Source organism: Myotis nattereri (genome assembly GCF_964212035.1).
Source record: "Myotis nattereri genome assembly, chromosome: 2".
Taxonomy (NCBI): Eukaryota; Metazoa; Chordata; class Mammalia; order Chiroptera; family Vespertilionidae; genus Myotis; species Myotis nattereri.
Window position 1 is genome coordinate 121,419,670 of NC_138076.1, and position 119,243 is coordinate 121,538,912.

Below are 119,243 nucleotides of genomic sequence, written 5' to 3' on the forward strand. Positions count from 1 at the left end.
AATGCTTTCCCCCCACCATCCCAGTCCCTCCCCCACCCTAGACATTTCCCTACAGAGTAGGAGCCCTTGCCAGGTCCTCCCCCTTAAGGCAGATGGTGTGGAGGTAACAAACACAAGGCACTGGCCAGGAGCACAGGGGGTGGTGGGCAGGGCAGGGGAGGCTGGGCTGGCCCTGTTGCCAGGAGGAGAGAAGCAGGAGGGCTGTTTGGACTGGCTCAGGCCTCCCAGTGAATGCCCAACGATGAGAGTGGCCCCAGAAAGAAACCTAGCACCACAGCTGGCCATCAGTAGCTCTGCCTACTCCCTACAGACCTTGCCCAAGGGCAGTGAGCGGGAGCAGGGACCCTAAAGAGCCATAGCCCAAGGGCAGGTATGGGCATCCAAAAGCCACCGAGTCACTGAAAAGCCCTGTGCTTCCTGATTTCTTAAGATGGAGGCAAGGATTCAAGCCTGAGGGTTCTCAACAGGCTCCAATCTCCCCTATGCAAAGTTTATGCTCTTGGTGAATACAGGGCCCACTAAGTAGACCCTCCAAATGCTGTGCCTGGGACTGACTGTCCCAGCAGGGGGCTTGGGCCTGCTGCCTGGACCTGCCACACTGTCATCAGCCCTTGCTCACAGCAGGGAGCCCTGTGCTGGCCTCCCAGACAGCCGCAGAGCTCAGGGTCCAGTGTCCACTGCACTAGCGGTGAATTCAGCAGCAGTGGCAGCAGCAGCAGCAGAGAAATCCCCACCACAAAGGCACCTGGGGATCATTAGTGCAAGATAAGTGTGTGATCGATCATCAGGTGACAGAAAGGGTGGCCTCAACTATAAAGGCCGAGGGCTGTTTTCCCTGAACTTGCTCCACTTTTCAGTTCCTCCTAGTCCTACTCCCTTCCACTCGGGGAAGAGAACTCAGAACCACGTCCTCACCTCCCCAAACCTGCCACCCTGCTGCCTCCTACCCTGGTCCATTATATGGTTCCCTTCCACCCACACCCCTTCCTCTTCTTCCACTCAAGGCCACGGCTGGGGCTCTCCCTGCAGGACAGCAAGTCCGGGGAGCTGGGCTGCAAGGACTCAAAGCTTCCCACTTCCCTTTTCATCTCTTCCTGCTGACTCGGGCCCCTCCTCTCATCTACGTCATGGTTTACTTAGTACACCCACATCCTCTTTCCCCTCTGCCTCCTCCATCTTGCCTGTCCTGCTTGGCCTACATGCCCAACACCAGGGTGAGCCCACTGCCCACCACTTCCTCGTCTCCCAACCCCTGTGGCACCAGGAAGAGGATGTCAGTTCTGTGCTTCTGATGGGCCTGAAGTGAGCGCTGCCTGGAGGGTAAGGCTAATGCCCTAATTGGTGGCCAGCAGTTCGGTGACCACCTGGGAGAGATGTGTGTGTCTCTGCAAGGCACGGCCGGGGGTAGAGCAGAGGAAGTGCTCCTCGTGGGGCAGCTCCTCTGGTTATAAATCAGCTGCCGATCACAGACCGAGGGACACAGCTCTACACGGGAGTGGGTCTGAGGTATGCAAGTGGGGACACTCTCTAAAGGCACGACTCCATCCCCCTCTTGTAGTCAATGCTGGGTCTTGGACAGTTAAGGTTTGCTTTTCTGATAAAAAAAAAAAAAATGAAACCCCAATAAAATATGTCCAATAGAAGAGCTTCCAGTTCCTGGTCGCTGTTCCTGTGAGGAGCGCAGGGTGGGTGCTGGCACGCACCTCAAAGATGTAGGATGGTGTCACTCAAGCAGGTCTTCCCCTCCCTGACCTAACTGCACAGCCTCTGTGACTGTGAGCGAGCAGCCCCTCAAGCTGCCCTTCACAAAGTCTTCTGTCTTCCGTCTGCAGGCCCAGAGGATGGAGAGAGGGGCCTCGATAGCTGTCTGCAAGGGGACAGCTCCCAGTGGAGTGGGGGTGTTATGCTGAGGCCTTGGGGGCCCAGCCATGGCTTCTGCTCCCCACCTCACTTCCCCCAGCAGTCCACAGGGTGCTGGGGAGCAGCTGCGAGTCAAGGGGCAGGAAGTGGTCGGTCCAGTGGGCCACCCCTTGGGATTACGGCATCTTCATCTGGCGGCGGTTCCACATGCCTCGCTTGGAATGGAAGTGATGGAAGAAGTTCCTGAGGGAGAGACGGTCCACTTCCAGGCCTGCTTGGAGGATCCTGAGTGAGAGAGGGGCAGGATGAGCCACAGAGCACAGGAGGCAACCAGGCGCCACATCTACAACAGCCCCGTCCCTGTCTTCCTGTTTGTTCCCCGCAGGCAGGAGCGGGGTGTGGTGCAGAGTGTGGGCTTTGGAGCCCGACAGCCTGAGTTTGAATCCCAGCTCCACACCATATAAGTCACATCATCTCTCAGAGCCTCAGTTCACTAATCTAGAAGGAGGATAGTGACATACAGGCACTCGAGGGTGGTGGCAGAGGAGAGATGGCAGACAGAGGTGCTCAGCACAGTGCCTGGCACTCAGCCAGCAGGGGACACATCATTGTGTCTGACGGAGACAGAGGCGGGAGACCTCATCCTAGCCCTCCCCTGTCCTTCTACATGCACAGCCCACGGGGACTCCCTCTCCCAGAGAGACCTGTACGTTGGGCATGGGCACAAGTTACTGGAATCTGAAGCAGTTTCTTTCTCCTTGGGCTTCAGTAGAGGAAGGAGGGTTGAGAACTGAACCGGGGTCTGCATCTTCCCGGCCGCGCAGGAAGACCACAGGTGGAGGTGGCCACTAGTCCAGGCTTCTGTCCACTTTGGGATCTACTTGGATCTGGCTTTATGAGGCCGGGGCTATCTCACAGAAGCTCCCTCAACCTTCCTCCTTTGCACTTTAAACTCTCCTGGTATTATTATCGTCCTTTCCTTTCTTCCCTCTAGGGAAAAGGCATAAACACATGCAGCATTTATGCCTCTGACACTTACTAGTTGCAAGATTTGGGGCAAGTTAATAAGACTCAGTTTTCTCATCTGGAAAAATGGAGATAATTACACCTACCTCACGGAGGTTTGGGGGGACTGAATGAAGAAATGGATGTGAATCACCTACCAGTATAGGCAGACACCCACTGACTGGTGGCTGTGTTTTGCCCTCAGGAAGCAACACATCTCTTCCTTGTCAAGTCCCACTGCCCAGTGCTCCTGACCTTGCCCTGTCCCCCTCCCCTGGACACTGTTCCTACAATGACACCCTTTCTTACTTGGATTTTTACCCCCTCTCTCCTGTCCCCCCTCCCCTTAAGCTCAACTCTCCAAGTATCATCCTCTTTCCCACCCCTTCTGTTGGCAGCAAATTTCCTGAAAGAGGAATCTCATCCTAATGCAGCCTCCACTTCCTCACACCCACAAGTTCTGTAACCCCTGTGACCTGGGGTCCCGGCCCAGCCAGCTCCCGGCCGTGTCCTTCTCTGAGGTTTTCCATACCCACGACTGTTTCCTCCTCCCTGAAACTCCCTTCGCCCCAGGCTTCCAGGGACACAGACCTCATGGATGGCTTGTTGACCTTTAATGGTCCACACGACCTCTTTTGCTGGCTCAGAAGTCTTTCCTGACCCTTTGGCCTGTCTCTCTTATCCATCCAACAACTTCATCCTCCTCCCCAGGCAGCTGCGGGGGTGGGGGGGGGGGGGGGGAAGCGCTGACCTGGAGATGCAGCATGTGCTCCCACTGTGATTTGCTTGCTGCTCAGATCATTATCGTTTACATTTGTACCGGTCAGTTTTTGCTAACCTCATGACCGTTCATCAAGCACTTTCCATGCCAGCCCTGTGACAGAGACAAAGGCAGTATCCTCCCCTTTACAGACCGAGAAACTGAGTCTCCGCAAGAGAAGTAACTGGAGCCCAGTAAGTGGTAGAACTTCCTCCAAGTCCGATGCCTTCGCCTGCTTGTGGGGAACCTGCAGCCTAGGTGGCTGGGTCTAGGATGGTCTTGCCCCACTCCCTCCCCAGAGCAGAGCCCTCAGATGCCCCTCTCCCAGTCACCTGTCAAGCAGCTCCCAGTCTTCCCCACCCCAGCGGTCTCGGAACTCCTTGGTGTTCATGCCTCCGATCCTGTCTAGGTCTGACTTGTAGATGCCAAGCAGTCCAAATCCATTCACTTCCCAGTAGCCTGCGGACAGACAGGAAGAGATGAAAAGGGAAGTGGGAAGCTTTGAGTCCTCGAGGCCACCCTTTCTGTCACACTTCCAGGTGAGGTGAGCCAGGGGCCAGGAGGAAGGAGTAAAGAAGGCCTCCAGGTGGCATCCCTAGAGCCTCCTCTGCAAGATGGACAATGGCGTGCCTGCGGCTGAAAACTGTCTGATCTGGGCAAGTCCCTTGACTGTTTTTTGGGGGAAGCCCCCTGAGCTAAGGTGCAGAGTCCAGTGAAAGCAGCAGTCCTACCAGGGAGTGACCGAGGTCTGGTGACAGTCCTACATTAGGGTCTCACAATGGTAGCTACTAACAGTAGCGCGCGTCGGTTTCCTTGGCCATTTCCCTCTCCAGAGGAGGGGCCTGTCTTTCCATCTTTGCATCCTCACACGGCCAAGTCCGGCACGTAGTAAATGCTTAATAAACATGTGATGAATGAGTAAAGGGGAAGAGGGGAGGGCCATGTTCATCATTGCTGCTGCTGCTGCTGCTGTGGCTGGCAGCACAGCCCTTGGGGCACATCTCTGGACTGTCCAGGTGAGCAGAGCAGCAGGAGGGCAGGATGGGAGGGTGCTGCTGCTGTGTTAGACAGGACTGTTTCCAGCTCTGGGGTTAAAAACCAAGGCCAGGAGGTCTTTCCTACCCTCCCTAGACGAGAGCAGGGCTCACCCTCAGGCCACTGGGGAGTGGCCCCGCAATGAAGTCTCATCACCATGGGGGCGAAGGCCATCTTGCCCTCCACACAGTGCTTCCGGATGGTATCAATGATGCCAGCTGGGAAGTGGATGTGGAGATCACAGAGGAAGATGATGCTGTGCGGGTCCTGGGGACAGATGTGGGAGGATCAGCAGACCCTCCAACCAGGGCTACAAGGCCAAGCCACTCTCTAGGGCAATCCTCTGGCTCTTCCCATTTGCATGATTGACAAACCTCCACTAAACAAACGATTGGGCAGATTTCCACGGTACTGGGCATCAGAGCACAGTTCTTACAATCAGAGAGTAAATCCTGACTCCTCCCCCACTCTTCATGGACTCAAGGACTCTGGAAAAATGCTCCACCCTGGCAGCACAACAGAGAGGACCCCGTGTCCTCATTCCTTCCTCCCAGAGGAACTGACCTCCTTACACATCCCAAATGTCTCTACCTCTTAACCAACCTTTAATCTCATCTCCCAAGCCCCTCCCAGTCCATTTACCTTCACCAGGTCTATGCCAGCCTGAAGTCCAGCTGAGCGCTCGAAGTTTCCACCTAGTTTCATGTACTGGTAGCTGCAGGGGAAGAGAGAAGAGAGGGGCTGAGCATTAGGACTAGGCAGTCCCTGAAGGAAGTCTGCAGGCATAGAGGAGAGACGATGTGCTCCTGGAATGGGATTATGGCAGAGACTGGGGTCAGCAAAGCTGGATGAGACCTGTGGCTCTGCCCCGGACCCAGCAGTGCTGATTTGGGGAAGAGGGTTCAGGCTGCACGCCAGCCAGGAAACCTCCTCACCTCTGCAGCTTGGACCTTTTCAGGGCCATCTCGACATCCATGTCCTCACTGCTATAGTCAGTGATGATGATGTTGAAGTGTGAGTCGCTGGTGGCCTGGAACAGCTTTTCCATGTCTCTGATGAACTGCTGCACCCAGCGCGCCTGGTTCTTCACTACCCAAGTGGGGCAGGCAGAGAGAAAGAAGCAGAGGTGACACAAAGAAGGCATGCCCACGCCTGGGCCCTGCAGGACAGTCCCATCAGACCTCCGCTCAGGGGCGATGCAGCTGTGGGCAACCAGGAGCAATGCCGTACAGACACAGGCGAGCTCACTATGGAGGGGCCTCTCCACCCTGCACAGCCCCCCTGGCAGGGCCTCTGAGAAGGCCTTCGGCCAGGACTTGCCATCAGACTCTCATATTTACCCCTCATGCTCTGACACTTAAAACCTGTCATCTGTCTGCCTTATTCATCATCCTTATTTCCTGCCCCACCCCACTGTTACACTCCTATCTGTCACACAGTCCCCATTCTATTAGGTTCCCTCTCTGTCCTATCTCTCCAGGTCAGCTGTAAACCCCAGTACAACCCCAGTGGATTATCACACCCAACCTTGAAACTGGTACCATAGAAAGCGTGATGGCCTCGAGTCAGTATGTACTCTCAGCTCGAGCTTTCTAAACATGTACACTTAGACTAGTGACTTTTCTCTTGTGAGCCTCAGTTCCGCGACTGTAAAGTGGCCATTTTCACAAGCTCCCGGAAGATGGTCAGTGAGCAGAGACCTGGTGCTCAAGATTACTATTAGCGTCCCTGCTCCGCTGACAGTGCCCAGGCTCGGCTGGAGGCTCACCAGGCACGATGAAGTGGACCACTGCTCGGTGATTCCAGGAGAAGCCCTGGGGCCAGCACAGCTTGGGCTCTGGGGCCCGGACATTCAAGACACGTCTCTGGCGGTTGTGTGGGCCCCACACCAGGCCCTGCAGGTTCCGGGCCTCGGCCTCTTCCCCACCAGCTGGATCGATGCCCTGCCAGCCTCGCGCAGACACATACTCAGAGAGCCGCACCAGGCGCTGGCCTTGCTCCAGCAGCTCAAGCTCCAGGAGGTAGCGACCCCCACGTAGCTGGTCTTGCCGCTTCTCCACATTCACAATGCGCCGCAGCTGGTATCTCCTATGGCAAAAAGGGTGGGGGGCTTGAGTAATTCTTTCCCCCACTGTGGGGCAGCGTGGTGTGGTAGAAGCCTACAAGGCCAATTGTCAAGAAACTCTGGTATTTGTCCTCGCTTTGCCATTGGCTAAGTTGCTTATGCAAGATGCTTTTAACCTCTCTAGTGTTCCCTGCCTCCGCCTTTATCTTTTATTTGTTTTTGGTTGTTTTGTGTGTGTTTTGTGCCTCCATCTTTAAAAATGCACCTATTGAGTTGTGATGATCTCTAAACTCTTTCATAGCTCTGAGATTGTATATAAGGTGAATGAGTTTCCTTCAGAAGTTGACTCTAATTAATAAAATACTCTGTTCAAACAACAGCACATAATACATAATTAGGTAAATGTTCATTGGTTGGCTCAACATCATTAGTCACTAGGGAAATGTAAATCAAAAAGACAATGTGAGATACCATTTCACACCCATTAGAGTGGTTATTTAAAAAAGGAAAATGACATGTGCTGGCAAAGGATGTAGAGAAATTGGAACCTTCATACACTGCTGAGGGGAATGTAAAATGGTGTAGCTGATTTGGAAGAGACTGGCAGGTCCCCAAAATATTAAACACAGAGTTACCATATGACCCAGCAATTCTACTCCTAGGTGTATACCCAAGAGAAATGAAAACATGATCACACAAAAACTTAGTACACCAATGTTCCGAGTAGCCTGGTATTCAAAATAGCCAAAAAGTGGAAACACCTAAATGTCAATTAAGTGATGAATGGATACACACTATGTGGTATATTCCTACTAAGGAATATTATACAGCAATATAAAGGATGGAAATAGGCAATACATTTTACATGGATGAGCCTTGAAAGCATTTTGCTATGTCTAAGAAGACAGACACAAAAGGCCACATATTATATAATTGCATTTATGTGAAATGTCTAAATAGGTAAATCTATAGTGATAGAAAGTAGAGACTGGGAAGAGGGAGGAATGGGAATTAACCACTATTAGCTACAGGGTTCCTTTAAAAAGTGATAGAAATGGCCCAACTGGTGTGGCTCAGTAGTTAGCGGTGACCCAAGAGGTTACCAGTTCGATTCCCAGTCAGGGTGCCGGGAATGCAGGCACAACCCCCAGTAGGGGGTGTGCAGGAGGCAGCCGATGGATGTTTCTCTTTCATCAGTGTTTCTATCTCTCTATCCCTCTCCCTTCCTCTCTTTTTAAAATCAATAAAAACATTTTTAAAAAAGTGATAGAAATGCTCTGGAATCAGAAAATGGTGATGGTCACACAATATATAAATATACTTAAAACCCACTGAATCGTATACTCTTAAATGGTGTGGGAATTTTATCTTAATTGGAAAAAATGTTGATTGGTTAAATGAATGAAACAACAAAGAGCTCAGCCATTCTAGCCCTTCTAGCCCACATCTGGGGTTTGTTCCTATTAGTCTCTTTTAGCCTCCGTTTTGCCTGATCTGTCTTTTTACTAGCTCCTTCCCTGAGAGAGGGGACCACATTTGCCAGGTCTTCCCTGTGCTTTTAGACTGGGAGCCAAGGCATTTCAAAACCTTGCTTGATGGTGGGACGAAGACCTGACTGGTCCAGGTCACCTCCAGGAGCAGGGGCTCCAGGCACTTGTCCTTTCCAGGAGTCTGCAACAAGGGAACCCACTACAGCCCCCAGGTCCCTGCCCCCTGGGCCAGCATGCCTCAGCCCCGGCCCAGGAGAGCCCTTTACCTTACCCCCGGCTCCTCTGGTTGAGCTTCTTTATGAAGACCCGTGTGATCTCGAGAGCCTCCTGCTCTGGAAGCAGCAGGTTGCCAGATGTGTTACAGCTCAGATCAATCCAGTCAGTCCGCAGGGCTTGGAAGTCAAGGTTCTGTGCACTGAAAGTCTGGTCCCAGTTTACCACTGGGTCAAACATGGGCACGTATTCAAACACCTCACTCACATCCTCTTCCTCTTCCTCTTCTTCACCCTCTTCCTCTCCCTCCACCTGCCCTTCCTGGCCTGCAGCTGCTACCACCTTCTCCTCCCCAGGCCAACCCCTCCTGGGGGCCAGAGGCTCCATCCTGTCACCCCTCCTCTGCTCTGCAATGTATGACTCAACTTGATTAAGCCACTGGGACTGCCCTAGAGTCTTCCTGGGGCTATCACCAGTGGGCCTGGGCCTTTTGATTTGAGGTAGGTTCCCCATCCGGTGCCTAGGCCACTTGTCAGAATGAGGTGGATTTTGGCTGGGCTCAGGTCTGGGTTTTCTCTCCATCTTCTCTGCTTGCTGGACTGGGACATTGCTGGTCTTCACTGGGAAGGGAGTTATAGAGTTCTGCTTGGAAAGGGGGGCAGGCAGCCCCTCCCGGGGCCGGGCCAGGAGTTTCCGCAGGCTCCGCAGGTGGTAGTCAGTGACATCCTGCCCAGGGGTAGAGGTAGGCACGTGTTTTCCCTCTGGCTCAGTGGAAGCAGGGGTCTCCTCTGCTGCCTCTCCATACTGGGACTCTTCTAGAAGGCCTTCTTCAAAACCTGTCATTAATAACAACCATTCCTCACGTCAGAGTTTGCAAGCTTTTCCCAAGACATACAAATACCTGGTGATTATGTGTGATACTTCAAGGGGTTTCAGACAGGGATGGCATCTGGGCTCTGCCACTTATTGTGTGACCTGGGTGAGTCACTCACGCAGTAACCCCAGTTTCTCCATTTGCATAAAGGGAATAATGAGCCATCTTCCACAGGTTTTTGTGAAGACAGAGTGATATAAATACACAAAATGCCTAGCAGGTGCCTGGCACATGGAGGATTCCAACAAACGGCCCAACCCAGGCCCTAGCGCCTCAAGAAGAAAGGCCACAGGAAGACAGTGCTTCTCTGTAGAACTTCTCAAATGACGTGCTAGCGACAGCGCACCCTGGGGCAGCCCAAGTAATCTCCAGGGCTCGGAACCTCCAGCTGACCCAGCCTGCTGTCACCAACAGTCATGTTCTTGTAGAACATGTGCCTTGATATAGAAAAGCTGGGAATACTGCTCTGCACCCTTGGGTGTGGAAGGAGTGGCCATGTGGTTTGGATTTTTTTTTAAATATTTTTTTATTGATTTCAGAGAGGAAGGGAAAGGGAGAGAAATAGAAACATCAATGATGAAAGAGAATCACTGATCAGCTACCTCCCGCATGCCCCCACTGGGGATCAAGCCCACAAGCCTGGCATGTACCCTGACTGGGAATTGAACTGTGAACTCCTGGTTCATAGGTCAACGCTCAATCACTGAGCCATGTTGGCTGGACTCGTTTGAATTTTAAGCTCCTCAGGTGCAGGGCTAGCACAGTCTGAACTTCTCTTAGAAATAGACCATGGTCATCCCTCCCAGCCTGACCTGGAAGCCCCAGTTCTCACTCTGTACCTGGCTGCTCTGGCCCCTGCTTCTCAGGCTGGTCAATCTTGATGTACTCCTGGAAGCTGAACCTGTAGGAGGAAGGGAAAAGCAGACTGCACAGGTGCCCTGCAGGCAGAGCATAAGGCTCTGCTGGAAGTTCCAGCAGCAGTCTGAAGTCATGTCCTAGACCAGCCGTGGGCAAACTACGGCCCGCGGGCTGGATCCGGCCTGTTTGAAATGAATAAAACTAAAAAAAAAAAAAAAAAAAGACCGTACCCTTTTATGTAATGATGTTTACTTTGAATTTATATTAGTTCACACAAACACTCCATCCATGCTTTTGTTCCGGCCCTCCGGTCCAGTTTAAGAACCCATTGTGACCCTCGAGTCAAAAAGTTTGCCCACCCCTGTCCTAGACCATGTGTGTGTGTGTGTGGGGGGGGGGGGATGGTATCCGTGAGTATGGCAAGTGCCTAGGAAAGGCCAAGGCTCCTTGGGCTGCAGGGCCATTGAGTCCCTCTGGTCCAGGCAGCTCCCCTGGCTCCTGCAGAGCGCCATCTTCTTGCCTCGTTCAGTGTTGCTCACCTGTCCTGGTAGAATGTGTTTTCTTGGTAGAAGCATTTGTTATAGGTTTCCATGTGGCTAAGGCGGGTGTAGTCATTGGGGTAAACAAAGGACAGATGGACCTGGAGGTAGAGAAAGAAGCAGCAGGAGAAAGAAGATGGGATCTTGGTAAGAAATCAGCCAACCAGAGTTGCACCTGCCCCCACCTCCCCACCTCCTAGGAACCTGCCCTAATGGGGAGGGAAGGGCTGCTCTGAGCTCTGAATGCAACATCTGCTCATGCAGACCAGGATTCCACTCCTCTCTCTCTTTTTTTAAATCCTCACCTGAGGATATGTTTATTGATTTTAGAGAGGGAGGGAGAGAGATTAATGTGAGAGAAAACATCAATTGGTTGTCTTCCGTACATGCCCGACCACAGATCAAATCTGCAACCCTTTGGTGTAGGGGACAACACTCCAACCAACTGAGCCACACTGGCCAGGGCCCACTCCACTCTATGCCTCCTCTCTGGGCTCTCTGGACCTAACATAACCCCTACAGGCTAGTTCTCCAGTGCACACGTTCCTCATCTCCCGACCCAGCTCATTCTCTCAGCTGCAGACCCTACCTCCTCCTCCTGTCATCTTATCCTCTCCTGCAACCTCTACACCTTTACCTGCAACCTCCCACCACCCTGGAACAACCCCTTTTGTTATTTACTTCACTATTTTTTGCCCCCTTTAAACATAGCTCAAGGTGATCACCACCCAAAACCTTCTCCGTGCCACCCCAGCCATCCTCTGAGTCCTGGTCATTCTCTCCTGCCTCCAGCACTCTCTGTTCTTCTGCCTCTCTAGTTTCCACATAGCCTGAAAGTTCTCTCGCGTTCCCCTCCATAGCTCATTTCTCCAGTGTCTTATCTATGAGTTTAATAGGTGCTGCTGGCCGACTGGCTGGTAGGACTGACCCGGGCAGGACAGGGTTGTGTAGCCCATGGAGCAAAGAGTGTAAGAAGCCTCATGCCAGCCCACCTCACATCATCACTGTGGCAGAACTGGTGTATGGGGTTCCCTAAGGCAGAACTCCACTCTCAGGCTTTGCAGGGCAGTCCACCTGGGCCAGAAGCAGCTTGGAATGCTCATTCTCCCAGCCCAGGGGCCTGGGAGGCCACCCTGTCTGTCTGCTGGTATGCGACGTGGGGAGGAGCGGGAAGTCAGCTTCAGCAACCCCCCATCTCAGCCATAGGCAGCAAGCCCTCTCTCACTCCTGCCCCCCACTGTCCGGGCCCCAGACTTACAAACCGGAGGCCCTGGTAGCGCTGCAGGGGGAGCCCATCCACCAGGTAGCTGGGTTTGTAGGGACAATCAGGCAGGACGTGGCGGAGAAGAGACTTGGAGATCAGAGGCACTGAGGACAGTAAGGGAAGGGGATGAGGATGGGGAGTGGGAGCCAGAAATAGGGCTGGCTTAGAGCCACAAAGGCTCCTGGCGGAGGGCGGAGGGCTGAAGTCCTCCGCCCTGAGCAGCTCCTTTGTATTCACTGGAGGCAGCTGTGGACAGAGCCCACGGCCCTTGGCTGAGGTTGGCAGACCAGGGCTGGCACCACTCCTCTGGGGCGGGGGCATTCACGGAGCACCTTGGCGGCAGAGGACTCAGACTCCCTAGTTCAAGGCACAGTATGGCATTGGGATCGCTGTACAGGGCTGGCCTCAATAAAGGTTTAGAGACTTCCAAGTGCAGTGCAATAACTGAATTTCCTTTGAGAAGCGGGGGATGCAGGACATGATTTTGTCATCTTTTAAAATGTACACACTCCCAAGTGTTTAAGACTCTGACACCTTAGGGGGAACATCCTAGTATTTCTCTCACTGGGTAAGAAGAGCCAGAATCCAGTTAGAAACTATGGGGTTTGTGATTGCAGAGGGACACCCAGGGAACTTCTGGGTTCGAGTTCTCTTTCTAGTCCTGGGCAGTAGTTACACAAATGTTTGCTCTGTAACGATTTGTGTAGTGTGAAGTTGTACATGTATGTTTTTGTAGTTTTCTGTGTGCATGTTATATTTCACACTACAATCTTCTGGGTTTGGGGACACTGGTAGAACTGACAGGTCTCCTGAGTCTCCACCCACACCACGGGCCTGGCCATATACCGTCCCCAGACTGGGTGACAAGTATGCAGCCGAGGCCTCACCTCGATAGAGGGTGTCCCGGGGGTCAGGCCGAAGCATGTCAGCGAGGGGCTGCTCATCTGTGGGAAGAGAGTCTGGGGAGCCTGCATGGCTGGCTGCTGTCTGTGGGATGTGGCCCACCTCATCCATCCTTAGGAACGTCTCATCTGGGCCAGGGAAGAAAGAAAAGAGGGCAGCTGTGAGCCCTGGAGCAAACCCAGCCCAGAACCCGGGCCCTGTCTCTTTGAGGGGCCGGGGAAGAGGCTCAGTCAAGGCTCCTGTACACCCCCAGAGGCAGGACAGGACGTGCTCGACCCTCTTCCCTCTCGCCCTGCCCCCCATAACTTGTGGTTTCAGCTCTTTATCTCCCTTTGACTCTCTCCACTGGCCCCGTGACCAGCACACACCACAATTTCTGTGTGAATTGGAAAAGAACACATCTCCCTCAAAATGTTTTACAGCTGTCTGCTAGGAATTTGTCATTTTATAAGTACTAGTATGTTTAATTTATTGAACAAACACATATATAGTTCTTACTAAATAATAAGCCAGGCATGTTCTAAGCATCTTACAAATAACCCATTTAGCCCAGCCTGCTTGGCTCAGTGGTTGAGCATTGACCTATGAACCAGGAGGTCACAGTTTGGTTCCGGGTTGGGGCACATGCCTGGGTTTCAGGCTCGATCCCCAGGGTGGGGCATGCAGGAGGCAGCTGATCAATGATTCTCTCTCATCACTGATGTTTCTCTCTCCCTTTCCCTTTCTCTCTGAAATCAATAAAAATATATTAAAAAACAAACAACCCAAATAACCCATTTAATCTTCATAACACCACATGACATGTATTATTATTATTCCTATTTTACAGAAAAGGAACTGTGGCAAAGAGACTCTAAGTCATTTGCCTAAGATCACATAACTGATAAGTGGCAGTTTGAACCTGGCAGTCTAGTCTCAGCCTGCAGACTATGCTGCAGCTCCAACAGCTCAGCAATGCCAATGAGCAGGGTGCCCCCTAGCGTTCCCAGCAGCCCTGCTCCTCACCTGAGGGCTGGTTGCCTGTCTCTGTTCTCTGCCTCTTGGGTTCATTTGTCTTCAGCGGCAACTAGAGCTCTCCTACACCCAAGGCTAGTTACATCTGGTCCATCTATTAATTTCTTACCTAAACTTTGCTAGGGGTCTCTTTCCTCTTGATTCACATAGAATCTATGGATTCCAATTCTCTCCTCTTCCTCTCGCAGCAACCCAGCAACTCACAACCTGTCCCTCTGCTTTGACTTTGTGGCTTCTTGCTTTGGTCACCGGTAATCTCCTCCCACTCACCATTCCACAGATGCCACCCTCTCCAGGGAACCCAGACCTTCCCTTTCTCTCCATCCTGCCCCCTTCTCACACACACGCCTCCCCCTGCCTCCCAGTCCCCTCCCAGCACTTCCTTCCTCCTACAGGGTTCTAGCCCTGTCTGCTCTTCCTACTCCCAGGGCCCACACGGCCCCACCTGCCAGGTGGCAATTCCTAGTGGGACCTCCAGATGAGAGTCTTGCTAAGGAAATCATAAGCAATGAAGAGTATGATGGAAGAGTTCATTTACTGAGAATTTAAAGCAGTGAGAACAGTTTCCTCTGCTCTGCCATGGCTTGGAAAGAACCATGGCTGCCTCATCTGTGACATAGGAGATTGGCCTTACTCAGGTTTTCATGTGGAGTGAGCCTCGTGGTCTCTGGATCCCCTTGAAATTATACACACAATACGGTTTGTGGGTGCACGAAGGCTCAGAGCTTCCATCAGGTTCTCAAAGGGGCCCCTGACCCCGGAGAGCTAAGGACCTCTGATCTTAGGTTCTATTCCTATCCCTTCACACCCACGTTCCAAGCACCTTGAGCTTTAGCCTCCACACCCACTCCCCGACTCAGTTCCCCAGGTGGGCTGAGCCTCTCGTGGGGTGCCCCTGGCCTCCATCTCAGGCGAGGGGCTGAGCCTACTCACTTGTGAAGAGGGACAGGGAAGCGGAGTCGATGATGGTGAACTTGGCTCCAGGGTCATTCCGTCGCCACTAGAAGAGGAGAGAATATGGATGTTGGCAGGTATTAGATTTCGAAAAGGGTCCAAGGGACGAGGGAACAGGAGTGGCTAGGAGCTGAGCTAGGAGGGGCAGGAACACTCACTGCGACTTCCACGTGGTCCGTGCCCTCGTCATTCTGCTTGTGTAGCACCTCAAAGTAGTACCTGCGGGAGGCTGACAGGCTGACGGGAGGAGAGAGCCGAGAAAGGGAAAGCTGTCTCCAGCCCTGTGGCCATCCCTCTGCCCCACTCTTCCACTGCGCCCACCTATAAACTCCCTTGTCACTTAACCGCCTGGGTTAGAGTCCCCACTCCACCACTGACGAACAGTGTAACCCTGGTTTTCTCTTCTGGAAGATGGCAATGATAACAGTACTTACTTCACAGGACAATAGAGAGAATAAAAAATAAATAATAATGAACCCTTATAGAGTTGTTACTGTGGGCTAGGCACTGTTCTAAGAGCTTTGTATATATTAAGTCGCTTAATCCTTCTCGCAGGTGAGAACAGAGGCAGAGAAATCTTGGGCAGTTTTCCCAAGCCCCGAGGTAACGTGGTGGAGTGGGGTCTGGACCGGCAGGCTTGTTTCAGAGCCCATGTCGTTAGCTGTTATGCTGAATTGCACCACAGAGGCTGGCACAGAGCAGCGCTCTTTGCAAGCTGGACTGTCATTATTACCATCAAGCCAATGCAAGTTCTCGCTTGTGTGCGCGCCAGCCACCAGGTGGTGCTCGGACGCTGGGCTAAGTCCCCCTTCCAGCATGTTAAAGTGACTCCAGCCACTACCGGCGGGGAGGGCCTTTGTTTCCCTCCAGTCTAGCAAGTCCGCTGCGACTAGGACCTTTGCGTTGCGCAGGCGGAGCAGCAGGTGCTCGGGCTGCATAGCTGTGGACATCTCTGGGTACAGAGAACCTGTGGAAGGCAAGGACTGGGAGAAGGGAGGCCTATTTTTGCTTTCCAGTCCTGAGTGTCACCAAACAGCTGGGAGGCCTTCATTAAGTCATTCCCCCTGGGCCTCAGTTTCTTAATCTGTGAAATGAGGGATGATGAGCCAGATGGCTTCTAAGTCAAAGACTTCATTTACCAAAATGCACGGTGCCCTGACCACTGAGGCCTGTGAATGAGGACGGCTGGAGAGTGGAGGGGGCAGGTGGAAGGAGGGCTGGGCTCTACGACTTGGATTTGGCCTCAGCCCCTGGGGGAGGCTGGGGTTTCTCTGGCGCTCTTGTGCATGTCCTGACACTGCACACTCACCTCACTGGCTTGGAAATTTGACTCCGAAATTTCCCAAACTCTCCAGGGGCAGTCCACTCCTTTCCAGTCTACAAGTGTGAGGAGAGAGAGTAGAAGAAGGAGGGAAGGAGAAAATATGAAGGATGAGAGGTGGTGAGTGAAGAAAAAGGAAGGAATGAGGAGGAGAAAAGTTGAGAGAGTGAACAGAGGAAGGAAGATGGTGAGTGACGATGGGAGAGAAAACAGAAGGGAGTTAAGGGAGTGACCAAGTGACCCATGCAAGAAGCACCTCCCCGCTTCCAGAAGGGCCGCAGCATCCATCCCCTTGGGTGAGTCCTTCGCACTGAGCTAAGGAGTCTTGAACCAAAAGGTGTTATGTGGCCCAGGCCCAGCCCAAAGATGAATCTCCGTGGGGTCTTCTCCCAGCCTCAGACTGACTCCTTCCTCCTCCTCCTCCGCGGGGTAAAATGGGATGGGGTGAGAGGATCTTCTTGTTCCCACCTTTTCCCTGGCAATCACACCAGAGTCACTAGTGGTGATGAGAGTCTACTGATGGAGGCGGGGCCCCTTCAATGCCTGGCACCTGGACCAAGGGAGATGGGCTGAGCTGACCCTACCTTGCCCACACTGGCCAGTAGCTGAAGACCTGAAACCTGGTCGTCCTGGCTCAGCCAGAATTCCGCATTGTCGTCTGCAGCAACGGCAAACTGGATTGGCCCTAGGCAGCGGGGGAGAGTCCAGGTGAGAGCAAGAACATCAGTGTCAGGGCTGAGGCCTGTGTTATGTGTAGTCATTAAATTCTCTTGGGGCCTTGGTGCGTGGCTTCCCCCCGGTAGAGTGGGTTTCTCCACCCTGGGAGACACTGCGTAGGTGGGAAGACTAGAGAGAGAGGTGAGCTAGTTCCAGACTCTGCAAGTCAAGGAGTGAAGACAGCCTGTGGGTGGGGGTGGACCGGATGAGACTGCACCTGCACTCGATTTCTCATCAAAGATGTACTAACAGGGTCCCAGGGCAGACTTATTTCACAGCCACGGGCCTATGTTCTCTGGACTCCCTAAAGAACTCCGGGGCAGGAAGTGGAAGGGTGGGACGTTGGGGCTGGCCTCACCATCGGTGAAGGGGTGCAGGTAGCCAAAGATGCGGAGGCCATAGTTGGTCCATTTGGGAGATACGGCCAGCTTCCTCAGAGTTGTGCGGATCTATGCCAAGAAAGGGGAGGAAAACTGTTACCCAGAAGAGGGAAGAGGAAGTGGAGACTGGTCCAGTCAGGCCTGGTGGGAAGATCAGGAGGGAGGGCGACAGGCTGGGCCAGGGCATGGCTTGGTATGAAATATGGGGAAGATTTCCACTCCCACTGGGCCACTTTGTCCAGGTGACCGTGAAGAGTACACCACCAGCACAACTGCACATGATGGCCCTGGGAAAACTAGATGATGAACCAAAATGAGGGTCTAAAGCTGAAATGGTGGCGAGGATGACAGAGACATCGAAGGAATCTCTAGGGTGGGAACAAGCAGATACTGTGCAGAGAGGAAAGAAGGGCCCACGAGATAAAGGAAAGAAAGCAAACCAGAAGTAAAAAGAAAGATGGGGAAGACAGAAGATGGGTGGGGGGGATAAGAGACAGAAGTAGGCAGAGGAAGAGGAGATGGTGTGGAGAGAGAAAGGAGAGGGGGGCCCACAGCACTCACATGGGGGTACAGAGGGAAGTGGAGGTTTCTCCTGAGCTGCTGGATGGAGCTGCCACACCAGTCTTCAAACACATGCAGGTTGGCGCGGCCCCGGAACTGTACGGGCGGAGAAGCAGGTGAGAGTGAGCACCCCAAACCTGCCCCTGCGGCCCATGACTTGAAGAGGCTGGGTGGAGAGTCAGAGGCACGGGCCACCACAGCCCCAGCACGAGTGTTCCTCTCACTGTTGAAGGTCATGGCCCACTTTAGTCCCATTCCCATCCTTGGGACCCTTGGCTTCTTTCAGAAACTTCATCCTCATGGCCTGGCCCTGAGGCTTGCGTGTTTTTCTTGCCATGCATGTGTGCAAATGTACATGTGTACACACACACACACACACACACACACACACACACACACTCACACACACACTCCCAGCTCTTTCCACGCAGGAAGGGGGCTGGTTTGCATTCCCCAGGCGCGGGGGAGTAACAGCCACACAGAATGGTAGAAATGAGAGGGAACTGGAAGGAAGTGCCAAGCTGGGGTTTCAGCCGAAGACTTGCTCCCTCCTCTCCTCTTCCCCTAATGCCCAGGGAGAGAAAAGCTCCACAGCTGTCTGCGGGTGAAATCTTATCTACCCAGCGGTCTCCACGCTGGGGGCTCCCCTTGTGGGGAAGCAGCTGGGAAAGCGCTGCAGGAGGTTTCTGGGGACTCATCGGCAGACCAGGCCTCCCACCGCTCTCAGGAGCTCAAAGCCTCACTTTGCCCAGGCCTCACCTGAATAATGAACCAGGTGCCCGGTCTTCCAGGCAATCCTGGGAAGGCTCCTGGGAAGACGGGAGCAGAGGATGTGTTCTCTCTCTCCTCCTCAGAACAGGGCATGAAGTCCTGGAGCAGAGGGCCCCCTTCAAATGAAAGGACTAAGGCAGCAGCAAGTACTCAGGGTGGGTGGAAGCCTGGAGCTTGGGGGAGGCGGGGGGAGGCGAAGCATGGGGATACTGTCCCAATTTATCCTGACAGAGTTTCAGATTACCCCACCTCAGCTCTTTTCTCCTCCCCTCCCCCAGAGCTTAATCTCCAGGTTGTGGGAGGTGGGACCTCAATTACTCTACACAAACAGACCCTGCCCTGCCCTCCCCATTGTGGCCCATCAGTTATCAAAATCTACGCTGCCCTTAGGAAAACAGAGGAAGGGCCCCCCAGACTGGAAGCCCAGATAGAAGGAAGTGACATAAGGTCTCCAGCAAGAGATCTGGAGGGAGAGATGGGAGGGGAGAGAACATGGGGGTGGGGGAGAACTCCTCAGCAGGAATGTGGCTGGTGGGGTGGGCGCAGGCGCCAGCTCACTAGCTCACAGCTGGATCCACAAACGACCAAGGAGGGCCCATCATTCCCCATCCCTTCAGCAGCTTGGCACTTCCTGGGTGTGCTGGCCTGGTCAGTGCTAGGAATGTGGGATCTTGGGAAGCAGCCATCACTCCAGGGAATATGAGTGGGGGGCTGGGATGGGTGGTAGAGAGAATGTGGGCTGGGTAGGTGGGGGGCGGGGGGGGGGGGAGGCGGGTTCAGGCTTCTTGGAAGGAAAGAATGGGTACATTGTGCTCCATTTACAAGACTCAGTGTCTTCTGCCAATGGCCTCCTCACTGCCCCTTCCTAGGACTTTCTGGGCAGTGTGCTCAGATCCACAAGATGCGGAGGCAGGGCATGCCACTGGAGAAGTCTTTGTGTTCAGCCAGGAGGCCAGAGGCCACCATGGGTCTGGGCAGGGGAAGGAGGGAAGGAGGGAAGGAGGGAAGGAGGGAAGGAGGGAAGGAGGGAGGGAGGGAAGGAGGGAAGGAGGGAAGGAGGGAGGGAGGGAAGGAGGGAAGGCAGGAAGGAGGGAAGGCGGGAAGGAGGGAAGAGCAGCGCTTGCTGCCTCCCACCGCCCTCTCATGGTCTCGCCTGAGGTGCTGCAGGAAACCACAGGCAGGGCGGGAGTGAGCGCAGAAAGAGGACCTCCATCTCCTTGGAGGTCTAGGCCTCACTCAGCATTAAGCTAGCCCTCAAACCAGGCGTCACCCACCCTCAGGCTGTAGGTGGGGAGTCTCTTAGGGACCAGCAGGCACCACCTTCTTTCCCAGGCTCAGCATTGCAACCCCACCAGGATTTGTGTCCCTCCAAGCTTTGCAGACTTTGTATCTGGCAGGGATGTGGGACTCCAGCTCATCAGCACTGCCACTTGCCCACTTTCCAGTTTAGCAGTGGCTAAGACCCAGGGAAGGGCCGTGGGTACCCCCGTTGCCAGAGCACATCCACAGCCAATGAAGGATATGGAACTTCCCAGTTACAAGCAGTGGAGAAAGTATCTGTTGGAACCCTCTCATTTTAGAGGTGAGAATATTGATGCTCACAGAGGTAAACTGACTCTCTAAGGACACACAACAATTATCCTGTGGAAGTGGGGAGGATGTCTTGGAGTGTGGGAGGAAAAGGGTGAGGCCAGCCTGATGGGTCCTTCCACGGGGAAATCCATTGTCTTCCACCCTCACGAAGCTGCCTCTACCAGGCCTCACTGGGCTTGCCAGGCCTCACTGGGCTTGCCAGGCCTGCAGCAGAGCCTCCAACTGGATCGAAGCTCCCCCCCCCCCCCCCATAATTCTTCCCCCTGCCTGCAGAATTGCTGCTCTGGATGTTCCCAGAAGGCGTCAGAACAAACCTCACCCTGGCATGACTGACCTACTTTCCCAGCCTCACCTCACACCACTCTCTGTCACACATCCAAACTCCACCCACAGCAAACTCCTTTACCTCTCCATGCCTTGCAAATACTATTTCCTGGTTGGAAGGCCCTTTCCTTTCCTCCTGACCTGCAAACTGCAGCTCATCCTTCAAGGCTCTTCTCAAATCCTTCTCCCCGAGGCCTTTTTCCTCCTCTGTATTCCCTGCATATCTCAATTATTTTGGAGAAGTTAAGCCCAGAACCACATGTTCCCTCATTTATTCTATAAGCGCTGAGTGGCGGCTTTGTGCCAGTTAAAGATAAAAAGAGATGTGGTCCTCAAAAAAGGTGTGGTATGCAGAGGTGTGGGGTGCAGAGGGCAGGAAGGCAGGAGCGTCAGCTCTACCTCCAGGAGAGGTCGGAAGCCCGTCACAGGATGTGAGCCTCCCTCACTGGCCCTCCACTGGCCGCACTGCTGTTCAGTCAGATTCACACTCACACAACCAGCACGGCTGGTTGCAGGCTCACCTCATGGGGCAATGAGGCCTCGCCCAGGAGAAGCACAGAGGCTGGACCACAGGACCCCAACACAGCAAGACAGCGAGGTCACTGGTTCCTATATACCAGACTCCTGTTCCGAGTTTCTACTCAAGCTACTCTTGATTCCCTATTTACACCTGTCCTTTGAGGGAACTCTGCCTTGAAATTAAGAGCTCCAAACTCCATGAAGGTAAGAGGTAGCTCTGGGTTTTGAGGAAAGGACCAAAGGCCCATTTGGTGAAATCCTGATAGGTAAGATTTCCCATCTGAATAGATGATTTGTAAACAAACGGAGATGCCACTTGTATCACTTGGTACGATGATGTGGTGTTTCTGGGCTCTGAAAACAGGAGAGTCTGATCCACACAAAAACTTGTACACAAACATTCACAGCAGCATTAGTCATGATAACCAAAAAGCAGAAACAACCCAAATATCCATGTGTCAATGGATTCATAAAATGTGGTATATCCACACATAGAATGTTATTCAGCAATAAGAAATAGAAGTACTGACACATGCTACACCATGATGAGCCTTGAAAACGTGATGCTCAGTGAAAGAAGTCAGACAGAAATAGCCACATATTATATGATTCCATTTACATGAAATGTCTAGGACAGGCAACTCTAGAGAGACACAAAGTAGATTAGTGTTTTTAAATGGGTGAATTATCCTATATAACAAAGGCTAATATGCAAATTGTCCCCTCGACCAGTTCGACTGGGAGTTTAACCAACCGCCCATGGCCCCTCCCCCCAGTCGCCTGGCTGGATCACCCCAATCAGAGCAGGCAGGCCGGACCCCACCTGTACACGAATTCGTGCACTGGGCCTCTAATATGGTATATAAATCATATCTCAATAAAACTATAAACCACCACCACATCCCCCCAAAAAAGGAGAGCCTGAGAAGAAATCTACATCCCAACCCTCTCTTAAGGGATGCTGCCTCACCAAAGCCCACATGATATGGCCCACGAAAATTCTGACTTGCTTTGATCTGATTTTGTATCACCAAACTTCTTTCTTATAACTCTCTTGGTTTTCCAGGGGGAGTATCCTGAATAGCAGGCAGTGTTTCGGTCAAAGGACCCATATATTGACTGGTAAATGAATAAACTGGCATTGAGGTTTAGTTAGTGGGTTTACTAGTTAGTATTTATGATTTGGGTTGACAGGAATAAATTTTTGAGGGCAGTTACCCCATGAAGGCCAGCCTCCCCGGCATCCATTCTGATGGCTTCTGACTCACCAAGTAGAATGTCCAAGACTGTTCTGCTTTTGAGAGTGACTCCTGGCCTCAGAGACTGAGTGGCCAATGTCTGGGGCAGGGAGACAGTCAAAGAGACTGTCAGCCTTCTTATATTCTTCCTTGCTCCCACCAGACCAGGGCTATGTACTAGCTATGCCACCTTGAGTGAGTGAGTTAACCCCTCTCATTACCTAACAGCTCCTGGCAGCTAGTACTTGTTCAATAAATGACATATCACTCCTTGCTGAAACTATATGTCAAAACAGGAGACAGGTAAGGGGATGGGAAGAAAAGAAGAGGTCCCTTTGATGGGCTGGAAGAGAGTTGGAACATATGTGCCTTCATATGTTAGTTAACCTTTCAGGCCCTTATTTTCCTTGTTAGTAAAATAAGAAGATTGGGCCCTAACTGGTTTGGCTCAGTGCTAGAGCATCAGCCTGCGGACTCAAGGGTCCAAGGTTCGATTCCAGCCAAGGGCATGTACCTTGGTTGCAGGCACATCCCCAGTAGGGAGTGTGCAGGAGGCAGCTGATCAATGTTTCTCTCTCATTGATGTTTGTTTCTGACTCTCTATCCCTCTCCCTTCCTCTCTGTAAAAAATTAATAAAATATTTTTTTAAAAAAATAAGAAGATTGGATCAGTGACTCCCTGAAGATCCCTGAAGACTGTAATGGGGATTTTGTAAGCTACTTTCCATATTATTAAAAAAAACAAAACACAAAGTCAGCCACAGCTAGGTGGCTCAGCTGGTTGGAGCATTGTCCTATACATCAAAAGGTTGTAGGTTTGATTCCTGGTCAGAGCACATACCTAGGTTGTGGATTCAATCCCCCGTTGGGGTGCATACAGGAGGTAATCAATCACTATTTCTCTCTCACTACTTCTCTCTCTCTAAAGTCAGTAAAAACATACCCTTGGGTGAGTATTAAAAAAAAAAAAAAAGGAAATCAGGTATTTACCACCAAAAGGCCATATATTCTTACTAAAAGATCAACTATTCTTTAAAAAGTTAATTTTATGTTAATCACTATTTACTATTGTTCACTATTGCCATTTTATATGTAGGATGTCCCCCAAAAATGTATACACACACACTGAATGATTATAAAGGCAGTGTTTATTAAAATACGTTTCATTTTCAAAATTAAGCTATCAGTTGTTTAAGCGTGTATACATTTTTGGGGGACACCCTGTATATCTCTATTTTTGATGGGCAAAAAAAAAAAGTGGTAACGTTAATGATAAATAAATGCAGAATGTTATGTAGTTATAATTTTTCTTCTTTAAAAAATATATTTGTATTGATTTCAGAGAGGAAGGGAGAGGGAGAGAAAGATAGAAACATCAATAAGAGAATCATTGATTGGCTAACTCTTGTACACCCGCCCTGGGGATCTCAGCCCACAACTCTGGCATGTCCCCTGACCGAGAATTAGACCAGCAACCTCCTGGTTCACAGGTCAACCGTCAACCACTGAGCCACACCAGCTGGTGAGTAATTATAATTTTTCAAAATAATTAGTTCATCAAGAAAAATTATCCAGCCTGGCCCATGTGGCTCAATGGTTGATCATCAACCCATGAACCAAGAAGTCACGGGTTCGATCATGCCTGGGTTGTGGTTCAATCCCCAGTAGGGGGTGTGCAGAAGATAACTGATCGATGTTTCTTGCTCATTGATGTGTCTATCTCTCTATCCCTCTCCCTTCCTCTCTCTCTAAAATAAAGAAAAAGAAGAGATTACAAATAAAATATCTGACATTATAAATAAAATTGTTTTTCAGAAAAGAAGAATAATGATGCAAAAAGAAAATAAAAATATTCTGGTCACAATAAATAAACTGCCAAAACATTTATAGCATGTGACAAATAGTTTTTATCACTAATTGGTAAACTAATTTATAAATACTTTATGTAACTTATTATTTATATAGCTAATTTATGGACAGAAAATAACCCAATGAAAAATGGGCAAGAGATACAAATATGCAATCCAAAGAGAAGAAATACAGTAGTCAATAAACATCTGAAAAAAGAATAAAATATTTTTAAAAATCCAGCCTGGCCACAGTGGCTCAGTGGTTGAGCACTGACCTATGAACCAGGAGGTCATGGTTTCATTCCCAGTCAGGGCACATGCCCGGGTTTCGGGCTCAATGATTCTCTCTCATCATTTATGTTTCTATCTCTCTCTCCCTCTTCCTGCCTCTCTGAAATAATATATATATTATTATATATATTATTTAAATATATATATATATATATATTTAAAAAAAAAAAAAAGATCCAAACTGTGTTCAAAGGAGACAAGGCTGGATCACTGGACCAATAGTCTCTAAGACACCTTCTTTTCAAAATACTATCTCTAGTTGGGGTGGGGCATAATTACCTGATGATGTCAGTGTACCAGTGTTGTAATCCATCCTCTCTCGGGGCTTTAAACAGGCAGTTTCTCAGGATGAATAACCTACTCCTAATGTCACATTTAGCATGATACTGCCTCCTTCTCTCCCGCCCCACAGCAAATGGGTAGATTGGAAATAAGATCACCCAGGCTGAAGAGGTCAATTTGTGATGAGTATAGATAAAAACAATGGGCTAGCCAGTACCACCCAGCCCAGAAAAGTAATCTATGTGGACAAGTTGTAAAATATGAAACCCCAATTTACAATATTCCCCCAAAGCACCATGGTACTATGGAGTCTTGGCATATGTGTTTACTCAAGGTAATCTTAAGCATGTTAATTAACCTCTCTGAGCTCCAGTTTCTTGACCAAAGGAAAAAATCTCAAATCCTATATAAATAAAAGGTATCATGATGGTTATGACAACTTTTTTTATTCACATGTTTAACTGCTTCCAGTAAAAATTTTCTGAAACAACATATATTCCTTAAAACACTGTTTTCATAGTGTATGTTCCTTAAAAAACTAGTTTCATAGATTATTAATAGCTGTTCCGTGGGAAAAAGCAATTCAGGAGGCAAATGAGTTTGGTACATGCTGAGCTAAACCAAGTTAAACAGATTATTACAGAACTTCTCAGAAACTTTCATGTGCTAATGTGTATTTCCAAGAAGTGGATGCAATATATAGCTTTTAAACCTTATTTAACAATGAACTCCTTTCTTCCTGGAATATCTTATGGGGCTTAATGGTTCAAGAAAGACAGTTTGGAAAGCCTATCTTTAATATGGGGAATTGGCAGCAACATGGAAATCATGGCTTCCCTGAGCCTTGTTTTTCTTGCCTATAAAATGAGGATAGTGATACTATTTTACAGGGTATTAAAGCTGAAATGAAATGATACACAAAGCCTGGCACATAGTAGGCTCATAGCAAATGTTAGTTCTTCTCTAAAGCAAGAAAATCGAGTAAGCCTGGAATCTTTTTTTCCCCAAAATTAGGTAAAAAAAAATTTTTTCCCCTCAGGTGTGGGTGTGGGTGTGGGTGTGGGTGTGGGTGTGGGTGTGGGTGTGGGTGTACGTGTGCGTGTGGGTGTGGGTGTGGGTGTCTAGGTAAACATTTTTAACAATAACCACTGGAAAAAAATTTTTCTGTGGTCTCCAGAATTATCTGTAAAAGCTATAACCCTCTCAAAGAGCAGGGACAGCCCTTACCTCTGAGAGCCAGGGAACAGCTTTATTCCACTGCAGGTAGCTGCTGTTACTGCTCCCACCTCGCTCAAAGTCTTGGTCCTGACAGAAGAGTGAAGAATGAACTTGGTGGGAATTAGGGTGAGAACAGGATTTGGGGCCCCTTGAAAGTGCCCCTGGGGAAGTAGAGGTCAGGAGACACAGCCCTGGCCCCAGGAAGCTTATCCACTTAAGGGACACTCCATTTATCATTCACACTGTATCCCTCAGGAATATACCTCCTTACAGTTTCATCAATGTATCTCCTGAGGTTCTTTTACTTTCCTGCATTTTTTTCAGTCTTCCCATATGGAAAGAAACTTTTTCTAATTAGATCAGGCTCTCCAGAGGGCAAGACCTTGCCTCCCTTCCTCTGTATCCCCCAGGACTCTGTCCAGATTTCTCACTCATTTGTCCTAACAAGTGGGAGTCCCTTGGGGACATCCCAACTGTTCCCTACTGTGCAAGTCCACAGGTTCAGTTTGGTTCTGGTCCAGTCTTCAGGACCCATACTGTTCTAGACTCAACCGCTGGGCTCTAGGCTAAATTGAATCGCAATTTCCCTAATCTCCCACCCCTAAACCCCCAAACTCAATGCTGCTCTTTCCTCACTAGGAACTGTTGGTCCAAGAAACACTACAGGAAAAATGCTCCATTACAAATCTGTCCCCCAGCTATTTGCAGGGGAGGAGGTGTCTGTCTATCGCATCACCTCTGACTCTTAGAAGTAAGGATCTGGAATTGTAACTAAAGGACGAGCCCAGTCTTCAGGCTGGCAGAGGGCAGGACATGTGGGACCCACCTCAAGCCCTTGTTGCTGCTGGAGATGGCGGTCACATACCTGGAGGGTCAGACATGGGCACCTTGAACTATGTGATGAAGGCTTTGAGGAGGACAGGATGCACATCTCTACCCACCCAGCTAGGAAATCCTCTGAGGTCAGGCTGCCATCCCAGGGACTCTTTCTCCTCTGCCTCTCTTACCACAGAAAAGCAGGTTTCCCTTAAGGCTACAGGGGCAGAGGCAGCCAAGGTCCCATGTTAATTCACTGGCAGGGAAAATGGGCTGGCCCTGCCACATACCTGGAGGCCTCGCCTCCGGGGATGGTAGAACTGAAGATTTGGATCCACAGCTGGAATGTTTCTGCTGGCTAGAGCCTTGGCCAGTTCTCTCCAACTGCCATACCCTGTGGAAGGGAAAGAAGAAGAGAGGAACAGGTCAACATCACTTGAAGACCTCATAAATCTGTAAGATTTGGGGGGAATACTACAGATAATCATCTCTCCTTCTGCTGCTCCTCACTCCTCTTCATATGGTGGGTACGAAGTGTGAATGGTGGTGTTGGGAGAAAATTACAATGTTGGCCAAGGTCACTTGGGCAGAGAGAGAGGAAGTGAGCTGGTAGCCCATTAGGATTTGCTATCTTCTACAAATCAGGTGGAAATGGAGCATTATCCTCCCACTGGTAACCCAGTACAGGCTGATTCTTCCCCAGTTTCCACTGGAGGCAGATTTCTCCCAAGGCTGCAGTGGAGAAATGGTGTGAAAGGCAGTAGAACTAAGCTTTTCCCTGCATGAGTTCCCTTTCCAGCTTAGTCTTTTTCCTTCAAGCCCAATGAAACAGCATGGTATCTAGTTGGGGAGCCCCACCCCACAACTGCACAGCATTCCATCCAGATCTGGGGGAGGCAGGAAAGGGTGGGCCTGGGACTTGGTGTGTGTCAAACACATTTATAAGATTCGAGGCCTAGATATTCCTGGATTGACATGGGGGCTGTGTGACTACTGATGCCTGCACCCTGACAGCTCTAGGTCTTCAGCATCACTTGACCTCATAAATCTGGCTTACACAAATCTGGGAAGGCTAAAAGCCAAACTATGATGAAAGTGAGAGGGCACAGGAAACCGCTCGCATTCACAACCAAGCAAAGAGGCAAGGAGCTGCACTGAGGGTGAGGGTGGGGAGAAATCAGAATTCAGTGGTCACACTGCTGTTCACGGGGGGTCAGAGCTTACTGCGTGTCAAGGAGACGGCTTGGGCGTGGATGTTAGACTGTGAATATTTGGAACCAAGTCACTGTTAGCCATAATCAGAATCATAGACTATCAAGGGCTGGAGGGGCTTTCAGGATCATGCAGTCATCTCCAGGTGAGGAAAATGGGACCCTGGCTGGTCAAATGGCTTATCTGGGCTCACTTAATATACAGTGACAAGGCTAAGACTAGAACGCAAGTGTTCAGATGGATTTTCAATGAGCTTCTGCTTTCCTTCCAACAGCTCCATTAAGACACTACCATGGTACTACAGTGGACACAGCACACAGGAGTTAGACCAACATCTCTGATCCCTGGGAGCCAATAGCAGGCCGAAAGCAGAAGTGTCCCAGGAGCCCCTTTGCGGCACCAGGAGAGAGATAGTCAACCAGACAGAGGAAAGAGCACAACCCACAAATATGGGCCCACAGAAGGTGGACATCAGTGTTCTGCATGAGTGTTTATGTAGCTGACTCTAGGAGGAGATAGATTATGAGGGTGTGTGGGTGCTTTTCTTACAGTTTCGTGTGCCCCTTTAGTGTTTACTAAGCACCTCATAGGCACTCGAGCCTTATGAGAATCTATGAAATAGACCAGGTCTGATTATTCCCATTTTATAGATGGGGAAAGAGAAGCTCAGAGTTTAAAGTCACAGAGTTAGTTGTTTCAAAGCCAGAATCAGAACAGAGAGCCTCTGTCTCATAAGCCAGAGTTTTCTCATTCTGCCTACATTTGCTTCTGTGGGACTTTTTGGCACAGACTTTAAGGAGTTCTGGGGACAGAGGCCTCAGCTGAGGATCTGCGCCTTTGGGTTTCTACACAGACATCAAACCTCTGCGCATGTTATGTTTATAGGAACTTGTGCAGATTTATCCCTCTGCCTGTTATCAAGGTCTCTCCTGTTTCCATGGCTGGCCAGCTGGCAGTCAGAAACAGCAGGTCAGATTAGTTCATGTAGGGGATGTTCTGGGGAAGCAGGATTCTGGGGCCACTGAAGTGAGGTGAGGATATGGGAGTGAGGCAGAAAGATAACAAATGCACCTAGATTTACACCCTGCATTTCTGGATGAGCTCAGGGGAAAGCTGGTTTGTCCATCTGCTCATCCCAACTCAACCACATCTCATGTAAAAGCCCATCCTTTCGCAAGCCCAGGGAGCTGCTGGCTAGTGGCTGGAGGCTCAGGTGACTCAGTGAAAAATAAGTCACCCTGTGGGAGGAGAGGGCAGGCCCTGCTTGCTTCTGTCTCTGAATGACTGGGTCATTTCTTCCTTGACTTTGCACTTATGACTAAAAACCATCTACTTCAGATAAAGTTGTGAAGAAATAAAAATAAAAATGCTTTTTGTCCTATCAGTGGGAGTTATAGGTCTCAGATGCATTCTTTCTCATAATTAGTTTTAAATTCCAATCAAATTCTTTTGACTCTTAAAAGTCACACCAAAAGTGAGACAACTTATCCTAAGGTCAATGAACTACCACTTGGTCTTCAGCATGTCTTCTCCCGGCATTCACTGGGCATTGACAAAGACTCTCTCCTTGACCATGTCTTAGGCTCTTCTGAGCCCTCCTGTAGACTGGGCCCCGTCTTTGGGCCCTGTATTGGCCTGCCTAGCCATTTTTAGGAAGAATCCTGTTAAATCTTTTTAGCAAGAATCCCCATACCCTTAATGTCTCTTTTAAGTAATTTTTCATGCACTGACACACGCACTCTGTTTCTTGACTATTAATCCCCAGTTGTCTTCGTCATACTCAGAATTGAGCTCAGTTCTACACTGAAGTCTCTCTTCCATACTGTGACAGTACTAAACAAAAATCTCTCTTTATCACCTTTAACTACTGTTCAGCTCTATTTCTCTTTAAAATAGTGGTTCTCAACCTTCCTAATGCCGCGACCCTTTAATACAGTTCCTCATGTTGTGGTGACCCCCAACCATAACATTATTTTCATTGCTACTTCATAACTGTAATTTTGCTACTGTTATGAATCGTAGTGCACATATCTGATATGCAAGATGTATTTTCATTGTTACAAATTGAACATAATTAAAGCATAGTGATTAATCACAAAAACAATATATAATTATGTATGTGTTTTCCGATGGTCTTAGGCGACCCCTGTGAAAGGGTCGTTTGACCCCCAAAGGGGTCGCGACCCACAGGTTGAGAACCACTACTTTAAAAGAAGGTAAGCAGTGGCTCTCTCAGTGAACAAGGAAAACCCACTGTGGGGAGTGGAAGTGATCCTAACCATGCCCTGCCCCTGGGTCACGGGTGAGTCTGAATGGCTTTGAAATACGTGCTAAGTCCACAGGCCAGCCTTCAGTAAATTGAAGGAAAAGGAAATTCCCTTTGCAAACGCCACAATATAGGAGAAAGACAAGCAAGGCTTTGGAGTCAGAAAGGTCAAATTGTACACCCACCACTTAGAAACAGTGACTACTTGAACAAGTAATTTAACCACTTTGACCTTAGTTTCTTCATCTGGATGGTGGGATAAAAACACACCTGCCTCATAGCACCAGTGAGGACTAAATTATGCATGTCAGACCTAGTGTGTACTCAGTAAGTACTCAGTAAGCATTCCTTTCCCCTGACAATTTCTGACTTTGGGGTTTTGGACTTGGGAGTCAGGAGATGTGAGTTCTAGCCCGTTTGAAATTCTATAAACTTCAGTTCTGGCCAGTGTGGCTCAGTTGTTTAGGCATCGTCCTGTACACCAAAAGGTTGCCGGTTTGATTCTGGTTAGGGCAGATACCCGGGTTATGGGCTTGATCCCTGGTTGGATTGTGTACAGGAGGCAGCCGATTGATGTTTCATTCTTACATCAATTTTTCCCTCCCTCTCCCTTATTCTCTCTCTAAAAATCAGTAAAAAGATCTAAAAAAAAAAAATTCTATAAACTGCAAATGGCCAGTAGCTCTCTCACTCTCTTCTCTCTGGGCTTATTGACCAGAGAAGTAAGTGGACTGTGGGCCAGCAGTGACTCAGTGGTAGAGCAAGATAACACTTCCTGTGTTTCATGGGTACTGCTTTCTGTTCTCCCATCCCCCATCCCTCTGTCCCCCTAGCCATCCCCCCCGACACACACACACACACACACTTAATATTCACCAAGTGCCTATTAAGTGTGAGGCACTGGGCTAGGCATTTGGTAGGTCCTCTTCCCCTGCCTTTTCCTCTGTATTAACCCAGCTAGTGGAGACCCAGGCACTGCTTAGTCCCCTTGGGGAACATGGAGCTAAAGAATGTGCTGATTTAACTATTGACGCTTGTCACTTGCCTTCTAGTAAGTGAACTCCTCCTGCTCCTGGCCAGACCTCTCCTCCCAGAGTGCCAGCTGCCAAGGCCTATTTCTCCTACAACAGGTGTCACATTTGTGCCAGAAGACAGACACCCCGAGCTCAGGTGACAGATAAAGCAGCACCATGGGCCTCACATTCTGCCTTCACAAAACTGGGCTATCAAATTCACCATCAGCCGGAACTTTGCCATCATTCCTCCTCTGTCTAATATGGACTCTTCAAAGGCCTGAAGATGATCGCTTTGGGTCTACATATATCTCTTGGTACTTTTTTCCAAACACTCTCACATACATTATTTCGCTACAGCTTCACACTGTCATCTCCATGTTAGAGATAAAGAAACAGAGAGGCGAAGTCATCAGTCCAAGGTCACAGAGTAAGATAGCCCATGTAAAGGACTTAGTGCCTGGAACATAAAAAACACCCAACACACTGCAAGTTATCATTTCATTCTTAGTCCCAGTGTTGCAGATCTGAAACTTGCATTCATTTCTCTTGACTTCTGGTTTGATTCTCTGGTTGATATGTCATGTGGTCAAGCGGGACATTCGTACCAAGAAGAAAGTAAGCCCCTTGCTGCTCAGGCAGATTTTGGATTTTGAAAGTATAGCTGACGGGCCTGCTGATGCATTGGATATGGGGAGAGGAACTGAGAATGATTCAAAGATTTCTGTTCTTGGCAGTTGAAAGGCTGGAGTTGCCATTTACTAACACAGGAACCTAGGATGGGGTGTAAAGAGTAACGCCTGAAAGAGAAGTGGAAGCATTGGAGGCGGCGGTGGTCACATCCAGAAGGGGTGTGTGTGTGGGCGGGGGGCCGGGGGGCGTAAAGGGGGTCACACCCAGGAGGCAGAGGCCATGGAAATTGTATTTCTGGAGCTCTATCTCCAGCTGTGGGGCAGGGCTCCTTCCCCTCTTGCAAAGAGGCCATGGGAACATGGGAACATGGGAACATGGGGTTGAAGGAGGAGCCTCATAGAGCTGGCCCCACAGGTGTAAAGGACACGAAGATCCAGGTGAATGTAGACAATGTGCTAAGAAGCCCAGCATCTGTACAGAGAAAAGGTGATGAAATCCGGAGAAGCTGAGCAGAGTTGGAGCCCTTGTCCCTCGAGAGAACAGGAGGTTGTCCAGGAAACAGGAGGTTGTGACACCCCGACCACAGTTCCACAAATGCCAGGAATAAACACTGAGACCTAGGACAACAAAGGAGGGACTGCGAGGGCTAGTCACACATCCTCAGCAGAACAAAGATGCTATGGCAAGAAAACACGAGGGCCTGGACCCCACCAGAAACCTAAGGTGGCACAGACAGCCAGGGAGGAAGCCAGGGACTGGGAGGGAGTCTCTCAGGCAAAACCAAAGCTCCAATGTCTGTTGGCTTCACCTTTCCTTTCCAGCCCCTAACACCCCAGGGAACTTGATTCAAGAGAAATTATTACTGAGGTACCCTTAACAGTTAACATTTATGTGTCAGGCATATGTATACTTATATCCATATTAAATGAAAGATAGATTATTTTAAGTAATACAACAACCCTTCATGAAAACAAGGCTTAGAGGTTAAAATCTTGCTGAAAGTCACTAAGGTACTAAGTGAGAGAGGCCAGTACATGTGAAGTCAGGACAAAAGACTGTGACCTTAATTCCTTTACCTTCTATTGAATATACTTGAGGATTTTTGTCCACCTCTACCATCATTGCCATTACTATCTGTGTCAGGTACTCATTTAGTCACCAGTCTAGCCCCTTCTCAACCCTTTGCAATTACCTCCCACTCACCCACCCATATCTGCCACACACACACTCCAACTTGGCCGTTAACAAACACTCTGAAAAGCCAAAGAAAAACTAAAGGGAGTATGGGGACCTAATTATACCAAAACAGCTAGAAAACTGGACATGAAACATCTGAGCATAAGCCTGCTCCCCTCCTCCTAGTTTCTGCACCTCTTCCTTCTCAACCTGAGGTAAACAATCCAGGTGTGTGTCTGCGGGCAGGGGTTGGCTCAGAGGATTCTAAATGGTTTGGTCAGCTCCATCTCACTCGCCCTCAAAGCACAGGTGTTGAGGGGAGGAGGAGTGAGGAGCAGGAGAGAGATGGAATTCTGAGTCTCCCTAACTCCTCTTTGTCTGAGAGAGATGAGTAGGCCCCTGATGAACCTCTTCCCCACAGCCACTCCCTCCCTCAAGCTGCTGCTGCTCCCCATCTCCCTGTCAAGCCAGCACCTGAGCTGCTGTAATGGTTGTGGCTGCCGGCCAGTCAAGGCTTGTCAGCAAGACGCCAGCCAGGGACTATACCTGTTGCCCTGATGGATGCTGCCTAAAGGGGGCCCAAGGGGGCATCAGAGCTATGCCAGGTATATGCTCATGTTTTGGCGCTACTGGCAGTGTTTCCTGCTCACCCAAACTTCCAGATTCATGTATAATTCTTCAAGGGGGTAGATAAGGAGAGGAAATAGAAGGCAAATGCCCTTTCTAGTTTGATGCAGCTGCTCTGGGAAATAGGGTCTGTACACAACCCAGCTAGGAACTTTCCATTCCCTAAGTCAGTGATGGTGAACCTTTTGAGCTTGGCATGTCAGCATTTTGAAAAACCCTAACTTGCCTGGCCGGTTTGGCTCAGTGGATAGAGCGTCGGCCTGCGGACTGAGGGGTCCTAGGTTCGATTCCAGTCAGGGGCACATGCCTGGATTGCAGGCTCAGTCCCCGGTGGGGGGCGTGCAGGAGGCGGCCGATCGGTGGTTCTCTCTCATCATTGATGTTTCTCTCTCTCTTTCCCTCTCCCTTCCTCTCTGAAATCATTAAAAATATATATTTAAAAAAACAACTGTTAACCACTAAAATTTCTAAAAAAAAAATAAAAAAAGAAAGAAAAACCCTAACTTAACTCTGGTGCCATGTCACATATAGAAATTTTTTGATATTTGCAACCATAGTAAAACAAAGATTTATATTTTTGATATTTATTTTATATATTTAAATGCCATTTAACAAAGAAAAATCAAACAAAAAAATGAGTTCGCGTGTCACCTCTGACACGCGTGTCATAGGTTCGCCATCACTGCCCTAAGTCATAGATATGATCAGTAGAGACCCCAGAAGGCTTGGCCAGGCTCTGGGGCACCTCCAGGATATGTCATCATCACCACCATCTGTTACAAAAAAACAAACAAATAAAATCCCACAACATCTAAGGCCCCATTTACTAGTAAGTGACAGAACAAGTACAGCCACAAACACGTTCTTTCCAAGGGCAATTTTGACTGAAGACCCTTAAAGAAATGGGATGGTTTCAGAAAAACCTAGAGGTAACAGGGTTCAGGATTTCTAAAACAGGGCCAAGCCCACTAAAAAGGTGCTTTAATCTCTGGTTGACCTAGGCAAGGACCACTCTGGTGTTTTTAGGATCTTTCGGAACTAGTAGGCTTGTCATTTCCATTCTTTCCAGACTGGCACACAGACAAGCTTCAGAACATGGAAAAGATGTGGGCCGATCTTTCCCCTTCCTGGAATCAAAAGTAAGCAATCAACAGTTTGGGGAAGATTAAATAAATGAATCAACCACCAGGCATTTATTTACCACCACTGTATACTTAGTACTCTGCCAGCTGCTGTGATAGAGAGGTACCAACAGAGAAGTTCAGCTCCATCCATCCCTAGGTGCGGTTAGGGCAGACATCATGTTAAATGAAAGGACCAATGTGTCTGTGGACTCCTGTGTGTGCTGTGGCACTCACACCCATGCCCACATGCAAGGCGTACAGAAGCCAGTTCTGCTTTATGTAATAGGCAGCTGCACATTAGACAGCAGGCTAACTGGATGCTAATGATGTGATATTGCTCGATGATTTTTCAGACTTACAGGGACCTCAGGCAAAATGCTCGGCAAACATTTCTGGGATAAGGGAGCTGGCCTTCAGGGTCCCAAAGAGTTCAGGAGACACAACATAGATATAGCAAAACCCTAACTCTTTAAGATGGCAATGGAGTGTTTCAGCAGAAATGTCACCAGGACTCACCTGAAGATTGACATTGCCACGGAAGCTCTAAGGGGTTGGAGCCGTAGTGGGACAATAGCCTAGCAGCTAGTCAAAAGCCAATACTCTTTCTCTTACTGCCTTCCAAGGGGAAGGAAGGAGCAGTGGAGGCCCAAGATCCCAGGAACTCTCCTTCCCAACTAGTGGAGGTGGTTCCATCCCAACCTGAGGGAAAGGTGTGATTTCCATAATTATATTTCTTGGAGGACATTCAGGGACAAAGGCATTATAGAAAGAATAGGAACTGGGGGGGGCGGGGGGCGCGAAGACTGAAAAAAGACCAAAAAGGGAAAAGGACAAAGTTTGGGGAATGTGGCTTTGAAAACGAGAAAAGAGAGCAGCACCTAGCCAGCTACTGAGACAGGAGGAGAGAAGTGGAGAATATTTGATAATAATTATGTTAATTACGAAAGTTGTGGGTGACTACAGTAAAATGCCAAAAGGGTCTTGGACAGAGAACACCACTTTACAAAGCCCTCCTCCTACATTAACTACTTAACCCACTCACAGGCTAGTGCCATGTGCATTAGCCCAGGCCAGCAGTATGCTAAGCACCTCACATGCATGACCACATTTAACCTTCATTAACAACCCTCAGGTAGGTGTTATATGACTCATTTCACAGATCAAAAAACCGAGGTCAGTTAGGAGGGTATGTATCTGCCCAAGACCTCACTACCTCTGGAGGGCAGAGCTGAATTTTTTCAAACCCAGTTTACTTGACTCCTTTTTTTAAAAATTTGTTAACAAGTATCTTGCATACCCATTTGTTTGTTGGGAGAAACAACAACAACAAGGAAATCAGGACGAACTAGGGACCCTGAAGCCAAGCAAGTTTTCCAGGGCAAAACAGGGCCAGGTTTGGGACCCGAAGCCAGAAGCCACAGCCTCCCAACCCTCTCGCCCCAAGATATCTCCTCTTAGAACAATGCATTCTTCTAAGCATCTTATTGAGTCCTTTCTCTTTTCTGCATCAGGCTTGAAAACAAATGAGATCCACTGTCTGGTCTTAAGGGCTGCGAACTGCTAGATTCGTGAGGTCTCTTTAAGGTGACTTGCCAAAGCCAAGTTGAGATTGTTATAACCTGTTCTTGGGAAGTAGAGGTGATGAATGGGACAGGAGAGGCATGGAATTTGGGAACTCTGCTTTTTCCTCTCCCCAAAAAATACCATTTTAATGGAACCTAAGGGTTCGACCACACCAAGGGCAGAGGCCTCAGTTGTATGTTAGCCCCATTTCTAAGTCAACCATCCCACCACGACCCATCCACCTAATGTTTTTATATCAGAGCTCTTTCATATCTTGGTCTCATTTTTTTTTTATTTTTTAATTGAGTTTTGAGAGAGAGAGAGAGAGAGAGGGAGAGAGAGAGAGATAGCATCGATCTGTTGTTCCACTTATTTATGCATTCATTGGCCTATTCTTGTATGTGCCCTGACCAGGGATCAAACCTGCATGCAACCTTGGCATATCAGACAATGTTCCAACCAACTGAACTAGACTCAGGAAGGACAGTCTCACTCTTACTTTTATCCCAGTCCCATGAGTTATTTCCATTTTGCTGATGAGACCCACAGATCAGTTAATAGATTTGTCCAATATCCAAGGAAGCCGGTGTTAAGACCAGGCTAGAGCCCAGGCCTTTGGTTCTCGGCTCAAGGCTCAGTGCATCATAGCACAGTGCTCATCTGTGGCTACTACAGTTAAGTGGGCTGTAGGACGGGGGTGTCTGGGGAGAACTCTGACCCCAAACTAGGAAGAAGTTGAAAATTAGCACGGTGCTAGCAGGAACTAGGTCTTGTTTGTTAATACATTTTCACTGTATAAATCAATTGAAATGAGCAGTTTCAACACATCCCAGCTTCAGAAAGGGGTTAAATTATTTGGCCTGATTTTATATTCCCATTGTATAAATCAGGCACTTGATGCATGTAGAATAAACAAATGAGTGAATGACAAGCAGGGTCCTGGGAGGGGCCTGACATATCTATCATCATAGAACTAATTAGGTGTATTCTGGCCAGAGACTGAATGAATGACAGACACTGGCCCTAATATTCTGAAAAGCTGACCAGCTGAAGGCTGTCTTCAGCACCCTGTGGGCACTCACAATGGCACAGATGTCAAAGTCACAACCCAAAGGAGCCTCTAAGGAAGCTCTTCCTTTAGAGGACTCTTGCTCTCTCTTGCTCTCTCTTCCTCTCTCTCTCTCTAAAATCAATTTAAAAAAATTTAATTTCTAGATGTGTGTATATGTGTATGTATTAAAATATAATAAACAAAATTGTGCCATCTTTACCATTTATAAGTGTTCAGCTCATTGGCATAAGTACATTTACATTGTTGTGCAACCATCACCACAATCCATCTCCAGAACAAACTGAAACTATACCCATTAAATACTAATTCCCTGTCCCTCTCCCGAGGCCTTGGCAACTACCATTTTACATTGTCTCTGTGCATTTGACTCTGCTAGGTAAGAGACTTTACAGAATATGAGGAAGGCAGGAGAGCTGATTATTTAGAATATCATCAGGAAAAGTGAGTTCCAGATAAGTACAATATTTGGCCTTGTGTGTCTGGCTTATGTCACAGCATAATATCCTCAAGTTTCATCCATGTGGTAGCGTCTGTCAGAATTTCCTTCCTTTTTAAGGCTGAACCATATGCCACTGCATGGATATACCACATTTGGTTTACCCATTCACCCATCAATGGTCACTTGGGTAGTTTTCGCCTTTTGGCTATTGTAAAAATGCAGCTATCAACATGGATGTGCACAAGTATCTGTCCCAGTCCCTGCTCTCTCTTCTTTTGGTAGGGCACTCCCCTTTAAACTGCTAACCTCGATCCATTCTTCCAAAGATAAAAGCAGGAGCTGAAGGCCAAGGGGGGCCAGGTCAGGCTGCTATCCTCATAGTAGAGACATGGTGGCAAACCATGTTCGACTGAGAATGCAGGGAGTCTGGGGGACAGTGGGTTGAAAGAGGAGGAGTGCTGAGTGGGTTAGATCAGGCTGGAGCAATCCCAGCCCATACGTACAGAGGAAAAGCAGAAATCCTGAGTGAGCCAGCGTAGGGCTTTCCCCAAGGACAGTGATGTCCTAGTCTAAGTTCCACATATCCCAGCTTCAGAGAGGGGTTTAAGTTACCTGGGCCCCTAGAAATTCAGCTCAGTGCTGACAGTGGTCCATGAACCGTTGGTTACCTGTCCTCAGTGAGATAAGCATCTAGAACCTTTTAGTGCAATCCGACTTTGCAGCTACATCAACATGGAACAGTGGAATCACCTCACCGAACATAACAGACCATTCTGGACCTTTTGAACTCCTATGGTCAGTGGCATATGTTGCAAGCTGCCTAGTGTGTAGAATAATTGCCTGTCAGTCAGTGGCAGGCTGGGAACTAAAAACCAAAACTAGAAAAGCGGGTCCTTGCACTTACCACAGGGGAATTCCTTCCTCTCTCGTTTCCTCCCTCCCTTCCTTCCCTCTTCCTGCCTAACTTAGGCAAAAGGTAAATTTTGAGAAAGACTCCAGAGTAGCTCACAGAATAAAGGAGAGAACCTCACAAGCAGGCCCCAGAAAGGCCAAGAACCAGATCAGTGACGAATCTCAGCAGCCAGTCAATGACTCAGCTCCAAACACCTCTGTGTGTCTGCTCAGAATCAAAATTCCCAGGAAAGAAGTCTGGGTGGCCTTGGCTTGGGGTCAGGTGTCTCTTTGGTGGTGAAAGGGTGGGGCTTGTTTCTGGGTGAGGTTCCTGCAGCTCCATTAGAAGAACAGGTGGAGGGAGGGGCAGTTTTACTGTGGCAAGTGTCTGATGCTTCTATGACAAAATAGCTCAACTCTGAGTAGCTGGTATTCCTAAAACAAAAGTGAGGCTTATCTGAGAGTCATTATATTTTTTTAAAGCAGGATAACATAAAATGCAGATATAGCTGAGTATTAAAGACACCGACACATGGAGTTAGTTCTATAATACTTAAGAGGCTTTACAGAATATGAGGAAGGCAGGAGAGCTGATTATTTAGAATATCCTCAGGAAAAGTGAGTTCCAGGCAATGATCAAAACACGTCTTGGAAAGATGAGGTGAAACAATCATCTATCAGAGCATTTGAAAGTAACACTCCATCAATTCAATTAACCTTGGTTAGAAAAAACAGAACTGTTTGTAGTCTAGGAGAGCTCAGAAACCATGGGAGCAAGCCCCCACATGGCACAATATCAGAAAGCTGAAGGCTCGAACACTGGAGTCCCTGCCTGAGGTCCCAGAGCAAGTCAGAGGCAGAAGCAGGACTGGATCCCAGGTCTCCTCTCTTCTGGTTCAGGCTTCAGTTCGGACCACAAATAACCTGCTAAAATGGGAGGTGGTTCCCAGGTTATCAGGAGTGGTAAAGTAGCATTCTGTAGTTCGGAAAATGGACTGAGCACAGCCCCTCTTGTGGAAACAAGGTTGTGGTCGAAAGAGGCAGCCTAGAGAAGAAGTTTCTCTGGTATTTGAGAGTTTGGGTCTACACTGGTCATTGTGTTGAGGAAGGCTTTTGAGCTTATCTGAGGCAGAGGCTGTGTCACACACACCTCTGCCACTCCCCTTAGCCACAGCTTTAAATATGAAAGATGTTCATTAAGTGGCTATTGCATTAAAATATCTTTTATAGTGTTTTTCTTTTACTAAATTTTGTTCTCTAAGCACATTTATTTATCTTTATGTTTTAAATATCTTTTTTATTGATTTCAGAGAGGAAGAGAGAGATAGAAAGATCAATGCTGACAGAAAATCATGAATCAGCTGCCTTCTGTATGCTCCACACTGGGGATTGAGCCGGAAACCCAGGCATGTGCCCTGACCCGGAATCAAACCATGACCTCCTGGTTCATAAGTAAACACTCAACCACTGGGCCACACCGGCCGGGCTCTAAGCACATTTATTAGAAAATATTCAGCCTGGCTGGCTTGGCTCAGTGGTTGAATGTCAACCTATGAACCAGGAGATCATGATTTGATTCTTGGTCAGGGCACATGTCCTGGTTGAGGGCTTGATCCCCAATAGAGAGCTTGCAGGATGCAACCAATCAATGATTCTCTCTCATCATTGTTTCTATCTCTCTCTCCCTCTCCTTTCCTCTCTGAAATCAATAAAAATATTTTTAAAACATGTAATCAACATACATGGAAATATCCACAAGCACATTAAACATTCCTTTGCCATATATCTATTCACATTCTGCATGGGAGGAAAAAATAACCTTTTCTCTGAGTTAAAAACCATTTTTTAAAATAAATGAACAGTCTGGGGCAGGGAGTGGGAGTGAGCTAGAAGGAATCAATGGGAGAAAAAGGGGGACATATGTAATACTTTCAACAATAAAGATTTTGAAAATAAAATAATATAAATGAGCAAACGTAAGTATACTTGAGAATAGGGAGAGAAATTTAGACTCAGTAGGAAAGAGGCTAAATAGGAGCTCCAGTAGTCAGCCCGGTCAGTGTTATCTGTTTCCTACCTTTACAAAAAAGAATCTGCTCATTAGACTGCAGTGTGCTTGTTAAAATATCTACTTTAGCTCAGATACTATTGGTCACAATACCACTGGGTAATTCCTGCCAGTCTACTCTTTCCTTCACAAATGCAGTGAAACACTGACTCCTACCATGGCTGATTAAACTTGTTAGTATATGGTTTTTATACACCATATAATCAAAGTACCAGCTCTATGTCTACAGAGAAAAGTGCAATAAATAGAAAAGTGAAATTTTTATTAAGTCAACTGGTTATTTCATGTGTCAGTGATTATGTTTTCTGAACCCCAAATCAGGCTTTGTGGTCTGACCAAGGCAATAGATTGTCTGAAACAGTTCATCGTTCCTGAAAACCCAGACCTAAAAATTCACATTGTTTGACACTAAATGATCAGTTTCACAGATTTCTACTGTCCTCACTCTCACCAAATTCGCTAAATTCTCTGGTGAAATGACCAGCCAGGCCTGATCTAAACAACCCTATCTAGCCCATTCATAGTTGGATTGACAGGAATGTTGGCTAAAAATGCACAAGTAGTTCAAGAGGATAAAAGTTCATCCTAGGACCTTGTATCCCATGCCCTGTCCCCTCCCAACCGCCCCAACAATTTCTTCCAGCACTCTGTTTCCCTTAAGCCAGCGGGCTGATGCAGGTCTACCACCATAACTGACAGAAGTGACAGCTGCCCAAACCATGCACAGAAGTGGAGACAACACAGAATCACTGCAAAGTCAAATACAATTTGAAATTCCCACACACAGAGGACATATGGAGGTGGTAGAAAACCAAGAATATGAAAATGACTACCCTAGCAAAGAAAAATTTCTAGGTAAACTTCCCTAGAATTATCATGAGCACTATTAAAAGTTGAGTGAGTGCCCGGGCAGCGTTTCTCAGTGGTTGAGCGTGGACCTATGAACCAGGAAGTCACCATTCAATTCCTGGTCAGGGCACATGCCTGGGTTGCGGGCTCTATCCCCAGTGTGGAGTGTGCAGAGGGCAGCTGACCAATGATTCTCTCTCATCATTTATGTTTCTCTCTCTCCCTCTCCCTTCCTCTCTGAAATAAATAAAAATATATTTTAAAAAATAATAAAATAAAAGTTAAGTGAGCAACTCAACTAACTCAACTCTATCCACTTTTTGCCAAGGAGACTGAATTAAAAAGCAACAGTCACTCAACCTGAATGTGAGTGCCAGATTTGGCTTAACGAACCTTAGTGAACCAACAAATGAACTAGGTCTGGTGGGAACCAAAGAAGAACTCAAGGACAGCTAGAGATGAGCTGATAAAAACTGCTCTCCAGCCCTAACCGGTGTGGCTCAGTGGATAGAGCATCGGCCTGCAGACTGAGGGGTCCCAGGTTTGATTCCTGACAAGGGCATGTATCTTGGTTGGGACCCATCCCCAGTGGGGGGTGTGCAGTAGGCAGCTGATCAATGTTTCTCTCTCATCGATGTTTCTAACTCTCTATCCCTCTCCCTTCCTCTCTGTAAAAAAATCAATAAAATATATTTTTAAAAAACCTGCTCTCCAAATTGGACACAACTACTGTAATTTTTATCAAGATGGAGGCATGGAGGCATGGAGGGAGGGAGGGAGGGAGGGGGAGAGAGAGAGAGAGAGAGAACGCTAGCTTTGGAGGACGAACCAGTGCATAAGAAAACTCCAAAGATGAAAAGCAAAGGGAAACTCACTACCACTAAGCCGCGTGCTGCTAACAGTTTAATATTTCAATCTTTCTGATCTGTGCGAATCTCATTTTACCTATGTGATACCTAAATGGTTTCTGGAACTTTCTCCTACCGGGAGCACTTGTGAAAACAGTGAGGCACAGAGAACTGAGATCATTTTTTGGCTTCCTGAGCATAAACTTTGATATTTAATGACCTGTGATAGCAGTCGGTATCCTAGTAATACATAAAACCCTTGGGGATCTATTAACTGTTTAGCAATCCCAGGTCTTAGGGGAATATGTTTTCCATCTTTCAAAGAGCCTGTTGTAGGTGGTTTGTAGTAAGATGCAAATATTCCCAGGAGTGGGCTGAGGCACTGAGCTAGGTTTCCCTGGAGTTCACCACCATACAAAAACAAGTACAGCTTTCTCACAAAGACTGCACAGTCTGCTATTTATTTTGAATTGGCTTTTTGGATCAGTTTATTAGAGCTCTGATGGTTGCACTAAATGGCTCATAGTGGGAAGGAAGCTTTAAAAAAAATTTTTTAAAGAGGAAGCTGCATGAGCAGTCAATTAACTGCATTTTTTGAGCTATATATACATAGCTGCTTTGCCTGGCTCTGGGTGGGTGATTGATCAAGCATTGTGTTCACAATCAGTTTCAAGCAAGAAATATATGGAATTGAATACCAGCCCTGCCACTGTCTATCTGTGTGACCTTCAGCAATTCCTTAACCTCTCAGAGGCTCAGCTGTCTCATCTCCCTACCTCCTCTCATTCAGTTAGAAAGAATAATTAAGTCCAATGAATGAATTAAAATAACATTTGTTCCATGCAGTCAGGCAACAGGCAGCTCCTTTCGCATTCATAGTACTAGCTCTTGACTCTTGGTCGGACATTTTACGTTAATGTCCAACGCACAATAACCCTGTAAAGTATTACTCTCCCATTCTCCTAATAATAAAACTGAGGCTTAATAAGTTTACAGGATTTGCTGAAGATCCTGTAAGTAGCCAAACTGGAATTCAAACTACTTTTATTGCTTCCAAAGTCCACAGTCTTCCCACTGCTGCCCAATGAACCCTCACTACACCCCTGTGAAGTTCATTTTATGGAGACGCATTTATGATAAAGAAATGGAGGCTAAGGAACCAGCCCAGGTCAGGAAGTCACAGCTGGTGGCCCTGCCATCGCTGTTAGTGCATGATCGATCGGGCTGGATTTTCACACCCAGGTCTGAATCTCTCCTGTGCTTCTCCACGACACAACTCTGTTTCAGCCATGAGCGGTGGGTTTGGTAACATGACATGGTGCACAATGAAGCCCTAAATAAGATTCTGGAATTCAGAGAGGAGGGTCCTGGTGACCAGGGAAGAGAAGACTTCTTGGTGAAGCAGGTCTAGAGTAGGTATTTTGGGAAGTAGGTGGTTACTGGGTCTAGGAAGGGAAGAAGCTACTACCCTTTTGGAGATTTAGCTTGTACAGGACAACTTGGATTGTTTCTGCTCCATCTGACTGCTCTAAACCCCACCCAAGCACCTGCCTTGGTTCCCTGGCTGGAACCCACTAGACGTATTACACGTGTATGTGTATAAAAGCTATCTTCTCCCCACACATTTTGTCCCTTTTGCATGGCACATGGTGGGCATCTGTTGAATGAATGATGTCACTGTTAACAGTGTCCATCTAGTTTCACACAATGGTTAAAAGGGAGAACTCTAGAGTCAGTGCCATGAAGTCTAGCTATGTAATCTTAATCTCTAAACCTTGGTTTCCTTCTAATAATAGATATTAGTAGGATTTACATTATAGGGTTATTATGAAGATCAAATGAGAGTGGCAAAAAGTAAGTGCTCAATAAGTATTGGAGGTGATAATAAAAAGAGTTAATACATTTAGCATTTACTATGTGCCTGGCAGTGAGCTAAACATTTTGCAAATATTACCTCATTTAATTCTCATAAGAACCCTCTGGGGTAGGTACTATTATTATCTCCATTTTACAGGTGAGAAAATTGAAATTCAGAGATTAAGTAACTTGTCCAAAGCCACTTAGCTTGTAAGTGACTGAGCCAGGACCTGAACCCTAGGTCTCTGGTTCCAGCATCTGTTTTTATCCACTATTCTGCTTTGACCACAAACTCTTCCTATGCATGGTTCCATCCATTTCCTAAAAATTCCAAGTGTTCACCACAGCCAGTGAACTACAGATATATATATGATGGGGCAAAAGTAGGTTTACAGTTGGTCATATGGAAAATAATACAACAATAAATAATAATAAAAGAATAAACCTACTTTTGCCCCACCCTGTATAAAGTATATCCTCTCCTTCCACCCTTCTCCACCATAACTAATATTAGCAGTTAAGCAGATTTCTATCACTTTCTATTTGCTCACACACTAATAGGACTTATTAGTTGTTTGTTTTAAAAGGTATGCTCATATTACATATATTACAATGGAACTTGCTTTTCTCACTCACATTATTGACATAATAATAGGTCAAAACATAATTTATTTTTTAAAATAACTGCAATAATATTCCATGTATGAGTAAAGCACAATTTAGAGAACAATTTTCCTATTGATGGACATTCATTTCCAAATAATGCTTCAAGCATGTGTGGCGGCTATGTTTTCTATAGATGAAGTTTCAAAGTGATTACGAGGTAAAGTATATTTTTTAAATTTCAGTAATTAACGTATTATTTTCCAGAAATCTTTGAAAGCAATTTACATAGTCAACCACATTATTTTAAAATGTTTGTTTCCAGGCAAGTTCATCAGCACCACACAATATTTAAATTTTTGCCAATCTGATGGGAGTATTTATAGATGGACTTATACTATATTAGCTGCAACTTGTTTTATTCCCTCAACAATAATGTCAAGGTCATCTTTTCAATAGTTTAGATGTTTTATGTTTATGTCCTATAATTTAACTGGGACATCTGATCTATAAGTGAAATGGGGATGACAATGGCGACCCACCTTACTTGGCAAGAGAAGGTAGAAAAGTATGTTAAAACAAGTGCAGAATCACTTCACATCCACTAGAATGACTATAATAAAAAAGACAGACAATAACAAGTGTTGGTGAGGCGGTGAACGAAACTGGAACCCTAGAACACAGCTGGTGAAAATATAAAATGGTGTGACCACTTTGTAAAACATTCTGGCAGTTCCTCAAAAAGGTAAACATAGTTACCATAATTCTACTTCTTCTACCCAAGAGAAATGAAAACATCATCGTAGCAATATTCATAACAGCCAACAAGTAAAAATAATCCAAAACCCATCAATAATGACAGGATAAACAAAATAAAGTATTATTCAGCAAGAAAATGAAATGAAATACTGATACAGGATATCATGTGGGTGAGCCTTGAAAGCACAGTTTTAAGGAAGCCAGACAACGTTCGGAATAGGCAAATCCATAGAGAAAGAAAGTAGATTACAGGTTGCCAGTGCTGGGGGTGAGTACTAAATGGGTACTGGGTTCCTATTGGAAATGGTAAAAATGTTCTGGAATTAGATAGTGGTGGTGGTTGCACAACCTTGTGAATATAATAAAACCACTGAATTACACTTTAATGAACAAATAATGCCCCCATGGCCTCTACTTCATTTTCCACCCCAACATCCAGGTCTCTATTCTCCCTCCTTCTCCAAGCATCTCTACCCCCGATTTAATTCTCATGATCCCTAGAGAGCAGGCAACAGGTTTCTTTTCAAAGCTGCCTAAGTAGGGTTTATAGATAGCAAGTGCCCCTCCTACTCAGACCCAAACCCCTCCTCTTTATACCAAGATACTTTACTTATTAAACCAATTAGATTAAATGACTCACGTTGCACCCCAGGGCATGAAGTGTCTGACTCACAAGAGTCTGACTTGCACTTGAAAGGGCCTGCTTCCCTCTCAGCTCCAGCTCCCCTTACCAGCCCCTCCCCCTGCCTACCACCCCCCTCAAAGCAGTTCTCAGATCACAGGAAGAAACCTGAGGATCAGGGGAGTTCTAGCAACCACAGTGCTTTCTCACCCCCAAGGAAGTACACATCAACCTCTCAAAGAGTTGAAACAATAGACGCCCTATTTTCATTGCTTACAAAGCCCACAGGTAACCAACCAACTCAGCATCTGGGCAAATAAATGCTTGTAGAATCCCCCAGTACAAACTTATGTGCAAAACTGCCAGGAGGATATCTGAAGCCTGCCCTTTGCTGCCACATTTTAGCCCCACCCAGCACTACCCCACTGGCATTTCTTTGGGTGTTCCAACCCTGCCAAAATTTGCTGGAGTTGGCTGTGGTGGGGATGACATGCGGCTAACTAGCTGAAGGAATCTGGGCCCATCACTCATCTTACCTGGAAAATAAGGGTAAGGGTCTAAATATTTGTCCAGAATCTTAAGAATGAATGTTCAGATCATTAAAGTACTGACTGAATTCACTGGGTCCTGCAGGAGAACAAAGGTATGTCGAAGAAGGTCTTCATCTTCAGGGAAGACTCAGTCCCTCTAGCAGGGGAAAGGAGGACTGACTCCTAAGTGGATAATCTATAATAAAAGCATAATATGCTAATTAGACTGGACGCCCTTCCACACAACCTTCCAGATGAAGCCGGGGCTGCAAGGGAAGCCCGGGTCCAGGGTGCCAGGGTGCCAGAGGGAAGCCCGTGCAGGGAGCCGAGGGAAGGAAGGCCTACTCGTGCACGAATTTCATGCATCGCGCCTCTAGTTTTATATCATGCACAAGGGGTGAGAGTACAGAGGCTCTCAGGAGAGTGGAGAAGAGGCTTCTGGTCTCCTTTCCTCCCTGCTCCCACCACCCACCCCACAGTGCGCTTCTCTGTCCTGCCCTCTAGGGCACTGGTGGGGACACACATCAAGGCTGGCAGGAACTTCACTAGGCACAACCAGCTCTGCTCTCAGCACCTCCTTCCAAACACCACCTCGGAGGCATCCCTCCTGACAGCATGTAATCCAGAAGGGAGGTGTGATTTGAGCCAGATCCTGTCCTGGAGTCGAACCACATCCTCTTACCACCCCCACCCAGGCATTTCCGTCTTTGTATATTTATAAGAGTCTCTTAAAATAGGTCTCAGCCAACAAGAGCAGAGACCTGATTTGGGTCCATGCAATCTGCATTTGGGAGAGTAGGATTCCCTGAGAGCAAAGTTGCTATTTTTTCTCCTAATCCATATCCGGGTTTCAGTATCACCCAAATCCCCCAGGAAACCTCTCCCTTCCCCCGCTTGGTGCTGCTTCCCAAGTTTCTCCGGCCCTGGAAACCTCCCTCACTGCTGTCCTCCCAGTGCAGTCCATTTCTAAAGCACAGTGGCCCCAGGCTGCCTTCTGATGCTCATTTATTATTAAGCAGTTGCATTTTGCAAAGTACTTCTTGGCTACAGCCCTTCTGCTCATCAAACCTATCTACTCACCCCTAAATGGGGTCTGAGGGAGGGCAGCAAAGGTACAGCGAAGGTCAGTAGGTGCCAGCGTCCTCAGGACAAGTTGTCCATCATCTTTGAAGTGTTGGCAAGCAGTGTCGTGGGAGTATGTCTGTCTCCAATGCCTGCTGGCACCTGGCAGAGATTCTGTGCCGGGTGAGAAAAAACAGCTGAGTGTGTTGTGTCTCCACCTTCCCCACGTGGAGAGCTCCCTAGCAAGGTTTAGGAGCCTGGTGCCTCTGCCCAAACTCTGCCCAGCTCGGTCACACTGTCCTGTCAGCCTCACTAGGAACCATGGGAACAAAAGACTTTGGTTTCTGGGCTCCTTTTGGAGAAATGATTATTTTATTTTGCAGTGTGGGAAGTCTGCTGTGGGATAAGACAAAGAGGTTGTCTATTTCTTCCCTTGCTGTGGTTTAAGTCTCCAGTTCTAAAAGGAGTGTGTTTGCAATCTCTGGTTGGGAAAGAACTGCTGAAGCTCGGCTATAGGGGCCTGTGTAAAGGAGAGGTCAGAGGGAAAGGCCAGGGCTGAGTGGTGAACTTGAGACTGAGAGTGGAGTATAATGTTTAAGAGAGAGGCAGATCGGCCCAGCCGGCGTGGCTCAGTTGTTGAGCATTGACCTATGAACCAGGAGATCATGGTTGGATTCCCAGTCAGAGCACATGCCCGGATTGTGGGTTAGATTCCCAGCGTGAGGTGTGCAGGAGGAAGCCGGTCAATGATTCTCTCTCATCATTGATGTTTCTATCTCTCTCTTCCTCTCCCTGAAATCAATTAAAAAATATATTTAAAAAATAAATGAAAATTAAAAAGTTGTTTCAAAATATGTACTGGCTCTTCAGAGGTGACAGACACAATGGGAAGATTCTGAAAGCTTTCTCTTCATCAACTAATATTAATGGGAAGTCCAACCTAGGTCCAGTCTGAGGCTGGAGGGGAAGAGGAAAGACATTCTGCCCCCACTGGCTATGGGACCTTGGGCTAGGTCATTTTTTCACATCTCTTCCAGTTACAAAGGGTGATGGTGATCATCAGACATTTCTCTCACAGGTTAACTAACACCAACCCTCTACTCAAGCACTCCTGACAGCTGGGCTCCAAGCTGGGGCTCAAGGCGACATGGAATGTTCTGCATGTCAAAGCAGTCAGCCCTTCAGCTGGATGGTTCACATTGTTACTGAGTTCTTTTCTTTTGCAGGGCCTCCCAGAACAAGCCCAACCCTTTTATGGGAAAGCACTTCAACCTGAGATGTTAACCCTCATACATGTGGAGCCTTGTGTGGGGAGAAGGGTGTAGGGTGAAGGATGGGGGTGGCAGTGCCAAATTGTAGTTAAATTTAAGCTCTGTCAGTTCATTTTCTGGTACATTTGAATCTCTGCCTCTGATAGTGAGACAGGGGCTCTCTGCCAAGGCAGTGTGAATGATGGGGGTAAGCCATTCAATAGGATGATGACATTTAGGGATTGCTTCAAATGTTACCTTCTGTGATCTGATGATAAACACATGCAAATGATGACTTCATATTGCTAGCAGATCCATCATGGGGCCCTTTAAATAATAAAGCCTCCCTATTGCATTTAAAATATTTTGGTCCTTAAAAAAACATTTTTTTAAGTGCATAGAACTGTTCAGTGACATATTTCTAGGTATACTGTACCTGTGCAGTTTCAGAAGTTAAAATAAATGAGAAAGAAAAACTGGGTTACAGTCTGATTTATAAGAAAAGTATTGGCTGATGCTTAACTGGCTCAAATCTATGCAAATGAAGGAAGACAAAAAGGATGGATGGAGTTGCAAATGGCAATGCTCCCACCTGTCACTGATCTAGGGCTCTTCATGGGAGAGAGTTGGAAATCCTTGGCGGGCTCCACAGAGCTTTGTTTCTAGCTCCCCATTCACCTCCCCCAGCTCCTATCAACTCCAGATGCAGGACAATTTGAGAAGCAGACCTATTCAGACCCCTATCTCTCTGAAGATAGCAATCCTGGATCTGGTAATGTGAAACAAGGGTCGTCGGGACACTCTCCCCATGACAATGAAGTGTGTCAGGGAGACCATATCTCATCCAGTGGGAACATTCTGAAAATGGGACGAGGAAGCATGAGAAAGGCCAGAAATCGCAAGAGCCAAACCCAAGGATGGGGGTACATTTCTCCCTCAGACAAATTTCAGCAAGAGCCAATACGTGATTTGGGGTTTATCCAAAGCAATTCTCTAATCCAAGAAGGTTGGGGGGTGGGGTGGAGAGGCAGTGTAGACATTCCTTCCTTTCCCTGGCTCTTAGGGATCCAAGGTTGGAGGCTGCAGTGGGGACAAACAGGAAAGAAGCATGCTGTGAGAGCCACCAGTGCCACTGCCATTTCTCTTGGGGAGGTCAGCATGGAGGTCACCCTTGCCCCCCTTTATTCTTTCACCTGATGTTAGTTTGTTCCAGAGAGTCAAATCCCAAATTGTCTCAAGGAAGAGCTACCAAATGTCTAGCTAAGTCACCTGTTACATAGTGTGGAATATCTGTTAATCTTACGGTGGCTTCTTCATAAGACAGTGGGATGTGTACTAGTACATGCATGTGGGTTTTGGGGGGAAGGGGTGTGGATTGAGGGAAGAAGACTTAAAGAAATAGAAGATTTAGGAGTATAAACTCCTTAAAGTGTACTCACTAATGATGTTCTGCTCTCGTATCGATGTTTCTCTTTCCCCTCCTCTCTTCCTCTCTCTCTAAAAGTCAATAAAAAGGTTTTTAAAATATGTCTTTATTGATTTTAGAGAGAGGAAGGGAAATGAATAGAGAAACATCAGTGAGAGAGACACACTGATTGGCGCCTCCTGCATCCACCCCCACTCCCCCAACCCCCACCCCTGGGATCAAACAGACAACCAGAGCATAAGCCCTGACTGGGAATTGAATTGGTGACCTCTTGGTTTATGGATTGATGCTCAATCACTGAGCAACACCAACTGGAGATAAAAATTGTGGTGTTTTTTTTTTTTTACAAAAGCACCAACAGATACAAGTTAATATAGTACAAACTAATAAGTGAACAGAGGTCATAAAATAAAGGAGTGATTAGAATTTAATAGAGTTACTCTTAGAAGGCTGGTTAAGAGTTGTATGCTTTTTTACTTCAAATATTTTTTTATTTTTCAATTACAATTGACATACAATATTATATTAGTTTCAGGTGTACAATCCCGTGATTAGGCATTATGTAACTTATTATAAGGGGTCATCCCCATGAATACTGTATCCATCTGACCTCATACATAGTTATTAGAATATTAGTGACTATATTCCATGTGCTGTACGCTACATCCCTGTGACTATTCTGTAACTGCCAATCTGTACTTCCTAACACTTTAAGCACCAAGCCTGTTTTGTCTTCCTTTCCGTTTAGCCCACGAGATCTGATTTCACCGATATGCTGGCGGCCGGAGATTTGTGTAAGGTTGCAATAAGACTTCATGTATATCTTCAGATATATTTCTTGTATGTATTTATCGCAATCTGTACTCTGTATTCTTTTAGAAATGCTTTCTCTTCAGTCAGTTGTCTGTGGTTTGTGTTCCAGTGCAGTTTAAAAATTTTTTCTTTACCCGTAACAGTGACAGATTTCACACGCTTCTAGTGTGAAAGAGATTCAAGTGAAATCAGTTTTCCTAAAAACACGTCGTAGAGTCGTTCCTTTTTCATCATCAGAGGATGAGGATGAGGATTTTGAAGAATGGCATGATCTGAGAGGTAATCAACCAAGGATTATGCCTTTCACCTATCCGTCTGGGTTTAGGATTGAAGACTTGAATGTAAAGTCATGTGCAGCAGTAGAGAATTCTTATGAACTGTGTGTACCTAATGAATTGTTTAAGGATAGCGCCAAACGAACTTATATGCGTCGCAAAAACTAGGGGTTGAAAACTCGCAGAGTTTGTGTAGGTGGACTGTGACAAACAAAAATGAAATGAAAAGGTTTTTTGGGTTGATTCTATGGATGGGACTAGTTAGACTACCATCTTTACGTTTATATTGGTCCCATGATCCTGCATATATGCAAACTTTCCCGAAAAAAATGTCAAATAGATTTGAAATATTATTACCGAATGCTGCAGTTTTCAGACAATAGGGAGACAGATGTTTCCAATGGTTTATGCAAAATACAATAACTAATAGATAACATGGAAATAAATTTCAAAAAATATTATGATCCATCTGAAGCTATATGTATCAATGAATCTTTGATACCATTTCGTGGCTACATAATATTTAGGCAATATTTAAAACAAAACGCCACAATTATGGTATTAAATTATTTAAGTTGTGCTGCGGATCTGGGTACACATATGCTTTTCGTGTATATGCAGGGAAAAGTTTAGAAACAGAAAATATGACACCAACTAATGTTGTAATGTCTCTTTGTAGAAATGTATTCAATAAGGGACACATGTTGTACACAGACAACTGGTACATGAGTTTAGATTTAGCACATAAATTACTCGATAATAATACTCATTTAGCAGGAACATTATGTTCAAATCAACGGGGAAATCCTCATAAAGTAACGTCAAAAAAAATAACACAGGGAAAAATTATAGCAAAAAAGAACAAAAAGGAATAACCAGTTTAAAATGGAAAGATAAGCAGGACATCTTCTTTCAACAAAGCATACATCAGAGATGGTGAATGTTGAAAATAGATCAGGTCACTACTTGAAACCAAAAATTGTAGTGAATTATAATGCAGGAAAAGCAGCAGTTGATATATTTGATCAAATGAGTGCCTATAATAATCCATTTCGATAAACCCATGAAATGGTACAAAAAGCTAGCCTTTGAGCTCCTACTAAATACTGCTGTTCTCAATGCTCATATTTTATTTAAACATATTAGCAAGAAGAATATGAGTATCACAGAATTTTGGAAGAAATTAGCTATCCATCTAACAAATTGTCGGGATGAAGAAATTCCAAGTAGCAGTACTGTAAAAATACCTCAAATATCTCATCACAAACTGCAACAAAAAACTGGAAGAGTGTCTAAAGTTCGAAGATATTGTAAAAAATGCTACAAAAGATAATGCAGCAAGATTTGGACGAAATATTGCCAGAAAGCTGACAAATTATAACATTCTGTGAAACCTGCACATGACAACCATTTTTGTGTATACTGTGTTTTAATAATATTCATTAAAAAAATTTTTGTACAATATTTAGGTACATTCTTTTATGATCTCCAAATTATTTAAAATTTATTAATAGAAGAATATAATTTTTTAAACTGTATATCATCAGTCAACAGTGACACAGCCTGAACGAAAAGTATACTGTCAGTCACCACTGACTGATGAGGTCTGGATGAAAAGTATAGTGTCAGTCACCGGTGACTGACATGGCGCTTAACATGTTAATCCTTTCACCTCCACCCCACCTCCATTCTGGCAACTGTCAAAGTGTTCTCTGTACCTATGAGTCTGTTTCTGATCAGCTTGTTAGTTTATTTTGTTTTTTAAATTCAATTATTGAAAGATACGTATTTATTGCCATTTTATTATTCACATTTTAAATCTTTTCCCCCCTTCTTCTTCTTAAAAAAGACCCTTTAACATTTCATGTAATACTTATTTGATGGTGATGAATTCCTTTAGCCTTTTCTTGTCTGGGGAGCTGTTAATATATCCTTTAATTCTAAATGATAGTTTTGCTGGGTAATCTTGGTTGTAGGTCCTTGCTTTTCATCATTTTGAATACTTTTTGCCAAACCCTTCTGGCCTACATAGCTTCTGCTGAGAAATCAGCCAACAGTCTTAGGGGAACACCTTTATAGGTAACTAACTGCTTTTCTCTTGCTGCTTTTAAGATTCTCTCTTTGTCTTTAACCTTTGGCATTTTAATTATGAGGTGTCTTGGTGTGGGCCTCTTTGGGTTCATCTTATTTGGGATTCTCTATGCTTCCTGAACTTATATGTCTATTTTCTTCATCATGTTAGGGAAGTTTTCCATTATTTTTTCATATAGGTTTTCAACTCCTTGCTCTTTCTCTTCTCCTTCTGGTACACCTATCATGTGAGTATTGGCATGTTTAAAATTGTCCCAGGGGCATTTTTTTGTATTCTTTTTTCTTTTTGCTGTTCTGATTAGGTGTTTTCTGCTTCCTTACCTTCCAAATGAGGCAGAGTTTACCCTCTGCCTCATCTGCTCCACTGCTGATTCCCTATAACGTAGTCTTCATTTGCTAATGTATTCTTCATTTCTGACTTATAGCCTTATAACCAGTGTTTTGAATTCTGCATCTAGATTGCTTGTCTCCTTTTTTTTTGTTCTTTTTCTGGGATTTTGTTCTATTCTTTCATTTGGGACACATTTCTTTGTTTCCTCATTTTGGCAGCCTCTCTGCATTTGTTTCTGTTTATTAGGTAGAGCTGCTATGTCTCCCAGGCTTGGTAGAGTGGCCTGATGTGTAAGGTTCAGTGGGACAGTCTACCCGCTCACCAGAGCTGGGCAATCCAAGAGCAACATTCACCCTGTGGACTGTGTACACCCTCCTGTTACAGTTGAGTCTTGATTGCTGTTGGCATGTCAATGGGAGAGCTTTAACCTCAGGCTGATCCACTGGGGACTGGCTGCAAACACTGTGTAGGATCAGCTGTGCAGGGGCCACCCCACAGAGCAGGATTCTGGTGCTCACTGAGTCCACCCCTTGAGTGTGTCGCTTGTGGTAGTAGTTGGGTGGTGCTTCAACACAGTCTAAAACTGTCCATTGGGGGCGCTGGCTCTGAGGCCTCCCAAGAGGTGCAGGCCAAGGTGCCTGAGGCCACCCATCATGAGCTATAAAGCCATCTGCAGATGGCTGCTACCTCTGCTGGGCTTGGAGGTACCCAGGAGAAGCCAAGCTGCAAACCAAGGCCTGCTGCCCTAGTGCCAGATCTGGAGCCACTTAGCAAGAGGTATGGGACATGCCAGGCCAGACTACTTGTTTCAGAGATTTCAGGAAAGTCTGAAGTATGAGCCAAGATAGGCCATTGGTGTGGAAAAGCCACTGGAAACAGCTTGGGTGGGCCCACAAGTTGGGTGGGGCGGGGTCTCAGGGAATCACCAGGGCAGGGCGAACAGTAATAGCCAGGTAGATGGAAACTCAGCTATGACACCCACCTGACAGTTCTATTGGAAAAGGGCTCAGAAAAGGAACACTGGCCTCTGGAACCTCTTCTAATTGGGAGAAGGCTGCCCCCCCAACTCTCGCCCTGATGCCAGACAATTCAGTTCCTCCTTATATGCACCTGGTGCCTTTTTTTTAAAAATGTTTTTATTGATTTCAGAGAGAGAAAGGGAGGAGAGACAGTAACATCAATGATGACAGAGAATCATTAATCAGCTGTTTCCTGTATGCCTCCTACTGGGGATCCACCCTGCAACCAGGGCACGTGCCTTGACTGGGATTCAAACTGTGAACTCCTGGTTCATGGGTTGATTCTCAATCACTGAGCCACACCAGCTGGGCCCGTCATGCCTTTTGAGCTGCTATCCCAGCACTGGAGCTCAGAGGGAGGGAGGCAGTCCGAGTAAGTCTGCGCACAGTCCCTTTATGAGGTGAGTGTCCTAACCCTGGCAGTCAAGGCAGATAGAATTTTGGATCTAGAAATCAGACCTAGATTTTCATTCTGTTTCTGCCCCTCACTACTGCTGTCACCTTCAGTGAGTGTTGAGCCATTTTCTGTTTTCATTTTATGTCATAGAATAATAAGCACTGCCTTTTTCAGGATGTTGAAAGAATCTTTGAGAAAAAGGAACAAAAAGAGTATAGCTCTAGCTGGTTTGGCTCAGTGGATAGAGCATCAGCCCACAGACTGAAGGATCCCAGGTTCAATTCCAGTCAAGGGCATGTACCTAGGTTGCAGGCTACATCCCTGACCCTGGTTGGGGCACGTGAGGAGGTAACCAATAGATGTGTCTCTCTCACATTGATGTTTCTCTCTCTCCATCTCTCGCCCTCCTCTCCATTTGCTCTCTAAAAATAAATGGAAAAAATATTCTCAGGTGAGGATTAACAAAAACAACAACAACAACAAAACATTATATACATACTAGAGGCCCGATGCATGAAATTCATACAAGGAACTCAGCCCTCGCAGCCCTGGCTTCATCCGGGTCGTCGGGAAGGTTGTTCAACTGTCTGGTCTAATTAGCATATTAAGCTTTTATTATTATAGAAGATAATTTGTGCTCTAAGGTCCATGGAGGGAAAAAGTGCAAACCAGGTCTGTGTGTTAGTTTCCAATATGAAAACAAACCTAACCTAACAGTGGTCTTTGTTATACAGTCTTTAGCTTCATTCTGGCCTGTGCAGATGTCAGCATGTACAACAATTCTATCAGTGACACACCACTTGGCACACAGAGGGGAAAAGACCAGCTTGGCAGGACACCAGTTCTACTCACTGTCTTAGCTTGCTTTCCTTTTTTTTAATTTAATTTTATTTTAGAGAAAAAGGAAGGGGGGGGGGGAGGAGAGAGAAACATCAATTTGTTGTTCCACTTATTTATGTATTCATTGGTTGAATCTTTATGTGGCCTGACAAGGGATCAAACCCAAAATCTTGGTGTAATGGGACGATACTCTAACCAACTGAACTATCTGGCCAGGGCAAGCTTGCTTCCCTTTTATCTCAACAGGGCACTAAGAGCTTCCGACTCCCCTGCCCCTCACCCCTCCAACTGCCATGATTTTATAACTGTGAATGGATAATCCCTTTAATTTCCTCCTTCTCCCCATAAAACCCATCGACTTCTGGCAGCTTCGGGATTTCAAAGATATTAGAGGCCTATGGCTTTAGGAACAGCCTTCTCTGGAAATCCTCCTCTATCTGTACTCCTGGTTTTCTTCAGTTCCTTTCTCTCCAACTCATCCTTTCTTCTCTGGTTGCCTTTCTTTCTTTTTTAACATGTTCATTTATTTCAGAGAGGAAAGAGAGAGGGAGAGAGAGAGAGAAAAAAAAGAGAGAGAGACAGAGAGAGAAACATCAATGATGAGAAACATTGATCACCTGCCTCCTACACTCCCCTCACCAGGAATCGAGCCCGCAACCCAGACATGTGTCCTGACCAGGAATTGAACCGTGACCTCTTCGTTCATAGGTTGACACTCAACCACTGAGCCACACCAGCTGGGCACTGGTTGCCTTTCTTAAGGTTTCCTTCTTTCCCTGGGGGAGGTACAGGAGACTAAGGGGACCCAAAGGAGGAAGAGGTGAGGGCAGTGGAGACATAGTTTTATCTTGTTATCTTTGGCTGTTGTGCAGCAGGTTAATCTTATTGCACCTTTCCTCTATAACCAACTCTACATACTAAAGTGGAGGGAATTAAAATCTCATTGTCTATAAGGGCTGCCTGCTCAGCTTTGGGTTATGTAGCACTTGATAATACAAGGCTGGCTTGACTGTCACTTTGGCCAAACATGCTGGGTACAAAAAAATAGGCCCCCAAAGTGCCAGAGAAAGGGACATGCTGGGGGAATGGGCTCTGGAGTCACAAACCTGTGTTGACCTCAGTGGCTTTGTCACTTAGTAGGTATATAGTCCTGGACAAATTCTTACCCTCACTGAGCTTTAGTTTTCTCAACTGAAAATTGGAGCTAATAAGATAAAAGCAGAATGGAACTGAAAGAAAACTTCAAGTAGAACTGCTGAGCCAGACAGTATTTTTTGAATTGAGGATCACAATCCATCAGTGGTCCATGAAATCAATTTAGTAAGTCACAATCAGTATTTTTTTTAATATATTTTATTGATTTTTTACAGAGAGGAAGGGAGAGAGATAGAGAGTTAGAAACATCGATGAGAGAGAAACATCTATCAGCTGCCTCCTGCACATCTCCCACTGGGGATATGCCCGCAACCAAGGTACATGCCCTTGACCGGAATCGAACCTGGGACCCTTGAGTCCGCAGGCCGACGCTCTATCCACCGAGCCAAACCGGTTTCGGCCACAAACAGTATTTTTTTTTTTCCCAAAGGAAAGAGGCAGGGAGCACTTGAGATCTCACTCCCTGCCATATGTTGTCAGTTTGATTCAAAAATACTGTTATAAAATTTTTCTCTAAAATAAGTAATAAAAATTTAAAATATAAAAAATGAAACTTATTATAATCATCCCACATAGTGTAAATATTGTGTTGTTAAAATTTTATTTCATTTGTATCTACAATGTCTAAGTGTGTGTTTGTAGCGCCAATGTGAAGTGAACTCTTTTGTGGATCATGTAAAAAAGTTTCAATCCTTGACATGGAAGGATCAGCTGAGATCTGAGAAGAGGTAGCAGGTGAGGTCACACGTGTCTCCCACATGGAATATCCTGTCTGAACCTATAAACATTGGCCTAAAATTCATTCATCCATTCTTCAAACTAATTACCCAACTCCCATCACCACACATACTCCCCTAAGCTCCCCTCAGGTGTTTTCTCCTGTTCCTCTCCCAGAACACGGGGCTTTTGGCTCAGCATCTGTACGGCAGCTGCACTGGGTGGGGCGCAGCTACGTCTCCCCAGTCAAACCATAAGCTCCCCAAGGGCAGGCTGGCAGCTACTTAACCCTTTCTCAATAGCTGGCAGTGAGTGCTCTGCACAGTGAGAGCATTCATCAGCAGGTGGGCAGGCCCGGCTTTGTGGCGAGAGAAGGACAATTTGGTCCCTTTAGACCAGTGGTTCTCAACCTTCTGGCCCTTTAAATACAGTTCCTCATGTTGTGACCCAACCATAAAATTACTTTCGTTGCTACTTCATAACTGTAATGTTGCTACTGTTATGAATCGTAATGTAAATATCTGATATGCAGGATGGTCTTAGGCGGCCCCTGTGAAAGGGTCACTCGACCACCAAAGGGGTCACAACCCACAGGTTGAGAACCCTTGCTTTAGACTCTCATATAAGCGTTTATTGAAGCTTCACACCATGCCAGATGTTATATTTAATTTCAAAGGAAACCCATGGGATGCCATAAATTATCTCAACTTTAAGGGTGAAAAAATGAGGTTCACCCAACAAGTAAGCAGCAGAGATTGAGATTTGAATGCTAGTCCAAATTTTCTTATTACCTCATTCATTCATTCTTTTGTTCATTCTTTCAACAGATAATGAATGCCTACTATATGCTAGGAATTGTGCCCAACAGATGAATGGATCCTGAACTCAAATAAGAGGTAACAGACACTTAAACACATAAATTTGGTAAATGCTTAGAGAGGGACTAAAGAGAGGGGACTGAATTTAAGACATATTTTATCATTACATGGGAGGGGAGAGAAAGAGCTAGTGATTGTTATATTTTACTTAAATTCAAGTCTATAGTATTAGGGTTTGTTTTCTTTCTTTTTAACAATGAATATGTGTTACTTTGATAATTTTTAAATTGGAAGTAGGTGGTCAACAGTGCCAAGTGCTGCAGAGCTGAGTGGAATGAGGCTATTAAGAGGTCAGTGACTGTGAATTGAGGTCTACCAAGGCTCACAGACCTCAGGTAACTTGCTATGGTAATCAGGGGCTTTACCTGCATGGTAAACAATAAGGAGGGAAGAACAGGATTTGGCCATCAGGAGTGCAGGTGGGGGTGGGGAGAGGGAAAAGAGTAGAAGCAACCTTGGCATGTTTCATCTGACAAGCTCCAAGTTCCTTAAAGACATATTTCACTGCTCCACACAACAAGGAGGGGCTAGCAGCAAGCCTGCGTTCATTTTACAGGTCAAAAATCTGAGAAACAGACAGGAAAAAATGCTTTGTGCAAGAGCTCATGGAGGATTTGACACCTGAGAGCAGAGAAATCATGACTCCCAGGAAACCAGGCTTCAAGAGAGGTGGCAGAGGGAAGAGAGTGTGTGAGCCACAGCCTGCCCAGTGGTGAGGAAGCAGAGTTGAAGACCTTGGAGACTCGGGGGTGTGGTCACTAAGTAGATAGACAGGTGTGTAGATAAGAAAGAACAGGAGGCAAGACAGGGCTGTAAATCAGGGAAACCCTCTGGTCATGTGAGTCACTGCAGACACTCCCTACAATTCCCAGGGTCTCACTGCTGAGAAAATATCAGTTAGCGGTTGCAAACCCAAAAACATCCTACCTGTTGCCTCTGTTGAGCCCCTGTGTCTGCCTAGGAGTTCCTACTCAGGAATTTGTTTAAACAAAAAGGAAAAAGCGTTCATGGGGACCACTCCTCCTGAAATAATGGCAAGGATTATCACACTCTCCACAAAGAATACCACTCACCTCTTCATTTCCTTCCCAGATTTTAACTTTTCTTTCCTTAGGTCTTTGCTGGCCTCTCTTCCTGAGTCTTTTTCTATCACTTCCTCTTTTTCCTCTCATTGGTTTCTCCTTTCTCCTTCTGATCCCTTTGTAGCTATCTCTAGGCCCTATATCCCTAAGCCATCTTCCTTGTCCTTAATGCAACACTGGAAGCAGAACCTCCAAGGCTATGCTACAGTATTGGTTACATCCAAGGGAGCCTTTGAGGGTACCGTTAGGAGGCACTGCGCGCAGGTGCCTAGTAGGAGAGGCACTCAACAGTGACAGCTGCTCAAAGTCAGAGAATATGAGGACAAGAGGACAAGAGGGTGCTGGAGGCCCAGCTCAGGACACAGGACGTCCTGTCAACAGGTGGCTTGCACAAGGTCAGCCAACTAGGTACATGCCCTAAGGGGATTTAATGAGGAAAATACTCATAAGCAAGCTAATCTGCCTAGATGGGATCTCCCCTTCTGGGGAGGAAACACAATCCTTATCCTTTGTATCTGGTTTATCCTGAAGTCCAACAAGGTGTTCCGGCTTCTTCTCCCTATGTCCTTTGCTGTCAGCCGTAAGGGAGGGCTTCTACTCCAACTAAGAAGCATTCATTGGTTCTCATTGGCCCATCAGTCAATTCTGTGAACCAAGGTCCTCATAAGTCACACAAAGTATGTGTTTGTATTACATACGGTGTGCTTCATTTACTTAAGACACCTGACTGGACCCTAAGTTTTTTACCCTCCTGAGCTAAACATACAAAGGTCACAATGACCACAGTCAAGTAGGCTCAAGCTTCCCAAAGGAACATCAGTCTCTAGAAGCCTTCCCAACCCCCTAAGATTGTTCCTCAGATTCAACACTGTTGGGATCTCTGGGTTCTGACCCAGAACACCCCCACCAGATTTTGTGTCTTCTCACCACAACAAGGCTCCATTGTCATGTCCTAGATTCACCAACTTGCCATTTAATTTGATTTTCCAATTCCACTATCCAGGTGACCCCATCATTGAAATTCTTTTCAGGGCAGGGCAATGCTCCCTTGAATGACTAGCTTGCTGGAAGGAGCCTCTTTAAGGATGGACTTGGGAACATTCAAGAAGATAAAGTTACAGATGTTGCCTTATCACTGTAAATTCCTCAGTTCTGGTGTTTTGGGTCTTCTAACCTAGCCACACGTATCTACTTTCCTCAGCTTGTTATTCCAATCTGGAAATTTTCTTTTACCAATGGTGCCATCCCAGCCATACCTTCCTCTCCCTCTGACCCTGAGCCTATGATCTCACAAATGCAGGAATCCTTGCTTCATGAGAGCTAATTGAAAATCAACAACACAGGTATGGACAAATATACAAGGAATATATCAAAAACAAAATAAAATCAGGAAGTCAACAGTAAATGGGGCCACAGATGTAGCTATCAAAATTCATCATGGCCGGAGCCGGTTTGGCTCAGTGGATAGAGCGTCGGCCTGCGGACTGAAGGGTCCCGGGTTCGATTCCGGTCAAGGGCATGTGCCTGGGTTGTGGGCATATCCCCAGTGGGAGATGTGCAGGAGGCAGCTGATCGATGTTTCTCTCTCATCAATGTTTCTGGCTCTCTGTCTCTCTCCCTTCCTCTCTGTAAAAAAATCAATAAAATATATTTTAAAAAAAAATTCATCATGAATCAGAGAGCATCATTCTAGTAGAGGACACTGGTTTGGAGCATCCAAAGCCAGCATTGTGTGGCCCTGTAGTGACCTACCTGCAGTCTGAAGTACCTAGCCTTTGGGAGGCTATTGGATTTGGGTGGAAAGGGTGGTATGGAAGCTGGAGAGGAAAGCATCTCATTCAGCAATAAGAATAAGGCTTGCCCTAACCGGTTTGGCTCAGTGGATAGAGCGTCGGCCTGTGGACTCAAGGGTCCCAGGTTCGATTCCGGTCAAGGGCATGTACCCTGGTTGCGGGCACATCCCCAGTAGGGAGTGTGCAGGAGGCAGCTGGTCGATGTTTCTCTTGCATCGATGTTTCTAACTCTCTATCCCTCTCCCTTCCTCTCCGTAAAAAATCAATAAAATATATTTTAAAAAAAACCACAGAATAAGGCTAGCTTCATGGTACCCAATAAAAAGCAGCATCAAATGCGAAGAGGAAAAACAATCTCTCTTCAGGTCAACTGAGGGGCACTGTTAAGGTATTAATAAGCCCCGGAGAAAGCACAGAGCACTTGGCAAGTAGCCAGGGCATGGGGAGAGGGCAATAAAACTAGAAGAGCTGAGGCGGGTCCTTTAATTGTTTAGCCATTGCACAGGAAATCAGGGGTAGGTGTGGAAGTGGAGGAGTAAATGTGGGAAGAGACTAAGAAGCCTAGTGTACATTGCACCAAGGAAGGGGCATAGTATCACAGTGACCGGAAACAGACTAGGAAGTGCTTAGGGTAAGAAATAAAAACACTTTAGAGGATGGCTGTGGCAATGAATAAAAAGAGGTATGGGGGAAAAGGACGGGAGGAAGGAAGGAAGGAAGGAAGGAAAGAAGGAAAGAAGGAAAGAAAGAAGGAAGGAAGGGAGAGGCACAGTAAAAAGATATAGCAAGTAGGCGTCACCAAGAACAGCTCAGGAAGACCCTGGGTTCGGGAATGCCAGTGACAAAAACAAGAAAAACAAAATGTCAAAATCCTGACTTGGAGATGAAGTGAAGGTGTAAGAATGGAGGGCTGAGTAGCTCAGTTGGTTGGAGTTGTCCCAATGCACCAAGATCACGGGTTCAATCCCCAGTCAGGGCACATACAAGAAGCAATCAATAAATGCATTAATGAGTGAAGCAACAAATTGATGTTTCTCTTTCTTTCTCCTTCTCTCTCTCCCCTACCCCCTTTCTCTTAAAAAAAATAAAAATAGCCGAAACCGGTTTGGCTCAGTGGATAGAGCGTCGGCCTGCGGACTGAAAGGTCCCAGGTTCGATTCCGGTCAAGGGCATGTACCTGGGTTGCGGGCACATCCCCGGTGGGGGATGTGCAGGAGGCGGCTGGTCGATGTTTCTCTCTCATCGATGTTTCTGACTCTCTATCTCTCTCTCTTCCTCTCTGTAAAAAATCAATAAAATATATTAAAAAAAAAAAAATAAAATAAAATAAAAATAAAAATAAAATAAAATAAAAACAAAAAACCTTTAAAAAAAACCAGCAAAGAATGAAGGAAAGGCCAACCATGGCAGGGAAGAAGCCACCACATGGTTCAATGCTCAACAAGAAAGTTAAACTCCTTTTCCTAAAAAAAATTAAATATGAACTGCCAATTAACCAAGTGATCCCATTTCTAGGAATATATCCTAAGAAACCCAAAACACCAATCATAAAGAATGTATGCACCCCTATGTTCACAGCAGCACAATTTACAATAGCTAAGATCTGGAATAGCCCAAGTGCCCATCAGTAGATGAGTGGATAAAAAAGCTGTGGTACATTTATACCATGGAATACTATGCAGCTGTAAAAAAGAATAATCTCTTACCCTTTGAGACAGCATGGAGAGACCTGAAGAATATCATGCTAAGTGCAATAAGTCAGAGAAAGACAAGTATCACATGATCTCACTCATATGTGGAATCTAGTCAACAAAATAAACTGATAAACAGAGTGGATCCAAAGACATGGAAGCATAGAACAAAGTGTGGAATCTCAGAGGGAAGGCGGGGGAGGGTGGATGGGTAGGAGGTAATCAGTTAAAGACTTTGTATGCATATATGCATAACCCATGGACACAGACAGTGCAAGGGAGACCTGGGGGGGCAAGGGTTGGGCTGGAGGGGTTTGATGGGGGAAAAAAGGGTACATATGTAATACTCTCAACAATAGAGATTTAAAAATAAAAAAGAAAGGAAGAGAAAGAGAGAAAGAAAATTAAACTTGAGTATATACCCAAAAGCACCGAAAACAGGTATTCAACAGTATTTGTACACCCATGTTCATAGTAACATTATTCACAATAAACAAAGGGAGAAGCAACTCACATGTCCATTAACAGATGAAGGGATAAAGAAAATGTAATATATCCATACAATCAGCCCTAGAAAGGAATGAAGTACTTAATAACATGCTATAACATGCATGATTCTTGAAACCATGGTAAATGAGAGAAGCCAAACACAAAAAGTCACATATTATATGAATCCATTTATAGAAAATATTCAAAATAGGTAAATCCATAAAAACAGAAAGCAGATTAGACACTGTCAGGGGCTGGGAGTAAGAGGAATGAAAAGTGACTGCTTAATGGCTAGTCTCCTTTGGGGGGTAATGGAAATGTTTTGGAACTAGACCAAGGTGACAATTGCACATTGTGGATATACTATAGCCACTGAATTGTACACTTTAAAACATCGATGTTGCCTGGCCAGTGTGGCTCAGCAGTTGAGCATTGACCCAGGAACCAAGAGGTTGTTGGTTCAATTCCCAGTCAGGGCACAAGCCTGGGTTGCAGGCTCTATCCCCAGTGTGGGGTGTGCAGGAGGCAGCCGATCAATGATATTCCTCCCATCGATGTTTCTGTCTATCAATCTCCCTTCCTCTCTCTAAAAAGCAATAAAAACATATTTAAAAATATAAAATAAATAAAAGGTCAATTGTTACATGAATTTCACTTCAATTTTAACAAATGAATAAAGAATAAATGAAGGCAGCAAGGGAGTCCAAGGAACAAAGCTGAGAGATACCAGAAAAGCAGGGACTAGAGATGGGCACGAAGCCGAGTTACTACCACTTGTTATCTAGTTCCACAGCGCTCAATCTTTTCCTGCTATGATCCTTGACAGGTGACATGGCTCAGCACATCTATGGGCATGTTTGGGTTTCTTCAAAACTCTCAAGGAGCTAATAAATTACAACTTTTCTCTACCCATCAAGAACACATATTGGTGATCTCACTCATATGTGGAATCTAATGAACAAAATAAACTGATGAACAAAACAGATCCAGAGATATAGAACAGAACAGACTGACGAATCTCAGAAGGAAGGTGGGGATGGAGGAGTAGGAGGGGAGAGATTAACTGGGGAACTTATATGCATAAATGCATAGTCCATGGGCATAGACAATAGTGTGGTGAAGGCCTGGGAGGGGTGCGTATGGGATGAAGGGGGTCAATGGGAAAAAAGGGGGGGATATCTGTAATACTTTTAATAATAAAGATATTTTTTTTAAAGAATACATGTTGAATACAAGTGAGGAAGAAGGATGTGAAACTTCTTTTATATAAACAGATACATATATAAACACAAAATGCATACTAACAGTAAAATATATAAATGTATACTTTTAAAATGTAAATCATGCCGAAACCGGTTTGGCTCAGTGGATAGAGCATCGGCCTGCAGACTGAGGGGTCCCAGGTTCGATTCCGGTCAAGGGCATGTGCCTGGGTTGCGGGCACATCCCCAGTGGGAGATGTGCAGGAGGCGGCTGATCGATGTTTCTCTCTCATCGATGTTTCTAACTCTCTATCTCTCTCCCTTCCTCTCTGTAAAAAATCAATAAAATATATTTTAAAAAAAATGTAAATCATTATGAACATTGATATTCCTGTAATTCTTAGCAACCAAGTGGCCCCTGCTTCCATTATTTTATGGGGATACAATTCTAAGTAAAGATAAGAAAGCTACTCAAGGGCAAGATTTTTTTTATAAATTATTTTTTTAATATATTTTTATTGATTTTTTACAGAGAGGAAGGGAGAGGGATAGAGAATTAGAAACATCGATGAGAGAGAAACATCAATCACCTGCCTCCTGCACACCTCCCACCGGGGATGTGCCCGTAACCGAGATACATGCCCTTGACCGAAATCAAACCAGGGACCCTTCGGTCTGCAGGCCGACGCTCTATCCACTGAGCCAAACCGGTTAAGGCCCCAAGGGCAAGATTTAACCCTCCAGCACAATCAGGGTCAGCATTAGCCGGTCTGGTGCCTTTGTGCCCTTCCTCCAAGAAGGCAGCCTGGTAGGTAGAGCTCATGCTGATGATGACCCCACTCACCTCCTGGAAGGGGCAGGTCTGTGTAGCATACCAGATGGTTACAACCTGCTCAACTGTACACACAAAAGCCCTGGAAGTCAAGGTGACTAAGGGAAAAGAGAAAGTCCCAAGGATTCAGGAGGAAATGAGAAATCTCAACGAGGCAACTGGAAGTCTTCCCCCAGTAAGGTAAACCCCTAAGCCATTCTAGAAACGCAGTATATTGAAGTGATTAGACGCATGGGTTCTGAAGTCAGGTAGACCTGGTTTTAAATCCTGACTCCATTACAGTGTGAATGTGTAACTTTGGGCAAATTATTTAACCGTTCTTGAGGCTCCGTTTATTTATCTGTAAAAGAAAAATAATACCTGCTTCACAAGGAGGCTTTGAAGATTTAAATGAGCTACTGCATGCAGTGTGTCACATTGTGCCTGGTACATACAAAGTACTCCCCAAATACTAGTTATTACTAATATTTCAGCACCATGTTTATGGCAGAGCCTGCAGCTAACTAAAATGCTGGTCTCCTTTTACACCCCCAGATTTCTTAACTCCCAACCAAGGGGCTAGGTAGGGGCTTTCACAAGAATCCCAACAAAACAAGTGAAAGCTGAGTCTAAATCCTGTAAAGGCTCTGATTAACAACTCTGTTACCAAAGAAGAAAGACCACACCATCCCATTAGGCCACAGCCTGTCTTTCCAGCTTACTCTCCCATCACTGCCCTCAGGAGCCCGTGTGCTCCAGTTTTTGGTGTTCGTGCCACTTGCTCATCAGCATGGCTGGTGACAAAGGGCCCATCTGTGGGTCTTCCTACATCCCTGTCTTAATGCCTTGGCTTCCAATACTACTCATGTGTCTGGAACAGGGAATCACATACCCCTCAGGAAGTTCTCCCCATAGAAAGGAGAACTGGGTGTTGGCATCAATGCCTTAAGCCAGTGATGGCGAACCTTCTGAGCTCAGCGTGTCAGCATTTTGAAAAACCCTAACTTAACTCTGGTGCCGTGTCACATATAGAAACTTTTTGATATTTGTAACCATAGTAAAACAAAGACTTATATTTCTGATATTTATTTTATATATTTAAATGCCATTTAACAAAGAAAAATCAACCAAAAAAATGAGTTCGCGTGTCACCTCTGACACGCGTGTCATAGGTTCGCCATCACTGCCTTAAGCTGAGGTCCCTTCCAACCCTGCATCACTTCTACGGAGTGGTGGCAAATGGGGAGAGAGAGAGGAGAGGAGAGACACAGAGCCCAAGGACTCACACTCCTGAACTCTTGGTTCCTAAATTCAGGTTGAGGCTGGGTAAGCAGAATTCAGTTTAATGTAAGGGGTTGACTTTGAAAGGCCAGAGAACACAATGTGAACTTTACGTTTTAAAGAATGGACAATAGGCCCTTTTCTAAAATGACCTATGCCCAGTGAAGATGAGAACTTCACTGAGGAGCCTCAGGCTAAGTGACCTATGGAGAAGTATGGTCTGCCTCTCCAACTAGGAGTACTCCTACTCCACATACCTTTGACCGGAATCAAACCCGGGACCCTTCAGTCTGAGGACTGACACTCTATCCACTGAGCCAAACCGTCCACGACCAATTTCACTGATTTCTGATGCAATTTTATTATTTCTTTTCTTGCTTATTTTATAATTAACTTGTTCTTCTTTTTCTAATACCCCAAGGCAGTGGTCAGCAAACTGCGGCTCGGCAAACCACAGCTCGCGAGCCACATGCGGCTCTTTGGCCCCTTGAGTGTGGCTCTTCCACAAAATACCGACTTCTGCGCATGGGCCACGAAGTTTCAATCGCACTGTATGTGCGCGCCCACACATGGTATTTTGTGGAAGAGCCACACTCAAGGAGCCAAAGAGCCGCATGTGGCTCGCGAGCTGCGGTTTGCTGACCGCGGCTAAGTATAAGCTTAAGTTACTGATTTTATATATGCATTCAATCAATGTTATAAGTTTCCCTCTAAAAATTGCTTTCATTGTATCCCACAAACTTTGATGTCATATTTTCATTTTCAATTAATTAAAAATATTTTTAAATTTCTCTTGAAATTTCTCCTTTGAATCCTGAGTTATATAGCAGTATGTGGTTTAATCTCCATGTATTTTGAGATTGTCTAGCTACCTGCTATTCATTTTTAGTTTAGTTCCATGTGGTCTAAAAGAGCAGACAGTGTGTGATTTCTATTCTTTTAAATTTGTTAAAGTGTACACTACGGCCCAAAATGTAGTTCTTCCTGATGAGTGTTCCATGTGAGCTTGAGAAGAATGTATAATATGCTGCTGTTGGGTGAAGAAGTCTATAAATGTTCATTATATCCAGTTGATTAATGCTGCTGTTAAATTCAACTATGTCCCTACTTATTTTCTGCCTGCTGAATCTGCCCATCTCTGATAGAGGTGTGTTACAGTCTCCAACTCTAACAGTGGATTATCTGTTTCTTCTTGCAATTCTATCATTTTTTACCTCACGTATTTTGATGCTCTATTGTTAGTCACATACAATAAAACCTCAATATAATGGACTGATTCAGCAAGGGGGTGTCCATTAAAGCTGAAAGTCCATTCTATAATAAAGTAGGTTTTCCAAATGCATATGTTAAAAAGTTGACAAATTAGTTAGCTTGCCTGTTTTTACTTATGTAGACATGTTTGTGTAATTAAGTATGTATGAAAAGTTTAATTTCACAGAACAGTTTTCTATGTGCGTTACTGTAATTTTAAATTTATACTAAATAGCCCTAGCCAGTTTGGCTCAGTGGATAAAGCATCAACCTGCAGACTGAAAGGTCCCAGGTTCGATTCCAGTCAAGGGCACATGCCTAGGTTGCGGGCTCGATCCCCAGTGTGGGCCTGTGCAGAAGGCAACCAATCGATGATTATCTCTCATCATTGATGTTTCTAACCCTCTCTCCCTCTCGCTTCCTCTCTGAAATCAATAAAAATATGTTAAAAAAAATTTTTTTAAATGTATACTGAATAGATCTAGTGAATGTGTACATTCACCAGTCAGCCCAAGTAAACAAATGCACATGGCTGGGCATGACTTAGCGCATATCAGAGCATCAGCTCCACATGTTAAAACTGCTACAGAACCCAGCTGGTATTGCTCTGTGGTTGAGTATCAACCTATGAACCAGGAGGTCACAGTTCGATTCCCAGTCAGGGCACATGCCCAGATTGTGGCTTGATCCCCAGTAGGAAGCGTGCAGGAGGTAGCTGGTCGATGGTTCTCATCATTGATGTTTCTGTCTCTCCCTCTCCCTTCCTCTCTGAAATCAATAAAATATTTTTTAATAAATAAAAATAAAAGCATTCTTCATTTCTGTTATAGTGTTTTGAGCTGTGTAATTTATTATTCTTAGAATTTTCATCTCTCTGATTACATTATCCACCTGTTTTTGCATGTTGTTTACTTTTCCATTACAGCCCTTAGCACATTAATTATAGGTTTTAAAATTCCTGGTATGATAATTCCAACATTTCCACCACATCTGACTCTGGATCTGATGCTTGTTTAGTCTCTTCAAACTGTGTTTTTGCCTTTTAGAATGCCTTGTAATTTTTTATTGAAAGGTAGGTATGATATACTGGGTAAAAGGAACTGCAGTAAATAGGATTTAGCGATGTGTCAGTAAGGTGTGGGAGGAAGGCAAGTGTTCTATAGTCCTATGATTAGGCCTCAATCTTTTGGTGAGCCTGTGTCCCTGGACTGAACTTCACCAGTGCTTCTCAGTTACCATTCCCACCTTAGGTGGAACAGTATGGCTAGAATGGGCTGGAGTTGGGTATTTCCCTTCCCCCGGGTAGGTTAGGCTCTGATAAAGTACTTTCTCCTTAGGGCCTTGTTAAGAAGAACAGAGTGTTCTGGCATATTTCAAAGTAGTTACTTTTGCTTCCCCCTGTTGGAAGCATGGTGGGAGAAGAGGGCTTCTCCAGTATTCACTGTGAGGACTTGCTAGAGCTCCTGGAGGCAAAATTCACAAAAGTATGAGGGCTCCATGACTAGGTCCCCCGAAGATTCAGTTGTTTTGTTTTATTGAGCTATAATCTATATCTATACTAATAAAAGGGTAATATGCTAATTAGACCAGGAGACCTTCTGGACAAAGCCATGGTGGCAGTTAGGGGCGATCATGCCAGGAGGGGAGGGCAGTTGGGGGTGATCAGGCAGGTGGGGGGCGGGCATTTGGGGACAAGCAGACTGGTAGGGGGAGCAGTTGGGGGCAATCAGGCCAGTGGGGGGGGGGCAGTTGGGGGCAAGAAGGCTGGCAGGGGGGACAGTAGGTGGCGAGCAGGCTGGTAGCAGAGTGGTTAGGGGCGATCAGGCAGGCAGGCAGGTGAGCGATTAGGAGGCAGCGGTCCCGGATTGCGAGAGTTTTGTCCGACTGCCGGTTTAGGCCCAATCCCACAGGACATCCCGTGAGGGATCCCAGATTAGAGAGGGTGCAGGCCAGGCTGAGGGACACACACACCCCCATGCACAAATTTCGTGCACCAATTGCTTACGGCTAAGCAACTGTCTGACTGATAGGTATGATGCACACTGACCACCAGGGGGGCAGACGCTCAACGCAGGAGCTGCCGAGCTACAGTGACTTGGCAGCAGCAGTTCCCCCAGAACCAGAGAGGAGGGAGCCTGATTCCTCACAGGGCTGTGTGATTCCACCTTCGGCCGTGGGTTATGTTGTTGCTGGGACACTGTCGCCCCGAATCTGGTTTACTACACACTTGCATTTGCGTTCCACACCCTGTATGACAGCAACTTTGCAGAGTGCCCTCTCGCACTCCAGGATCCCTCAGGGAATGTCAGAGAGCCGGTTTTGGCCCGATCCCTGCAGGCCAGGCCGAGGGACCCCACCTGCAGGAGGGACCCCCGCTCACGAGGCGCAGGGCAGCAGCTGCACTCCAGGTGCAGCCAGCCAGGGAGGGACCATGGGAGGTTGGCTCCAGGGCATGTCCAGCCCATCTTGCCCAGTCCCACCTGGCAGGCCACCTTCTAATTAATTTCCTTTCAATGTGCACGAATCCGTGCACAGGGTCAGTAGTTGACATATAACATTGTGTAAGTTTAAAGTGTACAATGTGTTCATTTGAAACATTTATAAATTGCAGTATGATTACCGCCAAAGCATCAGCTAACACTAACACCTCTATCATGTCACATAATTACTGTTTCTTTTTTGTGGTAGGAACAATTAAAATCTAGCCTTTTAGCAACTTTGAAGTTTATAATACAGTATTGTTGACCATAATCACTATGCTATGCATTAGATCTGCCCCCTGAACTGACTTGCCCATGCTGAGCCTCTAGCAATTTGTCAATTACAGTTTAGGTTTTCCTATTCTGGCACTGGTTCACATTGAGGTTTCTGCTCCACTATGTTTTGTTTTAAAATTAACTATTTTTTTAAAATATGTTATCATCGATTTCAGAGAGGAAGGAAGAGGGAGAAACATCAATGATGAGAGAGAATCATTGATCGGCTACCTCCTGCACACCCCCTCCTACTGGGGATCGAGCCGGCAACCCAGGTATGTGCCCTGACTGATAATCAAACCGTGGCCTTCTGGTTAATAGGTTGATGCTCACCACTGAGCTACACTGGCCAGGCAAAATTAACTACATTTTTAAGTATGATTTATATACAACAAAATTTACCTATTTTATGTATATGAATAACCTTGTTCCTTTGTCTTCGTTTTTAAGCTTCTGAGATAATCTAGTATGCAGCTAGAATTGAGCACTATTCTGTCCTTCTTAGTTGCCAGCTAAGGCCTTGGAACTATCAATTCTGAAGTTATTTACTTATTTCTTGGTCTTGGTTTCTTAACATCTCTGGTTTCTGGATGGAACATCTGTTAACACCACCCCACCACAGGGGTCCCAATTTACTGATTCCTAATATTATAGAAACAGGCTCATAGTGGAGATAGAAAATTTGTTTAAATAGTCAAGTAATTCATCTATCTTTCAGTTATCTACTGAGCCTGTGCCCATTTTCCATAGCTAATTCCTCCCTTTCTCTCAACTTTAGCTGCCTAAGGAATGTAGTAGCCTCTTTTCCCATCAGACCAGGTTCCTCATCATGCCCTTGGCACACCCCTCCTTATTCCTCCTGTCTTCATCCGCCCTCATCTCCATCTATCTAAGCCCTCTGCATCATGTAAGCCCAAGTTCAAATCCCACCTCCATCACAAAACCTTCCTCCCCAGCTAAATGATGTGGCATTTGAGCACATAATCATGCTCCAGGTGAGAGCTCACCTTGCTCTAGTTGTAAACAATCCAATTCAATTAAACAAATATGGGGTCAGGTGAGAGCTTTATTTGATCTAAGCATAATGCCAGGTTCTGGGCCACAGAGTGGTGACTAAGACACAAACCAGACATGGTTCCTGCTTTCTCATGACAGAGTCTAACCAACTGTAATAACCTTCACCGAGAGGTAAAGCTTACCTGGGTGCTGGGGAAAACATATCAAGGGGATGTATTATTTCTGATGTGCACATCTGTCTGCGCAAGATCATCACAGCTCTTGGAATACCAACTGTAGTTCACACTTCTTTGTGTCTCCTGCAGCTTCTGTACCAGGGGTGGGCAAACTTTTTGACTCGAGGGCCACAATGGGTTCTTAAACTGGACCGGAGGGCCGGAACAAAAGCATGGATGGAGTGTTTGTGTGAACTAATATAAATTCAAAGTAAACATCATTACATAAAAGGGTACAGTCTTTATTTTTTTTTAGTTTTATTCATTTCAATCGGGCCGGATCTGGCCTGCTGGCCGTAGTTTGCCCACGGCTGTTCTATACTACAGGATAAATGTCTGGTCCTGAACTCACCAGGTACCATTGGAAAAGTACAGGGTCATTATTGGGGACAATTTAGCACCAAGCCTTTTTTTTCCTCCACTTTCTCCTCTTTCCTTTCTACCTCATTGCCTCCTTCCTTCTCTGTTCTTTGTCCCATTTCCAGTCTTCCCTGGCCTAACCCTGGACCTAAGTCTAGGCCCCAGGACATTCTGGTCAGGTCAGTACTTAGCTAGGTGTTCCCTTACTGCTTTATTTCTTAGCTTATCCCATTTGGAGAGAAAAGTACGGACTTGAGGTTTTCAATTTTTGCTACCCATTTGAATCACCTAAAAAGCTGATGTTTAGCTCTCCCTCCCCTCAAATCTAATTATTGACTTGAGGTGAGGTCTTGATATGTATAGTTCTTATAGCGCTCAGGTAATTCAAATGGCAGCCAGACCAAGAACCACGGCAGGATTTAAAAGCCTGCACCTTCTCAGCTGAGGGTGATGGCGCCCAGAAATAACCAGGAAATCTGGCATGTGCCAACAGGATGGCATCCCTTGCACCAGGAGTAGAGTAAGGATGGGTGCTTCATATCTCTAGCACCTCAACTCCAGAATGGCTGTCACTTACAGCTGAAGCCAACATCATGGAAAAGGAAGTCAGGAGAAGAGAGATTGGTTAATAGGAATGCTGAGAGCAAGGGAGCAGACTGCCCTGTAAATTATGATTTGTATGCCCTCAACGGGGTAGAGGGAATATTAAAAGAAGGAATAGCTGAAAAGTAGTTGGCACAGAATTAGGTCTCAATTAATGACAGCTTTTACACTGACATTTTGTATTCAAATTATTTGCACAAGGAGCAAGTAAAATTAATTCCATTTTAGAGATTGGAAAAAGAAGTTTAGAGAGTAACTTTCCTACCTTTCCACCCCCTCCCCATAGGCTAGCTCACTGTGCAAGTCAACTCACCTGCCCCTCACCATGGTAGTTTAATGGCTAAGATGTGAGTACTCAAACTTGACCACAAAGGTTATTATTCACCACAAAACCCTGAACAGGTAAGTAAACTTTCTTTTTTAAAAAAAATATATTTTTATTGATTTCAGAGAGGAAGGGAGAGGGAGAGAAAGATAGAAACATCAATGATGAGAGAGACGCATTGATGGGCTGCCTCTTGCATATCCCCTACTGGGGATTGACCCCACCATCTGAGAATATGCTCTTGACTGGAATCGAACCCGGGACCCTTCAGTCCGCAGACCGACGCTCTAGCCACTGAGCCAAACCAGCTAGGGCTAAGTAACCTTTCTTAACTTCACTTTTCTCACCTGTAAGATGGGAACAATATAAAGGTTCCTATTGCTCACAAAGCCATTGAGAAGAGTAAATGAGATCGTGTTTCAGTGCACAAGCTTGGGTTATTATTCCAGTTGTCATAGCACTTATCCGTCTCTCATGTAATAATTGATTTACTTGTCTCTCTCCACTTACGTAACTCCCTAGGCCATTTATCTCTCATTTGTAAAGTGCCTACATTTTTAAATTAGTTCTTAAAAGAATTACATCACACATATATAAAAATATACACGAATAGTTTAAAGAACTGACACCTGTGTACCTATCATTCCCCTTAAGAAACTGACAATTCCTTGAAACCCTTTGTTCTTCTCTCCAATCACATCCCCATCTCTCCCCCAAAAAATAACCCCCTTTCTGAACATTAACTTTTTAATTTAAAAAAAATGATGAATCCCAGCAATTATTTTTTGTCTTTGTATCACCAGAATATTGAACTTTATAGGCATTCAATAAACAGTGGGTAAATAAATGAGTGTCCTAACAGAACTAGAACCAGAACAGGGTGTTTTGTTTTCTTTTTACTTCTTAGCTATTTAATCTTGGGTAAACTTCTCTAAAGCTCAGTTTCCTCATCTGTAAAAAGAAGATAGGTTCCATACTCCCAGGGTTCCCTTCCAGCATAAGTATACGATTCACCCAAGAGATGTTTCCTGGGGCTGGGACCTGGTGTTCATAAAGACTATACAGCAAACTACTGTGGAAAATATCAGAGCATCCCAACTGGTGTGCCAGGGCCCACTAGTGGATTTCAAATGGGTAAAAGATGTTCAAAGTATCAACCCCTTGAGTTTGAGGGGCAGCAGAACCCTAAGATTGACTGCATCCAATCACAAATACCCTTATCGCTTTACTCCCATATATATGATTTTTTAAAAATTTGATTCCAGGCCAATATGCCTCAGTGATTGAGCGTCAACCCATAAACCAGGAGGTCACAGTTCAATTCCCAGTCAGGGCACATGTCTGAGTTGAGGGTTCAATCCCCAGTAGGGGGTGTGCAGGAGGTAGCTGATCAATGATTCTCTGGTGTGCAGGAGGCAGCTGATCAATGATTCTCTCTCATCATTGATATTTCTATCCCTCTCTCCTCCCTTCCTCTCTGAAATCAATAAAAATATACTTTTTAACATGCAATATTAAAACATAAAGCCAAGTCTTTAAAAAATATTTATCTTTTCCTACCATTTTCTATGTGAGCCAATAGATAGCACTATATTAGAGCATGGTGAGTGGGAGGCTAGATTCAGCCTACAAATCCAGGGCATTTGGTGGATACTCTCCTTCCCCTTTTCAGAGGCCACTGGCCCACTGTAGAGGTGCCATATCAGTAGTTTCTGGCAGAGCCACCGGGGAAGAGAGGGAGGAGAGGAATATCTTAATGTAAGAAAAAACGAAGCCTTGAAGAAAGGGGTGGCTTCAAGGTTCTACCCTCTGTGCAGAGGAACCTTGTCACAGGCTTTCCCTGAAGCTGAGGCAGAAGTGTGCCCGAGAGCAGACCTGGAGGGCCATGTCCGGGGCTCCCTGCAAGGAGACTGAGAACTCCCCACAGGCGACCCAGTCCAGCTGCTGCCCAGCCACAACTGTTGGCAGGGAGTCTCCAGGTCTAAAATTAGCCTCCAGCTCTCCACCCAGGCAGTTCCACCACTCACTCTGGCAGCGGGGGCCCTGTGGTGAGGTAACGACTGAGGCCCGTCTGTCTCAGGACAACAAGGGGTTAGGGAAAGGCAGCACAGAGCAAAGTCCTGCTCTCCCATCATGGTCGGCCCCAAGCTGGAAACCGGAGAAACACGTTAAAAGCAGGAGCATTTGCATGTATGGAACTCAACGTTTGCTTTTCTTCTGTTCTTCCTCCATGTTTGCACCTATAAGGTACACCCTGTACTATTAACTCAAGGAACACAAACACACAAAAAGGAAAGCAAACTTTCACTGAGAGTTTTAAGATATGCCAGGTTTTCAGTTTTGCCACCACAACCTTGTGAGGTCAGGGTCATTATTCTCATTATACAGTACACCAGGGAGACCCCAACCAGTTTGGCTCAGTGGATAGAGCGTCGGCCTGCGGACTGAAGGGTCCCAGGTTCGATTCTGGTCAGGGGCATGTACCTTGGTTGCGGGCACATCCCCAGTAGGAGGTGTGCAAGAGGCAGATCAATGTTTCTCTCTCATCGATGTTTCTAACTCTCTCTCCCTCTCCCTTTCTCTCTGTAAAAAAAAAAAAAAAATCAATAAAATATATTAAAAAAAAAAAAAGAACACCAGGGAAGCTCATCAAATTAGCTGACCTGAGGTGGTGACCCAGTGAGGAAGACTCCAGAAGTGCCAGCCCTCTTCTTTTGGGGGAGAATTTTTGAAGAGGCATCTCTAGGACAAGCTCCCTTCCAAAAGCAGAACCTGAGCCCCTGACTCACTGACCCCCACTTCTAGTTCCCTCAGCTTCTGATGGTCTGGTCAGGGAGCCTGTGGCTGGAGCTGCCAAAATAAGCGGCCAACCCAAAAGCCAACTTCTGGGCAGATGTCCCTCCCACCCCTGGGCTAAGCACACAGTGGTGTTTATGTGAGGGCTGCCCAGGAAGCAGGGAGGGGGTGGTGAGGCTCTGAGTGGGGACTGGTCCATGGTCCATAACTGGAGAGGAGTAGGAGGGCTACGAGAAAGATGATCATGGTCACCAGAGCCTGTGGAAATGCCCCCCAAAGTCACTGAGACTCTCCAGTTGAAAGCTTCCCAGAGATTCTTTTCCTAAGGACTATGAGGCAGGGCTCATCCAACCTCAGCCTGCCCCTCACTGCCCCCACCTATGGAACCTGTCCTTCTATTTCCAGGACAGGAGACAATGTGAGAGGAAGAAGGTGGAGGACAGCAACTGCTTCAGAGGTGAGAGCTGGATCAAGGGCCCAACTCCCAGTACTGACTAAATGAGAAGGCCGAGCCACACAGCTCGGTGATTTGAGCCAGGATTTGAATTGGGCATCTTCTCTGAGTCTCCTTTTCCAGTCTTTCTATAGCCACTTCAGCTGGGAATCCTCAGAGCTGGTGCAAATACCACTTTCTCTGGGAATAATGTCAGAGCCAGAGGGGACCAGAGGCCCAGCAGCCAACCCTCCTCAACCACAAATAAGAAAGCTGAGGCCCAGAAGGCAGGACTGACTTGCTCGGAGTCACAGAGTCCGTGCAGATCAGAGCCAAGTCTGGAACCCAGATCCCCCGACTCCTAGCCCAAGGTTCTTAGCCCTAACAATGTGTTTAAGGGGGAAAAAGAAAGCCCAAGTTCCCTTCTAGCTCCAATACACTATGATTCTATAAAGGTTTCTACTTTTTTCCTCTGCTACAACAGACTCCAACTGTTCATACAATTCCCCAGTGACTCTCCTTGGCCAAATATGCTGCTTTCTTCTTAGACCTTCCGGCCCTGTCATCTGTACCTGACACTGCTGCTCACTTTTTTCCTTATCAAGACTCCTTAGAACAGTGGTTCTCAACCTTCTGGCCCTTTAAATACAGTTCCGCATGTTGTGACCCAACCATAGAATTATTTTTGTTGCTACTTCTTAAGTGTAATGTCGCTACCGTTATGAATCGTAATGTAAATATCTGATATGCAGGATGGTCTTAGGCGACCCCTGTGAAAGGGTCGTTCGACCGCCAAAGGGGTCGCGACCCACAGGTTGAGAACCGCTGCCTTAGAAGTATGATTCCCTCCTCCATAATTCTCTAACTACTCATTGTGTCTCTCTCGGTGGCTCGTTGTAAGTAGCCAAAAGGGTCCCCAGGCGCAGCCCCTGCCACTGCTCGAGATTCCAAGCCCCGGCCCCCACAGCTTCAGCAGTCCGAGGAACATCAGCTGACTGGTCTAGTAGAGGGCTCTGAGCAGGGTGGACAGTGACACCATCAGAGCCACGCCATGAAACAAAGAGCCCTCAGCAAGATTTAAGTTACTCAAGGGAGATTCTAGACTATATATGATGATGGTCTGCTGAGATTCTGAACCACCCCATCTATCTTCCCTAGTGTGTGAGGCTCCCAGCTCCTTCAGTTGGCTTAACAAGGTATGTCTGTGCCAGCCTCGTCTTGCCTCTGTTTCTGCTCTGTATAAAGGAGGCAGCAGGCTGTGCCTTCTGTCTCCCAGGCAACTCCAGGATTGATCCTGACAGATGGGTGTCATTTCCCAACCCCACTGCTTCATATACACCCATACATAGGCTGCGGCAGAGGACACCTTCCCCAGCAGGTGAAAAGGACTAACCTTCCTTTCCGAAGAAGTAGCAACCTGTGATCCTACACTGTGGCTGCAGCCTAAGTTGCCTCAAGTTCCCAAGAGAAAGGATCCATGTGAAAACAAGGTTCTATTGTTCTCTCTCGCCATCCACTCCTTTCCTCACATGATTGGCTCACGAACACCCTGCCAGCTAGGGGAAGTGTTTACTACCCTAGAACTTTCCAACCTTCCCGGAGATATAAAGGAGCAGAAAAATATAGAAAAACAACTCTTTCTTGGAATTTTTTTCCCCCCTTGATTTTAGGAGAAACAACTATGGATTTTTTTTCTACCTCTCAGGCCTTCCAATTTCTAAATATATCAAGTATAGTCATTTTGAGCAAACCAGGTTATGCACAATACATGTTTATCTTGCTAAACTAATAAAAAACTACTTTAGATTTGTATGGGGCACTAAAAATATTTCATAACTATTTCCTTAAAAATATTAAAATATATTTCCATTTCCCAGAAATTGAACTTGCCTAATTTTTGTATCAACAAATACCTTAGGCAGTTTGTGCCTTTGCTTTTTTCTCAAAGTGATAAATTAAAAACTTTCAATTTAATAGTTCTTGCTTCCATAACAGACAGGTAGTGTTTCCTGAGAAATACAATTAAAATGTCACCACTGTAGAATGTTCCTTATGCGAACATTTTTCCAATGTTCATGCATCAGAGCAAAGTTGAATTCTTATTCAATATGCTAAATCAAGCTTGAATGTTATTTTTTCACCTCCTCTCTGCACTCTCCCAAACATGTTCTGAACCACTTACTGTTACCTCTGCAATTTTTCTTCAATTTGTCATCCAGTATACCTGTTCCCCCCACATAGAACTGCCAGCAATGAACTTCCATTTGCTGACAAGGACTAGGATTATGAAAATACCAGCTCTCACCAGCTTGTATCTTTCTATAGAGAGGAGAATAAGGGAGAAGACAACAATTTTTAAAAATATGTACTTTCCTACCAAAGGGCTTCATGATTCCTGTATTCTGAGACTTTTTTGGTTTAAAATTAACTTCGTTTATTCTTATTCCCCATCCCTCCTCAACTCAAAGAGGTGAGAGAGGAAATCATAACTCCACTTCTATTTTGTGTTCTTGCTTTGTTTTATTTTGTTTAAAGCAGCTCTAGAGACAGAGGGACAACCATATGAAGACATGGATCATCTACATGCCAAGGAGAGAGGCCTCAGAAGAAACTAAACCTGCCAACACCTTGATCTTGGACTTCAGCCTCCTAAATTGGGAGAATAACTTTTTGTTGGTTCAGCCAACCCCTTCCCTCAAATAAAAAGCTCTATACTTCTTTAATAGTATGGGCTCTATTCTGAAGATGGGAGAGAGGAACAAAGGGACCTGTTAGATGAGAAATGTCAACTCTTGGCCTGCCCTTTGCAATGTGACAATTTAATATCAACAACAAGTTCTTTTACAGGTTACTCTCAACCATCCATATCTATACAGGAAGTCACTGGAGACATTTCAGAAAACCCACAGATCACCCTTACCAGCAGCTGAATTGGGCACATGATCCACCACCAGCAAGGTAGCAATAACTTCAGGCTATTTCACTGGCAAGAACACATAAATAAACTTGAATACAGGTTATATGCATGTCAGATTGCTTGGACGGGTAGAAAAAGGGGACCTCGTGAAACTCAGACATTGAAAGAAGCATTCTTAGCAAACAAAAAGAGAATGAGCAATGGCATGATGGCAATGGTGCAGCGTGCTGTAAAGAGCACTGCCAAAGCTTGGGGAGTGCTGAGCCCAGCACTGTCTAGGCAGGTTGCCTAACACTCTCTAGGCCTTACATTCTTTATTGGTAAAATCAGGAGGTTGGGCAAACAGATGTATTTTAATGTTCTTTAAGAGTCAACTCAGCCGAAACCGGTTTGGCTCAGTGGATAGAGCGTCGGCCTGCGGACTGAAGGGTCCCAGGTTCGATTCCGGTCAAGGGCATGTACCTGGGTTGCAGGCACATCCCCAGTGGGAGATGTGCAGGAGGCAGCTGATCGATGTTTCTCTCTTGTTGATGTTTCTAACTCTCTATCTCTCTCCCTTCCTCTCTGTAAAAACTCAATAAAATACATACTAAAAAAAAAAAAAAAAAGAGTCAACTCAAATCAATTTGTAGTGACTGCATGGCAAGCTATTTGAGAAAAATTGAGACTGTATCTGTGATCAGTTCTATTGGAGATGTCTGCCATTGGCCTGGAATAAGAAATGCAGGTATTGCCCTGACGGTGTAGGTCAGTTGGTTAAGCACTGTCCCATGCACCAAAAGGTCACTGGTTCAATTCCCGATCACAGCACTTGCCCGGGTTGTGGGCTAGATCCCCTGCAGGAGGCAGCCCATCAGTGTTTCTCTCTCTCCCCCTCCCTTCCCTTCCTCTCTCTCTAAAATCGTTTTTTTTTTAAATGCAGATATTTTCCATCATAGATTTTTAAAATCTCTGAGATCCATTCCTGTCCCAGGATTCTTTGTGAAAGGCAATATCCAAAAACCAATCAGAGAGAAAAACTGGGCTCTAAAAGCTGGTTAAATGATAATAATAGTGGCTAATATTTATTAAACATTATGTATCAGGAGCCATTCTAAGTCCTTTATATGCGTTATTTCATGTAATTGTTACAACAGAAACCCAGTGAAGTAACTACTGTTACTATTCCCATTTTACGGACAAGGAACTAAGGCTCAGGAATCTGCTGATAGAGGCCCAGCTTACCAAGCATTGGAACTGGGATTCAAACTCAGGTAGTCTGATTTTAGAGACTTGCTCTTGACCACTATGTTATGATGAAGAAAGAAAAGGAAGAGTAGACCAGCTGGTATGGGTTAGTGGTTGAGCCACCCATGAACCAGGCATGATGTCACAGTTCAATTCCTGGTCAGGACACATGCCCCAGTTGTGGTTGAGAGCTCGATCAGTGATTCTCTCTCATCACTGATGTCTCTATCTCTCTCCCTTCCTCTCCGAAATCAATAAAAATATATTTTAAAAAAAAAGAAGAGTAAAAGACATTACCAGATGGAATGGAGGACACAACAGCAATCTCAGACATTAAGGCAGAAAGGATGGGCACAGTGAAGGCTGTGCAGACTCAATTCTAAGTTAGCCACCTGTCTCTTCCAAGCACGCCATCAATGCTTGTGGGGAGCAAACAGCCATGACCAATACCTTAGAGCAGTGGTCGGCAAACTGCGGCTCGCGAGCCACATGCGGCTCTTTGGCCCCATGGCATGGGCCACGAATTTTCAATTGCACTGTACGTGCACGCCCGCACGTGGTATTTTGTGGAAGAGCCACACTCAAGGGGCCAGTTTGCCGACCACTACCTTAGAGCCATCTTTGGCTTGTCTAAACAACCTAGTTGGAGTACACAAGACCAATCCGGATGAAGTAGAAGTAAAAGAAAATATCTAAAAAATAATAAAAGAAAATGTCAACTATGAGTTTCAGACCACTTAAGTGCAACAAAACTTCCAAAAAGAATGAGGTCAGCTGGGACTGAAATAATTAAAGGCAGCTTCAGGGAAGAGATGGGAATGGTGGGCAGTTTTGAAAGGCAAGCAAAAGGAATATCATGACACTGGAGAGCAGCATTCAAGAATCTGAGAGAGCCCAGCTGGTATGGCTCAGTGATTGAGCACTGACCTATGAACCAGGAGGTCACAGTTTGATTCCCGATCAGGGCACATGCCCAGGTTGTGGGCTCGATCTCCGGTGTGGGGCGTGCAGGAGGCAGCCAATCAATGACTCTTATAATTGATGTTTCTAGCCCTCTCTCCCTCTCCTTTCCTCTCTAAAATCAATAAAAAATACATTTTTAAAATTAAAAACAAAGAAGAATCTGAGAGAAGCCCTGCCAGTGTGGCTCAGTGGTTGAGCGTTGACCCATGCATGCACCAATATGTCACCGGTTCGATTCCCAGTCAGGGTACATGCCTGGGTTATGGGCTCGATCCCCATTAGGAAGTGTGCAGAAGGCAGCCAATCAATGTTGATGTTTCTCTCTCATGGATGTTTCCCTCTCATATGGATGTTTCTCTCTCTCTCCTTTCTTCTCTCTCTCTACAATACGAACTTTTTTTTTTTTTTAAAGAATCTGAGAGAAGACCAGCCCAAGGTAGGGAGACCCCAACTCAGGTTCTCCATGGACAAGAAGCGAGGGTGAAGCTATTGCTCTCTGGATGGTTACTTCCAGAGTTTACACATACTCTTCTGCATCTCCGATCAGAGGGACTGCTTCCTGGCTCTCTTTCTCCCACCTAACATCTCTGCCCTACAACTAGAGTAAAGACACTTAATTGGGAGGACATCCCCAAGTAAATCAAACTCTGAGAACCTACCATGTACCAAGTATTGGGCAAAGCACTTAGGCAGGGTTCTTAACTAGGGATCCATGGATAGGTGTCAGGGGCCTGCGAATCTCCCCGAAGTAGCATGCGAAATATATGAGTGGGCAGGCAAATTCCTGGGGAGAGAGTCCACAGTTTCTTCATCAAATTCTATAAGAGCATGTAAGCCACAAAGGTAAAAAAGCCCCTGCACCAGGATGATAAAAGGGGAAAGAATGCCCAGGTCCAGCACGTTAGAAATTCACAATCTCGTGGGGGAAGAAAAACACAGACATAAATAACTCTGATGCAAGGCAGACTTTGATAAGTGCACTAATGGAGGTACAAAAAAACCGCTGTGAGGGAAGGGGGAACAGAGTTAATTTCAACAGGGCTGTCAATAATCCACCCTCTCCCCGCATCCTGGTTTTGAGATCCAAGTTTATAAGGAGGAAAACAACCAGCCTTGCTTCACCTCAGGTTCAGCCAGAGCCCCTGGCTAGTACCTTTCTCTCGTACTCCCAGTGGAGTTGAGGCAGACTCTATTCCTGCCAGGGAGGTGAAGAAGGGCATTGTTTTCAGGACAACGGGAGGCGATAGGAAGGAGATGCTCATCCTGATATGAGCAATGACCCCGTTCTACATTTTTCCCTCTTCTACTCAGCTCCCATTCTCTGAATTCCTGAGGTACTAGTAATCCTGACACTCAGTTAGTGCTTAATCCTTAATTGTGTCCTTTATCCCTAAATTACCTATTTTAGGGAATCCCTTCTCAGAGAGACCCCTCACTCTCCAAGCTAGTCTTTTCTCTTACCCCTCCATCCAGAAACTTTGTGCCATTACCATATTTCATTTTCTTCCAAAACCTCATCACCATCTGAAATTATCTTTTTTTATGTGTCTATTATCTGTCTTTTTCTCATGAAATATAAGCTCCGTGAAAGTAAAGCCTTTAAGTTTCTGGTTCCCTTCTATGTCCCTAATTCCTACAACAGTGCCTGGCACATCCGAGTGCTCATTAAGTATGTATTCAATGAATAAGTGCCTAGTCCCTATGTATCCAAGGTCCAGAGAGGAAAGTGTAAAGAGAAATGAAAGCACTTTTTCCCCCCTGAGAACATTTTTGTGATGCTAGGTTTTCAAAATAGCCCTTAATTAAAATGATCATGGCAGAACGTGGCCAGGGAACCATGTGTGAAACCCAGAATTTGAGTATTCTTTCGCCTCTATGTATATAAACTCTACTGTCCAACTGTCACTTCTGTCTTTGACAGCTCTGTTTTCTTCCGACACCCTTCTCAGCTATGCACTCATCACCCACACCTTAGGTCACTGCAATAACCACCTGAGTGGCCTATCTCCAAGCCATCCTGCAAACTTACAACAACTTAACCTACCTATAATCATAATTCCTAGGACATAAAAGGTGTCCAATAAATGTCTGAAGAATTAGATCAGTGGCTATAAGACAACCCTGCCTTCTATTATACCAAATCCCTGCTTTAAAAAGTTTATGTTGGCCCTAGCCGGCTTGGCTCAGTGTAGATAGAGTGTCGGTCTGTGGACTGAAGGGTCCTGGGTTCGATTCCGGCCAAGGGCACATGCCTTGGTTGCGGGCTTGATCCCCAGTGGGGGGCATGCAGGAGGCAGCTGATCAATGATTCTCTCTCATCATTGATGTTTCTATCTCTCTCTCCCTCTCCCTTCCTCTCTGAAATCAATAAAGAAATATAGTTTTTAAAAAAAGTTTATGTTGCTCTCTCTACCAAGTCCACACTCAGTAGTTTGGCACTCGACACTCCAAGGTGTCACAACCACCTTTTCAACCTCATCTCCTTCATACTGTGTGAGCCTCTGCACTACAACATTTGTGTTCCCTAAACTTTTACTTAGCTTATGCTATATTCCTCCAATGGAAATACTCACCTTTGATTAGACTTACACACACACACATACATACATACACCCATGATCATAGACTACTGGAGCTGGAGAGGGCCTTAAAAATTTAAGCAGCCCTAGCCAACTTGGCTCAGTGGATAGAGCGTCAGCCTATGGACTCAAGGGTCCTGGGTTCGATTCCAGTCAAGGGCACATGCCTGGATTGAGGGCTCAATCCCCATTAGGGGGCGTGCAGGAGGCAGCCAATCAATGATTCTCTCTCAGCATTGATGTTTCTATCTCCCTCTCCCTTCCTCTCTGAAATCAATAAAGAAATATATTTTTTTTTAAAAGAACTTTGAGAAATACAGCAAAATACTAAGAAATAGTACATATAGAATCTGGCATACTTCTCTTTATTTACATAGTTAACCTCTCCATAATGTAAGGGAAATTTTCAGGGGCCAAATAAATTAAGTTGTGAATGTCAGAACAGCACGCAGATGCTAATACTTTGGCAGCCTCTTAATTTGGGGCAACTAACAACTTCAGATAATAGATTCAACAAATTAGTTTTAAATTATTAAAAGCAAAAGAATACAGTATTTTTAAAAGAACCAAGTTTGAAATAGAGCCAAATAAAACTAGTCATTGAATCAAATGAAAAAATGGGGTCGATGTCTCTCCCTCAATTTCTCTCCCTGTTTTCCCATTTCTTTGTGTCTGTGCAATTTCCCTGCCGCTGCTGGTGGAAGTCTGCCTGAGATGTGTTCCTCATCTTCCTGGCCCTTTCCTCAGGACTTCAACTCAGCTGGAATAAAAAAAGAAAACCAAGAACTGAGAATATATATTAAGACTCTGTCCCTGGTTCATGAAGAAATCCTCAATGTCCTCCCTCCTCTCCCACACCCCCCAAATTGCACCCCACACCCACCACCAATTTTTGACTCAGTGGTGGTGGTGAGCAGTTAGGAGGTCAGCTGGTTGGTGTGGTGCATGTGTGCATGCCTGCACGTGTCCATCTGAACCCTGGCTTGGCAGGCAGGGTGGAAAGGAGTGGATCAGAGGATTTGTAAGAAGATCTCAGCAGAGAGGCCTTTAATCTTTGAAGCAACTGCTTGTATGGAGAACATGTTGTGAGAGATGACCTTGGAGACCAAGTAGCCAGAAGCATGGGATTGCTGCCACCTCTCAGTTCAGGCAACTGAGTCTTGAAAGATCAGGGCCAGAATGTCAAAGATTGACCTACCCCTGAAAGAAGAATCCCATTCCAAAAATATGGAAACTAAAGCCCTCCAGAGAAAAGGATCCTCCACAAGTCAGTTACAAAGATAGGCCTGAAACTGAGATACCTACCCAATGTTCCTGCCTTCCAGTCCCAGGAATCCTCGAGTACTAAGAGGCATGCAGCAGAGAGAAAGGCTAGCTTTTCCCAACTGCTGAGCTTCTGTGACATGGAACATTCCCCAACTTCTCTCATTCTCAGCAAAATCCTTGCCTTCTGACCTGCCCTTCCCCCCAATGCAAATATTTACCTAGAATCCGAAAGGAAGGATGGAGGCAGTGCTGAACATCAAGGAGAAAAGAGTGGTTAAAGAATGTGTATTTGGACCTCACTGCTTTGGCTCAATGGATAGAGCGCCAGCCTGTGGACTGAAGGGTCCCTGGTTAGATTCCAGTAAAGGGCACATACCTGAGTTGCAGGCTTGATCCTGGCCAAGGCTGGGGCACGAGGGAGGCAACCAATCAATGTGTCTCTCTCTTCCCCCTCCCTTCCACTCTCTCTAAAAATCAATGGAAAAATATCCTTGAGTGAGGATTAACCAAAAATAAAAATAAAAAGAAATGTGTATTTGGTGTCAGGAGCTGACCATGGATGGCCTGGAAACTGCTAAGAAACTGGGCATAGCTGTGTCTTGGTCTGAGAAATTGAAAAAGTATTGGCAAAAGGGCTAGTTGAAAAACATACCTATCCATGCCTGCCTGCCCAGCCATTCCCTAATTCCTACCAGCATTCACTGAGCTCCTAATATGTGCTACTTTTATGTTAAATCTAATTGGGCACTTAATATGTGGTAGGCTCACTAAATCTTATCTATACTAATAAAAGGGTAATATGCTAATTAGACCAGGAGACCTTCTGGACGTCCTTCCAGACAAAGCCATGATGGCAGGGCTGAGGCAGAGGCGGTTAGGGGCGACCAGGTGGGGGAGGGGGGCATTTGGGGGCAAGCAGACAGGGGGAGGGGGCAGTTGGGGGTTATCAGGCCTGCAGGGGGGGCAGCTGGGGGCAATCGAGCCAGCAGGGGGGGCAGTTAGGGGTGATCAGGCCAGAAAGAGGCAGTTGGGGGCAATCAGGCCCACAGGCAGAGTGGTTAGGGGCGATCAGGCAGGTGAGCGGTAAGGAGCCAGTGGTCCTGGATTGCGAGAGGGATGTCCAACTGCCCATCAAACATTCCCAGATTGGAGAGGGTGCAGGCCAGGCTGAGGGACACACACACCTCCCCCTGCATGAATTTCGTGTACCAGGCCACTAGTTTAGTTATAAGAAAGGCTCTACAGAGAGGACAGTATAACCCTCTTACCCAGATGAAGCACCTGAGGCTTGAAAAGGAAGAAGTACCTTATACAACAAGGTCTTGCAACTGGTGAGTAGTAGTAGAACTTGGATTTGAACCGTGCCCTGTCTTCAAATTCCTTAATTTTTTCCAGGAACCATCAATACTTTTTAGCCCACTTAGTGCCCCACTAAAAAAAAGTAAATGCTCCACAAACATTTTACTTCATTTTAAAACGAATCACCTCTCCATTCATTCAGGATTTGCAAAGTAAATAAAAATTGAAAAATACACATCACTCAATTTCTTGGGCATTTATATATATAAAATCCTTGGTCACCTGGTATGTCATTTCTCCATTCCCATCCGACCTTTCTTTCTCCTTTTCCTATCCTTGGGCCCTCCTCCCAGGTCCTGACACCATAAAGCACAATTCTACCGGCTAGAGTGGGACGAAAGCATTGCCTCTGTTCCACACCACAGAACAGTTTAAAAGAAATGGGTAGAAGAGGCAGGTAATAGCTCTTCCTTGGGCTTATTTTCTCATCTGTTAGTAAAGGGACTATAAGCCCAGGATTCATGCTCACAGTGTCCCCATGAGTCGGGGGGGGGGGGGGGGGTATGTAGGGGCCCACAGGACGAGCTTGAGCTTCCTGGCCTTCTTGGCAAGTTGCCTGGGTTGTTTCATCAGTAATGTCAGTGGTGCCCCAAGGATTACTGAATTTTCCTTGTATTTATGTCATTGTTTAAAATAAAGGTGGCTTAGGCCCCAACATCTGTCAGTAAATTCCAAGCTTTTGATATTCTTTTCATATACAGAAGGTGGATATTTATTTTTTAATGTCATTCAAATTTATCAATATCTAAATAAACTTAAGACACACACAAAAAATGATTTTGAGCTTTTTTGTTTTTTTAATGTGCAATTCTTGTTTAAGGTATTCCTGGTTATCACTGCTTATTATACTTCTTCTTTTTTTTTTTTTTCAATAATCTCTGGTCAGAGTAGTGGGATTATAGATGAGTGTAAATTTCTCCTTCATATTTTTATGTAAATAATAGCACTTTTATTGATTTATTTTGTGCCATGGTTTGGTTATAAAAAAAAATTAAAGTGGCTTATAAGGACAGAATATAAAGTGACATAAACTAGAAGAAGTTGTGGGGGAAACAAAAAGTAAAGGTATAGGGATAAAATTGATACCAAAATATAGGACATAAAATCTTTTCCCCTTTTCCCCAGATGAGCCATAAATTGAATTCTGAAGCTTTCTAATGACCAACACAAAGGGAGAAGCATCAACCCACACACTGAAGGGTTGTGGGTTCGATTCCTGGTCAAGGGCACATACCTGGGTTGCAGGTTCAATCCCCGGCCCTAGTTGGAGCACATGCAGGAGACAACCAATCAATGTCTGTCTGTCTCTCTCTCTCTCCCTCCCTTTCTTTCTCCCCACCCTCACCCCTCCCTTTCACGCTCTCTAAAAATCAACGGAAAAAATATACCTGGGTGAGGATTAATAAAAACAAAAAAGGGAGAAGCCGGAGTGGTTTTACAACTTACATAGCCAATAAAATTAAAACAAATCGATTGCTCAAGAGAAGCTAGCTATTTCTAATATTTCTCATACACAGGATAAGCAATATTTCTCAATCCTGTCCTTGCAGCAGCTCTAGTGGAGCATTTATCAGGGCTGTATCTCATAGCATTTAGGTCCTTGGTCTTTCTTTGCCACTTCCTAAGTTAGTATACCTATGCTATGGTAGTGACTGAAAGGAAGCCCAAAGTGGGCTGCTGGGGGGCTGGTAATTTTCTGTTTCTTCAGTGGGGTGCTCATTACATAGGTATGCTCAATTTGTGGAAATTCACCAAGCTGTACACTTATACGTGCACTTTTCGGTACATATAAGGTACTTCAATGAAAAGTTAAAACACACACACACACACACAAAACCAGGGACCATAGGACAATTTGCACCCTTTTCTAAAAAGTTGGTTAGTAGTTAAGAAATTTTAAAAAAAAGTTAGCATAAAAAATAAATTATATACTAAAAATCACAAGGTAAAAATAATATTCGTTCTGTCTTGTCTTGTGGATACTTCGAACACTACAAGCAGCACTTGTTAGAACCTAAGAGTCTGTAAAAATTTAAAGATCTATCCACCATGCTTTGCTCAGAATATATAACATATTCAGCCCAAACTATTTTCACCTCTTCCAATAGTGTTTTGCTTATATCACATAACATATAAATATATTAATTGTGGATCGCAGAGTCAAAGGAGGATTGTCTGAAAGTGCAAAATGTATGGTTGGCCTAGTTTAGACCTCATTACCCTTGAATATAAAGGAAAGTGCTCATGGAAAATAAAAGGGTAGATTTTGAGACTGGTGGAACTTTGCAGAAAACTAGACAGTGAGCGGCTAACTCCAAGAACAGCCTCTAGGCCCCATTCCAAAGCAAACTCTGCTCTGATGGCTGCGCTGCGCTGCTCCATAAAGCCCAGCACTAGGGGGGCAAAACCAGGCTCCGTGGCCTGGAAAATTACTGCAGTGCAACTACCAGCCACTCCTACAACCAGCACAGAAGCGGTTGCTTCAAAGACCTTGTGCTGCGAAGCAATTATAACCACACGGGGCTCCTGAACAACTCTCAGCACAGAGAGCAGTAAGCAGCCCAGCACCACCAGCAGGTGAATGGGGCCTCATCTCAGAGTGGGGGGCCCTGGGTGGTGGGCGGGATAGAGAGAGCGGCTCCGTGGCTACAGTTCTGGGGAACAGGGACTAAAGAGACCAGGGAAAGGAGACACAATGTCTGGGTAAGGGCTCCTGTTGTCACACACTGCGTCCCTGGTACACAGTGGTCAGTCCGAAGAAAACATTTATAATAAAAAAGCATTGCCGAGGCCGGTTTGGCTCAGTGGATAGAGCGCCGGCTTGCGGACTGAAAGGTCCCAGGTTCGATTCCGGTCAAGGGCATGTACCTGGGTTGCGGGCACATCTCCAGTAGGAGATGTGCAGGAGGCAGCTGATCGATGTTTCTCTCTCATCGATGTTTCTAACTCTCTATCTCTCTCCCTTCCTCTCTGTAAAAAATCAATAAAATATATACATATAAAAAAAAAAAAGCATTGATGGCTTAATTTTTATCCCTTGCATTTGTGTTTAAAGGCTATTGCTTATATGTATTATGGTACCAGGAACAGTAATTCCTAGGTTCTATTCTTAGATTGGTCACTGCTAAAGTATCTGCCAGTGGAAATTAAACTGTCAGGTGTTCCGAAATTCTGAGCTTACCATTTATAAGCAGAAAGTATTTGAGTGCCTAGTATGTGACTAGATTTGAATACTGATTTGAAGTTACGCGCCACAGCTGGGTGACCCGACTGGCAGCCTAACAGGTAAGTAGGGCACAGGAACGGGAGCCAGAGGTTCCACGCATGGGAAAGAGGACCAGCCCAGCCAGGGCAGAGAGAGACAGAGTCCTAGGTCAGACGGCACACATTGAAGCCTTCCTTTCTCCATTCCCTGTGCTCTGAGTTTTAATTCTAAGCCACGCCATCCCTGCTCTGCCCACACATCTGTCTCATTTGTTTCTCCCTCTCCCTGCCTGCATCTCAGATTACTGTTCTGCCCCAGGTTACCTCCGTTACTGGGTTTGTATCCTTTCCAAATTGGAATGGCTGTGGTGACCCCGGGAGCTGAAGTGTCTGCCTGACATCTGTGGGTGTGGCTCCCCAGCCCACTCCAAGTCAATTAGCAATCACAAGACCCAACCAGAGAAGTGTGTTACAGATTTAATACAGTGAACGCGGATTAATTCCTGAGCTTGAGAACACTTTGGGTTCAGCAGGTAAAACTGGCACTTAAATGGGGATACACCCGACCCAGCCTTGGGAGATCTAGAAAGAAGCTGGGGCACCGGGTCATCCAGCCCTGGCTCTGTGCCCAAACACCATCTCTTGGCTCCAGCACCAAGTTGGTCCCAGCAGGTCAATTATAGAGCAAAGAACCTAGAAACCATTTTAGTCCAGACCTCTCCCCTCAGGCAGGACTTAGCTAACTCAATCTGAACAAATGGGTATAACTTGTTAAAACCTGCCAGAATGGAGAGTCTTTCACTTCCAATAATAGTCTGCTCCCAGGCTGCTTTTCAGCCAGTATACACTGGAACAGCTGTACCAGTTACTGAAACACTTATCAACATGTTGGGATACAGTGACTGCCCCAGGCCTTCTGAATGCCCCACTACCACCTTGACCTGCCCCTAGGAAAGCTTTATGACTCAGCAGCTAACGGACTAATGCCAGCCTCAGCAAGTAACCTTCAGTACCCTGTTCTAGCACCATCGTCCCTACCAAAGTACCATGAACTTCTTTTACTGCTACCCTTGCCTGTTCCATCATACATGGCTAACCTATTCTAAAACTTCCTCTGCTCTTATCTGTAAGGGCCATTCTTTAAGGTTGATATTCAAAGTCTTTCATAATACAGCATCATTCCATAATCTCCTTCAGACCCGCTGCTCAACACTCCCAAACCCTAACTTTCCCTTGTCTCTTGGTCTTTGTTTACAGTGCTCTTTCTGACTGGAATAGCCTTCTCTTTCTGTATCCATTAAAACCTTACAGCCCTAACCGGTCTGGCTCACTGGAGAGAGCGTCGGCCTGCAGACTGAAGGATCCCAGGTTCGATTTCGGCCAAGGGCATGTACCTTGGTTGCAGGCACATTCCCAGTAGGGGGTGTGCGGGAGGCAGCTGATCGACGTTTCTCTCTCATCGATATTTCTAACTCTCTATCTCTCTCCCTCTCCATTTAAAAAAAACAACCAAAAAAACCTTACAAACTCCTCAATATCTCCTGAAATGTCACCATTTCCATGAAATTAATTGAAAGAGCTGTATTCCATTACCAGAAGTGTCACAGCAACATCTTGAGCAGTGGTGCTCAACCTTCCTAATGCCGTGACCCTTTAATACAGTTCCTCATGTTGTGGTGACCCCCAATTTCATTGTTACAAATTGAACATAATTAAAGCATAGTGATTAATCACAAAAACAATGTGTAATTATATATGTATTTTCCGATGGTCTTAGGCGACCCCTGTGAAAGGATCGTCAGACCCCCAAAGGAGTCGCGACCCACAGGTTGAGAACCGCTGACCTAGAGTCTACACTTGTAAAACTTAATGACTGTTTCATATTGTAATTATTTTTATATGTGCACCCAAACTACTAGAGAAAGCTATTGAGAGCGCAGAAACCATAACCTTAGTTATTATTATATCTAAGTGATATAGTACAATGCCTTGCTCAAAGTATGTGCTAAATAAATATTTGTTTAAATGAGTGAGTGAACAGCTCTAATTATTTTGTCCAAGGGACCCATTTTTCTATCGTTAATGATTTTGGTTGCTTTTCTCTGAAGTTACTCCAACTGTGGTTGTATCTTTTTTTACATGTGGAACTGAAATTGCACATCATCCATATCTTAAACTACTGAGCTATTTCCATAAAGATGAAGCAGGAAGCCTGCTCCCCTGTCATTACTTTACCACCCTAGGGTTTGTGACTGTCGTCTCTCCATATACTTCTCCCAGCACCAGACTGATGTACCAGTCACACAGGGACAGGCAAATGAAAGGTTCTTTAATGAAGGGTGGCCTTACAGATGACAGGAAAGCTGGTGGTGGAGTGAGCTGGCAGGGAGGTACTGCTAGAGGGAGGAGGCAGGGTGGCTTGTTGAGGAGCAGAGCCAAATGGGGGACTCCAGTTGCTGTGGTCAAGGCCACGGGTATAGTTCTGGGAAGGGACATTTTACTACCCTGGTTGCTGTGGATTGGCCAGGGTCTAGAGGAGGGAATGCTAGCCACCCCTTCCTACCTCTCTGCTTCCTAATTCTCACCACCCGCCCCACCCCCCTGCTTTCCCTTCAGATGAATAGCTCTGAGCTGGGAGTAAGACCTGTAAGGAGAAGAAGACTTTGATACAAGATGTCTGGGCTTCTTACAAACAAAAGAGGATGGAAGACAAGGAGCCAGAAACCACAGCCACTGTCTAAATCTCATTCCAAAAGAAAAAAGTAGAACACAATGGGATGGCCAGGGTGAAAAGCCACCCTGTAGAGCAGATGGGCTACAGGGTTCTAAGTGATCCATCAGTGTCCAGGCTTGGACTTTCCTTAAAAATGATGGTTAAGGAACCCTGGCAGAATTGCTCAGTGGTTAGAGCGCCAGCCCAGGAACCAAAGGGTCCCCATCGAGGGCATACATGTGCCTCAGTTGCAGGGTCAATCCCCAGCCCCAGTTGGCGGGGGGTGTTGGGGCAACCAATCGATGTGTCTCTCTCACACCAATGTTGTTGTTGTTTTTCTCTCTCCTCCTCCTACCTCCCTTCCACTCTCTCTAAAAATCAATGGAAAAAAATATCTCAAGTGAGGATTTTTATTTTTTTTTAATGGTGGTTAAGGAAACAGAAAGCCAATTCTGGAAAAGGAAGCTGGGAACATTTTTCTGAAGAAGAGTCAGTTTGGAAAAGGAAACAAGAAATAAGGAAACCCAGTCGGAGTTAAGATTCAACTAGAAGGGAAACCAAACAGACCCAAGAATTGATAGCTGAGGATGAGACAGCCAACAGGAGATAGAGTGTGAGATCCTGATGATGGCAACTGCTTCTGGCCTGAGGAGAAAGCACATTTGAGGCAAAAGTATGTGCTGGAGGAGAGGGAGGAAGAAGGGAGGTCACTGATTTCAGGGTCATGAAATAACTGCCTTCCTCTGTTTTGAACTGTGCAGAGGATCCCACTGGCCATCACATTAATAAAACTGAGAAGAGGTGTCCCGTCCCAGGGAGAAAAGAAGGAAGATCCCTCCCAGGGCCTCCCACCTGCACTCCAGCTGGACTCATGCACTTGGCACTATGAAGGGTATGGGAGGGTAGACTCACTGTCTATTAGAGGGGAAAGCAAGGCTCAGGGGAGGCAGGTTTGGGTCACCAGAAGGAAGCCCTCTCCTCTTAGAGCTGTGGAACTGCCTTCCTCAAGATGTGTTGAGCTCTCTGGCCTGGAAATAATCAAGAAGGGGAGATCACATAACCCCAATAACCAGGCTGAAAGAAACCTTGCAGGTCATTGGGTCCAACTTCCTCCCTCTACCTGAGAAGCTGCCATTTTTCCCTTGATTCCCCAACTAGTTAGTGACAAAACCAGAACTGGAACCTGTCTCCCAACTCACAACCAGATTTATTTCAGCTGCCACACAGTAAGAGGTTTCACCATAAACATTTCTACTGTGAACCAGCCCAATTACTGAGCTAGTGATTTCTTCTTTTGGCTACAGAAGACAAAGCACCACACCCAACTCTGGGCAAAGAAGCTGACGCAAGGACCTGTCAGAGAATCTTCTCACCAGTAATTTCATCAGGCACTCCTTCAGTTCCTGAGAGGGGAAAGCGCAGTGATGGAGAAATGTGCTAGAACTCTGCACCTCTGCCCCTGTGCCTCGGAAGGGAACCTGGTGGATTCCGGAGTCTCTCCACTCCTTCCAGCTATTACGTTGACTTTTTACAATCCCTGACACTTTCAGAGTCTGACTTGTTAGTTGCAGCAATAGAAAATTGAAAGTCCCCTCAGATAACCAAGTCTACTGTAAAAAGAGAGACCATTTCCCCTCCATAGTCCTAGAAGGAAACTGAGGCACAGTTAAAAGGCATTAATTGAACCATCGTGCTGTCCATTGTTTCCTTGAGCAAGGTCTGAGGAGTTTGATAAATTGGGTAGAGTTCCCAAGGAGGGCTTCGTTTCAAATACCCAGCTGCAGGGATGGCCATGACTAGGGGAGGGGACGGCTCAATGAGAAGGTGGGAGACTAGGAGGCAGAGGAAGGAGCTAGGAGGAGTGGCTTGGCATATGGGAAGGGGGAAGGAGAGGTAGGTCTAGGAGGCACTGTTAAAATAAAGAACCGCAGGGAACGCACCAGGAGGCGAAATGGAGAGAGCCCTAGAGAAGGCGGTGAGCAAAGTTTGGGCCGCGCAGATTAAGAGCGCGCGGCCTTGGGGAGGACGGCCGAGGGCATCCCAGACACAAATCTACTGCCCGCGCGCGGACCGCCCGTGTCTCCTTCTGGGGAACTGCAAGCCCGGCGCCGCTGGAAGCACCCCAAGTCTCAGCCAGCATTTCCACCGGGCGGGCGGGGAGCCTCTCGTACCGTCGCCCTAGGATGGGAGAAGCAAGCAGCCTCGAGGATGCCCCGACCCTATGTAGCCCGGCGGCCAGGCCCGGGCTCGGCTCTCCCTCCCCGAGTAGGCAGCGGGGCGGCGCCGAGCACCTGGAGGCGAAAACGAGTTCAAAACCGGGTCTGAGGATGAGGCGGGTCTCGCCAGGGCTGGAGCCAGCGGAACTACCCCTTCCCACCTCCGCGTCCACTCCCGCCCCCGCCCGATGCTACTTACTCCGGTTCAGGGGGTTCCCGCCGACCTGGGCCGACGCCACCAGTTCCAAATAAAGAGTCCAGAGCCCCACGGACACCACGGCGAGCACTAGCAGCAGCCGGAAGCGCCGCCGCAGCAGCTTGACGGAGCGCAGGAGCAGCAGGAGTAGCGCGGCTCGGCGACTCCCCATGGCGCGGCGCCCCGGCGGCCGCCGCCAGCCCCAGCCCCCGGCCGGGCCCAGCGCCCCGAGCGCGCGGGGTCCCAGCCCCAGCCCAGCGTCTCAGGGCCGAGCCGAGGCTGTCTCCCCCGGCCGCGCTCCAGCGAGGCGCGGGCTCCGGCTCAGCGCGCCAGGGGTCGGTCAGCTGCGCGGGCGCCGCGCACGGGCGCCGCTCTCGGGCGCCAGGTCTCTCCAGGAGCCGCTCCTCCTCCTTGAGTGTCCTCCGCGCCCGGCTCTCCTCTCCTCTCCACGCCTCTCCCGTCGCAGGCGCGCTGCCTCCCTCCCTACCCGCTCGCTCGCTCGCTGGCTCGCACACACTGCCCACCCGGAGGTTCCCTAGGTGCGCGCCAACCCGCCTCTCTCCTCTCCCCCTCCCGCTCTGGCTTTTTCTCCGGCCGCGGCGACTCACCCACCTGTCCCGCCCCCGCTCAGGTCCCGCCCCCAGGGCACAGGTGGGCCCCGCCCCCGAGGAGCCCTGGGAAAGGGAAAGAGTCCCTCTGGCTTTCCAGAGGCAACAGGAGGTGTGTCCAGGGGCTTGTGACTGGCGCCCCTGCCGACTAGAGTTGGGTGGGGTGTAGGTGGGGCGAGTTACGATCCGGACTGGGCATGACTGAGGGAAACAGAGACCTCCCTGGCGCTGGATGGTGTTGCTCCCCAAGCAGAAGTGAAGCTGGGTAGATGCCAGATGCTGGTGGGGACTCGTGTTGGGGTGACGCCTGAGATTTTGGCTCCAGGGCCTTTCGTGGCCTACACCGACCCTACTCCCTACTTTAGGTAACAAGAGTAGACATACTATTAATTGGGATGCAATGGTCACTTAATTCAGCCATAATTTCCTCTTCCAGCTGGGATTTGAAGAGGCTTCCTTCCCAGCCTCAACGACAACTCTAGGAGGCACTGGGAAGTTATATGGCCCCCAGAGAGAACCCCAAGTAACTTTTCCCAGACCATGATGAAATGGCTGTTGGGGAAGAGTAGATGGTGGAGGGTTCTGAAAAATAATTAAAAATAGCCCTAGCCGGTTTGGTTTAGTGCAGTGGTTCTCAACCTTGGCTGCACATTAGAATCACCTGGGAATCTTTTTAAAATCCTGATTTCTGGGCCTCATCCTCCAGAAATTCTGTTTCTTTGTTATGGGTTGGGGCCACAACATTAGTAACAAAGAAACAGAATTTCCGGAGGATGAGGCCCAGAAATCAGGATTTTAGAAAGATTGAGAACCACTGGTTTAGTGGATAGAGCATGGACCTCTGGGCTGAAGGGTTCCAGGTTCGGTTCCATCAAGGGCACATGCCTGGAGGCAGCCAATCAATGATTCTCTCATCATTGATGTTTCTCTCTCCTCCTCCCTTCCTCTCTAAAATCAATAAAAAGATATATTAAAATCTTTTTAAAAAGAAAGAAAAAGAAACTCACTGAAGTCCAAAAGATCATCAAGACATTCTGTAGTAGTCCAGTTCTCTGCCTTCAGGCAGGTAAAACATTATCTAATTTAAATGAGATCATTAAGATCCGAGGAGCAGAGTGAATTGCCTCAGGCCATTCAGTAGATAATAATGCCGGTTCATTTTCCTCTATTACTCCTGCAGAAAAGGATCAGCAGACCATGGAGAAAGTGGAGGTACAAAAGTGTTCCAGATATTTTAAAATCAAATTAATAACATGCAAATACTGTTTCAAGACAAGTTCACAGAATATAGTGCTCTGATTCCCTTCTCTCTGCTACTGCCTTAGTTGGATATTCAATAGTCCAATTGTCTACACTGGACTATTGTAATTTTTCCTCAACTAGCTCCCTGGACTCCAGGCTCCCTCCCCCACCCCAGCCATCCTCTCCACTACTACCAGATAGTCTTTCCTTTTTCTTCTTCTTTATTTTAATCCTCACCCGAGGATATGCTGAGAGAGTGACTGGGGATCAAACCTGCAACCGAGGTACTAGTATGTGCCCTGACTGGGAATTGAACCCACAGTTTTTTGGTGCATGGGATGACACTCTAATCAACTGAGCCACCTACCAAATAGTCCTTATAAAATTATCTTACACATCTATATGTTGTAGGCAGTTATACATGAGCAGAGCAAGGACAGTGGGCCAGGTACAGAGGTCACCAGAGTGGAAAGCCCCAGGTACCTAGCAATGGACCATCAATTGTAGGGTGGGACCTCATCCCCAGGTAACTTTTCTTCCCCTACTAGCATATTGCTGGTCATGCAGTTTGGACCCCCTGACCTTTCCTCCCTAGAGATAACATCTAAGCCAGTGATGGTGAACCTATGACACACGTGTCAGAGGTGACACGCAAACTCATTTTTTTGGTTGATTTTTCTTTGTTAAATGGCATTTAAATCTATAAAATAAATATCAAAAATATAAGTCTTTGTTGTACTATGGTTGCAAATATCAAAAAATTTCTGTATTGACACGGCACCAAAGTTAGGGTTTTTCAAAATGCTGACACGCCGAGCTCAAAAGGTTCGCCATCACTGATCTAGGCCTCAGTTGTATTTCAGCTCCAAAACTGTTGGGGTCCTGCCCCATCAGGTCCAGGGGTTCCCAAAGGTGTGGACGGAGTTGGCGAAGAATGAAGGACACGGAGACAGCATTTAGTTGATCATCATAGCCAGGTTCTCTTTTTTTCTTTTTTCAGTTGATCAGCATAGCGAGGTTCTTCTTCTTTTTTTTTTTATTCTCCTGTTACATCTGTATTTATACCAGTTGATTTTAATCCTATCCATTCTATTACAAAGGTTAGGGCTTTTGTTATCTCCATTCCAAGGTCACTACTCTATTGTTCTGTTAAGCTACAAGAAAGTAACTGAAGGAGATTATCCTAAGTAAAGATTATGTATCTTAAGTGTGATTGTTCATAGTTAAAGTGATTAATTACCCACCTGGCACTTAGTTAACTAGATTGCCCAAGGAAGTCATTTTGACTGCTTTTTAATTTCAATTAGGAAAACAATTATGTAATACTGTAAGCAATAAAAAAATAAAAAATAAAATAAATTAAAAAAATAAAAACAATTATGTATATAAGGACACAATGTCTTAGAATTTTGTGACTTTTTGTACAACATATAAATGCATTTATTAATAATTGTAGTTACCTCCGCCTCCTTCATTTCCGGTATATATATATGTGTTATACCTATATTGCCCAAAAGCAGTCATTTTGACTGCTTGGGAAATTATGACTCTTATTATTGAATTGAGTACATTTCTTATATGACCAGTTCGGCTCTGTATTGAAATAACAGTTTTCATTTTTTTTTCGATTACCGTCACATGATAACATACAAGTACATGATAAATTGTTGATACTTGGTAAGTTGCAGTTGCTCAATAAGCTAAACTAGTACTTGTTATTCGAATCTTTATGCAGTGATACTTGTTCTAATAAGTTGTTTATTGTATTTCTTTTGCGCCCTAAATTCATGAAAGAAATGTCGAATAGAAGTGAGTTATTGGAAAAGCTAAGGAACATAAGTGAAGAGTGCTCCGATATTATTCTTTCACAATGCAGTCATTTTGACTGCTTTTGGGCAATATAGGTATATACTAAAGTTCCGTCTTTCTAGTGTTAAGGGGTTTTACTGATGCCCTTCCTTAGTCCTGTTAATCCCTAACTCCAGGGAAAAATCCTCACCTGGGGGAACAACCTTTCTTGGGGAGGTGGTCCTGTTTAAAACACATAGCGCTAAGAGGGGGAGCAAACATATGCCATATACGCCAGGTCCCTTGAAACATAAGCTGTGAAGATGTTTCTTCCCTGCAGCAACTGTGTCAAGCAGTAAGGGTGGACCCGCTTCCAGCAAATTCCCCCCTTTTTTTTATTTTATTTTATTTTTAATTAAATCTTTACTGTTCAGATTATTACATTTGTTCCTCTATTTTTGCCCCCATAACTCCCCTCCTCCCAGTTCCCGCCCCACCCTCCGCCCTCACTCCCCACCCACTGTCCTCATCCATAGGTGCACGATTTTTGTCCAGTCTCTTCCTGCATCTCCCACACCCCTTTCCCCCCCAAGAATAGTCAGTCCATTCCCTTTCTATGTCCCTGATTCTATTATAATCACCAGTTCATTCTGTTCATCAGATTATTTATTCACTTGATTCTTAGATTCACTTGTTGATAGATGCATATTTGTTGTTCATAATTTGTATCTTTACCTTTTTCTTCCTCTTCCTCTTCTTAAAGGATACCTTTCAGCATTTCATATAATCCTGGTTTGGTGGTGATGAACTCCTTTAGCTTTTCCTTATCTGTGAAGCTCTTTATCTGACCTTCAATTCTGAATGATAGCTTTGCTGGATAAAGTAATCTTGGTTGTAGGTTCTTGGTATTCATCACTTTGAATATTTCTTGCCACTCCCTTCTGGCCTGCAAAGTTTCTGTTGAGAAATCAGCTGACAGTCGTATGGGTATTCCCTTGTAGGTAACTGAGATTCTTTCTCTTGCTGTTTTTAAGATTTTCTCTTTATCTTTTGCTCTTGGCATTTTAATTATGATGTGTCTTGGTGTGGTCCTCTTTGGATTCCTTTTGTTTGGGGTTCTCCGCGCTTCTTGGACCTGTAAGTCCATTTCTTTCACCAGGTGGGGGAAGTTTTCTGTCATTATTTCTTCAAATAGGTTTTCAATATCTTGCTCTCTCTCATCTTCTGGCACCCCTATAATTCTGATGTTGGTACGCTTGAAGCTGTCCCAGAGGCTCCTTACACTATCCTCGCATTTTTGGATTCTTTTTTCATTTTGCTTTTCCGGTTGGGTGTTTTTTGCTTCCTCGCATTTCAAATCATTGACTTGATTCTTGCGCTCCTCTGGTCTGCTGTTGGGAGTCTGTATAATATTCGTTATTTCAGTCCGTGTATGCTTAATTTCTAGTTGGTTCCCCAATATAACATTGAGGGTCTCATTAGTTTTCTTGTAGATCTCATTAAGTTTATCGGCGGCTTCTAAACAGTTCTTGAGAGACCTTAAAAGTGTGGTTCTGAACTCTAGATCTTCCATTGACAATTTTGTCCTGTTTCTTTGTCTCCGCATTTTGTTATGCTTCCTTGGTGCACCCCCTAGTGGTCTTTGTGCACAGTCTTATAGTTAAACCTTGATTGTTGTAGCTAATACCAGGGAGGGTTTGACCTCCAGGCCAAGTGGCTATGAGAATCAGCTGTGTCTGCAGTGAGAGAACTTCTGTCCTCTAGGGAGGTGCTAATCTAGCCTTTGCCTGAGGCTATCTGGCAAATGCCTCTGTGCAGGGCTTGGGCGGGGCGGGTCGCACAGGATCAATAGGGTGGGCCAGAGAGAGCAGTTATGGTGGCTCTCAGTCCTGTCCCCAGGGGCTCTGCCCCTCTGAGTCCCAGCACCCGCTGCAAAGCTCGGAGAGAAAGCTGTACTCGCTCTGACCGAAGCCAGACAGTCCCGCTTCTCCCGTTTGAGTCTGGGTCCCTAAAGACTCGCCTGTATCTGGAGCTCAGAGTCTGCAACTCCCTCCTGATTGAAAACGCCAACCGCGCCCTCCGCCGCCAGCCCGCTCCGTGCACTCCGCACCTCAGAATTTGACTTCAGCACTGCACCTCCTCTGAGTGTCCATATGCGTTTCTCTTTCCTCCTAGTTGTAGGACTTCCACTCAGCCAGCGTTCCTGTGGTTCTGGGTGATGTCTGTTCCGTTTTTTAGTTTCACTTTTGAAGTAGTTGTTCAAGGCAGCAAACTCCGGCGTTAACCTATGCCGCCATCTTGGTTCCTCTCCCCCCTTTTTTATTTTTTAAACAATCACACTTAAGATACATAATCTTTACTTAGGATAATCTCCTTCAGTTACTTCCTTGAAGCTTAACAGAACAATAGAGTAGTGACCTTGGAATGGAGATAACAAAAGCCCTAACCTTTGTAATAGAATGGATAGGATAAAAATCAACTGGTATAAATACAGATGTAACAGGAGAATAAAAAGAAGAAGAAGAAGAACCTCGCTATGCTGATCAACTGAAAAAGAAAAAAAGAGAACCTGGCTATGATGATCAACTAAATGCTGTCTCCGTGTCCTTCATTCTTCGCCAACTCCGTCCACACCTTTGGGAACCCCTGGACCACAAAACCAGCCCCAGCTGATATCAGGACCAGCTGCATTGAATAATGACCCCCTGCCCTGGTGCCGGGCCAATCAATCAGTGGAGACCACAACCCTGAAAGGACACACCTGAAAAACTGCTGAATATTCTATTGAGATCTTCTGCTTGGAACTGCCCCTAAACTCTCCACCCTTAAAATCCTTAGGAAAGGGCTGACATGACCCAGTGGTTGAGCATCAACCTATGAACCAGGAGGTCATGGTTTGATTTCTGATCAGGGCACATGCCCAGGTTGCTGGCTTTCTGGCTCAATCCCCAATGTTTGCAAGAGGCAGCCAATTATTGATTCTCTCTCATCATGAATGTTTCTATCTCTCTCTCCCTTTCTCTTCCTCTCTTAAATCAATAAAAAATACATAAAGATAAATAAAACACAAACTGTAAATCTGAATTCAAGGTCTTCCAAAACCTTTTACAACTTTGTGACCATCTGAAACCTGCCTCAGCTATAATGAGCTTATTCACTGCCTTTCTAGTTGGTCAGGTTTGACCCTTTCTTCAAGTTCCATTTTGGATTCTATGAAGCTTTGTTGGACCGGCCCAATCCTGAGCAATCTCACCCTCCTTGGAGCTTTAGAAGAATTTACAGTGGCCCCACCCAGTGATGTGTACAGACTCACTTTCTTTTTCAGACTCACTTTTGAGTGTAAATCTTGTTACCCCAACTCACTGTGAGGCTTCGAAAGTGGGAACTTTGCATCCTCAATATGTAGCATGTCTGGGAGAAAAAATTATTCTCTACCCTTCAAGTTCTTCTAGCTGAGCTAATGACCAAATTAACACAAGACAGATTAGCAGGAGAAAAGACATTAAAGTTGAATAATCTGTATAACTTTTGTATACATGGGAGACACCCAGGAAAGCTGAGTAACCAAAATGGTCGAAGCCCCCGCCCCTTAAATGTCACCTTCAGCTAAAGATAAAGATGTTGGGGGTGGAGAGTCAGTTAAGGGAGGTTACCAGGACTAGCACAGTAAGCAAGGGTAAGACTGTTAAGTAGATGTAAGACCATGCCTTCTCCCGTGTTAGTGAGAGCAGGCCTGGTACAGTGAAGGGGACACCATTACAAATGGAGATTTCCTTTATAAATGTAAATGTCCTTTTACAAGGGATAACTTTTACTTGGTTTTCAGACTTCTCCCAGGTGTGCTCCTTCCTAAAAGTAACCAGCCTAAAATAATCAGTATCCCAGAGTAGCATATTTGGGGATGGCAAACTCTGCTCCTCTTCATAGCACAAGGCCCATTTGGCATTCAGAAATGTTTGAGGATGAAGGTAGCACTTGGAGTGAACATTCCCCAGAACTTTCAGTGTACTTGTTTAGCACAAGGTGAACCTGAAGGACAATCCTCTAATAATAAATAGCCCCAGGGAAATGTCTTTGTGACGTTCCAAACCACAGCTGTGTGCACTTCCCATGCTTTTTCTCTCCAAAAGACCAAGGCAGAAGCAGCCAGCATGCTCAAGCTTAGCTGAGGCAGGTGGAAGGTGACCAGGGTCCCTGTAAATAGAGTCTCTCTCTCTCATTGGGGATACCAATCTGCATGACTGGATATATAAGGCTGAGTCACTCTCAGGATTTTGTCATGGAAATAGGCCTCGAGACTAGCCCCCCCTGAGAGAACATATGCAATCACTTCAATCAACCAAACCCTTGAAGTATCTATTATGTGGAAACGAGGGGAGATGTAAAACCGAACATGCCGCATTAGTTGAGGAGAAAATATATCCCACAGAAAAACAAATCTGACACTTTAAAGGCTGAGTTTCTGGTCCAAAAACTGAATTCCAAAGAAATTTAGAAAAGGAAAGCGATCACTTTAGATCTTCAATTCTGTGCCCTCCTCATCACTTGTTATAGCCTATTTTTTTTTTTTTTTAGTTTAAATGCATTTTCCTTTTAGACAAACTACATGACATATTTTTCTTAAAAACAATGGCTCCACTACAAATAAATCAAGGTCAAAAGAAATGAAGATCTCAAGATAAGATTAGTCCATTTGTCCTAGTCCAGGTGTGCAGATGAAAAGCAGCAGCCAGATATGATGACAGATGATAGATCCAAATTGCCAAATTTGTTAACATGTTCCATTGCTAAACCATCCTTAAAGAAAATCATATATGGAATCACACCATCCTCATGGCGGTCCAGCAGAGCAACCATGCCATGTGGATTCAAGTTTTCACTAATAAAGCACTAGTAGTTTTTTGTTTGTTTATTGATTTCAGAGAGAGCAAGGGAGAGGGAGAGAGAGATAGAAACATCAATGATGAGAATCATTGATCGGCTGCTTCCTGCATGCCCCCTTCTGGGGATCAAGCCCTCAACCCAGGCATGTGCCCTGACCAGGAATTGAATCATGACCTCCGGTTCGTAGGTTGACGCTCAACCACTGAGCCACAGCACTGGTAGTTTTGGAAATTAGCAAGGATGTGCTTGATTTGTTCTGAAGCCCCCGGAAAGACTTTGCTCTTTCTGGTCTCTGTTCTTCAAGTGTCCCTTTGATGGATTTCATGTAATCTTTTATATAGTTCATGTAAGCTGGTTTTTTGTGAAGTTGATTTCCTGCAAATGATGGTTCTTGACAAGATCAACACCAGTGATGACTGTGCTTTCAGTACCTTCACCCTTGGGTAAAGTGGAGGCTTTTCCACCAATGGGCGAGTCATCCATGTTACCCTCTGTCCTACTGACCATTTTCCCCTCCACTTTCAGACACAACCTATTTTTGATCTCCCAGATCTTGTAGATGTCAGAGAACATCTCATCACAGCTGGTGAGGTACCGGTAGATGATGGAAACTGGGACACTGGCTTAACAGGAGTCCTGAGCTCGAAGTGAGCGCAGAGCAGCCGAAGCAGCACTCAGGGGGAGCCTTGAACAGATCATTTCTGTGGCTCTGCTCTTTCCCTCTTTTCTTCTCTTTCCTGTTGTGGTTGCCTCCTCAGCACTAAGATACCCCTCACACCCAGATCCTGTGTTCAGACTGCTTGCTCCAAATCCTTTTTTGACTCCTAGTGATTTTACAGCAGCAGACTTTTGAGACTCAAATTCCATGCTCAGTCCTAGCTGTCATCCTCCTCAGGTCCAGAGATAAGCATGTGGGTGGAGGTATTCATGGTGACAAATTTTGGTGGCATAATATTACCACCAATGTCTGTTCTTTGTCGTGTCAAGTTAACTGGACACTCACTGGTCATTCTGATGATTTTCACTGCCTTTTGCTCTCCCACTTTAGCCCTGCCACCTGACTCAGAATGGCCCAGGGTCACATTGTAGAAATCACACTTGATGAGAAAAAAGAATTTCTATCATGTCTTTAGCTTATCAAGAATGCCAGAGTCAGGTCAAACCATAAAGGTTCTTCTCCAAAATTACAGCGGCTTTATTAGAGAGGTCAAGTGAAGCATTCTAAAATGGGCCAAGGCCAGCTGAGGTACCAGCAAATTCTGGTTTGTAGAGAATTCAAAGGGAAAGGTGTCCAGTGACCATTAGGTATAGTAGCAGAAGTCTTGTATCCAGAGCACTTCTTATTCTGGTCTATGTCAATATCAGAATATAAGTAACTCTATGAGCCCAGCACCCTTCCCATTTCCTAAAACCTGATGTCTCTGTTATAATGTGACACCTTTGAGCTTACAGAGCATTTTTACATCTATATCACATGTTTTATTTCTCACAACCAAATGAGAATAGCAAACAAAATTCATAAGCTCCATTTCTTAAGATAACCTGCACCAAGTTCACATGACCAGTGAGTGTGGAATCAGAACTAGAACCAGATCTTTAGTCTGGTCTTCTTTCCATTGTATCCAGAGGTCTCCTTCTCTGGCCATAATCGCTTATGCCCACACAGACCTTCAACCTCCTTTTTTACTTCAGGAGCCTCTCAGCTAATCAAATGTATCTCATGTAGATATCTTGGTAGTGGAAATTCTGATGATAAGTCAATAAGGATCTCTGGGCCATCACTAAGCCAATGTTTTAGACTGAGACATGGGAGGATTGAATTCCTTTGAGAGAATTTCTAAGAGAGAAAGAATAGTGCTAAAGCTATCCCAAGTGCCATGGTCATGGTCATCTTGGCAAGTATTTATTTGCTGTATCTCTCTTTCTCCCTTCCTTATCTCTCTCTCTCTCTCTCTCTCTCTCTCTCTCTCTCTCTCTCTCTCTCTCCCTTTCTTTTGTTATTCCTCACCCAAGGATATTTTTTCCTATTGTTGTTTTTTTTTTAAGAGAGTAGAAGGGAGATAGAGAAAAGAGAAAACATCAATGTGAAAAAGACATACCGATTGGTTGCCTCTCACATGAGCCCCAACAAGAACCATCGACCCTGCAACTCAGGCACATGTCCTTGATGGGAATCAAACCCGGGACCCTTTGGTATGCAGGCTGATGTTCTAACCACTAAACACACTGGTCAGGCTGTTTTGTCTCTTTCAACACATGTAAATCATTCATACCAAAAGTTGCAGGTTTCATTGATTTCATTTTACAGATAAGAAAATGGGCTTAGAGGTTTTAAATAACTTGCTCAAATGCCCTGGCTGGTGTGGTTCAGTTGGTTGGACATCATCCCTCCACCGAAAGGTTGCTGGTTGGATTCCTGGTCAGGGCACATGCCCAGGTTGCAGTTTGATCTGCAGTTGGGGTATGTGCAGGAGGCAGTCAATCAATGTTACACTCTCATGTCAATGTTACTCTCTCCTACTCTCTTCTTTTCTCTCTAAAAATCAGTTTTTTAAAAAGTGATGTCAGTGACTTGTATCTTATATGGGAATTAAACTCAGGCTTCCTAACTTCAGATCCAGTGCTTTTTTTTTTTTTTTTTTTTTCCTTTGCACATGTTGTTTCCCTGGAAGTTCACCTGGAAATTCTGAGCTCACTCTCAGCACATCTATAACTCATCCAGCCACATGACAATTCTTCTCTCCCTCCCTTCCCCCCCCCCCGCCCCGCCCCCATCAATGCTGCCTGCTTTGCTCTTTACTGAAAAGATCTTTTTTCCTATTCCTTCCTTCCATGAGTCTATCTGTCTGGATGATGGAATTTTATGAGCTCTGACCAAGCCTTACTTTCTCCATTGTTACTGAACAAAAGGGGTTCATTCATCTGTGTGCATCAAAGCACAATCAAACCCAAACAGGACATTGCAGCCAAGAAAGTAAAGGTTTAGCTCGGCCAGCATGGCTCAGTGATTGAGCATCAGCCTATGAACCAGGAGGTCATGGTTCAATTCCCATCAGGGTACATGCCTGGGTTGTGGGCTCAATCTCCAGTGTGGGCCATGCAGGAGGTGGCTGACCAATGATTCTCTTTCATCACTGATGTTTCTATCTCTCTCTCCCTCTCCCTTCCTCTCTAAAGTCAATAAAAATATATTTAAGCCCTAGCCGGTTTTGCTCAGTGGTTGGAGCATCAGCCTGCAGATTGAAGGGTTCCAGTTCGATTCCAGTCAAGGTTACTACTTGGTTGCATGATTGATCCCTGCACCCCTGGGGTGCATGTGGGAGGCAACCAATTGATGTGTCTCTCTCACATCAATGTTTCTCTCTGTCTCTCCCCCTCCCTTCCACTTTAAAAACCAATGGAAAAAATATCCTTGTGTGAGGATATATATATATATAGTAAAGGTTTAGTTTTAAGGAAATGGTGCCAAACCTAGAGTCACCAGTGAGCTTGTGCAAGGGAGAGGAAGGTGGGTAAGTCAGGGAGCTGGATGAGATCGCTTGAATCAATAGGAAAGAAAGGAGAAAAGTCCTATTAAAGAAAAGAAATTTCTTCGTGGTTAGGCCATCTGCTGTCCTAAATATTTGCATACTAGTTAGGGAAACAAATAACAGTTTACCATCCCTATAGAAGATTATGTGCAAGAGTGCATCATGGAGAGTCAGAGAAAAGATGAAGAGGGCAGAGAAGGTATGCTGAAGGGCCAGAACAAAGCACATTGGCTAGAAAAGGTCCCAGGCAATTCACCTACTGAGCGCTTAGGACTTCATCTTTCTCCCATGCAAACAAGTTGTTGAGACAATTCTCAAGCAAGATGGCCCAGACCAGAATTATATGCTTTGAAGCTTAAGTTTGGCACCTGTGGATAGGTCTTGCTTCTTTTTCCAGTCTGCAGTGTGCGAGCCTCTAATTATTACTACCTCTCTTCCTGTCTGCATCCCCCAGGGCAGGGGTCGGCAAACTCATTAGTCAACAGAGCCAAATATCAACAGTACACTTTCTTCAAAATAGACTCGCCCAGGCTGAAAACCGACTTCTGCGCATGGGCCACGAAGTTTGAATCGCACTGTACGCGTGCCCGCACGTGGTATTTTGTGGAAGAGCCACACTCAAGGGGCCAAAGAGCCGCATGTGGCTCGGGAGCTGCACTTTGCCGACCACGGCCCCAGAGTAAAGGATTCCCCATCAAGTCAGTAGACAATTATCCAAGTCAAAAATTCACTTTGGCCGAAACTGGTTTGGCTCAGTGGATAGAGCGTCGGCCTGCGGACTGAAGGGTCCCAGGTTCGATTCCGGTCAAGGGCATGTACCTGGGTTGCGGGCATATCCCCAGTGGGAGATGTGCAGGAGGCAGCTGATCGATGTTTCTCTCTCATCGATGTTTCTAACTCTCTATCTCTCTCCCTTCCTCTCTGTAAAAAATCAATAAGATATATTTTAAAAAAAAAAATTCACTTTGACTTGTGGGTTTTTCAACTGAGTAATACCAATTCTTTCCCTCCACTCAGGTTTGCTTTGTTGCTGGGAGACCTACAAAGAGAAAGGGTGTTCATTAGCTGGTGCTGAAACAAAGGCTAAATGAGCCTTCCCTGAAGCCCCACCTCTCTCTGACCAGTAAACACCACCAGAATATCATTCTCACCCTTCTCCAGAAAGACACTTTCTCCTGTTTGCACCCTGTGTATGCTACTACAAATAATGGTGAAGGGCTTGCAGCTGAAGCTCAGGCATAATGACCCACAACTCAGAGTAGCTTCCCAAGTCCTGGCACCTGTTTGATGTTAGAAGCTGTGAGGCTCACCACAGCTCCAGGCCCTTGGTCCTTAGTGCCCATACTTTTGAGTGAACTCTTTGTATTTCCTTCTTTTCTCCCAAGAATACATCCAACAAGCTTGTTCCCCACAAGTACAAACACACACAGGTGTACCCACACTCCCCTTTGTGAGGCTGCGCAGATGGTGGGCTCAGGGGCAGCTTGCTTGCATGCCTTAGCTCTCTGGCACCACCTTCTGTAGCACTGAGGGTGTTCTTAGCATTTTCAGGATAAGCTGTAGGTCTCTAGGTCTCTGACTTCACAACTTCTCCAGTCCTTAGTAGGGCTTGTCGGTTCTACATTCTATAATCCGTAATCATGGAAAATGTTCTTTTCCCCATTCATATGAGGCTCTGCCTCTTCTTGAGCCCATTCATTTAAGGATGCCTTCCCCTAATAAAGCAGAAATGGAGTATGGATATTCCTTCCCTTGCCTCAAACACAATTGAATGCACTCACCTGCTGGGATGGCTGCAGGCAACCCGCCCAGGGGACAGCAAGGCTGGATTAACCTACCTTATGGCTTTGCTAAGGGAGAACAATGATCCTAAAGGCCAGTACATGTGCAGAGTGCCACAAAACAGCTCAAGTGCTCAAACCCAATACAGACTTTCTGAAAACCTTCTTTGTCTAAGTTCATAGGTCCAGGCTATAAACTCCAGTGAGAGAACCCCAGCCATGCCACTTAACACTCAATCACTGTGGCATCTCAGCAACATGTCTCGGTTTCCAGACGGTGATGCTGGGCACTGATGAGAGTCAGAGCTGTTGGTTTCGGGTTTCTCAGTCTTGTTATCTAAGGACCGGCTGCTTGGGATTTGATCAGGGCTGGTTTGGGAGAGAGGCAGACGCCGTCTTTTCCCCAGAACAGACTACTCTTTGAGCTCTGCCGCCACCCGGACTGGGGATGGAAGAAAGAAAACAAAAATCCCCACTGTATGTGGTTGTCCGGAATTTAACTTGGCCCTGGAGAGGGAAAATGAAAAAGCAACATTGCTCTTCCACTTTTAACGCCCTCTGCAGGCAGCAAACCTCACTAACGCTGAGGCTGTCAGGACTGAGAAGAGGTTAGGCCGCAGGGGTGGGCAAACTTTTTGACTCGAGGGCCACAGTGGGTTCTTAAACTGGACCGGAGGGCCGGAACAAAAGCATGGATGGAGTGTTTGTGTGAACTAATATAAATTCAAAGTAAACATCATTACATAAAAGGGTACGGTCTTTTTTTTTTTAGTTTTATTCATTTCAAACGGGCCGGATCCGGCCCACGGGCCGTAGTTTGCCCACGGCTGGTAGGGTCTGGACAAGAATGATTTCTGACCCTCTCAGCAGTGAAAGAGGCTCTCATCTCCTCCCTAGGTCAACACTGAGTGCCGAGTGGGAATGTCTGATTTAAAGTCAGTTTGCAAAATATAACTGAAATAGAACATTCTCATGTGGCTAAGCTATGAAGAAAGGCCATGAACCCAATTTAGTGATTTGGATATTTTTGCTTGTTAATCCTCACCCCAGGATATTTTTTCCATTGATTTTTAGAGAGAGTGGAAGGGAGATGAGAGACAGGGAGAGAAACATCGATGTGAGAGAGACACATCGATTGGTTGCCTCCCACATGCTCCCTGACAGGGGCAGGGATTCAGCCTACAACCAAGGTACGTGCCCTTACCAATGTACCTTGGTTGCAGGCACATCCCCAGTGGGGGTATGCAGGAGGCAGCTGATCGATGTTTCTCTCTTATCAATGTTTATAACTCTCTATCCCTCTCCCTTCTTCTCTGTAAAAAAATCAATAAAATATATTTAACAAAAAAAAAACAACAACAAAAAAATTGAACGCGAGACCCTTCAGCCCGAGGGCTGATGCTCTAACCATTGAGCAACCAGCCAGGGTGAGGAAGCTTTATTTTGTTTTCCTGCTCCCTCTTGTATTAGCCACATACACTGTGTGTGTGTGTGTGTGTGTGTGTGTGTGTTGCAAGGTGGTCAGGGCAGGTGTTTGGTATCCGAATGTTTTTTTTTTAAAAAGCAAAGTGCTGAGTTCTTTCTAAACATTCATATTGCCCCGGCACTTCCAAGTCTTCTGCTTAACAAAGATTCTACTCTTCAACCAGGCATTTTACCCTCCAAAGAGGACTGTCAGTGTACGTCAGTGAGAGATGTTCATGGGAAACCTTGCATGCTGTCACCCCACATCTTCTTAGAAAACAGTTCACACTCTCCATTTTCCTTCAGAGCAGGGGTCCTCAAACTACGGCCCGCAGGCCACATGCGGCCCGCCGAAAGCATTTATCCAGCCCGCCAGGTGTTTTTGCCGCCGCTGTGTGCATAGGAATTTGTTCATGGTTTTTTTTTAAACTATAGTCCGGCCCTCCAATGGTCTGAGGGACAGTGAACTGGCCCTCTGTTTAAAAAGTTTGAGGACCCCTGCTTCAGAGCATTTAGAAAGTAAACTCAGATACTTCCAATCAGTCTCTGAATTATTTTTCTCGTCTAGGTCAGCTACCCTTTGCTATACAATGTCCAATCCCTGTGTTTTGGCTGTCTAGGTTGAATATTTTGCATTTAGGTAAGTTTCCCCTAAATTCCATAGTATTCTCAAGAGACCTTACTCCTGATTTTATTTTATGTTTTTACTTTTTGGTTGTCTAATAATCTTTAATGGAAACATTTTCCTTTGTAGTTCTTAACTAGCTAGGCATTTCACTGCACCACTGTTGATATCATCTATGATGTCATGAGGATGGCAGCCACAGACTGGGCAGTCCCCAGGATCCCTTTAATGGTTCCAGAGAGTTCTCTAGGTAAAAATCGGTGCTGCATCTGTCAGGCAATGCAGACAATCACATCAAAAATGCTTATTTCCATTGTGCTTCTTCTTTTTTTTTTTTTTTTCTTCTTTCTGTCTCTTGGCAATTCTTTGAAGGCCTTGATGATCAGGGCAGAGGCAGAAGGCACTACCTCAATTTGGGCCTGTCTGTTCTGAATGGTCACTTTCACTGTAATCCTCAGACCCTTCCAATCACCGGTTGCTTTGGCGATGTCATCACCAACCTTTTTTGGAGACAGGCCAAGGGGGCCATTCTTGGGGGCCAGGGCAGACGGGCACTCACTTCCCTACCAGTGCCCCTGAGGTATATCAAGGGGGGAAAAACAGTAAGTGCCTCTGCAGAGCCCCAGCCACAGCCCTCTCCACATCGCTCTGGGCTGCCACCCACACTTTGCCTCTTCTCTACTCCTGATTTTAGAGACCTTTAGGAAAAGAAACCCCAAAACATTCTCACCATTAGCAGTTGAAGTCATGGAAAAGCATGAGATCATGTAGAGAGAGGACACGGGTGACTAGTGGAGAGAGTCTAAGTCAGAATCCTGGGAACAGCAACATTGAGGAGACAAGTGGAAGAGAGGTCAAAGATAAGGACTGGGCATGCCCAGCAGACACAGGAGTCAGATGAGCACAGAAAGCTAAGAAGCAGGAGAGTAGGGACAATGTCTGTGCAGATGTGGAAAGGGCAGCACCCCCAAATGTCAGTGCCCAGAAGGTAAGACTGGGAGACCAGCTGTGATGCACCAGGAGACAGGAGGGATAAACTCAAGAGGGGTCTAGTGAGACTGAGTTGATGTAAAATGCAGAACCCCAAAGATGTTATAGAGGATTTAAGCAGAGAACATGTAGAGAAAGAAGAGTTTCTTATAAGGTCATTTTTGGGGGAAAGGAGTTCACTACTTTGGCATATGAAGAAAAAGAACAGAACTGATTGCACATAGAGAACATAGCTATTTCTGCAGGAGCTTATCAGGTTCAGGAGGTGTAGGGCTAGAGTGGGAAAACCACTCTAATGTAAGTAAAAAACTCTAGACTGAACAGTTCAACCTTGACTCATTTTTAAAAAATTGATTTCAGAGAGAGGAAGGAAGAGGGAGAGATAGAAACATCCATAATGAGAGAATCAATGACCGGCTGTCTCCAGCACACTCCCTATTAGGGATGGAGCCCGCAACCTGAGCATGTGCCCTGACCGGGAATCGAACCATGATCTCCTGGTTCATAGGTCAATGCTCAACTACTGAGCAACACTGGCCAGGCAGTCTTGACTCATTTTTTTTTAAATTAAATCTTTATTGTTCAGATTATTACAGTTGTTCCTCTTTTTCACCACATAGCTCCCCTCTACCCGGTTCCCACCCCACCCTCTGCTCTTACCGCCACCCCCCCACTGTCCTCATCCATAGGTGTATGATTTTTGTCCAGCCTCCTCCCACCACCCCCCCACATCCTCCCCCCACCCCTGGGAATAGTCAGCCCACTCCCTTTCTATGCCCCTGATTCTATTATATTCACCAGTTTATTCTGTTCATCAGATTATTTATTCACTTGATTTTTAGATTCACTTGTTGATAGATGTGTATTTGTTGTTCATAAATTGTATCTTTACCTTTTTCTTCTTCTTCCTCTTCTTAAAGAATACCTTTCAGCCGAACCGGTTTGGCTCAGTGGCTAGAGCGTCAGCCTGCGGACTCAAGGGTCCCAGGTTCAATTCTGGTCAAGGGCATGTACCTTGGTTGCGGGCACATCCCCAGTGGGGGGGCGTGCAGGAGGCAGCTAATCGATGTTTCTCTCTCATCGATGTTTCTAACTCTCTATCCTCTCCCTTCTTCTCTGTAAAAAATCAATAAAATATTTTTTTTTAAAAAAGAATACCTTTCAGCATTTAATATAATACTGGTTTGGTGGTGATGAACTCCACCTTTAGCTTTTCCTTATCTGTGAAGCTCTTTATCTGACCTTCAATTCTGAATGATAGTTTTGCTGGGTAAAGTAATCTTGGTTGTAGGTTCTTGCTATTCATCACTTTGAATATTTCTTGCCACTCCCTTCTGACCTGCATAGTTTCTGTTGAGAAATCAGCTGACAGTCGTATGGGTACTCCCTTATAGGTAACTGACTTTTTTTCTCTTGCTGCTTTTAAGATTCTCTCTTTGTCTTTTGCTCTTGGCATTTTAATTATGATGTGTTTTGGTGTGGTCCTCTTTGGATTCCTTTTGTTTGGGTTTCTCTGTGCTTCCTGGACTTATAAGTCTATTTCTTTCACCAGGTAGGGGAAGTTTTCTGTCATTATGTCTTCAAATAGGTTTTCAATATCTTGTTCTCTCTCTTCTTCTGGCACCCCCATAATTCGGAGGATGGTATGTTTGAAGTTGTCCCAGAGGCTCCTTACACTATCTTCATATTTTTGGATTCTTTTTTCTTTTTGTTTTTCCAGTTGGGTGTTTTTTGCTTCTTCGTATTTCAAATCTTTGACTTGATTCTTGCGATCCTCTAGTCTGCTGTTGGAACTCTGTATAATATTCTTTATTTCAGTCAGTGTATGCTTAATTTCTAGTCGGTCCTTTTTCATATCCTCAAGGGTCTCACTAGATTTCTTGAGGGTCTCACTAAGTTTATTGGCTGTTTCTAGAAAATTTTTGAAAAGCCTTATGAGTGTGGTTTTGAACTCTATATCCCATAGTTTGCTTTCCTCCATTTCTGTCATTTGTGACCTGTTTCTTTGTCTCCAAATTTTTTATGTTTCCCTGTGTTGGTAGAGTGGCTTTCTTTGCTAGGTGTCCTATAAGGCCCAGTGGCTCAGCCTCCCCAATTACCTGAGGTGGACACTCTTGGTGCACCCCCTTGTGGGCTTTGTGCACAGCCCTGTTGTAGTTAAGCCTTGATTGTTGTAGGTATCACTAGGAGGAATTGACAGCTAGGCCAATTGGCTGTGAGAATCAGCTTTGTCTACAGTGGGAGAACTTCTGTGCTGGAGACACCCTTCTGGGGCAAGACTTGCTTCAGTGGGGCTTTGTTGCTCACTGAGTCTGCCGCCTGAGTGTGTCCCTTATGGATCTGAGGAGTTGTAATCTGGATGGTCCCCCTCTGACCACTGGGTACACTGGCTCTTGGATCTAAGGAGGTGCTAATTTAGCCTCTGCCTGAGGCTACCCAGCAGGAGCTATGGAGAGATATGCAGGTTCCTCTTCTTTGTTTGGGGTTTGGAGGTGCCTAGATGAGGCCCAGCTGTGAAGCAATGCAAGCTGCTGTGGGGCCTTGGTCCTTCTTTTGGAAGTTCTGGGTCTCTCTGACCCAGCTGCAGTTTGTTAGTTAATTTTCAGATTGCAAAGGGCCAGGCCTTTCATATGCAAAAGCCTCTGTGCACAGCTTGGGTGGGGCGGGGTCTCAGGGAATCAACAGGGTGGAGCAAACAGCTATGGCTGATCCTCAGTCCTGCCCTAAGAGGCCCCGGGTCTCAGTGTCCTGGTAATCGCTGCAAGCACCTCTGAGAGAAAGCCGCCCTCAAGTTCTGACCGATGCCAGACAGTCCAGTTTCTCCCCGTATGAGTCTGGATCCCCAGAGACTTGCCCGGAGCTGGAGTTCAGAACATTTGGGAGCTTGAGACTCCCTCCCGATTGAAAAAGACCACCATGTCCTCAGTTGCCAGCCCTTTCCACATGGGCCTGCATACCTCTGCACTTTACTTCCGCACCTCCTCTGAGTCTCACTGTGCTTTTCTCTTTCCTTCTAGTTGTAGAATTTCCACTTAGCCAACTTCCTGTGGTTCTGGATGATGTCCATTTTGTCTTTTAGTTGTATTTTTGAAGTGGTTGTGCGAGGCAGCAATTTCCAGTGTTTACCTATGCTGCCATCTTGGTTTCTCCTCTGGACTCATTTTTTAACTTGAGATCAAATGAAATCTTATAAAAAAGTTTTCATGACAATACTACATTAGATTCATTTGGGTTTTAGATCCCTTTACCTAATATTTAATTTTCCCTTTCCAAATGTCAAGGCAAGATTGCCAATTAAGAGGCTCTGGAGCCGAAACTGGTTTGGCTCAGTGGATAGAGCATCGGCTTGCGGACTGGGGGGGTCCCAGGTTCGATTCCGGTCAAGGGCATGTACCTGGGTTGCAGGCACATCCCCAGTAGGAGATGTGCAGGAGGCAGCTGATCGATGTTTCTCTCTCATCGATGTTTTTGGCTCTCTATCTCTCTCCTTTCCTCTCTGTAAAAAATCAATAAAATATATTTTTTTAAAAAAGAGGCTCTGGAACAGTTAATATAGCAATATCAAACGTGTACGGATTTAAAATTAGCCCTGATTTCGTTAAATACTAAGTGCTTAGTGGATATGACCATTATGAGCTAAAAGGGGGGAAAATGTCAGAAAACCAATACCAGGCCCATTGGAAATATCATGGTTCAATCTGGAGTCATTGGGATGCAAAAACTACAGACTAACCACGTCAAAATGGAGTGGCTGACTGGGGGGAAATTGGGCGTATGTACACAGGATTGTTCTGTATGATTTCTTACAACCACATGTGAATCTACAATTATCTAAGATAGAAAGATACAGCAGTCTCCTCTTATCCACAGGGGATATGTTTCAAGACCACCAAAGGATGCCTGAAACCACAGATAGTACTGAACTATATACACTGTTTTTCCTATACATACGTACCTATGATAAAGTTTAATTTATAAACTAGGCACAGTAAGAGATTAACAGTAATTAAAATATAGAACAATTATAGTAAGATACTGTAGTAAAAGTTATGTGAATAGTTTGGGGGCCATTGTTAAGTAAACTAAGATTTACCTGAACACAAGCACTGCAATACTGTAACAGTCAATCTAATAACTGAGATGGCTTCCAAGTGTGTACAGCCTGGATATGCTGAATTAAGGGATGGCTAATGTCCTAGGCAGGATGCAGTAGAATGGTCAGGAGATTTCCTCATGTTATTCAGAATGTTGCACAGCTGCCTGGCTGGCGTGGCTCAGTGGTTGAGAATCAACCTATGAACTAGGACATCACAGTTCGATTCTTGGTCAGGGCTCATGCCCAGGTTTCAGTCTTGATCCCCCCTGGGAGCATGCACGAGGCAGCCAATGATTGATTCTCTCTCATCATTGATGTTTCTATCTCTCTCTCCCTCTCCCTTCCTTTCTGAAATCAATAAAAAAAAATATGTATTTTTTAAAAGACTGCAGTCTCCTCCCAGGCCAGGGCTCTTGTTGAGGCTCATGCAGGAGGCAACCAATCAGTGTGTTTCTCTCACATCAATATTTCTCTCTGTCTCTCCCTCTCTCTCTCTAAAAAAAAAAAAAAAAAAAAAAAAAATCAATAGAAAAATAGCTTTTTGTAGAGCTAACTTGAAACTAAGCCTCTGGTCAGTCCAGGAGTGGAATATTTCATAGTATAGACCATAAAGTAATATTTTAATGTAGAGACTTTAAAAAAAAAAAAAAACACTTGCAGGAACCCACTTAAGTGGCACCAACCTTGACTTCCAAATGGAACAGTACATCTACAAAAGAAAAAATTATATCAGTCATTGCTTTAGCTATGGTTTTTATTGTGTGTACTAGAGGCCCGGTGCACAAAAATTTGTGCACTTGGGAGGGGGGGGGGTCCCTCAGCCCTGCCTGTGCCCTCTCGCAATCTGGGATCCCTCGGGGGATGTCCACTTGCTAGCGGTTAGCAGACCTAAGCTGCTATTGGACATCCTTAGTGCTGCTGAGGAGGTGGGAGAGGCTCCCGCCACCACCACTGTGCTGGCAGCCGTCAGCCTGGCTTGTGGCTGAGCAGAGCTCCCCCTGTGGGAGCGCATTGACCACCAGGGGGCATCTCCTGCATTGAGTGTCTGCCCCCTGGTGGTCAGTGTGTGTCATGGTGACCAGTCATTCCCAGTTGTTCTGCTGTTAGGGTCAACTTGCATATTACCCTTTTATTATATAGGATAGAGGCCTGGTGCACGGGTGGGGACTGGCTGGTTTGTCCTGAAGCGTGTCCGGGATCAGGGTGGGGGTCCCACTGGGGTGCCTGACCAGCCTGGATGAGGGGCTGAGGGCCGTTTTCAGGCTGGTCATGCCCTTGGGCTGGAAGCAGGTATCTGGGATTTATTTATCTTCTATAATTGAAACTTTGTAGCCTTGAGCGGAGTCCAGTGCCAACCAGAGCAGGCGGGAAGCTTGGCTTCCTCCATCGCTGGGGGCAACCTAAGCCTCCTGCTCAGTCCAGCACCGTGGCCGCCTCCATCTTTGTGACGGCCTGAGGGAGTGATGGAGTGAGGGTGTGATAGTTAATTTGCATACTACTCTTTTATTAGATAGGATTTTTTTCCCATTCCAGCTTTAAAAACAAATTTTGACCTCGCTGCTCTGAAAAAAAAAAGGAAAGGAAAAAAACCAAAACCCTATTGAACCATTTTCTTTGCAGTGTCTCCTTTCACTTAGCAGCCAAATCCCCCTCCAGGTCCATCTCTTCACCTGCCCTTTTTCCAGCTGGTTTGCCTATTTTACTAGTAGATTTTGCCTCTGTGTCCCTACCTTCTTGGGAAGTTAGGAAGGTACATGAGCAAACTATGACTTGCTGCAATCCTAGACATTTTTCCATTGGCAGTCAACTTAATTCAATTAATCCCTCCCTCATAAAGACCTAACCCTCATAATTCTATCACTTGCCCCTTAGCAGCTCCCTCTTATATTTCCAAATGTTCACTCTTTTCATCAAGTTCCCCATCACATCAATGCCCATCTCTCTTTCAGTGGATGGCCTTGATTTTATTTCCTCCATAAAAAAAAATGACACAATCACCCCTTATCTACTCTTATTGCCTCCTTCAACACTGGTTCTCATTCTCCTCCAGCATCTTCTCCTCAAACACCCCCTCTCATTACTCTATTTTCAATACCTTCCTCTGTTTTTTCCTTTCAGTCTATAAGTATGTTACATTTCTCCAACCAAAAACCATCAAAACTCCTTTCCTGGGTTTTATCAACTCTAAAGCTACTTCCATCTTCCTCCTTGTCTCATCTCTCAACCTAATATGGGCTGACCTCTATCTCCACTTCACTGAAATTGCTCTGAATTCACCTGTTACTAAATTGCCAAATCTCAATTCTAATTTATGCTTTCCTCCCCAAAGTAACAATACTGCCAGCCTCTTATTTCTTGAGCTTTTCATT

The 119,243-nt window shown here is 45.7% G+C and overlaps 1 protein-coding gene and 2 pseudogenes across 3 annotated transcripts; all 3 read right to left on the reverse strand.

The window, feature by feature from the left end:
- Positions 1–2,036: 2,036 nt before the first annotated feature.
- Positions 2,037–96,038, reverse strand: B4GALNT3 (beta-1,4-N-acetyl-galactosaminyltransferase 3; the record flags this gene model as incomplete). Its single annotated transcript, XM_081083656.1, has 20 exons — positions 2,037–2,145; positions 3,958–4,084; positions 4,774–4,927; positions 5,303–5,375; positions 5,596–5,749; positions 6,429–6,748; positions 8,487–9,264; positions 10,142–10,203; positions 10,700–10,800; positions 11,958–12,067; positions 12,851–12,994; positions 14,814–14,880; positions 14,993–15,071; positions 16,144–16,211; positions 16,740–16,840; positions 17,231–17,321; positions 17,814–17,909; positions 25,909–25,986; positions 27,006–27,109; positions 95,870–96,038. 20 exons carry the CDS (start codon positions 96,036–96,038, stop codon positions 2,037–2,039), a joined length of 2,985 nt encoding a protein of 994 aa, XP_080939782.1.
- Positions 96,039–104,202: 8,164 nt separating this feature from the next.
- On the reverse strand, positions 104,203–104,988 carry LOC308513834 (translationally-controlled tumor protein-like; annotated as a pseudogene). Its single transcript has 2 exons — positions 104,604–104,988; positions 104,203–104,394 (listed from the first exon to the last, which is right to left on the reverse strand). The product of its transcript is annotated as a translationally-controlled tumor protein-like (transcript).
- Positions 104,989–111,920: 6,932 nt separating this feature from the next.
- On the reverse strand, positions 111,921–112,537 carry LOC308513835 (large ribosomal subunit protein uL11-like; annotated as a pseudogene). The gene is made up of 2 exons: positions 112,519–112,537; positions 111,921–112,472 (listed from the first exon to the last, which is right to left on the reverse strand). The product of its transcript is annotated as a large ribosomal subunit protein uL11-like (transcript).
- Positions 112,538–119,243: the final 6,706 nt, after the last annotated feature.